This window comes from Excalfactoria chinensis, chromosome 4 (genome assembly GCF_039878825.1).
Source record: "Excalfactoria chinensis isolate bCotChi1 chromosome 4, bCotChi1.hap2, whole genome shotgun sequence".
Lineage (NCBI taxonomy): Eukaryota > Metazoa > Chordata > Aves > Galliformes > Phasianidae > Excalfactoria > Excalfactoria chinensis.
Window position 1 is genome coordinate 62,721,784 of NC_092828.1, and position 126,671 is coordinate 62,848,454.

The window sequence follows — 126,671 nt, forward strand, 5'->3', positions numbered from 1 at the left end:
GAAATACGAGCGCCGCCCGAACCCCGAAGCTCGGCCCGCTCCACGTGTGCGGCTCGGTGGGCTCCGCGGCGCCCCGCCGTTATGCTGCCACCTAACGGCCGCGCGGTGAAACTGCGGCGCACAGTGGCCCTGTTAAGGCAGGGCTGGGCCGGGGTCGCAGGCAGGCAGGGAAAGGAGGAGGCACGAGATCGCTCCCGTCCTCCGAAGGCTTTAGATCTATAAAATACACACGCCGTGTGACATAACGCTACTTGCTGTACTTCTGCAACGAAGGTCGGAAACTGAAGCACTCGTGCCTGCCTAGTGCTGCACTGAACAGAGCATCTTGTGAGCAGGTGGGGCACCATCAACCTTGCTTTCTGTAATTGCTCGGTTTAAAAGAAATCGGATTTCATTAAATGCCTGCTTGAATTAACCACACTAAATACAAGAATGAAAATAAGTCTCATTTGGCCTTACCAACCCACCTCCAGGGAACGCTAACAAATGAAACTGATGCAGTTTGCCTCAAATTTAACAGTTGATGTATGAAGCATAGAGGCATATTATTTAATATGGCAAGGAACACCTTGAGAAGTACTTAAGAGATGATTCAGATATCTGCTGTACTTAGATATCACCAGATATTTCATGCATTTTCATTTGGAAGCATAACTTTCAGGTGTTTAACAGGCATTTTAATCCTGTCTTGTAAACAGCCCTCGGCTCACTGTGAAGCATTTCAAAATGACATAAACCTAATCCCAGTGTTTTAGGTTTCGAAGAGGCAATGAAATAATTCTCTCATACAAAGCAAATACTAAGCAATACACAGCAAGCAACCTTGCTCTACCTTTGCCCTTGCTGTCTTCCATTTGATTTTCCCCCACCCAGCTCTCCAGTTTGTCCAGGTCTGGCTGGATGGCAGCACAGCCTTCTGGTCACACTGCCCAGCTCTGTCATCAGCAAACTGACACACAAGGCGCCCTATTCCCTCATCCAAGTTGCTGATGAATATATTGAATAGCACCGGTCCCAGCACTGACCCAAGAGAGACATGCACTGGATGCAGGTCTGCTGCTAAACTCCTGCTAGACTCTGTCCCATTGAGCACAACACTCTGGCTTCTTCAGATTATGGCAAAAAACAGCTCTCTACAAATAAATGAAGCTGTAACCCAGCTGGGGGAATCCTGCACATTAAGAACCTGAATTTCATCATCGCTGCTCAGAAAAAAATCACTTAAATTCCATCATTTCTTTTATCTGGATACGCTGCAATAGTATTTATTATGTGCTTTCCCTTTAGAGCATATTCTAGAACGTAATTTAAAAAACGATGCACAAATATTTCCTATTAAAAACATACGGAAGATGTATGGAACATTGGAACGCGTGTGCTAAATACTGTGCGAAGGACTCACAGTTCTGTGTGGCATTGAGGACCAGCAGCTTTTGAAGAGCATCATCATCCTACAAACAAGCGTAGAAAAAAGAATCTCGGAGAAGCACCGAGTTTTCAGCAGGTTTATGCAAGGCTGTAAAACTTCAGCGAAGTTGAGAGAGCACATCTGCATCAACAGGCAGCATTTCTGCACAGATCAGAGCAACAGGGAGACAAGAAGTACTAGAAACAAACAAACAAACAACCCCAAAACCACAGGAAATTAATCAGTGTTGTAAGCACACACAAGCAGACAGAATGTGGGAAGCTTAACTCTGTTTTCATCAGCCCTTCACTTTCCAGACCACATTAACATCGAGGTGCTTTGGTTCTGATTTGCATTGCGTGACCAGGTCATACGTTTTTCTGACGTACCCTCTAGTAGTAACTTTAAATACACTCTCAAAGTAAAGGAAATCAAAGAGCAAAAGACGAGGCATCAGTGCTTTCGGTAGGATCACTGTCTACCTGTTCCACCCAAAACAAAGAGCTGGGACAGCGCAAGGCTCATCTTCCTGCCACAGGCTATGAGGACGAGTTCCTGCTGGTTCTGCTTTGCTGCTGGCACTTTACGCTGTTTTGCTGAGGCTCAGAAAGCTCAGTGCATACGTATGACCATAAATGTCACAGCTTGCCAGGAGATTCTCATGTCAAGGACTGTAATCATGTCTGCAGGGCAACACAATGCAGGCAGGCACTGAGATCTATTACTGTTGTTGTGTTTTGGGTTTGTTTTTTCCTCTTCTCTCGGATACAGTTGGTTTCAGGAGTCAAGATGAAAGACAGAAGACAGGAACACAACATAAAGTAGATGTTCTGAGCCAAAACCACTGTTCTCTATCTATTTTGTTACTAGATCTGTAGCAGAAAATCACCCCCATTGAGTGCAATTTTAGGAATGCCAGCCAAATACTCAACCAATTCAAATAACTTACTGCCTGCAGATCACTGCATTGCCCGTAAGAAAACAAATCACTGATGTTGTAATGCTGTACATTAAGTAGGGCTCTAAAATTTCAGAGGAAAGCATTACTTCAGAAGACAAACTTATTTACTGCTTCTAATTAAAATTAGCCCTTGGGGGGATTTTAAAGGACATTCAGTATTGGTTGGCAGGCCTGAATGTTCATCTCTGAAAAGCTGTGCACTGTCTATGCTCGGCTTTCAAATCATTCATTGATAAAAAGCTCTGTCTGCAAAGCTTTGAGACTGCAAGCCAGCAACCTGCATAAGAAATGAAGGACATCAATAGTGATGTGATTTCTGTGCAAAAACAATTGAACACAACCTAAAAACAACACAACCTAACCTTGTGTTTCCTTCTGAAAATCTATTAAAGAATTTTAGTCCTTCTTCCTCCTAAAGGATGCAAGACAGAATATATATATATATATAGATTATACTTCCTCATCAGATAAAGCAATAGGTGTTTACCAGGTAAATATGCATATAAAAATTTATTCAGAGTATTAAAAGCAATCAAAACACGCAATCTTTTCTTTTAGAATTCTCACTGTAGGTTCCTATGATAGGGCTGAGTCATTTTGGTCTATCTTAACAAATCAGACATTTAAAATAATACCACTTTTCAGTGGGCAAAACTTCAATCATAACTCCATAAAACAGTGATACCAAAAACACGTACCTATCAGTTCTAAATATTGTATGTTTGATGGTACTTTGTGGAAAAGTTGATAGTTTTAAATTGACTGGCTGTATTTTACAGTAGCTGAAAAAATTTACTTCAGTAGGGCACAGCTGGGAGCCTGGCAGTTCATTGGGTTTGCAAGAGGAAACTTAGTGTATGGATAAGCCAGTCAAACTTCAGAGATGATGTGAAAACAACATGCCTCATGTTGGCCCTGTTTAGCACTGCTTAGACAGGAGAAACAAAAGCGTGGCTCAAGTAACTCATTGCAGGGGAGGGAGACATGAAGCTATGAAACACGGCCCAAAAGATGACAAATCATGGAAAGTACAAATTGTTTCATTACAAACAGTGGCTGTAGGGTTTTTCGGATGACACTTAAGAAGTGACAGGAAATCTTTAGCTTCAAAATACATTTTATTAAGAAAAAAGTGAAATACTCAAACTGGACCACCAGATTAAGGATGCTATTAAAATACAAACGATACAATACAATAAAAATGAGCAGTTTCTTTATGTAGGTGTAAAGAAGGACTACTTTAAGTATGTAAATGAACAGCAAGAGATGGCTACTTTCACAACACGGTAATCCTTCCAGCTCCATAACCCTAACAGCCAGCTTTTGATATAGGACAAGAATTCTGGTTTACCTTGTAGGTATTGGTTTTATATCAGAACAGCTATATTAATTCCTTATTTCTTTTTTGAGAGATTATAGTTTATGCTTTTTTCAAATTTAGGCATCTACTATTTAATAAGCACGTATGCAAGACACAAGAGAAGTGTATACATATCTTAGGTTGAAAGGCATATTGTTCCTCTCTGTTTCATACACTCAGTGCTCTTTCTCCAATTCTTCTTTCTCCTGCCCCATGTCACATTTTCAGCTACAATCTGTTACTCCACCGTGCAGACTGCAAACACTGATAGGTGGCGCAGCACTAAGGAGTTTCCTGAGTCAGGTTTATTCGTCATTATCTGAAAAATCAAGAGAGAAAGGCAGCGTAAAAAGGACAGAAAAAACAAGGCATAAAACCCAACAAAACTCAACAATGGTCTGAGTACTGAAGAGTACAAAACATTTGAGACAGAAGCTCCTCAATGTGCTTTTGTCACTTGTCTTTTTGTCACTCTATCTGCCTTGATCAGCTTATTTTTTCTTTGAATTGCCAAAGGGTAGAACTATTTTTGATTTACAGTTTCACAGGGTATCACAGATCTGTAGAATGCAGAATTGGAACTGAAGCTATTAAAAAAGCCACTTGTTAATAAGCATTTCACAAGATGAAAATCAGCTCATTTTACAGCATACACTCAGACCAAAGCTTACGATTTGTATGCCAACATTTTTTCAGCAGATTGGTATTTAAGCCTTATAGGGTTAGTTTTAAAATATCCTTAAATGGCGAAGTGTCAAGGGAAAGAAATGGGTAACGCCGTGGCTACCATTTTCTCCCTGTTCTGTGTTGCCAGCCCTCCCAAAGCCTGACAGACAAACAGCAGCAGTTTATTTTCCAATTAAATGAAGTGACTGAAAAAATATTTTTGATGCTTTTCTGTCATCCTTCCGTAACTCCGAATTAAAACAGCGCGGTGCTGTTTGTCCTGACTCAGCAGTTCCGTATCAGTAGCGAAGAAAAATGGGCAAAACATGAAGAGCAATTTGTCCCAGATGCAGGTTTTTGTTTTTAACTACTGTGTTTTTAGAACTGGTTTTTAGGACTTATTTTTCCCATTTCTGTACAAGTAGCTTAGCAAGCTGTCATTACTTGACCTTTCAGTCACTTGCAATTGCAACATAACTGTGAAGGAAATTAAAAGATGCAGACAGCAGATGTTGGTTAACATGTATTAAAATACTTGGAATTTGAAAACCAGCCAATAGTGATTACTGCACACATTTCTGAAACTAATATATGATGCTTCAATTGCCATAAAAATAACTGGCGTTTTGGGTTTCTATTTTTTTCCCCCTAGTCAAATCTTTTGGCATCAGGAAACATTACATAACTGCAATTCATTTTTTGACACGAGAGAAAAAGCCAACAGCACGTTCTCACACAGTGGGCTGGGTGGCATTTCACCAAGTGATTCTGAGTACTCAGGAACTGTCCTGCTGGCTCAGCTAACATATGGGGGGGCTCCCATCAAGTTAAATTCTCTCTGTGTATTTCTGGGCCACTACAAAACTACGATGGACTGTATCTCCACAGCACAGTCTTTCAGGAACTTGCAATTATAAAGAGCCACATTAAAAGTAGTTTTGGAAAGAAAAATACTATTTTAGTTAAGAATTTGATTCCTAAAACAAAACCATTTTTTTGTTCTGAGAACTTTATTCTAGACTTCCATCTTCTCAACCTGCGTAATGGTTTCACAGAAAGTAACTATGCTGCACATTTTATAAGGCCCCTGTTATTACAGTTCATAGCGTTAAATCAGAGTAGCCAGAACATAAAGTTTGCCACATTGTGCTGCAGGAATAAAAATGCCGTTTGTGGAAAATAACAACTTCAATCAGTGTAGCCGATCAGCTGTATAAGAAAGCATATCTGCTGCTAAAGTATTTTTTAGAACTTTTTTAATATAACAAAGAACAAACATGAAGACAATTCATCATTGCCAGTGATGTTACCTTCCTGGTAGGCTCCATCCGCCATGACCAGGTGAAGTACTTTGGCATACAAATGTTTGTGTTCATTTCCCAAAATAGTCTGAACTATGCTTGAACAAATCTCAATATTTTCATCTTCATCTTCATGTATGGCCTGGGAGAGAGAACAATCCATGTGGTGAGGTCTAAAATGGGTTTAGAATAAAGCAGTTCAAATTTACTAAAAGTTGTCCACTGTTAACCCCAAAACTTCCCTCTTTAATCCACTGGAAATTTCTACGTTAATATTAGGTGTGTTGGAACAAAACAAAAGACTTGAGAAATAAGCATCAATTCTAGCCACACAAAGCTATTTGTTACCGGCACAGCATGCAGCCCTACATACAGCTGTCTTGTTTCCTAAAACAGCTTCCAGTTGAGTTTATTTCACAAACCTTGATTTTATTATAAACTTCAATTAATTTCTCAAAGCCTATTTCCTGTTCCAGATTGTATCTCAGCTCTTCCAAATGGCTGAAGACACTGTCGCATTCTTCACATTCACTAGCAATATCTCCATCGCTATTATCTGTAAAGAAAGAAAACAACAGTAAAAAAGAACCAATGAAGTTAAAAAAACCACCAACACCAGAAAACGATTAAATTATTTAAAAAGACGTATAGAAAGCTTTAGATCTTCTATGAAAGCAAGCTTCAGGCAACTAGAGAAATAAAGATTTATGATCAGTGCCTGACAAATAGCTGCTATTTAATTTGCAGCATGAACATTTACTTAAATGTTGACCTTCATGCTCAGAAATTTTCAAATAACAACAGAAAAATTTGTGAAATCTCTGTAGAAAAACTATTTTTCAGAACTTTATTCCCTTATAATATAAAATGCAAAAATCTTCTGTGTCTTTTTTGCTAACATCAATGGATAGCTTATGAAGCAGGTGTAACAAAAATCATACCTGACTGCCATTCTTCATTAAGTGCACTTTCACTGCTGGGATTATTTTCATCTGCTTCATCCAGCTCTGTACCATTCGTTATGCATTTGATGACGTTCGCCTTTAAAGTGGATTCCTCCTCTTCACTTAATTCCTCACTAGGCTGTTCCCTAAGTAATTGTTCCATTGAGGCCCGGAGTTCCTGCAAATCTGTATCGGCCTCCCCAAACATGCTAAAAGAAAGTAACAGAGACTACATAAAGTGATGCTTTTCAAGACAAGGAAGAGCTCATATCTTTTGTTAAGCCAGCAAACTGGAAAGACAGCGTAGCTTTCAGGAGAAGAACACGAGACAAACATTTGTATACGTAAGACTAATTCTTTTCCCATCACTACTAGATTAACAAAGAAAATTAGCACTTTCTGCAGACCTTTATGTTCTCAGTCCATCATGATGACAGCCCTAATACCACTATATTCCCTGTGTCTGGCATTATAAAGATCTGTCTGAACAGATACCAGACCACCTTGTAGAAGGATGATGAGACAGATGATCTATTAAACTTTATTAGCAAGATCAGTTCAAACAATCTTTGTACTCATACTGTTATAAAACCCTGACAAGCACAACAAAACTAATTATGGCAAAACAGTTAATCCAACTCAGACAACCAATGCTAAGATTCCTCTTCAATCTTTCTCTAAGAGATTGTAGGCTGGGAGAAAATTGGGCAGTTTTCTTTCCACACGTCTCAAGAGGTTCAAATGTGGAGATGAGAAAACTAAAGATCAGGTAGAGCTTGATTACTCTGACTTGGCTAAGCACGACTAATGCTAAAGAAACTGCTGATATCATTTTTCAAGATGAGAACAGGAAAAAATTGATTTAATTCCACAGCAGAACACTCACTTATCTGAAACAAAACAGAAAATGCAAGACAAAAGCAGTACTTCAGCACCAGGAATAACTACAGAAATTTGTACCTTTGCTTTATTTGTTTCATCTTTTGTTCATTTTCAAATGTTGGGCACTTCCTATATACCGGTGGAACATTTGCTAAAAAAACCCTCCATTACTCAGACTGTCCACTAATTTTAGTACATGAGCAATAGGGATTGGCAGTAGGAAACAGCAGTGGAAGTATCTTAAAAATGAAACACAAGGAAGATATGCTGATGATAAGCAGTGAAGCGAAGAAAATAACTTACGCGTGTTTTGCATTTATTAAAGAAATAAAAATAGCACAGGAATACAAATGAGGAGGCAAATAGTATTTGTACTACCATTCCCAATACACAGGTACGAGTTAAATATCTCCTAGCCTCGATAAAAGTAAGTTTCATGTATCCAGTCCTAAGACAACAGGAAACTTATATAATTAGTTCAGCCCCAAATATTTTGGGGGATTGGACTCAATGACCTCTGGAGGTCCCTTCCAACCCCTACAATTCTGTGATTCTCTCAAGCATTATACTTAGTAACACAACAACAATGCAATGAGGCATGGATTGAATACAAGGACCTAAGCTCAATTTACATCAACAGGGAAGACAACTGTCTTGTTTGTAAGTCACATTGAAAAAATGAAAATTTGGGATGAGGGAAACAAAGGAGAACTAACAGTTAGGTTTTAGAGTCTAGGGATTACTAACAAAATGAATGCTTTAAGGAAATGCTTGAAAGAAATGAAAACCTGAAATCACATAGAATTATCAGGAGCAAAACAGACTTAGGTATCATCAGAACTCACTGGGTAATTTTCATCTCTGCAGACTACCCAAGCTGTAGGGAATAGCCAGCCCAGGGTCAGATTTTGAGGCCTGTGGAAGAATCTGGGGGAATTTAAGGACATCCCAATACCACAACAAGGGAGACTAATGAGCAGAGATTCCCAGAACATAAAAAGAAAGGATATATTAAAGAATTCTTCATTTTTAGAAGAGTGCTAGCCATCAACTTTGGTCTGTTTCAAGAGAATGTGAAGAGTGAAGACAGACAGAAAAGCATCTTTTTTATCACCTGCCTTCCCTTCCCCATTGCCCTAATTAGTAATAATCACCAGCCTGTCCCTTCCCCATCACTTTAATTAGATAACAAACTGGTCAGACAACATTTGACCTCACTTGTGTCTCAGTCTCGCTTAAAGTACATCAAAGAATCTCCTCTCTCGCTCCAGAGCAAGACAGATGGAATTTGGAAACAGTTCCGACAAACACTGCAAATAGGACATCCCACCAGCTGTGTGATTTTCTGAACATGACTAAGAGTGAACATTGATTCAAACCAAACAGATGTGAAATACAGGGTTTTAAAAATTTGGCTAGCTAAACAAATCCATTCTGGTGTATGATATGTAATAATGTATAACCAAAAGCATTCTTCAAGTAAGAAGCCTTTAAAAAAAATACTCGATAATCCTACTGCACTTACATATCCTCAGAATCAGAGGGTCCTTCTTTGGCTTGTTCATCTTCTGTATCGTCTATTTCAAGACTGTGTTGATGCTGTACATCTGCTATGCTGGGAACATCAACTAAGGTTCTGTACAGTTTGTAAAGATCCGGGAGCGAACACGTTCTCAACATCTGCAAAGGTAACAAAGTCTTGTGTTTGGGAACAATGCAAGTCTGTGATTGCAAGTTGCTTCAAAATGTTTTTAAATGTCAGCTTACTGGAAGTTTAAAATACTACTCTGTTCCAGCCAAATTAAAGGAACAGTGAAACAAACTGTAGATATCAGATATAAACAAGCCAGTAGATATTTCTGAATATTCTATTAATCAAGTAGTGCAACTTCCATTCATGCATTCACAAGAAAAGCAGAGAGTCACAGGAAACATTCTTCTTGATCTGGCATTTCATCAACTACGAAATGTTTACTTCATATATACTTCAAGTTTGCAGGTGTGCAAGTTTCCATAGAACCCATGTTTCCCCACAAGGTAGCTTTTTTTCTGTGCACTTTTATAATCTATGCAAGAATTACAGTCTTAGACCTGTTTCATCTACTGGTCCCATACCTATTGCTAAAATACTTTAAAGTCCATGTAATCACACTGCACTATCCCATGCTCACTTCGCTACATGTTAAGCCAAGTCACCTCGTTGCCAGAAATTATGAAATGCCTTCCCTGTTCTTTTTAGTGTTTATGATGGCAACGTAGTGCAATCTAACTTTGTAAAACTGTAAAAAGGGAGAAAGGTGGAGAGTAAGAATTTCCTCAGTTGTATCTAAGTAATATCATTCCTCCAGTGATGTCAATTCTTCCATAAACATGTGGAGGCAGAACACAGACTGCTGAAACCAGAGACTCAAAACATGATGCAAGCCCTGCTCGTGTAATGAACACTGCAACTGCACTGCATGGCAGACAATCAGACAAATACAAACAAGTGCTTAAACCATTATACCACCTGTTTTGGCCTCATGAAGACTCAAGAAGATTAAAAACGCTACTAAAGAAATAAAAGTTTAACTTACCTTTGGGTTGTTTGCATCAAACAGACCTGTAGAAAGTCCAAAAAACAATGAACTTTTCCCTTTATGTTTTGCTGGCGATATGGAACGTGAACGAGGTACAAAAGGCTCTTCCTGGGAAGACTGAGATGATAGAACTGGTGAGGCTGTAGGTACAGCTGGTGGCTGTATTACCCTCTGGAATAATGGTTCAGGTTGTGGAGAGTCACTGGAACAAGTTTCTGAGGTGGTATAAGAAAGTCCATTACAAATCTGAATGGTTTATAACTCCAAGCTCTCATGCAAAAGGTAACTAAAATGATCAGTGCTAACCACATTCTATCGTATAACTAAAGGGAAAAATAGATTTCGCTGTAAGAGTATTAAATTCTGTTCGGATTACTTAAATAAAAGCATTATGATGTGAAATTCTCTCACATATCTTTTGAGAATACATAGTTCCTAGCGACAGTCTATTCCATTTGCCTTCCTAATTCATAACAAATTTGCCCTGAGCTAAAAAATAAAATGAAAACAGGAAGTCTGCTCTTTTAGGGTTAGTGAAGAAGTGAGAAGGGATAGCTCCAGTATTCTGTCCCACCAGTTACAATACAAGATACACTGACTGACCTTCTGGAGCTTCATTTTGTGATTGTGCTTCATCAAGCATTACTTTCTCAAAAGCTGCTTCAGTTCCTCTGTCATGTTGTTCCCTATTAGAAAACAAGGGAAAGAAAATTTAAAATAGTCATTAGTCCACTGAAAAGATCCTCAACCAGGAAGTACAGACAAGCAACAAAACTTTAGCTAAGCTTAACATGAAACTGCTGTAGCTAGTTATCAGAACTAGAGTGAGGGATCAATAAAGGAATAACTCACTTATCCTGTTTTTCTGTCACCCACACTTCATTAGCTGTGATGGGAAATTCCTTGCTCTCGTGCTTTTTATTTTCTTCTGTTTCTTTCAACATCTCTGCTTCCAAATCATCAGGCTCTAAAATTAAGTCACACCTTGTTAAATATAAACTCCAAACAAAAAGACAGGACAGTGTTTTGTAGCTGAGAATCTGCTCTATCAAACAGTATTACTGTACTTCTTGCATCTGTTGTCATCTCCATAGAAGTAAAAAGGAGACACTACTTTCACAGCAACCTACATACTTGGAATTAACTTGTATTGTTCACTAATATATTTAATTTAAATTTCAGTAGAATTTTGCAAGATAGTCATGTTTTATTGCTTTAAACTCTAAGATGAAAAGGTACTGACTGTGGTACTGGCTAACAGACAACGTTCTTGGTATATGTATAACAAAAATAACTAAGCCTTTCATTTATTTTTTTTAAAGCAAAATACCACCATTTTCAGTTCTATTAAAAGCAGCTACTAGTTTATCTCAACAAATACAAAAATATAATAATGCACTAAAAGGTTCCTGCATTTACCGTTTATAAAGCAGAAGAAAAGAGGAAGGAGAACACAGACAACTGCAATAAAGGTAACAAAGTTATTTAACAAAGACAGGAAGGATAAAGAAGGAACAGAACTTGCATGAAAAACAAAATGTAATTGTCCAGAAGGAAATTCTCCTACTACGCTGAGTCACACACTAAGAAGGAACAGAACTATACAACACAATATTTAGTTGACGGCATCATTTTAAAAAACAGACTTGTTTATACTGGCAAGTCAGTTTGATGGCTTCTTGATAAAATGAAGATCTTTGCCTTGCAGCACATCCATCTTAATTTCTAACTACTTGACTGAGAGTGAAATATTTTAGTGTCTTTTGACATCAGATTATGCAGCCATTCAGAATGTTTAGGGACATATAAAACTGAGGCAACACACAGAAGCAGCAAGAATATGGACAGAATGTTTCTATCACCTCAAAATTGTTCTCAATAAACAAACTGTCAAGCTGGCAACTCCTACATTTGCAGTATAAATAGTTACCAGCTGTGCTTACCATTTATTACATCTATTTCTTCCAGTAATTCAGTTGGCAGCTGCAACTCTGCTTCTCCTAGAATCTTCAGGACCGAATCAGTTGGGCTTTTGCCCCAGACTTTCCTGCGGGGTTCACCAATATCCAGCCTAATTACTTCCCCCATAGTTTGCCCTGTCAAGATACAAAAACATGTTATAAACCTTCATTCATGCATAATAAACAAAAAACCTCCACAAAACTAACAAATTATAAATTCACTATCATGCCATCTCACCTCAAGTTAGGGAGCCTAAAGACTATGGTGAAAAGTCAAGAGTTCCTCTTCTGCCAACTCCTTTTAACACTAAGATATTAAATGACAACTAACATCTTCTACTTCATAGTAAAAGCAAGAATTATTTTCAGCAAACCAGGTATTCCAGAAGAAAAAGTTTGAGAGATGTCTTAATACCACCTGATTACAAATTTCACCTCTATTTCTACCAGTTTTCTCACAAGACTTTCATTTAAAATTTTCTAAAGCAAAATACCACTATTCTATTAAAAGCAGCTAATATTTTATCTTGACAAATAAATATATTATATACTAAAGCTCTAAATAAAGGCTTTTAAAGCACAAAGGAAAATCTCTTGTCCTTTTGACATTTTTTTTCCCTACTATTTCTCCCTCTGAGGGAAACAAAACAAATAATAGCAACAACGAAACATAGAGCAAAATAAAGTTCATATACTTTAATTGCACCTGTTCTTTCTGTTAGATTAGTGCCTATTTAAAAGACACTTAAAAAAGACAGCTTCAAGAAATAAACCACGTTTTTAATTAGGTAACTATTTGTTGAGATTATATTTTTGCATCTCCTGCCGGTCATTTCACTACTAAACATGTGCCTTCCTCCTTATCCAACTGAATACATAGCCACCTTCTTTAGAAGCAAATGAGACATAAGAGGTGACAAAAGGATAATAATGAAAGAGTACCTGATAAAAAGCAGGCATTACACATTGCAAACTAATTTACTAATGTCATGACAAGTGAGAACTTACGGTCTGTTCCAGAGAGAGAATCCTCCATTGTTAACTGAGCTAAAGGAACTACCAAATCTGATGCCCTTGATGCCCATCTTTTGCGATCTCCTAGAACTGGATGATTATCTTCTTGCTCTTCTTTACCACCATCTTCAGACCCATCCGACTCAGAGATACTTTTATCATCCTTCCTTTCTTTCTCATCTTCCTGAGCTTTAAGATTTTGATTCAATCTTTTCAGTATCTGCCGCTTGTTCTGAAGTAAGGATCAACAGATAATTACCTGAAACAGCAACTTTCTTAAAAAGGAAAAGAAAATTAAACAGAACAGAGCCTGACATACCTGCATTGCAAGATCTGGCTTTTTTATTTCCTCTTTAACCTCCTGGGCAGCGGTTACATTTCCATCCTTTAAATCCAAGAAACATGAAATATAACGTAGAAGGTATATCAGAAAAAATAATCTTGAGAATATTGATCAACATAGTACTGAAAAGACACTTCTAAGACCCTTTCATTGACAACCACAGACTGTACAACACTTCTGATTTTGTGGTGCTTCGCAAGCACCTTCAAGGACAGTCAGTTGGACCTGTTTGCTGTCTTAAGTGGTAAACAAATGAATCCGTCAAGCAGAGAAGTAAAAATTCACAGCATAAAACATGGAGAGATAAAGCTAGATATGGCACACAAAGCAAAATAACACTCAATTCCAATGCTAGAAAAGAGTTAATTGCATCAGAACAATAAAGTTGCAAGGACAGTTTAGGAGCATTTGTCAAAAAAAGCACAAGGGAGAAAAGACAGCATGTATATTATCAAGTCTGTGAAAATAAGAATAGTATCACTTTGGTGATACTATTCTTATACACAGAAAACCTGCCTGGATCAAGTTGACTGGAAACAGGCAGACGTACAATTACAGAAAAGAAAGGCAAACACTGCATTATGTAGAGCATTTTTTAGAGAAACATTTTGCATTATCCTTGATTTGCCCCAGCTACTGGAGCAATACAGTTTGAACTATTGGGTAAGACCTATTAGGCTATTAAAAACAATCACAATGAGCTTCCTTCAGAAAGCATACTTTACTCTTAAAAAAAATGTAGATTAAGTATGGATAATAATTCAACATAAAATTGAAGGCAGGAATGTAGAAACTATAATCTTTACGTACAAGGCTCATCCTTTTGGTCAACTAAGCAGTCTGATTTTCAGTAAGTTATCTGACTTTACTGCAAGACAAATCATCCACATAAAAACCGGTGCTCATGATTTAGATATCTGCATCAGAACACAGTTTATCTTCCCAACTTTCAATTGACACTTTTCAGTTATATAAAATCATTTCATGCTAAATTTCATTGTATTCACATAGTCATAGCCAGGTTTATACATAGTATATAATCCTGTACTATAACGGAATCTATAACCTAGGTAACAATACAAAGGTTAGCATTCAAGTTAACAGATTGCTTTTAAAACTCAAATTTTACAGTCACATACATTCAGTTTTAACAGCAATTGCTTAAATCAAGTGATGACAGTCCGAACAAATATGTAAGCACTGACACTACTGGGACCAAAGACCACAGAAAATATAAAATTGAAATACTGTCTTAAGACAACAAAACCAGACCACAGTGTCACACCTGAGTGTCAGATTTGTCATAAACTGCTGTTTATACGTTCAAAGTCAGTGAAAAGAATCAAGGATATAAAATGGACTTACTCAACATTTGTCAGTTCCACAATGCTTGGGTAGAGATTACAAACTCATTAACACCAGACTTCAAGAGGCTTCATGTTTCATTAACCACTTTTTACTCTACGTATGTCTTCATTGATCAAAAATGAAGTTGCAGGGTAAGCCTCATCCGAACTTAAGAAACGAGATATCTTGTCCAAAATTGACAAGATTTGAGCTTCAGAATACATATGTGTCTCAGCATCTTATACATTGGTATTTAGTCTTTCTTTCTTTTTTTTAAAAGCAACCAGTATTTCTTCTCCCTAACACACACGTTCTCCTAAAAATTCTTTTTAAACTCAGTATGCTTGTCTATGTTTTGCCACTACTTTTAACTCTCCACAAAAGTACCTACCACTCCCACTTCTTTCAAAGCAGAAGTCATAGAGATGGGTTGAACTGGAAGCTGCTGCTTAGGAAGAGATACTCCAGGCTCTTGTATTCCGTGCACAGGACTGTGCCCTGCTGCCCCCACATGAAAAGGCACATTAGGATTCTTCACTCCTTTTGCTATCAGCTGTAAAAATTCAATTAAAAAGAAAAATCAAATTAAAGACTGCGCATTCAACACAGTATGCTCAGAAACACTCATGTAAACCTTCGGAAAGGGCAATGTTGCACATTTTCATACTAAATGCAGCTGTTAATTGCATGTTAATTATTTCCAATTTATCAGCCTCACAACATTCTGCATTTTTTGTGGTTACCACTAGTTGGACTTGTCACTTCACAGCACACACAATCAAATGAAGATATTATACATCTCGGCAAGCTGCAGATATTTAATAAAATACTAAACATAATCCTGATAATTCTTAGTTATGGTGCTACATATTTGAAACAAATTCTACATTCAAGTATATATGTACGATTATGCTTTTAATGAGAGAATTTGGACTGGCTCATGCTCTCCCCTATTATAGAAGTGTCTAAAGTAGAGATTCTCAATGAAAGACTTCATTTATACAAAGACATGACACTACATACTCTGTGTACATTTGCTTACATGTTCTTCCCAAGCTCTTTTCTCTCTTTCATATGCTTCCTTCCTCTTTCGTTCTAACTGTTCTTTCAGAACTGCAGCTCGAGCATTTGCCTGGGCCTGTAATAAGCAAGCAAAAATAAACAAATAAATAAATAAAAATCAACTATAAACATAAAAAGTATTAGTATGCAATTCTTGCAATTCTGCTGAACATTTTACAAACATTCTTGGATCACTTAATCTTGTTTTCTCTAACTTAATTCTTAATAGACTACACAGACTCGACTGATGACCAGAATGACCATACACAATAACACAGCTCAAAATTTAATAACAATTTTTGATTGACAAAATTATATTTATAGAATAGACAACAACTTTCAATAAAAGTAATTTAAAATTAGAATCTTAGAATTTATTTTGAAGCCAGATGCATTAACCACAGAATCACAGAACAGCTTGGGCTGGAAGAGACTTTAAAGATCATTCAGTTCCAACTCCCTGTCATGGGCAGTGCTGCCACCCACTAGATCTGTCTGTCCTGTGGCCCATCCAGCCTGGACCTCACTCCCAAGTGAAGAATTTCTAACTAAATCTCCCCTCCTAGATTAAAGCTGCTCCCCCCTAACCTCTCATTATCAGACCATGTAAAAAGTTGGTCTCCCTCCTGTTTGTAAAATCCCTTTAAGTACTGGAAGTTTTCTCTTCCCGAGACAGATCAAACCCAGCTACTTCAGCCTTTGTACACAGGAGAGGCACTGCAGCTCTCTGATAATCGTTGTGGCCTTCTCTGGACCCACTCCAACAGCACTGCATCTTTCCTGAGCTGCAGGCCCCAGTCCCAGACATAATACTCCACACGGGGCCTTCATAAGGGTGAAGTATAGGAAACAATCCCCTCTGGCGCCCCTTTTGATGTAGCCCAGGATGCAGTTGGCCTTTTGAGCTGCAACTCCACAATACTCATGTCCAGCTTTTCATCATCCAGAACACCAAACACAAACAATTAAACATGCAGCTTAAACTTCCAATATTTATTCAACAAATGAAAAAAAAAGCTTCGGTTGCTGCTTCACCTCTAGTTTTAAGGTTAGGCTTGAGGTCAGCTTGTTTGTACACTGCTCTTTGAAGATGAGGAAAGATAGTGAATAGATAGAGTAATACTTGCTGAGCAGCATGGTAGAGGTGGTTATTAATATTGAAAAAATAAAAAGAAAAAAGCTCAAAGTAAAGGTTGGATTCCTGTGAATCAGAATTGCTTTGAACTACTGAACGAAATGTAATTCAAAGTAGTATGTAATAACCCATCCTACAATCTACACGTGGTACTGTCTGCACAAGTGAAGAATCGTTCTTTAAACTAGATGATGTTATTTAAGCTACATTTACCTTTCCCTTTCACTATCAAAAGGCTATCCTAGCTATCATACCAAAGTACCTTTAGGACTAAAGCTAGTCTAGGGGGCTAATCTCAAAGGTACGGATGGGAAAAAAAAACCTTCATCTGCTATGCTACATCACAATGTACTTCAAAACTACTAAGATAAATTAGTTGGAATTGTTACCTCAGTACAGCATGTATGACTTACAAGAGATAAAAAAAACCTCCATTATTGAATGTGGAAACGGATATTGATAGCATAAAACTTACTGAGTTAAGAAGGCAATTTTAAAACAATGAGTTCAATTTCCTCCCTCCCCACAATTACCTTCTGTGCTTCTATCTTTTTGCGTTTCATTTCTGCTTCCTCACTTGACTCTTGTCCATCAGAACTGGGAGCTTCATTCTGCAAAGTATGAGTCCTCAAAGAATTATCATTAACGCCTGTTTTTAAAAGCTGAATGATCAAAGTGACTGATGGGATTATTGAGACTGACCACGTGACTAGTCCCGGTTCTGTGACAAATCAGCCTGTAAACTGCTGACAACAAGTCATAATTTTACATGGTAAATTCTCACTTAAATACTTTCTTTTTGAAATTATATTACGGTATGGAGCTTCTAGAAACAGGAAAGAAAGAATGTAATGGACCTAAAGTTGCACAAGCAGTGAAACTTGACCCAGCAATACTGGGAGAATGGAAACAATATGTAAGGTGTACTTCTGAAGTCTGTTTTCAAACAACTTCTGTATACTCCAATTCACAGAACAGGCTGGCAGAGTAGAGTAAAAATCAGATGCAGAGATAGAAGATTATATCCCCTAGCCAACTTGTTATTTATTTTTCAAACTGACCTTCTCTCCACGAAGTTTTGCTTTAATCTGTTGACGTTCATTGAAGTTCTGTAGTCGTATCTGTCTTAATCTTGCCAAATATTCCTAAGGCAAAGAAAGGAAGCAATTTTTAATTGTACTGAAGCCATTTGTAACATGGTTAGCTTACAATACTAGTTGCGATTCCACAAAAACTCAAATGAAATGAGGGGAAAAACAGCACTATTACTATTGCCATAATAACATTTAGTAATTTCTGGAAGAACTCTCATCCAATGAAAATAAAACTGAAACTCAGGTTCCTCAGCATTAAGCTACTATTGTACTTGACATAAACGAGGCCCAGGAATGGTTACACATACGTTACAACACAGTAACATCATACAAATACGTATGTAAGTTCAAGAAACTTTTCTAGGCAGACATTTTTTTGTAACTGTTGTAGACAACAGTTTTTATGATTATTTAAAATAATAATGATAAAAAAAATTACACACCCACATTCCAGGAATAAATTATTTCCTAGGAATTTATGAAGTTCTTTCATTGTGTTACAATGGTGAACCATGCAGGGAAAAAAAGCACAGTGAAGTTCAAAATAGAGCTATTTTTGTGATGGAAGTGGCAAACATGCGGCAAGCATACCTCTTCTTCCTTGTTTCTGGATTTCCTTCCTCTTGCAGACATGGGCCTGCCTCCATAGATATCTGCCACGTTTTGCAGTGTACCCTGTTTGCCATTTAATGGTATCATATTTAAAATGGCTTGGGCAGTAAAATTATCTGATTTATCCAGTAACCGTTCACTTAGAATAAACCAAATCCATCAGTGATCTGCAGCTGCTCTAAAGTTTAATGATAACCTCCTTTCATTTACAAGAAACATCTGACAGTAACAGCTGACAACCCTGAGCAGCCACAAAGATGCTAGTTTTGAAAATTACAGGTCTTTTCCCTGCAGCTTGTCTTTCCCTGCTGTGTTAGAAAACGTTCATGGGTAGTGGTTTTGGTACATTCAGAATATATATAAACAGCATAACACAGTTGGCACTTGTAACACCACCAAGCAAAGCCTGAATTGAAAGTGGAATCTTCATATGTACATTAAGCTTTTTCCCTTTATAATATGTATTTTTAACACACTAAAAGAAGCCAACTCAAAAATTCTAATGCATGTGCATCTGAAGTGTATAATCTTGGTTAGCTTGATGTATTTAATCCAGAATCCCAAATGTAACTGAAATGATTAAACCTTTATGGGAACAATAACAGAAGTTCAACTCAAGACAGCACAAGAATTATTTAACCCAAGGTTCCCTACTTGGTTTAAAATTAAGAACTTTCGTTCACAATTTCTGTCTCTGTTGAACTCACTAAAAAATATCTTCAACACATAATAACAGTAAACACATGTAAGGTTGTTATGTAGACCTTCTGCCTTTTAAAACACTAGGTAATTTGTTTTCCCAAGCTTGAGTGTAAAGAAATGCCTGTACATCCAGTTAAGTTTTTGAGCTACACACTCTTAGAAGCAAGACTACTGAGAACTGGTCTTCTTACTGCAGAGCACTAATCATTTATACTCATCTACTTAAGTGAACATACTAGAATTTTTAAAAGCCAAGACTGTGTCTTTTAATGCCCCACAGCTACAAAGAAGCACAAAACAGACAGCAGTTGTCTTAAAGACTGTAACATTGAAAATACCACTCAACTAATGTAACCATATTAAAATAAGGTTGGATAAATTACTTAAGACTCACACAAGAAGGTCCATCTTACTTGATTTCTATGAATTTTTCCTCGAAGACTGTTACGGTCTAGAAGACAGTACCATCTCTACATCACAGAATCATAGAATGGCTCAGACTGGAAGGAACCTTAAAGACCATCCTGTTCTAACCCTTTGCTGTGGGTAGGGACATCTTGAACCAGACCAGGTTGCCTGAAGTCCCACCCAGCCTGGTCCTGAACTCCTCCAGGGAGTTCCACAGCTTTGCTGGGCAACCTGGCCCAGTGCCGCAATACCGTAAGTAAAATATTTCTTCCTGATGTCAAATCCAAATTTACACTCGTCTTGTTTCCAGTCTACCCCTTGTCTTATTAGTACATGTCGTTGTAAAAAGTCCCTCCCCATCTTTCATGTAGTCTCCCTTTAGGTACTCAAAAGCCACTATGAGGTCCTCCCGGAGCTTTTTCCTTCTCCAGTGAGCAACTCTTTATATGGAAATTACTGCCAGCTATATAAGCTGTTCCCCTCCCCTCGTACTAACAGGAGAAAGATGCTGAGAGCTTCTGCCATCAGTGGTAACTGATACATTACTATGGAGCCATGGCTCAGAGTTTAAGCCTCCCCATTTTATTGCAACTGCCCATTGAGTGTAAAGCACTTGGGCTCAGCTGAATGCACTAGAGAAATAGCACTTTGTATCATATACAACTATACTAATGCCAAGAAAGCTAAAAACAAAATAGAAGCAGATACTATTACTGACTCATCTAAAAAGAAGCAGACTAAACAAACACTATTTCTATGAAAGTGGTTTACTGGTCTCAGAGGCTTTAAAACAGATACATTCTTAAAACAGAAGACTCGTGCTTTTAAAACAAATATACTAACGTAAGGATACTTCTGCATCAAAGCTAAAGTATCTTAATAAATAGCATGTCTTTAGGAAAACACTACTGTAGTTGAGTTTAGTTTATATATAAGTTCAATTTCAACCAAAACTTAACAGCTGTGACCAACAGAAAATGCAAAACATTGTTCTGAAGTTCACAATATCAAGTTAGACATGCACAAGAACGGTATTTAGCCAGTAATTCATGGCTACAATACTAATTTAAAGATTCATAAAGCATTCTGAAACAATAACATACAAAGACTGCATTTTTCATACCATGTGTCCCTCAGCACGAGCTTTGTTTTGCATGGCTTCCCTCTTTCGTTGCCAGAATTCTTCAACTTGCTTTGCTCTTTCTGCAGGTAACCATCCTTTCTGCCTGCAAAATTGCAAAACATATCAAGCTCTAAGCTTCTGAAATACAGTATTCATATTACCAGTGCATTTATCCTAACTGAGAAACAAATAAGAAATTTACCTTCGTAAGTAACATATCTTCAGAAAAATGCCTTTTATCAGCCAAAATGCTCATGTCAGACTTTAACAATACAGAGAAAAACACACTCAACAACATAAAAAGTACAATTAAACTCTCTTCCCAAACAGTGTTGCTCTCTTGCACATTCTATTCATCAAAACAAAAATGAATGTTGAACCACAATTTTAGTGGTTATTCTGAAAATTTCTCAGCTTGTCTCACTAGTAATCACATTAAAAAATAAATAAAAAAAATAAAAAGACAAACTAATTCCTTTGCGATTTCCCTTTGGAGACCAGCAAGAAGTCTCCATAAGCCATTCAGTAAGATATCCAACAGCCTGGCAAGTCTGATCTAGACTTGGAGCAAGAGCTTCTACCACACAGATAACGTCTCAATGGTGGCATTCCAATAGCGTTTTGGTGGATTTATGGAGATTTTTGTTATTTTTCAAGTGACTCTGAAGGAGCTTTCCTGACACAAAATTAACCAGAACAGATATGTCTTCACATATCCTGCCCCAGGTCAGGGACCTATTTGGATAGACAAGAAGGTTGTGTTTACATTACTGTAAATGAGTATGTGGCAAGTCTACAAGTGCACACATATGATCACTTGGTAGAGGAAACTGTTCCTAAAAAAAACTGGTTAAAAACAGACTAATGAGGAAGCTCTCTAAGGAAAACAAGTTTAAAAAAAAAAAAAGTTCATGGACAGTGTTAGAAATGCTAACAAATCATAGAATGATGAGACAGTTCCCTTTCCAAAGCTCCCCCAGCCTCCTCTGACTGTAGAGTTGTACTAGCAGTTCAACAAAAGGCAGGAAGATAGGAGGAAAAGCAGGGAGCAATAACCCATAAGGTGAAACAGTTAAAGAACGTTTTTCCATACGGGAGCTACTGTCAGCAATTCATAAATAACTTAGCACACTCAGAAAACATCTCTGAATCTTATTTTCTTTACTGTGCTACCCAGCTACAAATGAGGAAGTAAAATGATATTTCCATATGCCATAATTCAAGAAGAGAAAGAAAAGTAAAACTACTTTGATAGAATAAGTGCTGTAGTTGTTCTGGAAATGGAAAGCCATCCACTGTGTTACTGGTAAAGAAAGAACCACTTGATAACTTCCTTATACATCTATTTGACTCACTATTAAAATGCTTCAACCAAATTTGTCCTGGTCAGCCCTACTGTCCAATTTTTAGAGACTACTGAAGTTGAGAACGCTTCACTTTAGTTGGGGCAGCATAATCAGAGATACTGTAATTTGAAGATTTTTCAACTTTTTAAATATGCTGTTTAAAACGTAGAACTTCCATGATGTCTGTGTAATGCTGTAATGTGACAAGCAGTACAGCAATAATAGCAGGGTGACACAATTCTAGTCTGCAGCAAATAAGGACAAGCCCAAACGCAGAAGCCGTGAACACAGGAAAAAAGGAAGAAAAGCCACTTATCCTTGGAAGGTCTGAAGCAGCCAGGGAACTCAAGTAAGATATCCTCACCTCTACTGCCAACCCTTAAATGATGTCTGTGAAGGGGTGGATCCTGGCTTCACCTCTTCTGATCACTCAAGTGTGTTGTATGTGCCTGAACTCCTCTGGGTTGGCCTTGCCTTCCCACCAAGTGCTCAACCACTGGTTCAAACCCTGACTGATTTCTGCTAAAGGATGTTATTATTAAAATTTTGGGTTTTTTTTTTTTTACTTGTTTTTTCAGCATCCTTATTTTTTCAGATAGAGGTGAAATATAAAAAGTCTAAGAGAGAAATACCACAAGACTGATTACAATAGTAACATTATTTTCAGATAATGAAGTAAAAATACTTAGAACATTTTGAATGCTAAGATATAGCACCTGAATTTAAAAGTAGTCCAGATTATGATTAGAAAAAGAACAATCATCTGTTTAGAAACTCTTGCATAGTAAGCTCACTGAGTGCTTCTGAGTTCATGGATTCAAGAAATACCAAATCAATTTCTCCTCAGGATCTCCATGCTCTTCTTAATTCACAATGGTTCATCTCAAATCTGAACAGATTTAAAACAATCTTGGCTAGGTCAGGCAAAGTACCATTTAATATAATCAGATGTGTGAGGCAAGCAATACAAAAACCTTATTTCCTAACCTAGGCAAGATTTTGGGATTGTGGCACTGTGTGCAAAGGACTGAGAATAATCGGGGAAGGCTGAAAAGACACATCTCAGTCATCCAGAAAAAATACGCTGATCAATACACAGAGGCTAAAAGTGCTGAGAGCTTTCTAGATACTGTTCTATTCTTTAAAAAAAAAAAATGTTTAGATGGAGAAAAGGCAGTCAGGATGAGATGACAGGACACGGAAGCGTCTTGACACGTAACACAGAAATCAGAACTAGAAAAAAGCAAAGAAGGCTGTTCTACGTAGACTATAACTGGATTAAGCCAGTCCTTTTAGCTTAAATCTAGCTTAGGTTGTTGGTAATCCATTTTTTTTCCTCCTACTGGGAAAGGCAAGGTTTCCACTGGCTCTGAAAGTACTGTGGTCTGTGAGGGATCAACACACAAACAGACAGCACACTACCAATGGACAAAGATGATTCTGAAACACGTCCAACTACTAAATGGAACAAGATAGAACAAAATTCTAACATGTAGGGACAGATTTATGGATTATTGCAGTCCAACCTGTTTGCACTGGCTTGTTTAGACACCTCCTTCAACCTTTTCACTTTTTTCCTAATTGCATCAGCATCAGGTAAATGGTGATGACCTGCAGGCCCCTTAGGAACTCCTGGACGTATTCCAGGTGGAATTCCTCTGTAGATAAATACGTACAGCAACTTTCATTACTTTCATCTGAAGCAGACCACATACAACTTCACATGGAAGGTAGCCATACCTCTCAACAGCTTCTTGGCCTTGTACTTCTGCCCTCCATTTGGCTTGCCGCTCTTTAGTTACTTTGAAGGTTTCCTTTTGCATCTTGTCAAAAATAGCATGATAGTGCTCATACTGTCCTCTGAAAGAGGCAGGAAAATGACCAGCACCACCTCCACCGCCATAATAGGGTGCCTGAAAATCAGAAGAGGTAAGCTGAAAATCTCAAATATTGCTTTTAACAAGCCCTTTCAATTTTCACCTCTCAAGTAGAATAAAAGCATTAACGTGCTTTGCAACCATTCTGAATTGGTCCCAATCTAATTTTGGCATTCACCTATTTTAATATACCACAAGACTGATAAATTAAAAACTTACTTTTCAGCTAGTACTCCAAAATGACACAGTATTCTCTCTCTAAATAATTATACATGAGACATCTACTACATATTTTGCAAGCTATTAGTGAAGAACCTGTTGAAGCATAACTGAAAATAGCAGGTGTTCAACACAGGAAGAAAATCAGTTTCAGCACAAGAAGTTAGAAGCGACAGAGTACTAACTGAAGTATTAATGAATTATTGCTATCGAAACATCTATTTTTTACTAACACCAGAAATGGTTAAGCATTCCTCTAAGGTTGCTGGGTGATAGTAATAGAAGATTTATCTGAGACTCTTCGTTTTCAGCAATCTGTAACTTTGTTGCATCACCAGAATTGAGATGCTCCCCTAGTAAAGCTCAAACCAGGCTAACATCTACATCTACCACAGATTAAAGCTTTATGAAAATGATCTCTGTCTTCCTCAAAGACCTGGAATTCCTGGAGAACCCTCATGTGAAAATAACAATCAAGAAAATGTTGTAAGCAGCTGTGTATAGTAATAGTCAATGATGGATACATTAAGTGTAAAACTGGCAAAACAAATATAAGGTAGTCAGTACATGCACAAAAACATTCCCTTTGCACCAGGGTAAGTGGTCAACTACACAGCCCAAGGTAGTGAACCTATGGCATGTGCAATAGGATAAATATTCCAAATTATTTCACAGCACAGATGTGACAGTTTTAGGATGGTCCACCCAGCAGATCTGCATCATCCTGTATTTGACAATGGAATTTTGCTCACACTCTAAGTTTCAGTTACTCAATGCACATCAGTAATTCCCTGTAACCCATACCATAACATACAAACAGATTACTCCAGGCATTCAAGTAAGTATGCTGGTATGCTATTCCTCTACGTAAAAATAATCTGTTCCAAAAGACAGCCAATTCTACAAACAGAACACAAAGCTTTGCCTTTGATGTTGTTCAAGGTTTCACCTTTAATTACTATAGGTGGTCCTTTTGAAAGCATATGAGGAAATATTACGACTAATCTCCAGGCGAACACTAAGAAGCAGGTGCTCATCAACCATCTGCAGAACAGTTACAGGTCCCTGCTAGAATCCAAAGCCAAGTCCTTGACACCTTTATCTCTACTTTCCTTCAGAAACAGGTGCCAGCAATCACTCCAAAAAAGATGGGAGGAGAAAATAATGCAGAGCATGACCTTGCTATGCCTTCATCAGGGACTATGTGGCTTGAGGCCCCAGAATGCTTGAACACTGATATTCTAAACTAACAGCATAATCAGGGAGTCACTGGCTGCACTGTTTATATGCACGAGAAAGAAAGAAGACAATTAAATCAAACCTACTCTAACAGTACATGAAAACCTTGAGTGATGGTAACTTAGTGGCCTGTGTAAGATCTGCATATAACTAACCAAGCTAAAGAAAACATTTCAAACAATTTTAAAGCCTGTTTGCTCTGATATTTTACAGTAGCACTTTGTGAAAACGTACGCAGCCACTGAACCTCAATTTCTCCACGACTGAGAACACTGGAAGTGATGTCACTTCAGCTACAATAGAATGCTTTATATTTTCAATGTGTAAAGCCATTGCAATAAAACTCCCGAATCAAATCTAAGCAATGGCCATTTTCAGGTACATACAAAGCTCCAACAAGAATATGAAACTTATAAGCCATGTTGTAATGGAAGTTTGCAGGGATGACCGTTATCATCATTTTGACAGAGAGAATGACAGTGTGGAAACCAAAAAACTTTTTCCAGTTTCTCATTAAACCAGAGTCTAGTAGTGTTCAAATTGATACTTTTACGTTTGCTTTTATATTTAAGCAAAATGAGATGTCTATTTTGAAGCATAGATAGGACACGCAGATACTGAAGCCTGGTCATGTACTTCCATTTCTTTACTATTTTCTCATACAAAACCTCTCCTCATTTTGACAGTTCAGACAGATTTTGTTTATAAAAACTGTGCTAAACACATTGAGACCAAATATTTTTTGTAGGATTCGCTGGCACTATAACAAATAGCTGCATTTAAACCCACTTCATTTTGTCAGAAAGATTTATATCACTGCAGTACTGAATTTCTTCACCGTCTCTTGTCCCATGAAAGCAGAGACCAAGAGTTTTATCTTCAAATACCTTCATCATACTACTTCCCAGAACAGTTATGTTGCCATGGAAGCAAGAGATGCACAGATAAAGAAACTGTCACAAAAATAACATGAAATGATGTAACCCAGTTCTATAAAGCTGAACAACTAAGGGGTTTACAGCTTTAAGAAAAAGATATGCCTACTCAAATTTTCTCACCCATCATAGACAACATAACACAGATACTGGAACTGCCAATTACGTTGTTAACTAAAAACAAAAGCTTAAAACATGTTTTCAATACTGGAGAAAATATTCATTATCATAATACGTGAACCTGGAAAGATACTTCAACAAAAAAATTCGAGAACAAACTTGAATATGGAAGAAGCCATTCATGCATGTATTTAGGAAAAGAAGCAAAAGCAGGAGTGTAAAAAAAGAACGTGACGCATGAAAACCATTACTGGCAGAAAGAGAGGAGATTTGGAAATTATCAGGTATTAAAAATGGAAATTGCACATGAACTCCAAAAAGACTGGAAATTAAGTCTGCTATACAGTCTCTCTTAAATTATCACTAGATTAATAGAAAGCAACTTCAAGAGTTGAACCCAAAAGCAGTTCTTTCTGAAAAGATCATGCCAGATAAGCAAAGGTGGGAGGAGCATACTACGTCACATTTCTGCAACTGCTGCCAACCTTAACATCACCACTTCCACTTGAACCAAGCACATTCCTCCATCCTTGTTCCCTGGCTCTGTTTATTCGTTCCATCTGAAGGAAAAAAACAACAAAGGAAAACATCAATCAAGGGATCACTTTAAGTAAAAAATTAAGATTCACTATTAACACATTTTAAACATATTTTACCCTTTCTTTTTCCAATCTTCTTATTTCCTCTGCCTTCAGTAAACTGATCTGCAACGCATAAGGATTAAGTAACATATTTAGTAACTGGGAAACTGAATTACTGCCATCTCCTAGGCAACACAACACATGTCACTAGAATTACTATGGATGTTCAAAAAAAAAATGAAAAAGGGTGTTCCAAGCATCTTGTCTACCTGATCTCTCTGGCGTTTTTCTTTGTCAGGCAATTCTAACCTTTTCTTTTTTGAAGGTTCCTGAAAAATAAGCATATAATTTGGTATTTATTGCTCAGCCATTGTTCTGTGAAGCATCTGTCAAGACTGGTTAGTTTTCCACTTGCTGGTTACGTCCATGAAGATAAAAATCATTGCTAGATAATGACTGGAAAAAAAGATAAGGAGGAAAGGTTTGAAAGTTTTATTCTGGCATTCTTGCTTTGGACTTAGCTTTTGCTTAGATTAAAAATGAGCATGAAATTTCATGATACCTCAAACATTTTCCTCCTTTCTTCCCCTGGAATTATTTTCTTCTTTGGAGTTGGAAAGGCCTAGATAAAAGGTGAAACTTAAAATTAGATAGCACAATGCTAGAACAAGAGAAAAAAATAGGAAAATCTTAAACCCACATCTCGGTATGTGCAAAATTGGGTTTAAAATAATTCATCAGTTGGGAAGCTGTAAATGCCACCATACTTGTTCACCTACTGCTAAGAGCTCCATCTCGATGGCTGAAGATAGTTATTTAAAATCTGTTTCATCTCAGTTTTTCTTCTCTGGCAGCATCACTGCACTTTATAATCTTTTCATGGTCTTTGATGGTCTTTAGATAATAAGATCGCCTCTTATTTGGACAACAAATTTATTATGTTATCCTTAGGCTTTGTCTTGTTACCCATGGAAGATGGGAACAAGGCCACTACTGAATATCTGGTAAAAAAGGAGTTATACATAGTAAGCCTTTTTTTTCCCCCAACTCAACAAGAACACAGATTGCTTCCTAAGATTTATCTTTTTTTGACAATCTAGATTTCTATCAGATTAGTACTTCTAAAATATCTCAAAAAAAAATAACTTAAATCTCTAAAAAGCTTCTATGCAATTTAACTGCAGTGCATTCATGTAACAACACTAAATAAGCAGTGAAGTTGCACGTTCCATTAGAAAACCACATGCGACCTGCATAACTAGCCTGGAACAACACCAAGGAGGATAAAACTTGTATTATGCTGCAGCCATTATAGCTTATATCTTACCCCTCGCTAGTACGTACATTCCACACAAAAGATTATCTTAAAGTTGCAGCACTGCAGTGCAAGATTTTTTCCTCAGCTTTCACACTGCCATAACAAGGGCTTACGGTCTCTGTATAAGTTGCTTCAGCACTGGTTGGTGAAATCAATTATAAACGGCGGCAGAACAGCATATGATTGTACAATGAAGCCTTAAATGCGAAAAAGCATCATGATCTCATAAGGACACATAAGTTTTTGTGTTTGCTTACTCTTGCTCTCTTTTTCCAGCTGCACATGATAAAAAAAATGAAGCCTGTGGGGATCACTGGTACAAGTTCAAAAGATTCAGAGTTTATTGGAGGAACGCTATCTCAGGTCTCATTTTCTGTCCATCCAGTATCAGATATGACACCAAATGTCATAGATAGTAATCTCAGGGCTACGCTTCCCAAAATGCTAAGAGAATGAAACAGGTGAATCACTTGTTCAGCAGACAATTTGAATTAATTCGCATGCTGAGAGTAGAAAATGCTGATGTGAGAGCTTCTTGGTTACTAGCTGCTTGGAAGGTGCATAATTAGTTGTATCATGAAATATCTCCCAGCCATTCAGTAATTAAAGAATACATATAAACAGCTTTACATAGTAGGGAATGTAGAGAAAGATGACTGGGGAAAAAAAAAAGATCAGTAGAACTGTATGAAGACTCATTTCTCATTAGCTCATGGAAGAAAGCCTAGTAAACTCTTTTTCTGATTATACAGTTTTTCTGGTTGACAATGCTTTAGAAAGTTACTGACAAAGCCATTTAGGGCTGCAAATAGGAGAATGGTTTTGAACACTGAAGATATATGCAAAGATTCTTATTCTGTTTCAAATATGTTGGTCTATCTGACTGATTTCCACTATTTCTAAGAGTGGTCAACATCAGAGATGCTTACCATGTATGTAAAGCACACCTAACTCACTAGTGGAATTAGAAAGCAAGCCTACAGTAGCAGCCTCCAAAAATCATGTGTTAACAATAACCAGTAACAGAGCAAGACAAGCACTTACAATATTATTTGCTCTCTAGATGTTTTGTTCATATAAGTGACTTTCTGAAAAGGAACATATAATGTTTTTATACCATGTAAATACAGCATTAGTGAAACAGTTCAATTCAAGTAACTTAGTTACCTGCCTAAGTTTAATCAATGACTTTTTCTCATGAAGCTTTTTGGATGCGTCATAACACTTCTTCATCGCTAAAGGCACTCCATATTTTGCAGCAGGTTTGGTAATTTTCTGAGCTGGTGCAACTGAAGTCGAGATTTGTCCTTGAGCTGGTCTTTTAGCTTAATAAGAAGAGACTGTTTTACAGCTATATCCAGGCCAGTCAGTACAGTGTATATCCCTTTCCCTATGTACTGGAACAGCAGAGTCAGAGGAAAACAGATGAACTGCTAACATTTCATTCACATGAGCTGGTTGTATGAATGTAATATATCCAGCTATCCAAAACAGCTCTTCTAATTATCATGTTTAATAACAAACAACAGAACACAATCCCTGAGCTTTTCACTCTCACCACTTCGTTTTACACTGGAGAATTGAAGCTTACTCAATCTGCTACATTTTTTTTACCCAGTTGCTATGAACACAGGGAACAGTTTTCCCAACATAATCAAGAGGCACTGGACTGCAACCTGCAAAACTGAGGTCAGCACAAGATGAGTTTTAAAACAACTACAGTTTCAGTAACCTCTTTCTCTTGGGAAGTTCCTGATAATAAGCCAACTGTTGAATTTGATTGCGTTAGTAGGGCTCTCGTAACTACAGATCTAATGGAACAACACTGAAGTATGTGCAACATACTATCAAATAATTTCAAGAAAGAAAAATAATAAAAGAAATCTAAGAAAAAAAAAAAAGCGTAAACTAACTGTTGCAGGAAAACAATGATAAGACCATCATGAGAAAGTAAACCACAATCTAATATGCCACCAACGGCAAAAATTCTCTAGCTCTGGGGTGAAGTCAGAGCATAATCTTAGAGTCTGCAACAAAACCCCAAAGCCTCCCACTTTTAATAAGGAATGGGATTTCTCATTACCCAGGTGTCAGTAATAAGGCAGTTTCCACTATAATCTATTATTTTAGAAGTGTAACATAGCACAAGAGCAAAAAGTAAACCTAAAATGTTACTAACTCAAGGACTGCATTACCATGGTTTCTCTCGATAAACATCCAGCTCCCCACTGAAAAAAAACAAAAACCAAAAACCAAGCATAGCAAACTGCCCCCATCTCTTTTCTCTCTCAAAAATTCTAGAATCAATTATAAGAACAAACAGAAGAAAAAAGGCATTATCTTGCCAGATTCTTAAGCTAAAGCATTTCACACATATTACATACCTGGTGCAGCATGCGGTCCAAACTTGTGAAACACTTTGTGACTGAATTCTTCCGCAATAAGCTACAAAAAGAGTTCAACTGTTAGCCAAGAATAGTTATGTTCAAAGCTAGGAAGAACTCATTTTCACCAAAGTCTGTATACCTCTTTCAGTTAAATTTCTAACTAGTAATATTTACTAAAACCCTAAGTGAACAGTAAGTTCAACACTAAACTTCAGTGTAGCACTACTAGCACTGGAATGAAGCAGGATTCATTGCTTTCAAACACTTCCGACAGATTCATTGAATCATCTGAGATGGAAGAGACCCTTAAACACCACCTGGTCCAATCCTCCCTGCAATAAACAGGGATACCTACAGCTACATCAGGTGCTCAGAATCTGGTCCAGCCTGATCTTGAAGGTCTCTCTCTTGAAGGGATGGGACTTCTACCACTGCTCTGGGCAACCTGTGCCAGTGCCTCACCACTTATGTTGTAAAGAAATCTCTTCCTTGTATCCAGTCTAGATCTCCCCTCTTTCAGTTTAACATTTACCCTTGATTTATCACTACAAACCCCAATAAAGAGTCTGTCCTCTTCCTTCTTATAGTGTCCTCTTAAATACCAAAAGGCTGAGATCAGGTCTCTCCAGAGCCTACTCTTCTCCAAGCATAATGAAACATTAATTCAAAATAGAAGTATTAATAAAATTATTTTAATTAACTACTTAGTCTGGTTATCAGGTTGCACATTACCTGAACTATGACCTAACCAAGAAACTAGAATAAAGTTTAAGTGTTCATCACCATGTGTTTTATGAACAGTCTGCTCTAAATTACTGTATAGTTCTCACATTTCATTTCAGTCTTTCAGATAGACTATGTCAAAGCACAGTCCTTTAGAAATTTCTTCAGATTTTAGCTTTTCTGTGCTTTCTACAATGGGAAGAAGTATATGAGGTACATATATACATAGGCTATCTAGGAATAACATGCATATGACTATGAAAATTAATTAAGAATTTATATAAACATGGAAGACTGATTTTCTAATAGTTAAGAGCAGCATTTCAGCAATAGTTGCTATGTTTGGCAGATGACAGAACCACTGAGGATCTCTTTAGCTCAGACCAGGGAAAGCAGAAGACAACAGTGCATGTATGCACCAGTTACCAACACATTCAATAAGAGATGTTTCCTGGTCATTTCCTTCTCTGCCTTTTAATATTTTTTAACTTGAATATGTCAGTGAATCAGTCGACAAAACTGTGCGCAAATATCTGTACTCAGTCCAAGAAAATACTGACATCAGGTAGCAGTCTATTACCAGCTATACCACATCTGAATCATCACAAACAGAAGTTTCATTCTAGCTGCTAGAAGTAAAATCTGATTGAGCCTTCAGTTTTTTAAAAGACAGATTTTCTACTATTCTTACAAGTCTGCTGTGAAGATTTCTGAATCTGGGCTTTCGCTGGAACTTTAGTCTTAAATACCATTAGTTGAAAGCCTATTTTCCATACAAAAGAAATTCCAATTATATATGGCCTTCTCCCAAAATTTCTTTATGTTAGAATTTGAGTCCATCAGAATTCTTTATATTTAATGAGGTCTTCTTTTGCATTAATTCTCTCCATGTCCTTTCTCATCCTGTATTTACTTACCTCATACATCAGTGCTCATTATTCTTGATCTCTTTTGATTAAATTTACATTAAAATAGCTTGAATAGTTGTCAAATTATATCAATAGATCCTAAACAGAATATTGAATAATTTCTTCGATGTTATGTATCTAAGAAATTCAAACATCACATTTACTGAGCAATAATTCACAAAACAAGCCTGCAGACAATTCCAAATTGCAAACAAGAAATGGATTGAAGCAATTACAATAAAGATTTGATGCTGAAGACAATACCACTTCAAGAGAGAACTACATATATAAGCAAATGAACATCTGACTCAAAATTCCTCCCTGTATACAAAGACATACAAAATAACACTCTTTAAGATAAGGTCAATTTAAATTTGTTTGTTAAACTACCAAATACGTCAGTAAGTTGAGAATGTATTTGTTTTTATTTTTTGCAGTTTATAATAACAACTCTTTCTTCTCTCAACCGAAAAGGTTTGCATAAAGCTTTAGGAAATACCATTACTCCACTTTCTCATACTGTATATTGACACTGGAATAAAAAACAGTCCTAAGACCTTTTAGCCAAATGAAATTAAAGCCAGCTCCATACCTGTGGTGTGAGAAATTTTTCAACCCGTTTGGCTATGAAGTTTTTCTCCAATATGGAGTTTACTGATGGTCTATCCCTAGGATTCCTTTTAAATAACTGTGACAGCAGATTACGTAGCTCACAGGAATAATGCACAGAAACAGGAGGAAAGGATCCAGAGATAATCTTCAGTACCAAGTTCTTCATATTACCAGCTTCAAACTGTATCATGTAAGAAAACGAGACAGTTACTACACATTACTGCTTGCCAACATGTAAAATTTAAAATATTTGCTTGCAAAATATGTAATTTCCCCCCAGATCTACATGAATAGTGATATGCAGTTAATTATAATTAAATGACAATATCTGCTTGATCTTCTCTGATCTCCTGAACACTTTCCACTTGCTGCTCTTTTTAGAGCAGCACATTTCAAATGAAAGAATGTAAAGCATTCACAGTCACTCAGTGTGAAATCCAAAGGAATGTTTAGACCAGCTTGAGCTCAGAAGGCAGAAGACAGCATTTCAATTCCCTTGAACAGTTAAAAGAAAACAGTGTGTATCACACAGCTTACAGAAAACAAGTTGCTATCAACCCTCAGAGAACCAACTTTGTCAACACTGTTCTCTCAGAGAGGACTATGGAATAAGAAATTGCAATAGCTTTCATCTTGATGCCCTAACCTTTTTTTTTTTTCCCCTCAAATTGATATGTTATAATTTTATTTATTTTAGTAAAAATAGTTGTTTCTTAAATAAACCAAATTGACAAAAATGTTTTTATTCTTCCAATCCCACCTGGAGAGTAATAAAGAACCATATTAAAAAACAAAACACAACTCCATCATTCCAGTTTTTTTTCCTAAAAACTAAGACTGTTCCAAACAGAAACGTACAAATCCACTTACACAAAAGCTGGCAGCCTAAATTTAGGCCTTCTCAGTTACAATGAAATGTCAGGCCTTCAGAAAGAAAAGCACCCTGTTTGTTAACACACCCAACAACTTTTCAGCTAACTGAACCTCACTGAATACCTACCTTGAAAGCAAAAAAACCAAACCAAACCAAAAAAAGATTGGCATGAATCAAAACACAGTAAATGTTTGTCAATATAGGAAAAGAAAATTAAGGTGCTGAAGGTAATTTTAAATAATCACCATGAAAGCCCTGAATCAACAGAAATACATCTGCAGAACAGTAGGAATTCTTTCAAAGAAGCAACAAGTTTCTACTCACTGCATGTTTAAGCGTGCACATCTCATAGAGAACACAACCAAGGGCCCAGATATCACTAAAACAAGAAGAACACATCTTAGAGTTTCTTGTGGGTTTAACACTGCCAAACAACTTATTTAACAAATATTTTACCTTTGAGAATGAAAATAAAATGTGATATTTTGAGTAAATTACAGTCTCCCTCAAATGTACATCCTCTACTTCTCAAAGCACAAAACTTCATCAACCAACCAACCAAAATTAACAAACAAAACCAAGGCCAACCTGAAAATACAGATGAGGTGTATTGGCTTCAGATTTTATACTTCATTTGCACCACTGATATCAGAGAAACTAGACAAACTCTGGATAAAGCTTTATTTTCTCTAAATGTAGACATTCACTTGAGATCTTTGAAATTTAGAAAAAACAACCCACTACTCAATGTGGCGAATGCAATTCTTAAATTCAACCAAACAGGTTGTTTGACACCGATTAACATTACCCACACTCACTAAAGGACTGCAGAATTTACTTTGAATACAACTGGACAATATTCCCATGTAAAAGAAACTAAGAGGCAAGGCAATATTATCATTTTTAGCAAACAGTAATGCACTCACAAAATTGAAACTATTCCAGTTTCTTAATGCAGAGTAAGACTGACCAGATACCAAACACTTCAATTACATTAGGGATACCATTACCGTATAGGACCTAATCACCAAGGTGATAAATGTAAAAGCAAACTGTCCGAAGGATGCCTACCCATACATGCACTTAAAAGTAATCCAATTACTGCATTCGTATTTCTTTCTTAATGTAGTTTCACGTTCATAAATTACGGCAGTGATGTGTGCACAGGCAAAAGCAGAGCCATAATTACGGTGACAGCTAGATTTAGAAATCAAAGCACTAAGTCATGTCTGCATCTACGAAAGTCCTGCCTGCATGGTGAGGCTCTGACTTTTTAGGTGAGAGATGAACTATTATCAACGTATGAATAGAACAGCCTTCTAAAGGACTCACACTTTCTTTTCCTCACCAAAAATATTAAATAAAATGGTTATTAGTACCTTTTATTGTTGTAAGGCCTATTCTGGCATATTTCAGGTGATAAATAGTATGGTGTTCCTATGCAAGTGCGAGCCAGCTCCACAGTACTATGAAAAAAGAATGAACATTAACTCACATGAAGCACACAAACTGTGTTTTCCTAAATCAAAGCAATTTAGATTATCTCAGAAAAAAATCAGCATTAAAAATGAATTACCTGTTCAGAACTCTTGCAATTCCGAAATCTCCCAGCTGTATTGTTCCATCTTTGGTTAAAAATATATTCTTGGTATAGAAATTTTAAGAAGTCTGTTAATCAAAACATTCATACAATTGCACACTTTTTGTTCTCAGCATGTTTTAAAAATAATGTTTTCTATAGTTCATTTACTCCGAAGTCACTGGCATTAACAGCTGTGAAACACCAGACTTACTCTTGTCCTGCTTTACCATAATTACAGAAAACACCGCTGAACATTCTAAAATAGAATTACTTGTGGAGATAGAAAAAGTCTACTCCAGTAACACTGAGATAACTGTCTCCATCTGTTTGTAAAATACCATTTAAACCACTCATGTACTATTCTGACAAAAAAAAAAACAAACATCTCCAGTACTGAAAGCATTTATCTTAATAGATTATTTTCAACTACTTGCCAACTTCCACTACCAAGATATAGATGTAATCAACTGGGAAGAAAATACAGTTTTCAAGAACTATTACCTACATACCTGTGACTTTATGTCGCGGTGTAAGATTTTTCTATCATGTATGTGTTTCAGTGCTAAACAGATCTGCACAAACCAATCCAAAATCTATGTATGAAAGAAAACATAACATCAGCAACTTGATGTATCTACAAGTTTCTTCGGTCATATTACTGAAGACATTATCAAATCAGTTCTATAGGATTTTTACCCTCTTCCCACAAACCTGTTTTCATTTATATCATACTATACCATACCTTAGCAGTATTGACATATATTATATATACATATATTATATATATATTATATATATTATATATATGAAATCATTACATATAGCATAGCAAACAAAATACATACAATACAAATTAGATTGGCAAAAATGCTCCAAACAAGGAACTTGCATCTTAGATTATACTTGTGCTCTACTAAGTGCAAGTATGCTTCATGCACTTTACCTTAAAAAGAAAAATAGCACAAATTGGATTTCAATGAGAAAAGCAGCAAACAAAATACAATGAGAAGATCATAAATAAAGCATTAACATTCACATTTTTTGAGAATTTGTAAACTTCAAAATACACAACGGATCAAACAGCAGAATTTTTTTCATGTGAGCACTGCTTTCACGTTCCCAACTTACAAGTACATATATGAAATTACTTTATAATCTAAGGCTTTTTTTTTTTCTACTTTCCTATTTGAAATTCTTCTTGTAACAGAGTCCAAACTAGCAAATAAAATACAGAACAAGAAAAAAAATACAGAAATATCTGTAAGCAAGGAAGTACAAAACATGACCAAAAACCCGAATCCCACATGGTCTATTTTCACCCAGTTGAAACTAATCTGTATATTTTTATCTTCTCTATTACTCTATGAGTACTTAGCAAGTATGATGAAGGAAGGAAATCTGCTGGTGTACTTCCAATACAATATTAGTTTTTTATAGTGAAAAAACACTTCAGAATTATGCAAACTCTGTACTGCTAGATTATGCTGTTTTACAATGTAAAATTATATTATTACTTTATAAAGTAATGACAAATTACAACAAATTGAGATCAGTACTAAAGAACAAAAGTCCTAGGCCATAATTTCTTGTAGGTTTAAAAGCTACAAAAAGGACAACATCATGGCCAACGGCAACAACTACTGGTTTGTAAACCTAGATAGACTATGAAACAGTAACCATCAGCTGAGCCAAAATAACTCAGACCTAACGCAAAGAAAAGATCACGCACCAAAATACTACGGCAGCAATTTGCTGATTACCTGATCCTCAGAGAATAAGACTCCTTTCTGGGCATTTATTTTTTTAAACAGATCTCCTCCTTCACAGTAATCCATCACTATGTAGAGACAACCATTTTCTGCAAAATAAATGTTACAAAAGAAGGGGAAAAAAAAAAAAAGAAATTAGCCATCTTTAATGCAACTTTCACTGCAAAGGTTTGTCTTTTTTACTATAAGAGTTGCAGAAAAAAATAAACACACATTTTTGTATTTATGATCCATTATGATTTACTATGAAATTAAAGATGTCACCTTATGAATATAGTAAGAAAATTCTCAAACCTGTTTGTTGATCCAAACATCCCAAAGAAACTCTATCATAAAAACAGAGAACTGCAAATTTAACTCAGTTAATTGCCTCTACCTTCCTAATTCTTTCATGCAGATTTGACCTGGTATTACTTATATTAAGTGGCAATCACCAGCTCCCATCTCAGACTTGAACGTGATTTCAGAGATTGATGACTAGTAATAAAACTTTCAGCTGGCAATGATGATGTCAGTCTCATTTTTTTGCACAAAATCTGGGGAAACGTTCAAAAATCCTATGCCAGCTGTTACTAAGAGAGTTTAACACATACTATACATCTGATGAAAAGCTATGGTTTTGTTCCCCAAGGCAATCTTTCCCAGCTACCACTGAACAAATTACTAGGCAGAAACACATTGCAAGTTACCAGCATATCAATGAAAATCTTAACATTTCATGAATATTAACTCAAATATGTCACTAAAACTCAAGATCTGCACTACTCACTGATCAGACATGATTTTGAGAAGAATATAAGCATCACATGCTGCTCAAAAGAAAATTAATTAGTTACAACTTTTAAACTCCAAGTAGAGTCACATAAGTCTCCCACAAAATGCCTTTGAAATTTAGACTTGAAAACACTGAAGTGGGAATTTTAAGCTTACAGAGGCTTGTATCTGAGATAAAAGGATGGAAAAACAGTTACACTGAATTTTAAACCACATGCAATACACAGTCACTATCAACTTATTCCACCTTATTAATCTTACCTTCAAATGACTCCCTGTACAGGACAATATTCGGATGTTTCATGTTAGCCAGTACAGCAACCTCTCTCCTTGATTCTTCTCTCTCTTTATTTGACATCTTCAAAAGGAAAAAAATGATTTTTGAAAATAGGAATATAAAAACAGTAATTGGTAATTAATAATAACACTCACCTTAGAAATATTAATTTCTTTAATAACATACTGCTGGCTATTTTCTTTATCTTTAACAAGAAATGCTTTCCCAAAGGATCCTTCTCCAATTTTTTGCACTTTAATATATTTATCCATGGTTTTCTTCTTAAGGCATCCTTACTCAAGCACTAGGCAAAAAACACAAAAGAGATTTAGTTGCTGTAATTAGTTGGTCTTCCAGCATACCAGGTCATTACAATTATTTTATTTGTACCATCATCAATCTGTTTCTTCAGCTACAGTATAAGCTTTGTAACTTTGCTTTATGTTGCCCTATCTTAATTTCAACTCTATTTTCATAGAGCTTACTCTAGTGGTGTAGAAAAAGTGTTGCAACGCTAGAAATGCTTCAATATTTCATGTCAACAGACAGTATTAAAAAAGAGTGTCTTCGAAATGAAGCAAGTACTCAGTACTGTAACTTTTCATTCAGTCAGCAAGAGGAGACTGTACAGCACTACAGCATCTAGTTAACAATCCTCCATTCACCTCTACTTGGGAGAACTGTAGTAGAGGCAGAAATTAATACATGTCCATTCTTAAGAAGCACCAAACCCAGTATTTTGGAAGGTACTCACACACAGAGTGCTGAGGTCTCAGGAAGATGAAGCACCCCATACACCATGGAAACACACTAAAAGACAAAAGCTTTATTAGTACAGTTAAAAAGAAAACCAAATTAAACCAACCAATCACAAATACAAGGCAAGAGACCTTAAGTAGTCTTTACTGCAAAACGGGAAGTGAGGAAAACAGAACTAAGCATAATTACTGGGGAAGAAAGCAAGTAAAATGACAGGCCTTGTGGCGTGGAGATGTTTGCTTTTCTCTTAAAGCACAGGAAAGATATTTCAGTATGAAATCAGACATCTAAGAAAAGAAAACCTCACTATTAATGTCAATATCATCTTATGGGCAATGGTCATGCATACTAGATTGGCCACCATTTTAACTTCAAGTGGTGTTATCAAATTCTCCTCCTATCCTGCCATGTTTACAAAGCAAGCTTCATCATACAACTGCAGACCCAGCAGCAAGAAGCAGAGCCGGCGTTTCTACAGCACGCTGTGATCCACCACCACTGGCTGCAAACAGGAGACTGCAGCTCGGGGCCGGGTAGCGATGCTGTGAGAGGCGAGGGGGTCCTGCATCAGCTTAAAGCACGGGAATCGCGAGCCTCGAGAAGGGCCGTCCGCGCTAACAGGGCGTTGGCTGGTCAAGCGCCGGGCAACAAGTCCTGGTGGCACCACGAACACGCAGGAGGCGGCTGCTGCAGCGGGCCGCAAACCACGCCCGGGACAACTCGCCGGCAAAGAGCCCTGCAGCCCGAGCCGCTCAACCCCGCCGCAGAGAGATGAGAAGAGCAGCACCGCGCAGCGAACACGCCTCTCCAGCCAGCGGCCAAAGCCTCGGGCCGATCCCCGGCCAGCAGCCAAGTCACACCAAGCCCAACCGGGCCGAGCCCCTCAGGCAGGCCGAGCGGGCTGCCCACAGAGCGGGGGCGATAGGGGCGGCCGGGAAGCCCCCCAGAACCTCCGCCCGCCTGCAGGATTCCGGCTCGAGCAGCGCCCGCGGCGCCCCATTCACAGCCTGCCGCGACAACCGCCCCGCTCACCTCCCCAGAGCTGACACAGCCGCGCAACCGACCAGCCGCCCGCTCCCGGCCCGCCCCTTCGGGCGCGATGGGCGGCTCCGCCCGGAGGCTCAGCCGCCATTGGGCGCCCCGCGCCGAGCCGGGCAGCGGCTCCGCCTGCGCGCCCTTCCGGCGTGTCGCCGTGGTAACGAGTGGCGGGCGGTCGCCGCGCAGAACGGGACGGCGGCCGCGTTTGAGAATAGGAGACAGCGGCGCGGTGACAGAGCGAGCGGCAGGTGAGCGCCCTCGGGCTGCCCCACCAGGGTGCCGCGCTCGCTTCTCACGCTGGTTGCGTGACCTCCGTGCCGCAGCGCCAAGCGTACGCGCGCGGTGAGCTTTAAGGAACGACTGAGTTCGCGACGCTGTTGTGCCCGGCCCGCCTCAGGCCATGCCGCACGAGCACGTCCCACAGCGCAGCTCCGAGCGAGCTCCTGTACCTGCGGTGCCAGTTTCAGCCCTCCCGCTGAAGGCGCGCACACCTCCCGCTGCTCCGCTCCAGCCCTACCGGGGCGGGAACACCTCCATTACCGGCCGCTCCCTCCGCGGCTTCCGGAAGTCACGCCCCCTGCTGGCGGCGGGAGCCGGAAGTTGCGGACGAGACCGTCTTGCCGTCCGTCCTGCCGATCCCGGGCAGAGGCGGCGCGTGCGGGAGGGAGGGAGGAAGCCCCGCCCCCAGGCTGCGGGGGCGGGGCCGGGGGCCGCGGTGGGAGCGTGGTGCGGGGCTGAGGCGCCGTGAGTGGCCTTTCTGCCACCCCGCCCCGCCGCCGCGGGAGGATGCGCCAGCGCCTCCTCGAGGAGCAGCAGGTAGGGCCGCGTTGGGCCCGCGCAGCTCGGTGCGGGGCCGCGGCGCGGGGCGGCGCCTTCCGGCAGCGCGACGTGACGCGAAGGTCCGCCGGGTGCTCCCTGGCGGCGAGGCCGAGATGGCGGCTCTGGCCGGCTGAGGGCCGAAGGAGCGGCTTACCACTAGTCCCGTCCTGGTGCCGCCAGGAGCCGTCGTTTACCTCTGGAGCGGGAAGGGAGGGGTGCCCCGCTTGTTTACGCGACACCCGCTGTCACCCAGCTTGGGCTTTGCTGTATGTCAGCACGGTGTTTACGTAGGAGTGTCCTACTTGAAAGCCCATCGTCTTCTCCCGGCGTAACCAGCGTTAGGAGCGGTGCGCCCGAGCTGTGCGGTGTGCAGGCGGCGGGCCGGCCTGGCAGGGCTCAGGCACACCCCGGGGGGCTGCGGGGTCCTCGAGGAGCCGCGGGGTTAGATGAGAAAGCCAGGCAGGGCGGGTAGAGCTTGGGCTGCTGTGCGCTTCCCTACAGGCGGATTCCCTGCACGGGTGATCCAGAAACGCGGAGTTGAAGGTAAAAGAATTTTGTGCCCATTCTCACGTAACTGCAAAAGTCCTTGGACGAGCTCGTGCTGGTGGTGGGATATGTTCTGTGTTGAATTAAATTTGCTGTGTCACAGTTTAAAGCACTAACCGAGGTAAATCGAGGCCATAGCAGCAGGACGAAAGCATCTCTGGTGCTTAGATGTGTTAGAATAGGGACTTAGAAATTCTGAAGTGAAAATGTACCAGAATATCATGGCTTTGGAATTTCTTTTGGTACCCTGTTAGTATTTTGGGATCTCTGAAGTTTATGGTGCAGAGTTTGTGGGGAAAAAAAGTCGAGCTAATGCCTATTTAAGTACCAAATGTGTTGATGCTTCTTGCATTTGGTTCTCTCAGTGGACCTGTAATGGATTTTATGTTCTGTATCCCGTGGCAACATAAATGCTTCTTTGCAAGAACAGTTACTTGAATGGCAAAACGTGTTGGCATGACAGACATGAGAGCAGATACTTTTCAGTGCTGTTTGTCTATTTTAAGAAACTTTAGTATCCTGTAATGTAAAGTGTAAAACATTCATCTGTGCTTTATTGGAAACTTATCTGTGAAAATAAGCCCATGGAAAACTGTCAGTTGGCACTATTGTTTATTTCTAAGTTAAAAATCTTGGACTGGCAAACTGCTTTAAGTTTCATGTCTCCTTGGTTAGCAGACAAACCTAAACGTGCATCTCAGTATTCTGGGCTGTCTGAGGGTAATTCTGCTTTGAGGAAACTGCAGCTAGCCTGGAACTCACAGATTGCAACCAAATGACTTTGCATCTGCCTGCAATGCTTTGGAAATTGCAACGTGTATTGTGGCAAGAAAAATGAAAGTTGTTTTTTGTTTGCTTCTGTTTGCTGTTGGTATATCAGTCCTTTGAATTCTTTGCCAGCCAATAGTAGATGTTGAGCCTAATGTACATTGTAATATATCTAGGAACATATTTTTACAGTTCTCTGGATACCTTTTCCCAGATCATTACAGCATCCTTTCTTAGAGTGGTTTACACTACTGCTATTTTTATTCTTTCTGTGGTGTATTTCTTCAAGTTATTACAGTGGTAGTTTGTTGTGTTTTTTTTTTCTCTATATGTATATGTTTCTTACTGACTTATAATAAGAACAAGCCTATCCAAATCCTTAACCAGGAAAGATTTTTGCACCTTTTGGTCTCTGTTCTTCATGAGTGTATTGTTCTGAACCCTTTTATTGTATGAGTTTGCCTGCATTTTTCTCACACGACTTTGTTTTGTAGTTCCTCTTATGTTCTTTTTTCACTTACATAGACTGGTGTTTTGGCCACCTGTAAGTGAGAATCCACTCCTGGCTGTTCTGTGGACAGCTGGATCTAGCTGTGCAGTATATCTTCTCTGAATCTCTGAATAAACACTTCCAGTGAGATGTGTTGTTTTTTCCACTTTGCTTCAGGGTTTTGGGTGTTTGATACTGCCTCCCATGGCATCCTGACTCCAAAACTGAGAAAGTGTGGGATAGATGAGTGGATGATGAGGTGGGTTGAGAACTGGCTGAGCTCAGAGGGTGGTGATCAGCTGTGCAGAGTCCACTTGGAGACCTGTGACTAGTGGTGTTGCCCAGGGGTCGGTACTGGGTCCAGTCTTGTTCAGTGTCTTCATCGACAACCTTGATGAGGGGTTAGTGTCCACCTTCAGCATGTGCACTGATGATAGAAAGCTGAGAAGAGTGCCTGATATTCCAGATGGCTGTGCTACCATTCTGCAGTACCTGGACAGTCTGGAGAGTTGGGCAGTATGAAACCAGTTGAGGTTTAACAAAAGCAAGTGTAGAGTCTTGCAGCTGGGAAGGAATAACCACAAGTGTCAGTACACTTTGAGGGATGACCTGCTATAGAGGAGCTGTGTGGGGAAGGACATGGGGGTCCTCGTGGACAACACGTTGGCTATGGGTCAGCAGTGTGCCCTTGTGGCCCAGAAGGCCGGTGATGTCCTGGTGTACATTAGGAGGAGTGTGGCCAGCAAGTCAGGGGAGGTGATCCTCCCCGTCTACTCTGCCCTGGTGAGGCTTCACCTGGAGTACTGTATCCAGTTCTGGGCTGCCCTCTACAAAAAAGGCAGGGATCTCCTGGATAATCCAGCAGAGGGCCGTAAAGATGATAAAGGGCCTGGAGCATCTCCTCTATGAGGAAAGGCTGGGTGACCTGGGTCTGTTCGGCCTTGAGAAAAAAAGGACCCAGAGGGGATCTTATTAATGTTTGTAAAGGTCTTAAGTGTGGGAGATAAAGAGACATTGCCAATGTCTTTTCAGCAGTCTGCAGGGACAGGACAAGTGTAAACTGCCGTAACCTGGAGCATAGGAAGTTCATCACCAATAAGTGAAAGAAATTCTTCGTGCTAAGGGTTACAGAGCACTGGAATAGACTGCCCAAGGGGGAGGTTCTGGAGTCTCCTTCTCTGAAGATATCCAAGACCCTCATGGACACCTATCTGTGCAGCCTGCTGTAGGGAGCCTGCTTTGCAGGGGGGTTGGACTAGATGGTCTCTGGAGGTCCCTTCCTGCCCCTACAATTCCATGATTGTGTGTGTGCATCTTACTTTGATGTTGGGATGACAGAGTTGCCTATTTGAATGTAAGCACAAAAGCCGGGAGTGCCGTTCCAAGTTGGCAAACATTGCCAAAGGGCATTCTAGGAACATTTTTTCATATTGCCTTATTTATGTGACTTCATATGCACGTGGATAGGTGCTCCTGTGCAGATCTGGTTCTCAAGGTAGAGACTTATAATTGTTTGGCAGTAGGAATATTTTTAACCTGGTCATAATTAAAAAAGAAAAAGATAATGGAAGCTCTACTGTTGAAGAGATTATGGCAGTTCAAGTTGTTTAAAGAGTTTCATTGCTCTCAGATTCTAGGCTGCATGTTTCTCAACTTCCTGCTTAGTCACCTCATTGGCAGCAGTTGTATGAACCTGCGCAGGGTCAGCAGCAGCAGTGATCATGTGCACAAGTCTGCTTATACACCCTTCGTGCTCATTTTCCCCAAACTCACACCTCAGCTTTACACCTGTGTGCTCTGAAGGCACATTTCTGTAGCTGAGCTCCCCCAGCAATCTTTCCTTTATTACCTGAAAGCACAGGTTCTGTGTTGGCCGATTTCTAAAGCTGCTCATGTGCCAGGTCAGGTCTTTCCCTGTGCTCATGAATATGAGGTGTGCGCGGTGTTTTGTGTTTGTTCATATTCCAGGCTTCAGTAACTTCTGCTCAGGATGCTCAGAATATTAGGAAGCTGACCATTACAAACTTTCATATCTATTTGACTTGAGACTTGTTTCTGAATATCGGACTCCTTTGTAAAATAATCTCTGAGAATGATTAGGAAAAGAAAAAACAAAACAGCACATTTAAATTGATTTTAATAAACATTTATACAGCTTGTAAAAATAATGTGGCTTTGTGGAAAGTATACTGCTTTAAAATAGTAGAAACTCAGAAATTGGCACACAACTTAGAGATAAGGCTTATATTTAATGACTCAGTAATAGCTGTTTCTGTCAGAGAGAATAGAGTTGACAAAGTGTTTTCTGGGCTTAATGCATAATAGAAAGGATTCTAAACAAAGCTGTTAAGGTAGTTGTAAATGTTTTCAACTGTAGGATCCACAGTTGTTTATATCATGTAGCAAGTAATTTTGAGTGTGTGCTTACAGAAATGAACTGAAATAAGAGAATGGGTAGCTTCATAGTAGGTTAGGATTTTTTAATGACTTTTGGAGACTCATCAGCTATTTCCTCTTAAACTTTCTAGGTGTTTGGCTTATTTTTTTTGTGCATTTTGCTTAGGCTTTCTAGTTATGGAATTAGACTCTGTGCTCCACTGTGGTTGCTTTTTGTCTTCATTTTTTTTTCCTGTTTTTAATATTTTTTTCTAGAAGTCATGAGAGTACTCAAATCTGCATTGTGAGTGTTTGTACCACAATACAGTCTAATGAAGAAATATTTCCAAATTCAGATAGTAAAAATATAATTTTGCTTCAGTAATGCATTTAAATTATATATTAAAATACAGATTCCTGAGGTGAATCAGTATTTTGTCATCTTGCCAATTAAAATTGAAGTTCTCCGTTTCCTGACTGATAGTTTCATTAGAGCTCCTTCCACTCCTGTCTCCATTTAGTGTTCTCTGCCAAATTATGTGTGTTTTCTGAGTTATCTGTAGTTCTTGCTCTACTACAGCATTTCCTATGAGGTTTCCGTTATTAATTTGTCTCCTGTGTATATGTTGGGGAAAAAAAAATATAGTTCCCTGTATGCTTCCAAATACTCATTTTTCCAGTTCATAGAAGCATAAAATCACCAAGGTTGGAAAAGACCTCTAAGATCATCCAGTCCAGTCATCCACCTACCACCACCATTTCCCTAGTAAACCGTGTCCCTTCTGCACCACATCTTAGCTTTTCTTGCATTGGATGCCATTTTAAGTATTACTGAATCTTTTATTTCCTTATAATGTTCAAAATAAAAAATCTCTCAAGGAATAACTGCCCCCCACTAAAATAATTGACACTGATCCTTGCTTTCAACTTGATACCTCTGTTTAACAGTAATAACTTCACTTTAGGCTCTTCTGCCGGAAACCTGTCATCCACGTGTAGGCCCTGACAAAGTAGGCATAATTTTAGAAGCTGTACTTGACAGTTCAGCTTTGCACCTGGAGAGAAGATATTCAATGCGAGGAATTTGGTTTGCATTTGGAACTGCTAATGTGCTTGACGTAGTGCATGCTTCACTGGCGGTGTTAGTGCCTCTGGGGCTTTGCTGCTTCTTTCTTTTTCCTTTTTCTTCTTTTTTTTTTTTTTAGTTGGATATATCTCCTGTGGTTAGCCTGTGTATTTGTATTTCAGAAAGGAAAAAGAAAGAAACAAGCGACTGGTAATCTATGATATAAAAATATCAGAGATTAATATCACAAGTTTCTTAACAGATCTGTTTTGGTTTTTTTTATTCTTTGTAGAAGATCAGATTGGTAATCAGTAATGGACAGAAATGCTGTTTTGACAGAAATCAGGTTGCTTCTGTCTAGTTAGAGCCAGGAAGGGAAGCCATCAACTACATCCTGCTGTTGGTTGCGCATCTCTTCAGTCCTTCCTCACCTTGCTTTTTCTGATTCCTGTCTCGTAAACCTCATTTGTAATATTGCCTCTCGAGATCGAATACTTTGTGTGATTCTGTTGGGATCAGCGCTCTGATTGTTTTGTGTCTTGGCTCCAAGAGCCTCTTTTCTGTGATGGCCTCTTACTTGCTTTCTATCAAGTTTTCTTTTACTTCCTTCATGACTTTCCGATCATTTAGATATAAATGCATTGAACGCAAGCAAAATTGTCTGAAAGGTAGTCAGCTCAGATGAAACCCTGAACTTGTGAATCTGAGCACATAGCTGAAGGCTGTCTGGTCATTTCTCTGGAAAGATAAAGGTGGTATAAATGATAGAACTGCAGGTAGGCCTGCTGTTGTGTAAAAGCTCTGCTCAGTTTTTTTTCTGTGCCTCTCAGATAATTGCAACACAAGTTCGTGTTCAAAAGGAACAAAATCCTATAAAAACAGTAAAGAGAAGATTGCGTACTTTTGCTGTCCTTTTTCATCAAACAGATGTGGCTGAAGACTAAACAGATAAAACCTGTTGTCTTCAATGGCACTAGCAGTTATAGTTCCTGTCCTTGAAAAAGGGAGTGAGTTTTGCCTTTCAGTTCCCCTGACAAATTTCAGTTTTACTCTCATCTTGTGATCTCTCTCATGTGATCACAAAAGGAACCCAAAAGGAGTACTTCTTTTCTTCTTTTCTTCCATGGACAGAGTATTTATAGCTGTAGGTACCACACTAATAGTTTAAAAACTAATGCCAAATCTTTGATGTATTTTAGGCTTGTATCTCAAGTGGCAACCAAAGACCATTTTTTTTATTGTGACTCAGCTAAGGATCAGCACTTGCCTGAGAAGCTTAAGCTTTTGAGTTACATTTGCTTTTGTATTTAAGCTTTTGAGTTACATTTGCTTTTGTATTTAGTTTAGGTTTGTACAAAGGGATTGTATTCTATTTTTTAAACAAAACCTAAGCACTAAAAGACTTTACCACTTATTTCACTGCTTATTACTGTGTTTATGCAGAAGACTTCTCTTTGGTTCTGACAGTGGAGGTTTTTCTAATGTGTCAGTAAATGTGGTGAGGTTTAAATCTGAGTTTTCAGCTAATTCAGACATTTTGGTTTGAAAGCAACCAAGGAGTCTTCACGTCTGCAGTTTGGTGAATGTGAAAGAAGCAGTCCCTTCCAGCCAGCTGGATCATGTGCTTGTGCCCGGTAGTGAAACTCTTTCCAAGTCCTGTGGGAAGCTGTAGCCTTAGGGGTTAAGACGCTCCAGAGTGGAGATGAGGTAGTTTTGAATACTTTAAGTCAATAGCCTTAATGTTTTTAATCCTGTGACTGGGAGCATGTGTTCAGTATTCAGCTACTGTGTAAGCCGTCAGTTCTCTGTTGTGTTTTTTATTGTTGTTTTGAGTTGGGAAGATAAAAAGTGCTGTAGAAGGAGTATTTGGTATTGATTCTGCTTTTGTGAAGGTCAGAAGTAGTGGTGATATTCTGTATTGGTATGTATCATAAAAGTATAGTTTTGTCTGTGTGTTTCTGTGCTTGTCCTTGTTTGCTTTCTTGTGTAGTGATTACTTAAGATTCTGTCTCTTTATGCCACCAAGATTAATTTTATTCTGGAAGTAGCAGTGAATGGAAGCACAATGAGCCTTTTATATATGTATGTTTTTGGAAATCTTTTCTACTCCAATAGTATCTATTGCATAAATTGAATTAGTCTTTAACATCTAACTGATATCAATATTTTTTTTACTGAAGCAACTTCATTCAACTGGCTTTATGACTTATTTCCTTAAATATGGCCTGTAATTTGACCAGTATCCTTTCTCTCCGCATGGCTGCAACACGAGCTGACCCACTCCTGAGCTTTGTTAAATTCTTAATAATTTGGCTTCTTGTATATCCTTAAGGATTTTTGTACTCAACTTGAGGAAGTTGAGGATTGCTGCTACTTCTTGAGTTTCTCCCTTATATGTTTGGTCTGAAGCGTATAATCTTTAAGCCATTTTCATGAAGAAATTTTCTGCTAATTATAGGAAAAATACCGTGAGAAATTTCTCACAATTCTTTCACCCCTTTTCCAGAAGTGAAGTTTGGAATCTGAACCATGTTCTTGTTAGGTCTCTTCTGTGACAGAATGAACAAACAGGGGCTCAATATGCTCAGTCTGCAATGGAAATGGGAATACAGGTTTGAAGCTGGTGAGGCTAAGGATGAAAGAGTGAGCCCAGCTCAAACTTTGTTTTATAACTGTTGCAACAGGCTTGCAACACCTGAACCCAATTCTCAATGAATGGTGCACATACATAGCAACAAAGAAACAACAAAAAAATGCAATACAGGAGGTTTGGATATAAGTATTCTAAGGCATTCTTGATGGATTCCATTTTTTAGGCGGTTGTTTTGACTAACATATATGCATGATGAAATTCTAATAGAAGCGTGGGTGTTAATAACATTATTCATTCCTTGTCCTTAATGTATATGAGTTATGTATTTGTGTATATATTTGTACATTTGTTGTATTTGGAATTTCTGATTAGATTGTGTCAAAAATCACATTTCAAGGTTCTTATTGTGTAAACGCTTTAAAATTCTGTATTTTTTTTTCTTCTTAAACTTGCAGCAAATGACTCCTCTGCTGCTATTGCATTTCCTCAGCTGTAGGGCACATTCATACGTGTGAAGATCACATTTGACATTTTTATTTCTTCTGCATTTGTTTTGTGTCTGCGTAACCTTTCTCAGTAGGTACTGTCCTCACGTAGGTTTTGCAGGAAGCTTTGCCTGAGTGAAGGGACAGGTGGCTGACTGCTGGTTAGCTCTCAGCTATTGGTAGTGATAGGAGAAACTGAATATTGCAGCAATTTGGGGGTTTCTCAAGATTCTTCTTAGTCTGGGGAAGAGCTCTGCTGATAGGATAAGATCTGGAGAGAGATTTTGAGGGGAGTATCATCTCCTGCCTTTGGAGGGAATGAGATATTTCTTAATAATGAAAAAAAAGTAGATTATGCTTTGTCATATACTGCTTGTGAATATGAAATATTTCATTAAAAAGCAGTTGTTTCTATATAATATTGCTGTATAAAGTGCATTCATGGTTAAAGTGGTTTTAATTGTAAATTTCTTTTCCCAATTTATCTTCTGGGTAAAACAGTACTAGAAAGTCTTTGGCTTGTGCTGGAAAGGCAGAAGCCTCATAGCCCTTAATCCAGGTGGACTGAGTGAAATTCATACTTTTCAAACATCTGTCTGAGTGAAAATATCACAGTCAGGATGGTATGGAATAAAGATCGAATCTTATTCATACCCCCTGGTTACAGCTGCAAATCCAGCTTAGAATGTAGAAACTTGGAGAACGGCAAACCCTTTTCTATGAGCTGAGAGGACTTCTCAAGGGAACTGCAGAAATGTTTTTGGTAGTGCTCATTGTGCGGGTGATGTGCTTTGCATTTATTTGAAATAAACTTCTTTCTGTTTCGGAAGCCAAGATACTGACTGTGAAGTAGGTAGTTGCGTAGTTCCAAAGGTCTGTGTCTTCTCTGAGGTTTAGCTGTTTGGTGCTAATAAAGTATGGTGATGTTTGAGAAATGACACTTAGGATAAATAAGAGCATGGAATCAAGATGTGGTCATGAGTTATCCTTCCAGACTAGGAAGCTGTCTCTGTGGTTTTAAATTTGCAAGGCAAAGATTGCATACAAAGGTAGATGTGTATGAGTTGAGAAAGCTTTATGTAGTTGTGTGGATCTTGAATTGTTGTCCCTTTTAATTTTTGCTTTTCCTTGCAAAATAATGTGAACAGTTGTGCTTGTGAGACTGCAACTTTGGAGTGAAACAGGTGTCAGACTTAGGAGACATAGCATAAAGATAGAATCAGTTTTCAACCTTGAACACTGAATGGATTTTGTGCTAACACCAGGGGGTGGTACAGTGCACGTTTGTGCGAGGCATGCACATTTTGGCTACGTTTACTGAAAGTGAAGTCTTTCCTTAATATCACTGAACATAGGAGAGCCCGAGAAAAGAGATGAAGAGACATCAACCAGTTAAATGTCAGAAAGTGTTTGTTTAAAATGCTTATATAATATTCTGTATTGCTGCTACATTTTTCTAAGTTTAAATAGTGGGGTCATAGTATTGTTTCATTTGATATAAACATCAATCTGTTGTGCATTTTCAAATATAAAATAACATGTTTTCTTCACATAGGTTATAAAGCAGCTAAATGGAGTCTGAGCAGCTGTTTCATAGAGGCTACTATCGAAACAGTTACAACAGTATAACTAGTGCAAGCAGCGATGAGGAGCTTTTAGATGGAGCGGGTGTAATTATGGACTTTCAGACCTCTGAAGATGACAATCTCTTGGATGGTGATGCATCAATTGGTAAGTTAATGTTAGTTTAATCTTAAAAATTGCTATTGGTTGTGTGTGGGTTTTGGCTTTTACATAAATAAGAGCAACCAACCATTTTTCATAACTACTCAAAATTTCCTTTTAATCTCTCCTTCAGAGAGATTCTTGCTTGACAGTTGCATTGTATGGGACTACTTCTGGTGTAAGGCAGATATTAACTTCTGGCAAATGGCAAACTCCCTGCCAAGTAGGGGAAAAGTGACTGCTCTGCAGCTACCTGGTTTGCTTAGCTTAAGAGGGTTCTGAGATGTTACTGTCTTCGATATTTCTTTTTGAATGGAAATCAACAGGTAAATTTGTTTCTGCTTGATTCAGCTTCATATCTGCAAAACAGAGGCAAAAACTTTATGAGCAAAGGTGTTAGGAGCAGTGGAAAACACCATGATTTTATTTTTACTTTGACTTGGAGAAAAGTTGCAAAGAAAAGAGTATTGGCAGTAGCATTGAAGTTGTACAAAGAGGAAAGATCTGAGAAGTTCTGCCTTTTTATTTTAAACAGATTAGTTACTGAAGTGAAAGCTTTAACATTCTCTTAGCAATGATCAAAGAGAAGAATATAAAGCAGGGAAAGGAAGTAATTTCTGATAAACGTAATTAATTTAGTTAAATATATGCTCTTGTCATTTATTCTTGTTCAACGTAAAATTGAATTCAGCCTCTTGTTTTATTTTTTATATCACCCTTTCTTCTCCAATTAACACTGTTGTGTTCCAGCTCTGCAAGCTCTTTCCTCTTTGCTATACTTAGCACTTTGATGTTGCCATTATACTTGAGTGGTGTTGTAGTGTTGCAAGCATCCTTCTCATCCATCTTCTTTATACGTGATCAGGTGTTTCTTGAATGTGCAGTTATTTTACTTGTATGCTGACGAAGGTATGAAAAGGCTTGATACACTCTATATGCATGAAAATTCTGTCCATTAAATTACTTGGAAACATATCAGCATTTAGAAGTCAAGTACTTGGTAATTATAAATCATAAGTGAACAGTTGTCTTCTTTTGTGTACTGCCTATATGTCTATTTTAATAAGGTGAGTGCCTTGCTTGTTTAATGTGATACTTCTATACAGAGTCTGAAACTACTGTGATTATTATTTATATAAATCCTCTGGATTATTTCAAACTTTAACAAGAAGTGCAATTTGCAGTAGAATAAATAATTTCAAAGCCAATATTCTTCCCCTTACTTGCTGTAAAATTATATCCGTAAATTGAAATAGGTAGATGAGGTGATAATTTTGTTTGCACCATCCAAAGCAATGTTAATTGCTGTGTATGCTAACAGTTCCTATCTTATTGTGATACTGAAGTATTGGCCTGTGCACTAAAATGTAAATGCTAATTTATTTTCTTTACTGGAATTGAATTTTTTTTCTAATGGCATATCTGCTGGCCATAGTTCTGGTTATATAGCAAGATGCTGCAGTAGTAATAGGCACTGTACCTAAATGAATAGTGATTTATCTTTATGCATGGAAAATGTTTTCTAGGTAGTATATAACAGTAAATAGCAGTAAATCAGAATCTGTTGTAAATTTTCCTTTCAGGGGTTTAAGATCCCCTCCAAGAAAAGCTTTAAGGAAATGCAGGAAATTAGTACTTGTGGTTCTCATTGCTTAGGTTTCTAAACATGTCAGGTGTTTCTTCTGTATGTTTTTAATTCAGCAAATCACATTGACAGGACCGAACAAGCGCTTCTGTGATGGACTACGTGTCTTTTTAATTTATTTTTATTTATTTTTTTCCCCTGTAGTTCTTCATTACTGCCTTTAGCAGCAGATAGTTTTTTGAGGTTTTTGTTTTTTGTTGGTGTTTTGTTACATACTCTCATTCTTTAATCTTCCTGTTACTAATGTATTTTTGTTCTGTTGAATCTCAGTGCAGATGAGTTCACCACACAGGGACTGGCTTGTTCTGCTAACTGGAACATCTCATGCTTCTCAGCGCTGCAAACCCTGCAGAACTGCATGCACATACAGCCCTTAGGTCTAGTGTTGTGTTATAGCTGATGAACCCTGCCAAAATCCCCAGCCCAATTCAGATCTATATTTTGGTTGTACATTAAGTCTGTAGGTCTAGAAGAATCAGTGATCCCGGTTTCTTTGCAACTTCTTCAACATGGCAATAGTGTACTTTTACTTGAAAGGATTGTGAAGTAATAGAGGTAAATTGATGGCTCCATTGCTACAAAAAATAAGCTTGGAGTACAGATGACCCTAGAATACAGGCAAATATTTACACTACTCGGAGAAGTTATCATGGACAATGAAGCATTCATCATGATTTCACAGTCAATGTAATAAAATACAGAATGAGAGATTTTTTTAAAAAGAGAAGTCTGTGCAACAAGGGAAAAATACTGGACTAAATTTCTTTTTCAGCTGGTGATCACTGAACCATAAACTACATGTACATTGTGACATAAGAAAAGCTAACAGTGTGGAATTTCTAAACCAATTGTAGCCTTCCCCTTCCTTGTTCGTAGGGTAATAAGTTAATGGAGCAAGCCTCTCCATTACACTTGGTAAGTCCTTCCGCTGTCAGGACAGTATTTCAGTAATGCCTGCTTAGTACTGCCATTCACAGTAACAGTCACACTTAACTGTAACTTACAAAGCCAGTGAGGCTATTAGTCAGGGATGAAGGCATGTGGAAATGGGATAATATTGGGAAAGGATACTAATGATATATTCTACTTGTCTCATGTGGAAAATTCCTTTATGTTATATAGGCCTAAACGTGTGAACATTAGGAAGTAGTCTTCAGAAAGGCTTAGCACCTAAACTTGTGGGTATCTTTATTAATACTTCATTGACAGAGATGTGCCTTTTTTTTAGTGTCACTTCTTAAGTTTGAATGGTTTTATGTAGTTCTGTGTGGGAGATTGACTGCTGATGTTTTACAACAATCCTGTTTCTTCATGCCATCTGAAAGTATGTATGTTTACTATCCCTTGCTATGTCACCTGCGAAAAATACAGAAGATAGCAAGGCAGGGGGCTTGGAATTTAATGATCTTTAAGGTCTCTTCCAATCTAAGCCATTCTGCAGTGTTGCTGTATGTGTCTACATGTATAGCAAATGGTATATTTCTATGGTATAGAAAATGGTTTACAAACAAGTGATCTTGCTGGTATTTACATGTATAGATACTTTGATCTGTCTGTGGGAATCTGTGTCCTGAGTGAGCTTGGAGCTCTTTTCAGTAGCTATGATGCTTTTTGCTTCAGCTGAGGAAAGAACTGAGTTGCTTGTATTGTGACTTCAGTGTGAAGACAGTTTACAGTCTGACATATGGTGTTAACGTAAAATTGGCAATAGTTAACCTTAATATGACAGCCCGTAAACTGGTAATTCAAAAGCTGCTGCTAGAGTCGCTCGTATCTGCTTGCAGTGATAGCAGCACCACTGCTGAAGAATATATGCCAGCAGATAATAATGCTAAACACTGCAGACACCCTAAACTGCCCTTACCTATGAGCTGGCGTCCTTTGCCTAAAGTAAGATCAAAGACCAAAGCACTCAATTTTTAGCCTCCTGAAGGGGCTTTAACCAATAGCACTGAAATGTGGTATAGTCAGCCAACATAGTCATTATCTGAGAATGTAATCTTCAGCAAGTGCAGGTATTTCTATATAAAAAGATAATATTATCATACAAGAGGTTAAATCTTCAAGAAAGATCTAGAGGTTGTTTGCTTTTCCAACAACACATGGATGTGTATTCTTTTTTCTACTTGGCAATCACAATTTATAAAGAATACAAAGAAAAAGAGCTCTTCCATTAATAACTTCAATCTCATTATGTTCTTCGCACAGGAAAATTTCATTAACTGTTTATTTTTGTTAGCCACAACTGATGTAATCAAAGTCTTCAAAGTCATTTTGCACCATCGACATGGTTTGTTTTCTGTACACATTGTATAAAACTGACTTTGACGTACCTCTTTTGAAATTATATACAACCTGTTTTCCAAATAGTAATATTGTCATTAAAAGGCTCGCTGTACTTCTTAGGTAAGGATTATATTTGCGCTCACATGATTCCATACAGAAGGGAGCGTGAATTAATTTGTACCTATCATAAGAGCAAGTATGAGACACAGCTGGTTTCTTTGAAATAGATGAAATAGATGAATAGATGAAATGTGCAGTTATCGCTTATCTACTTTTTTCCTATCTAATTGTATTGGGAGGTGCAGACTTTTTGCCTGTTTTTCCTATTTATAATGAGGCTGAAAACAGGATATCTGATGACAGAAACATGCTTTCTTTTACCTTTTTTGCTGATAACACATGAAGTTAACTCTGTTCATCTGTCTAGAACACAAGTAGCCATGTATTATGTTTACATGGATAGCTAGCTAATTAACAAGGTTCTTCCTTTCAGGACTTCAAAAGTCCCTGGCAGAAAACAGTAACAGAAAAGTTAACTGGAAGATACTTGGGTTAAAGGGAAAAGGGGTTGGTGGGGGGGGGCGGGAGATCTTAGTTATTGGATGTGTGAGTTGTGAGTGTTTGAAGTATATTTTGCATCTTACCCATTCATCGTCATGGTGGTTTTCCTTAATTCAAATGTCATGCCTTGAAGTTGATCCATCAGATTTTTTATTATGAAATACAGTGCCTACTGTGATCTGTTACTTTGTTCAGTGTGATTATTGTCTGTGGTCTAACTACTTTTTCAGCATGATTATTCTCCAAAATGAAGAATCACTTAATCCTTTTCTAGTTGAACAGAATGCAGTAGTTTTTCAGCAGTAGTATGGGCTTCCACTATATTTAAGGACTCACTGTGCTTCTTAGGTAAGGAACATACTTTGTTTTACTACCGCTTTAATGACCTTTTATTCATTTCACCATTGCTTTGTTCTCTCGGATCAGTTAAAGGATATAGATATGGTTTTAACCAAGTCAGTGTCAGACTCCAGTGTTTTCTACATAGGAGAACATTTGTGCTTACTAGCCCATTAATAACTGTTACTTGTAGCTTTTCATATGCATGGGCGGCACAGAGATGTTACCCTGGAAGGGAATATCAGTATATCTCTGATATGCAAGAGCAGCTATACAGAGTCAAACCACAGGCTAACTTAGCTCAGCATTGTGTCTGAGAGAGATCCAGAGTACTTAAGGAAGAGTTAAAACGGTGTGAGAGTGCTTTTTCCTCTCTCTGAGTGCTTGTACAGAAGTCCTGTTTGGCTGAGTGGTGTTTTCTAGGTCTTTAGTCCTTATCAGGGGATCTTTTTTTCCACTGACTTCTTTTTGTAAGGTAGTTCTTCAGAGTGAGCACCATCCTTTGATGAGTTTCAACATCTTATGTTGAAAACTGTCATCTTTCTTTATTTTGAGTGTAAATCCAGGTATAAGTACTACTGTCCTCATGATTATGTTATGATTCTTTCCTCTCTGTCCCCTTAAAAGAGTGAGGAAGACTACCACCTTTCACAGGAACAGCACCATGCCATCCATGTGCTAATACCCATGCCAACAGATAATAGGCCTTATCACAGCACAAGTATTCAGCAGGACAATCAAGTCATCCTAGTTTCAGGTCATCTTGTTCTAGTTTCATACCAAACATTTTGTATCAACATCAGTTTCATTTCAGTGTGCTTCATAACATCCCTTAAAAACCCTATGTCTCAGTAAAAGGTTTTCTGCAGCTTCAACTATGAACAAAATGAATAGTTTAAGCAGTCAGGTTGTACAAGGGTGAGTGATGAAGCTGTGGCACAACTAGGGAGCTGTATGCCTGATGGTGCAGCTCAATGTAGAAATCAAACTGCAAGATGAAAGTACTGACCAAAAGTAAACAACGCTAAAGCAGAAAAAGCGGTGTAGCAGATAAAGCCAATATCTTTGCATGTACTTAGGTAAGAGGAAAAATGATTTTAGTAGTAGAGTTTTCATTATTTCTATAGGAGGGAGAAATGAAAATACAGAAAGCTTCTAAGCTGGTCAGGCCATCTTCTAACTGGTGAGTTGTAATTGCATGTTTAGCAGATTGAAATGTGAAGAAGGGAAGTGTCCTGCTGCTTTTTTGCCTTTGCATTTTCTTATCTTTGCCTATCTTGTAGAGGAAAAGAACCAAAAAAAAGATAGGAAATAGCTAATTGCTAAGAAACTCAGAAAGTAACTTGTTCTTATGTATGCGGAAAATAACATGCTTTCATTTCAAAATCTTCCTTGCATGATTAGTACAGTAGAACTAGATGTTTTTTACTGGGAATGTAATGCTGACCAATTCAAAGAAACAGAACAAACAAAAATAAAGTCTTATGGCTGATAGCTCTGTGTAGTCTGATCACAAGGCTTTTCTTCCCCAGTCACTGGGGTATAGATTGTGAAAAGTGTGATGGACAAACGTGGAAAGAAGTGTAAAGAAACCTGAAGAGGATAGTCTTTTTTTTGAGGTGGAGAGTCAAAGTAGTTTGTAGGGACTGAAGGCTTATTTTTTTGTATGTTTTATTTTTGGTGTTACGTGTTAATGTTGCACCGTGTCTTCATTATTTGTCCTTTTTTAAGTCTCAGTTTCTTTCTTGCACTCTAACATTTTGCCTGGCAGTGGGGAGCCTTTGCTCATATTTCCGTGACACGCAGTGAAGTTCAGCTGTCCTAAGAGGGAAATCAATCTCAGAATTCATTATACAATGTGCTTGCGGCTGTATGACCTGTTTTACTGCATTGTTTGCTAGTTGGGTTTGACAACAAGTTATCTCTTGTGTCTGGCCAGTGGCAAAAAGCACCACTGGAAGTTACACCATGCTGTAAAAGCATATTTCAGGAACGTGTGATTGGCCAATGAGGAAGCAAGCTTGTTGGGCTCAAACCTGGGTTAAAGTGTTCTCTGCTGGGTGAAAAGATGGTGAGCAGAATTAAATAACAAATATGTAAGAATCAAGTAATTATGGAAAAATGAAAGCCAAATTAAGATGACAAGTGATTTTCTTTCTGTATAATAAAATGCAAATAGAATAAAACCTGGAATGTATTACCACTGAACACATTCGCTTCCTTGACTCCTGTTTTTTGAAGCCCCATTTGCCTTTAAGGACATAGCAGGATATGTTATAAATTTGTTTGCATTTGAATTATGTTTGGTCTTAAATTTTCCTGCCCTGGTTTGTCTCTCATTGCGGCTTTTGATGAGGTGGCAATGGAAACTAACAGTCTTGTGTATTGTGGCTTGATATCAAGCTGGGGAGCCTTTTGCCAATACTGTTGTGATTGAGCACTTGTTTTATATTATTTTTATTATAATATATAATATATAATATCTATTTATAATATAGTATAATGTTATAATATATAATATTTATTTATATTGTGATTCTATCTTTGTTATTTTACCCTGGACCTGTCTGGAGACTGGGAAGGCTGTTTTTACTTCTTGTATTGTCTTTAGCTTTCCTCCTGTTGTCCTTGTGTGACCCAGATAAGAAAGCTTCATGGTTTTGTACAGAATGAACACAGACTGAGTGGGCTGCAGGATCAGCACACTGAGAAGAGTTAGGTAAAAGGAGACATCAGGATGGCAGAGTGATTCAGTCTGGGCTAAATTAGTTACATGGACTGAGAAAAGAGTGAATGAAAGAGGACATTGGAAACGGGGCAGGAGAATAAAGTAGGAAGGGAAAGGAATGGAAAGAAAAAGAATGGGTAACAGTAGGGTTTGGGACACTTGGTGTGTTTAGGTACCCTGTTATAAGTGGATGCTTTCATATGTGACTGTGAACTGAGGGTGTATATGGATTAAATTAATTTCAAAATGGTGTGAAGAGTGGCTGTTTTGTAAGATAGCTCTTGTGTAGCATTTTCAAGATACCAGTATCTTTTAGCTGTTGAAGAAGCAGCTTTTGTTTTGAGTAATAGGGAAGAAAACAGCAGCAGATTTACTGAAATCTTTGGCCTTGGTCACACCAACGTTTGTAATGATCTGGCACATTTTTGTTACCTCTTGTTATTTAAAATCAGCATTTTCCATCTTAAACTGTGTATTCGATAAAAGACCCTATTTTAATTTTCATTACATGATGCTGTGAAATTACTTGCTCTGTGATGAGAATAAATCACACAATTGAGGGAACAGAAAATGTTTGCTTTGCGTGTAGCAAGGTGTTTAGCTGACTTAATCTCAGCTTACTTCTTAATATGATCTGGTGGAATAATGCTTCACAATTAAGATTCTCTCTCTTCAGGCTTGGCTAAAGAGGCTTTTGTAGCTTTGTAATACTTCATTCTTTCTATCAGCCTTGGTCTGTCAGATGAAAACACCTTTCCCTGGGTCAGTCTGATCTGGGTAGCCTCTAACTCATTTGTGTATATTCAGATCCTGTATCTTATGTGTGTTTTTTCTCTCTCTTCTTAAGAGGGAAGGAAAAAGAAAAAGTGTGGAGGTGGAGGATTAAGGCAGTTTTCTTCATTCTCAGTATATTTTAAAGGTGTGTCATCCAAATACATTGTGATATTTCCAGAACAATGGACTTAAAGCTCTTGTCTGTGAAGACTGATGTATCCAAGTGATGTTTAGCGATAATATGTACCTGTTGAGAACAATGGAAGCACTCAGGTGTATAAAGTTATTTGAGCAAGGAGGATTTCTGGGTTAGAGGCCTTGGTGTATAATTGCTGTGAGGAAATCTCTTTGAAGCAAGCTGCCCTATGAACCTGCTGCTCTGGGTCCCAGATTCTCCCTTTTAAGGGGTCTCAGTCATTGAAAATAAGGTGATTATAAAACTATATGTATGCTTTGCAAGAAGTGCTCCTAATGTTATGTACTCTGAAATTCTTAGTTAATTACAGGCACCATTTCAATATCTTCAGTTCTGGATTTTGCTGGACTTCACAACGGGAATAACTGATGCACTTTTTCAAACCAGGGAGGGAAAGAATATTTTGGAAGTATTAAATTGTATGGACTTAGAAAGCTGGAGAAGAAAACAGGCTGTCTTACTTAGATCAGGGCAACTTGCATAATATCTTTTTCTTTTTGGCTTTGTTGTTTTCTAAAAAAAATCAGTAATAAAACACCCTTCATTGTGGTGTAGGGAATGGAATGATACCTGATGTGGTGGTTGTGGACAGTGAGAACACAGGCTGCTGGTAACCGAGAAGGGAAAAGGTCTGTTCTGCTTTAACGCCATCCAGAGAACTGTATTCAGCAGCTTATCTACAGGCAGTGACCTTGAAAGAGCTTTTGCAAGTTAATATTAGGTGGGGTCTAAAAAATTAATGAAGCAAGCACAGAATTGTATCAGTTTTACATTGAAAACTTTGCCATTATTTTCCCCCTTATCTCAAGCTGATCAGATACAACTTCCAGCTGGTTGCATCCACTATCTTTTCCAATTTGGTCTGGATTTTAGACTTCTTTGGAGATATTATCTGTGTCTCAGGGCACTGAATGAGTTTAGGTTAACAGGCTGGCCATTGGTCTGCTATAATGCATTCCTACTGTCCGTTCAGAGGCCTTTGGTAGCAGTATCTTAAACTAGCAGTGATCTTTCAGACTGTGTTATATGAGTTATTTGTAACCCTTATTACATGTGTTCTCCAATGTGGAGTTGAATTTATAGTGTTGTCTGCTGCAATCCTCCCCCTCTACTCTGCCCTGGTGAGGCCTCATCTGGAATACTGTGTCCAGTTCTGGGCTCCCCAGTACAAAAAAGACAGGGATCTCTTGGAAAGAGTCCAGCGGAGGGCCACAAAGATGGTGAAGGGCCTGGACCATCTCCCCTATGAGGAGAGACTTAGGGAACTGGGTCTGTTTAGCCTTGAGAAAAGAAGGCTGAGAGGGGACTTGATCCAGGTTTATAAATACCTGAGGTGTGGGAGCTATAGTGGCGAGGCTGGTCTCTTTTCAGTAGTGCGTGGGGACAGGACTAGGGGAAATGGGCTGAAACTCCAGCATAGGAAGTTCCGCACGAATGTGCGCAAGAACTTCTTTACGGTGAGGGTGATGGAGCACTGGAACAGGCTGCCCAGGGGGGTGGTGGAGTCTCCTTCTCTGGAGATATTCAAGACCCGCCTGGACGCCTACCTGTGCGACGTGGTGTAGGGAGCCTGCTTTGGCAGGGGGGTTGGACTCGATGATCTCTAGAGGTCCCTTCCAACCCCTATAATTCTGTGATTCTGTGATTCTGTGAATCAACATATCATAAATGCACTGGCAGTTCTTTTTTCAGATTACAAATGCTGTAGTTTTCCTGCTGTGAATGACTTTTTAGTAGAGCCTTATAATAGGATTACTGACTCTTTCTAGTTACTGTTGAGATATGGAACCGTGAATGTGCGAAGAGTTCTTGCACTTTGAGATCAAAGTCATGTTGATCACTTAGAGTTGAGAGGTGCATTTACTCTGAAAAGCCTGGGCATCTTCTGCGGTGCCAGAGGTGGTACCAGTGGAAGTGGGATAGCACTGGAGCCGCCTGTCGTCTGCACGTGCACTTCCTCCATCAAAAATAACACACCATTATGTTGTTTTTCTCTCTGCAACATTCAGACTGAAAATAAATGATTATACAAAGCAGTTCAGCTATTAACTGAACAGCATTTTCCCACTGTGGATTTCACGTCACGTTACTCTTTGAAAGCAAATCCTTAAATATTTGCTTTGAATACCAAAGGAACAGAAGCAAAATATTTAAAACTGTGTACAAACGGATTGGTATTTTTGTGATAGGAAAAATAGCTGTTGTACAGTTGGTTAAAGATGTACTGTGCCTTAGGATATGTATGTATTGATTGCAGTGCTTGGGTTCTGCCCAGGCTGTGACAGTGAGGGTGTTACTGGGTGTCAGGCACACAGTTGTGTTTAGCACACATGGGTTGGTGCCCGTTTTGTGCCTGGGATTTTTATGGGACTTGGAGCACTTTGTCATTGCGTAGCGTAGTGTCGCTTGAGCATGGGCTTGTGTTTGTTATAATGGTGTTGGTGTTTGTTTCTTTGGCCTTGGAGCTTTTTAACATGAACGTGGGTGTTGCAGTGATGTAATTACCTGAACAGTCATCACAAAGCACTGATGGACACCAGGCCGTCCTGGCTGGGTATTCGGTGGCCTGGCTTTGATGATCTGCTCTTGTGATAAAACCTGAAGTTTTGTTCCTCGGCGTTCATCGTTCTCGTATTTGAAGGCTGTCAATAGAAATAACGGGGACCGGCTTGCCCTCCCCCAGCGGTAACGCATCGATTTCGATCTTTCACGTCCTTTCCAAATGAACGATGGTTACAATTGCTTAGCCGTTCAAAAAGGACGCGAGTGGAGCGGCTACGGGAAGCCGGACGAAATGAGCTCATAAGCCTCGAGCCGGGCGGCGGCCCCTGCCTGCGTGCCCCCCGCTGCTGCTCGCCGGCCCGGAACCGCAGGGCTCGGGGTTCGCGCTGCTCTCGCCGCGCTCCTTCCGAGCGGTGGGAACCGTCCCGCCGGGCCGCGGCACCTGCGGGCCCAGGTAACGGGTGGCGGCGGCGGCGCTTCCCGCTGACGTCAGGCGGGCGGGGCAGGGCCGGCCGTTGCGCCGAGACGGCGGCGAGTAGGTTGGGCCCGGCCGACATGGCAGCGGGGCTGCGCTGAGCGCCAGGCGGCCCTTCCGTCGGCGGGAGGGAGCAGCTCCTCGCCTCCATGGATGCCTCTTCCGACCCGTACTTGCCCTACGATGGCGGAGGAGACGGCATTCCTCTCCGGGAGCTGCATAAAAGAGGTACGGGGCGGCTGAGTGCGGCGGGTTCCGGTCGCGGCCGGCCGCTGCTGCCGGGAGGAGGTACTCGGGTCCGGCGGGCGCCGGCGCTGCCCGGCGGGCACAGCTCCGTCCTCGGCCGTTCGTTCCGGCCCTTCTCTGCGCTAATGAGCGAAGCCATCTCGTCGCACAGAGCGGAGCTGTGGCTGCGACTGGCCACATCAGCGAGAGCGCATTGACTCATCTGTCTCGGGCCCGCTGATAACCGAAACGCAGCGCTTGTGTCTGGCTCTGAAATTGCCCTGCCCTACGTGCTTGTAGGCTCGACTCGTTGGTGGCGTCTCTGATAACGTGTAAAGAAAGCGGTGCGGGTTGCAATGTCAGTTGAGCTGATGGTGCTGAGCTCTTACGGAACCGGAGCTTGTGGGTGTTCCTCACGCTGTTGCTTGGCCAGGAAGCCGATTAGCAGCAAGCCGGTGTTAGCAGCGCCCAGAGAAATCCTTTTGTGAGCTCACCTTTTGTTTCTTACTGCGCATTTCAAGCAGAATACGTTTCTTAAATATTTGTTTTTGTTGTGGTGAGAAGTTGCAGTAAGGATGACTTACAGTTATGTCTTCAAATTCTGATGGCTCCTTTTTCAGTTGGACTTGACAGCTAAGCCATTCTGTTTGAGAACAGTGCGTTTCTTGCTATAGCTTTGTTTAAATTAGCTCATCCAAAATCAGGAAGAGATCAACATTTGTGTGTGTTGGCAGTGGCGCTGGAAGGGAGGTAGGCTGAGAACAAAGATGCGTTTCTCACAGGTTAATAGTTTTCCCTGTACTTCAATGTATCATTATACCTTTCCTCGTAAACTCATATTTCTGTATGTAAATTAGGTCACACTTGAACTGCATCTTGTATTTCTGTGGTTTAGTACATCAGATAATGGGCTGTTGCTTTGTTACAGTTCTTACCTTGCTTGCTGACATATGCTCAGAACTGTCAACAAGTTCTGAGAAGGTTTACAGTACTCTTAGACTAGCAGATTTTAGCCTTGTACAACCACTCAGTATTCTCTGCCCAGACCATAACTGTCTTGCAGATGCTGGATAATTTTTTGACATCAAATTTTAGAATCACTTCAAAGAAATTGAGTGTGATCTTTTCGCAAAAAGTTTACAAGGTGTTAATTAGATTTATTTTGATTGGTTTGGCTGTACATGTTGAGATTACTTGAGATGAATGAATGTAGGTAACTGCAAAACACACTATTACACTTGGAAGCTCTGCAGATTATAGTTCAATGTTGAAATGTAATCTGGCATCTAAATAGTGCCTGGCTTCTAAATAGTCTACACGTTCTGTAATGAAAACAGCTGGGGGCCAGACTGAGTGTTCATGTCTTGGTGACGTTGTTAGGTGCCAGCAAGAGAACTGCCCCTTGTGACGTGTCACTTTTTGCAGTTTCATTGAATCCTCTTAAGGCTTGTACTTCTAATATTCTAATACAGTATTTCAAAACTAGCCTTACTGGTGCTCTTCTATTTGTCATACCAAACAGAACTCCATAATTGTCATTGTTGCCATAATTTCTTGCAAATCTTAATTTGTCAGGTGCACGTAACTCATGAGAGAATTGATTCTTCAGACCTTACAGTTTGTGCAACAGACTTCATTAGAACTTGCTTGTACTTCCTGCTGTTCTATAATACCACAGTAATTCTTGTTACTGTCATTTAGCTGCCTAAGCAAGGCTTAAAATGCCAACAGATAAAACGAGAGACATAAAGTGTTCTTAATGTCTCTTTATGTTATCTGTGAATCTGAAAGGGCTACTACCAAAGTGTTTTTCCTTGGTTAGTTCTCTGAGCATTGAGTAAGAAGCTAGGAGAAAATGGACAGATACTTAGAGAGAACAAGCTTAGTTGTTCAAGCCTGTGGAATTTTTTCCTATATTGTGAGGATGTGAATACTTGAGTCCTGCAGTGTAACGTTCATGTCTTGCAAAACTGCTTTGTAACAGCAAAGCATTTGTTGCACTAATTGACTGCAGTGGCTCACCCACAATGCTGCACCTCAACCATGATGAAATGACTGTTTAACTCACTAAGGGACTGAAAGATTTAATTAACAGACTTTACTAACATTTGATGAAGTAAAATGCAAAGTATTATTATGGCTGACCCACCGATTTGCATTACAAAGATAATTTTTTGTTTGTTTGTTTTCTTAGTGCAAATACTCCATGAAAGATAAAATATGATGATTCTTAGAATATGTGTTGATTAGTTGTTTATCTTTTCCTAAAAGAGCAAGTAGTAAATGGGAGAGGGTAAAACAACAACAAAAACACTGAAGTAACTATGTATATTAGTGGATACTTTTTATCTGGACTCCTGTTCATTTGCTCTGTCTTGATACTTCATGTAGCACTGAGCCCCTCAGTCTAGATCTTATTACCCTCTGTGGAATACTGAAATGTGACTGCAGGAACATAATTCTAGTTTCGTCTTTGGTAGTTAAAAGTGCTATTTCTCTCCTTAGAAAGCACTTTGCAGTCCTGATTTGGGTTTGAATAGATGAGAATTAGCTGATGTGCACATTTTTAGAAGAATTTATAATATAACCCACTTACTGTAATCTGTATTATATAAATATATTTTTTCTTTGTGTTACTCAGCTGTTTCCCCTTGGGTGTATTTGTGTTATTCTTCCCATTTGATAGTGCCCGGTTATCAACATCTTGCTTATCTTCCAGCCATTCATGGTCACATTATATTTCCATCTCCTTTTATTTTTCCCTTTATCCCCCTTCCTAAATAGCATTAACTTTACCATCCTTTAGAAGTTTGAAACATGAGCAGTAGCAGTCCATTCCTAGCAGCCAGGCTGTCAATAGTAAAACTTGGAACTCCAGCAAGCTTGGGGGTTGCTAACCTGCTTGAATTTGTTATGTGTACCTAAGCACATTTTCGATTCTGGAAGTCCTTAATCCAAATGAATGGAATGCTATGCTGTTAATAATTTGCAATTGAGCCACTATCCAGGAGATATTAAAAACATGCATGTGAAGAGCAGCATACCAAGTTACATAGTTTTAGTAATTTTTGCGTCAGAAAAGATGACTCACAATGTACTTCATTTGTTGTACACTAAAGATCCAATCACCACTGCATGAAAGTGGGGGTCACAATATCCCACCGCTCAAAGTATGCTATTAGCAGTGTGGAGACCTTTGCCATGTACTAGCGTCCAGAAAGCTAATGAGGAAATCAATATTACGCTCTTCTTGGGCCTGAGCATGCCCTGACTTGGAATAATCGTATTAGTGGGATTCGTGGGTTTGTTGCATCCTGTCCTTGCCTTCCAAAGGAAAATCTGAGTAGCTCTTACATACATGCAGCAGCATTTAGAAATCTGATTATCTAAATTTTGGTTGTCGTGACTCTGTTAGCTTAGACACTGGATAGTTTTCCTTTTGTAATGTTTGCTGTAAATAACTTTATATATCTTTATGCTTTTTTTTCTTTTTCTCTTTCCTGCACTGTCCATTTCATTTTTAATCAATAAAGTTAATAGTATGAGGATCCCTGTAATGCTTCACTTGCACACCTGAAGTCACTGTTACAACACAGGTTCTACTCTCTGTATAATTCAAGGCAAAAGCATCTGTAATAATAAAGCCTTTTTATTCCTCCTGCATCTAAGAAACGAGAGCTGATTCTTCCATATAAGTTAAAGCCAAAGTTATTTGTATTTTTTATCATGTGATACATATTGAGCAGCATTTTACCACTTTGGCCTCTTTCTCAGATTCCTGTGTGCTTGAAGTGTATCCAGGTCTATGGAAGTCTTCGCTTCACTCTGAGGTGCCCCCATACAACTTTCTTAGCTCCTACTTTATAAAGACCTGTTTTTAAACTAGATTTTCTTTTCTCCCAGAAGGAATGTGAGGTGAGGATTATCACTCACCACTTCATGAAGCATTTTGATTGTTTTCCCCGTTCTTGAAATTTTGTTTGAAGTTTTCCTATTTTCCTCATAATTAATTTGCCAGCTAATTTTTTTTTTCTTCAGCTGCTATGTTATAGTCATTTTGTATGAATTTTATTTGTAAAGCAGAGTGCAATTTGTAGATGGTGAAACACATGATTTGATACAGTTTAGGAAATCAATCTAAAGAGGCTAAAAATCTGTAACTATGCAAAAGATAAAGTATTACTTGATTACAAAGACTTCATGGTCAGTGATTATCAGCGGTAGTAAATGATACACTCTGGCATAGAATCATAAAAATTGCTCAGGTTAGAGAAGACCTTCAATATGACCGAGTCCAACCACAACCTAACCACACTATCCTGACTCTTAACAACCCTCTGCTAAATCACATCCCCGAGCACCACATCCAAACAGTTTTTAAACACATTCAGGGATGGTGACTCAACCACTTCCCTGGGAAGCCTCTTCCAGTGCTTAACAACCCCTTCTGTAAAGAAATTCTCCTGATACCCAACCTAAAATTACCCTGGTGCAGCTTGAGGCCATTTCTCCTTGTCACCAGTGAGAAGAGACCTACCCTGCTATCGCTGTAAGCACCTTTAAGATATTGGAAAAGAGCAATAAGGTCTCCCCTCAGCCTCCTTTTCCCCAGATGAAACAGCCTCAGTTCCGTCAGTCTCTCCTCACAGGGTATATTCTCCAAGCCCTTCACAAGCTTTGCTGCCATTCTTCGGACCTGCTCCTGTTGTAGATGCTAGCACCTCCATGTCCTTTCTGTGCTGAGGTGCCCAAAACTGAATGCAGTACTTGAGGTAAGGCCTCACCAGTGCTGAGTACAGGGGCAGGATGCCTTCCCTAGTCCTGCTCACCACACCATTCCTGATACAAGCCAGGATGCCATTGGCCTTCTTGGCCACCTGGGCACACTGCTGGCTCATACTCAGCTGATTGTCTGTCAATACACCAAGGTCCCTTTCCATCAGGCAGTTTTCCAGCCACACCTCCCCAAGCCTGTAGGGTTGCCTGGGGTTGCTGTGACCAAAATGCAGCACTTGACACTTGAACCTATTGAAACTCATACAGTTTACCTTGGCCTATCAATCCAGTCTATCCAGGTCCCTTTGTAATGCCTTTCTCTCCTTTCTTCTCCTCTGGCAGATCAACACTCCTTCCCAACTTGGTGTTGTCTGCAAACTTTTTGAGGGTGTGCTCAATCCCCTCGTCAAGATCATTAATAAAGATGTTAAATAGGAGCAGCCCCAGTACCAAGCCCTGGGGGACTCTGCTTGTGACTGGCCGCCAACTGGATTTAACTCCACTGACCTCAACTCTTTGGGCCTGGCCATCCAGCCAGTGTTTTACCCAGCGAAGCATATGCCCATCTAAACCATGGGCTGCCAGCTGCTCCACGAGGATGTTGTGGGAGACAGTGTCAGAGGCCTTACTGAAGTCCGGGCAGAATACATTGACAGCATGGCATACTGTGCTTCTCATTCTGAAATTCTGAAGTTACTTTTAACCTGGAAAAGACAATAATGCTTAATGCCTTTTCTTGAGTGATTACTGACAAATTTAAATAAATTGCCGGTTGTTTCCTTTTTTTTTTTTTTCTCCTTTCACTGAAAGCCTTCTATTTTGAAGTCTGAATATGGATAGAGAAATCAGCTCAGGCAGTCAGATGTACCTTGTGCATACAAATCTTCTTTGTTGTAAGTGTAAATGATCCTTACGGTGAGCACTGCACTCAGGACTCTTCCCTGCCTCCACTCCCCTTGCTATCTTATGCCCAAGGACACAGGGGTGAAGCGAAGCCTTGGATTAGTATCTGGCTTCTGGAAAGCTACAGCCCCTGCTGATTTTAGCACTCAGCAGGTTTGTATGGGCATGTCAGGGAGGGCTTATTCCAGCCTCTGGTGTAAACTGATTAGCTTCATTTTCACTCACAGCAGTGCATTTTTTTCTTCCCTTCACACTGCTTAAAGTAACACAAATAGAACGCGTTGTATGGATGTCAGCCAGAAAGACTGCAGCTGAGCAGAGTACTGTGTAGTTGTGCATCTTCTGGAGAGAGGGATGTGTGAGCTGCAGCAAACTAGTGAATTCTTATTGTAGCTGCTAGCATTAAGTAGATTATAGAGAAACACCTTGGAGAAATTGGGTCCTGTACTTGCCCTGACACTGGTCTCATAATCACAGAATGCCTAGTGTTGAAAGGGACCTCTGAAGAGCATCTAGTCCAACTCCCTTGTAATGCACAGGGACAGCACAGCTACATCAGGCTGCCCAGGATGTTATCCAGCCTTGCCTTGGAAGTCTCCAATGACAGGGCATCAACCACATCACTCGGCAACCTGTTCCAGGGCCCCAGCACCCTCACTGTAAAAGATAGAAATACTTGTATCTAACCTGAATCTGTTGACATTGTTTATCTATTGCATTCACAGTTCTGAAACCTTTTTAAACAGTCATCTTAGGGGATTTTAAGCTCTGTGAAACAGATATTGCTGTATGCTGGCTGGATAACTAATATTGATATAGGAGTTCTGAATTGTTTCCAGCAGAAAGACGTAATTAAAATTGAACAAGACCCCAAGTATCTGTTTATGTATTTCAGTGTAACTGGTCTGCTAGTTTGTTGCTGTGGAAGAGCGAGCCTGTTTACCATTCCCCATCACTTCTCTCTCTCTCTCTGTCTTCTTGGCTGAAAGCACAGTATCTTGACTCTAGGTCCATTTAATGGCACAATTGTGCATTTGCCTGTTTAGTTGCATCAGCATGTTAGATTGGTTTACTGTGCAGACTCATGATGTGACAGCTGATCCAGGGGTGAGAGTGGAAGTGTATGCCCAAGAGTGGGAGGTAGAAATGGGGTGAACAAGATTAGCTCAGCCTTGCTTCATTGCTGTGTCCTGAGACATGTTTCATTTCAGAAAATGCTTTAAACTCATGTAAGCTGAGTATTTTGTGGTATGCATTCAGAAGATGTGGATCGTATGCTGTATGGCGTATGTAAGGGATCTAAGAATTTATGATAAAGTTTTGGTCTCTTGTTTACCAGCCACTCTCTTGAGTCTGTTCATGTCCAGTTTCCGATCTCTGTGGTAGCTGTATCTGTATAGATTTCTTCTATAGACAATACTGGGTAACTGTTCAGATAAGCACATGGCTCAGAACCTCATAAAAATCTATTATGCACTGTTTGATTACCCAGGAAACAGTATTTGTATTAAATATTGATGTTCCGCTTCTCTTTTTTTTTTTATGATACCAGAAGAAGTACTGCACACAAGAAAACAGTCAGGAAAGATTCTTGAACAGCTGTGCAGGAATTGGGAACATCAAACATGTCATAAAACCCCTTTCTTGTGCCAAACAATATACTTACATAACTGAAGCATGTGATCCCTCATTTTTTGTGTGTACTTTTAATGGGAATTGTAATGTGGAAACTGGAACCAAGTGCATTCCCAAAGGAGAGAACCCCAGGAAGTAAGAACCTAGATCTGTTGACTTTTCAGTTCTTTATATCAGGGACAAGGATAGGAGCACCCTGAAGATGTTTACGATCTAATGAATTCCTTCACTGAGCACTTGTTTTGAGAGATCTGTGAAATGAGAAATGCCACCTCGCATGACTGTCAGCCACTAACATTTTGATTTATTAGTGTTCTGAAATGCTTCATCTGGTAAACTTTTAAACTGTATCATAGTGAATGAGTCAGTTATGATTTGCTCCTGTTCTAAAGGAATTTGCCTTTGCCTTTTTAGTTTTAAATGAATTAGCTCAAAACTTACAGGTATCTTCCTTTAAAAATAAACAAAATCCAGGATTTTTCCTTCAGCTGCATGCTGCCAAGTGTTGCTTGCAAATCTCTGGAAAGAAATCTGCAAAGTTGCCACAGTACGAGGGATTACTACTATAGGAGGTAAAAGTGCTTTACAAAGCACATGACAAATGCTTTGTAATGTACAGAAATCAACTTTTAGTCATGTGTTTTGTTGTAGTTTGAATGTCAGTCAAGATTGTGAATAGCTTGTGTGAGGCACGTGCATAGAGTATAAGGAAAGGGAGATCCCTCGCTTCAAGGGGACAAAAGGCAAGGAGAAAGCTGTAACTTCTAAAACAACTCGTGTGAGTATAGCAATATATTCATGTTGTAATTTCTTTATTCCTGCCTCATGTGAGGAGAGACTAGCCAAACAAATCTAGCTTGGATCAGTGTTTGGAGCCAGCAGCTGTTTTATATACATTCATGTTTGGAGGGAAATTATAATAACAGTATGATGTGTGTCAGTTCCTGCAAGGATTGCTTTCCTCATCAAGCATCCACACACGTTATTTTGGATGGTATTTTTTTATTCTGATTTACAAACAAAACACTTATTGAGAGATGAGTGGCTTTATGCTGTTGGAATCTACTTCCTTTTTCCAGTTTTGTCCATGGTTTTGCTGTGCGTTGTTCTGATCAGGGCTACCAAGATGCTGTTTCTTACAGTTCGCCTGAATCACAGAATATCCTAAGTTGAAAGGGACTTCTGGGTCACCAAGTACAATTCCTTTGTGCTTATTACAGTTTTTTCTTCCAACGTGTTGCAAAATACTTCATTGAAACTACTGGAACTGGGAACGTGGAATCCAACTAAGACAGTCTCAAAATTTTCCTCTTCATATTCGTGGTTTATTTTGTTGGGTTGCTGGTTAGGTCTCTGGAGGGCTTTGGGGGGTTTGGTGTGTGTATGTGTTGTTGTTTTTTTTTTTGCGTTGAGGTGAAGATGCTACAAAACATTTCCTTCAGTCAGCTGTATAAAATACTCCTCAGGGCTATGATTCTGATCATTAATATGGACAGGTTGTTGCAAGTATGCCAGTAGTTAAAAAGCTGAGTTTCTTGTTTGAGAGTTGTGACTAAATATGAAGTTGTTTAATCAGTTTTACATGTTTTGATTGCTTTTGTTACTCTGCTTCACTTGAAGCAATACTTCATCACTGCCAGATCTGGTTGCTGCGTGAGGGTCGTGATGAAGGCTTGGAGCTGCGCACATGGAAGGATAACAGAAGTCAGTTATCTTCCTGGGAATAACTCAGGCCAGACCAACAGGAGTCAGATCACCTGAAAAAGCCTTTCTCAGAAGAAGCACATTACTTTTATTGTCTAGATGCTTTTAAGGTCTACAAGCTTGCAGTGTGTGACTGAAGAAGCTCACTAGCTGTGATCTGAGAATGCAGGATTGGTTAACATGCTGGTGGACAAGAAGTCTAAGGAGGGTCAGCTACCTTGGCTCCTGCCATTTTGTGAAGTATGGAAGCATTGTGCCAAATTTGCTTCATGACTTTTCTTATGAGTTATATTGAGCCTCTGAGAGGAGTTACACTGAGGCTCTGAGGGAAACAGCATGTTATTATTTGCCTCCCTGACAATGGAGTAACCTCCTAACATGAGTTAGTTTGGAATAACTATAGTAATAAAAGATCTGCTTGTCATTTTTGCTGTCAGCTTCCCAGTCTAATAAAGCCTTAAGCAAACTCATGCATAAGAAGGAAGGAAAAAAAAAAGAAAAAAGGCTTTATTTTTTTTATAGCCAAATTGCTGCTTAGGTGTGTGCAACTGGAAAATGGAGTTGTTATATCTTGAGGCTGTGCAAGGTATTAATTATCTTCTGTGGTAATTAATAATTTCCTGCTTGGAGGCTAGACTGTTGTGTTGAAAAATACATATGAATGACAAGGATTTAAGCACGGTCTTTAAATTGAATATAAAATAATGAAGGTAGCATGATGTGGTAAAATTTTGCATGTGTTTATGCTTGTGAAAATTGTTATAGTCATAGCTGGAAGGAACTGTATTTACGGAGTGGAGTGCTAGAGAAGGAAGGAAAGAAAGGGATGCAGACATTTGAAAGGTGTTGAATCTTGTAAATATGTATTTCTCTAATTTCTGCTTTGGAATACCTCTAGGCAATATATCATTATATTAGCTAGTCCTACCACTGTCAGACTGTACCTTCCATACTGACTGTCAGCTCTTACTCAGTTGTCCTCTTGATGCTCTTCTACAGAGTAGCCTTTCTACCCACTCTAGTGCAGAGTGTCACTGCGGTCTGTTTCTCATTTGGTACAACAGAATAGCTAATGGGCTTCATTCATGCACTGTATTCAGGGAAATCACCTCTTCAGTTTCACATCTAGTTCTACATCTCCTCACCATCATTCAGTAATCATTTGTATTCCAGTGTTTGATGTGCCACATGTATCCCATCTTGTGACTTAGCAAATGCTGGCAAAGTGTGAAATTGGCACAATTTCAGTGGCATTTTTATTTATTTGAGGGCTAAACTAATCATTGCAGTATGACTGTGCTTACTGTGTCATCCAGTAGATCCTCCTACCCTTTTGAGGAGTCCGATGTAGATGTAAGACTTCTTTCCTAGTTACCAAAATTGGAAATAGCAAGAGAATAGAATCCCTTATCCTAGAGCACATTTATCACATTTACCTCCATTTGTAAATCTGATCTTTTTCTTGTTGTTAAGCTTTTATTAACTGAAGCACAGGTAATGCTTCTTCATATCTGCTGTAAGATACACCAGCTGCAGCTTTGGGAAGAGACTTTGAGGTTATGGTGGAGATATGACATAGAATTTAATATGGCTTAGAATGGATTGAAAAAAAAATATGAGGGAAATGTCAGCTAGGCTAGCATGAGAGATGGCTTTGTTGAGGAGTATTCTACATTTGCATTCATTAACATTAAATATAAATTAAATAAGTAAACTCACATTTTTATAGAACATTAAGTTTGTCTGTATAGAAGCAGTGAAGTAGGGTTGTCAGTGCAGAACCAGTTTTTTGTATCTTCAAAATTTGATCTTAGAAGGACTTTTTATTATAATTTTCTTGTCTTTCATAACTAAGGAAGCATCCAGATAAACACTGTGTTATATAGCAGGCCTAAGCAAGAGCTCTTGAGCAATAGATGGTGGAGGCATTCCTTTAGGCATGACTATAATACTGTGTTGCTATAGCATGGTTGTTGCTAAAGCTCAGACTTCACAAGTTTAAAGGGAAAAAAGTGTACTTTATCTCTTAATGAATCGTCATTGGTAGTTGTTGGTCGGGGCTGGGGCTGGTGAAGTTGGCATTTAGAAACAGTTTCCAGGTTGGATCTTTGAAGATTTTTTAAATGTGTTGAAAAATCCTAATCCCACCAAGAAGCTGGGCCCATCTGAGCTGACAGTAGCACTGGACAACTTGTGATTTCATCTTTAAGAATAGACATTATTGTGGTATACCACTTGCATTGGCCAATTTTTTATTATATTTTTGTGGTCAAACAAGTGAGAGTAACCACTCTTTAAATCATTGTTGTCTGTTTTAACCTCAACATAAATGTTCTCTTTATAGCATTTACTGCTGCAGAAGCACTCAGAGTGGGTGAATGATGGCCATGCTATGATCAGACTGGTATACAGACGAAAATTATACTTGGAGTCTGTAAACATACAACAGGAAATCAAAATATATGAAATTATTGCAGAACTGCTGACATACGTAGGCTTAAAAAAACAACTTTTTGTTCCTCTTTGGAGAAAGGACAAATTCTTTATAGTCCTCATGCTCTTTTTAGTCTGATCACTGAAAGAAATACTGCTGGGGGGTTTTGCTGTGTAAGCTGGCTGCAGAGGAATTAGGATGATAAATTGGTAGAAGACATTTTCTATTTACAGAACATCCAGCTTTTCATGACTGAGGTCTGTTCGGTTATTTACCTGAAATAAGGAAAAAAACCCATAAACATACTTGCTCGTCTTTCTTACTTTCTCTTAATTTCTAGCAGCATTCATATGATCTGTTGATAATACTTTGTTTAATTCAGACATGCAGGAGTGGTGAACAACAGTATGAATATTGAGAAATAACTAGCAACTTGAGGTGCTATGAACTTCATCTACTATCTGATTTTGTTTTCTTAGTCAATTTTTCCTCCAGTAGTTCATAAACAGAAATAAATTTCAAGGTAAACATGTCAGAGCCACTTTGTTTTTTCACCTGGTTCTACTGAAATTAATCAGAAGTCTGCACAGAAAATGGAATAGTAACGTGACTGTGGTACATTAATTTCTATTTAAACAACATGAAAGGTGAAGTTGCTAATGTGAAAATTTAACATACAGTTGAGTGACAAAAAAAACCCAAAAAACAACACAGCTAAATGAAATAACATACATGTATTACGGGATGTGTCTTAATTACTTACACCGTAATTTTATATATTGCGTCATGAACATTGGAATACTACATTTTATTACAGAATTTCTGTCTTTCTTCTGCCACAGGAACTCATTATACAATGACAAATGGAGGAAGCATCAACAGTTCAACACATTTACTGGATCTTCTGGATGAACCAATTCCTGGAGTAGGAACGTACGATGACTTCCATACCATTGACTGGGTTCGAGAGAAGTGCAAAGACAGAGAAAGGCATAGACGGGTACATGAGATCAATAACAATACTTGGAAGACATGTTTATTTGGGTGATGGAGTTGAGGTCTGGGTTAGTAATGGCTATAAGTATATGCAGACTTCAGATTGTAAGTATTGATATCAACTAGAACAACCCTCATACTATACTATAAATAAAGTACTGATCCACTAATAACAGCATTATGACTTGAAAAGGAGGCAGTAATTTAACTGAGTTGGAATAGTCATGCTCTGCCTCCCTACTCACCATGTTCCCTCCTCCACTACAGTTTTACAGTATTCTTTTGCTTACAGTTGCTGTACACCTAAGGCTGTTTTCCACCATAGATGAATTTGTAGTAGTCTGATAGTGCTTGTGGTGGTACCTGTGCTGGACAAACACATCTGTGCTACTGCTGTGTAGTACTGTGGTTGTTTTGACTGTGTGTAAGTTGGAATGATACAAACATGGTAGCAGATATTCAAAAGGTTATTTATAAGGAAAAACTCACCAATATGGATGCCTTCACTGGGAAATGCTGAGGCAATCTCCACCATGGAGCAATCTCCAAGAGATGCTGCCTGAGTGGTGGTCAGCCCTTAAATGAGGTCTAGAGGAGGTGGAGTCAAGCTCCACCCCTTCTGGGAGCACAGCTAAATTACTCTCACCTGTGCTCCCACAGCTGACCTGACGCCCAGCTGATTAATCAGAGGTTCAGGCTGTGATTACGAGTTTCCCATACAACTGTGAAAAGTGAAAATTCTCATATCTAAAAACACTTACTAGCATGTATATATTTAACAAAAGAAGGCGGACCCAATATGTATAGGGAATGTCCTTTCCACTCTCCTATCCCAAAACTTGATTTATTTATCAGGACATTTAAGTTGAGGCCATTCACCTACATCAGTGTTCTCAGCTACAGGTTCTTTTATGATCTGGGCTCTGGCTGTATTACTGTTGGAAAAGATTGCATCCGTCATTTAACGGACTTGTTTAATAATCTTTTGGGAAGAAATTTACTGTTTAAAGCCTGACTACAAAACTTCTGGAATGCTACATTAAATTGCCTGAAAAACAAAACAAATTTGGAGATGATATCTCTCCTGGAATATTTTTAGCTGATCAAAATGAATAGTTAAAAATGAGTCATAATTGTAGGGAGGAATCAGGAAAGAGACTTCTTCACATTCAGCATTCAGTAGTTATTCTGCTTTGTTTGAGGATGTCAATTTTTAGCTTTCTGGAACCAAATGAAGGATGAATGTGGTGTTTTTACTCTGACATGATTTAAAAAGAAGTCTTATACCAATCCAAAAAGCAAAGCACCCACAGTTCCACTGTCTATAGTTTTTTGGAGTGGGATGGAAGATCGTTGGGCAGTGGATCTGTGAACATATGTACTGTGATAGAATGTTTTTTGGAAAAGTAAAAAGAGTTCTTCATGCTTTATTTCATAATTTGATTGCTAAATGTGTTTATGCTACAAATGTGTATGTTAGTATCTGTGCAAGTGGACAGAATGATAGAACTTATCAAATCATGGTGAGATAAATCACATCTGGGAGTAGGTTATGTGAAGTAAAGTCTCACGGGTGTTACTTATTTTAACATCTGAGACCAGAGAAGTTGGACAAGACAGTTCAGGATTTACAGTTAGAGAACTACTAAGAAATTTATAAGTATGCCCTGAATGACAGGAGAATATCTAGCTACGTAATCAGAGATGTTAGGGAGGGAAAGATATATTTTGAAAGACATGCTACTGCAGAAAGCTGATTTGAGGGGGGGTGGGCGGGGTAGATGCTGAAAATAAATGCATTTTTTTAGGGGTGGTAATTCTTGTCTGGATTTCCTTGCCTAGTATTCTGCTTTCTTTTCTTTTTCTTTTTTTTTTTTTTTTCCATTTTATTTTGTGTTATTTTTCACTCCCTTTGTTTGTTGCACATAATTTCTCTATTCCTTAACAGTATGAAAAACCCTAAAACTGTTGGATAGTCATAAAAACATATTTATAGTTTTTGTTTTCTCACATTATTGGGAGAAAGCACAACTATGCATAATGGTTTCTCTCTGCAGATTAACAGCAAGAAGAAAGAATCAGCATGGGAGATGACAAAAAGTTTGTATGATGCATGGTCAGGATGGCTGGTAGTCACGCTAACTGGCTTGGCATCAGGTAATTAAAAAAGAAAAGTACTCCTTTATTTTACTCTGTGTGTAATCTACCAACCTTGTCAAAAGCTGGTTGAGGCCAGTACTGTAATTTCATGAGGGAAAGAAAACAGTGGCTATCTTGATTTACAGAGGTATAAGCATTTTACAGGAAGGATTTGCTAATCAAATAGGAAACAAAACGTTTTTTCCACTGAATTGATTTCAGGGATGAGTTCTACAGCTAATATTGTTTGATAGTTTGTGGCCTCACTGTGTTGCAGTGCTGCTTTCCATCCTCATGGTTTGGAGTGACCAAAATGTGCAGGAGTAAGAGGCTGCAAACTTTTTGTCCAGTTTTTCCAAACAAGTGTTTTTAAATAGAATTGTTAGATTAAATCCTAGGAAGATTTGATCACAGCTGCAGAACATGGATTTGTCTATTAAGAAGGCATGGTAATTGTATAATTACTTCTTAACATAGATATATAATCACTTTCACAAATCATATAAGGATTAATGTATATGCAAAGAGTGTAGCATGTTTATATACCTCTGAATATACAAAGTGGGAGTATATAACTATTGGAAATTGCTTATGTTAATTTGGGTGAGAAAGTGCTGTGGTTTTGTGTAGCTTTGGCCTTGTCATTTTTTCTCTTCCTCCCGCTCCAAAGCTGCAGTGCATATCAAAATAGCTTTACTGGGCTTCTGCACACCAAAGTTATCAAATTCTGTGCATGGACATTCCTCAGTTTTTTTCAGTCTCACTTGTTTTCTCTTGTATGTATCCAGTGAATCTTAAGTAGTACAGCCTTGATTTCAGTCATGGAGAAGTCTTATGTTTATGTATTTCAGATGATTTAATTAAAATTCTACTCTACTGAAACACTGTCTTAGGATTCGTTTTGCCCAGGATCTCAAACTGGGAGTCTGTGGAAACTAGTAAATATAGATTAGTAAATCAGAGAAAAAATGTTTCTGGAACTTGGACTGGTGCTGACACAGGCTGCCCAGAGAGGTTGTGGATGCCCTGTCCTGGGAGGTGTTGAAGGCCAAGTTGGATGGGGTGCAGCCTGGTCTAGTACTAGATATGGTGGTTGTTAGCCCTGCATGCAGCAGGGAGGTTGGATCTTGATGATCCTTGAAATCCCTTCCAACCCAAGGCATTCTGTGATTTTACACAAGTAAGCTCAGGGGCTGACACTTAACAGCTATTTCTGGTAGTGATTAATACCTTAAAATGGGAAACTATAATTAATTAACGGTTGTCCAGGTTCACAGAAAGAGATGATTTGAGATGTGTTTTTTTCAATATACTGTTGCCACATAAAAGTGTTCAGTTGTTTGGATTTTTGGTTTTTGTTTTTTCCTTTAAATATAGTTATTTAAATACTTCTTAAAGAACCCTTAGAAGTAATTTCCTACCTAATACCTTTTTGAGGGCTCTTCAGTAGGCTTTCAGTGTACATTTGCTGCACAGAATCCCTCTTAAACTTTAATCTGGAGAATTACTCTTTTCTATACTTCTTGTTGCCTGCAGTAGGAATTTGACATGTTCACCCTGAGATATTTATATGGTATTTACTTATGATGTTCTAACGCTATTGTGTGCATGGTAAGAATTATTTGTTCAAAATATCTTGTTCTGTACAAACTATGCTCTATTGGCAAAGGAGTTCTTTGGAGCCTGATCAGGTTGTTTGTCAGAAGGTGCATTATAGTTTTTGTCAGAAAACTATGAGAGTCCTCTTCTGACTCTTAACTCGTTTGTTGTAGTGGACTGTTGGAGAAGTATAGCTTGGGTAAAAGAAGAGGAAAAAGGAGAAGGGAGAGGAAAATACTTTTGTTCTTTTCTGAACTCCCCAAGTATGATGCTTAGGCATGCTGGAAGGAATCTAGCAAAGGGCCATAGAGATGGGGAAGGGACTGGAGTACTGTTCCTGTGAAGAGAAACTGAGAGAGTTGGCCTGTTCAGCCTGGAGAAGAGGTTCATTAATGTCTGTAAATACTTGAAGGGAGAGTGCAATAAAGGTGGACCCTGACCCTTTTCAGTTGTGCTCGATGACAGGATGAGTGGTGATAGGTACAAAATGGAACAGAAGAGAACCTACCGGAACAAGGGAAAGTACTTTTTTACTGTGCAGGTTATGGAGCAGTGATAATAGGTCACCCTGTAGAGGCTATGGAATGATCTCCTTGAAGATCTCTAGAAGTTGTCTGAGTGTGGGCCTGGCCAGCCTGCTCTCAGAGACTTTTTAAACATTTCTTTCTTCAGGTTTTTTTTGTAATTTCAGTTTATGTAAATTGTCAACCGTTTCTACAACAGGGGCGCTGGCAGGATTAATTGACATTGCTGCTGACTGGATGACTGACTTAAAGGAAGGCATTTGCCTTAGTGCTTTGTGGTTTAACCATGAACAGTGTTGCTGGGGTTCAAATGAGACCACGTTTGAAGAGAGAGATAAGTGTCCACAGTGGAAAACATGGGCAGAACTAATAATTGGGCAAGCAGAAGTAAGTATATGTTTGTTCTATGGAATCGTTGCTCAGCAGCTCTACTGAATACAGAAAAGAATAGCTAGGGTAATAAATTGGAGATTGGGTTCAGTTTTCAGCATTTAAATTGATTAATTAGTTATACTCTTACACATGTGTGTTTTATACACTGTAAGAGGACTTAGACTGTTGCAGATGTAAGGAAGTTAACAAGGAGAGTATAGAGCTGTTAATAACATGAGAACGATCATACAAAGCAAAAAACTAAAAGAAATTCAGCTTCTTGTCCTTAGATAACAATGAGTATTGCTTTTCTATTTCTTTCTAAACCATTTCTTAATATAGAAGACATTCTTGGTATTCAGTAAATCTTAGCATCTAATAGCTACTTAAATGTTTAATTCTGTTCATAATATGAAGTGTTATTACACTTTTTAACTCACATAATCTAGTCTTTGCTGTACTTTCCAGACAAAAGGACTGTGCTTTCCAGACAAAACTAACATTCTGGTGGCTTGGTAATAATTACTATCCCTTAAAATGTATACATACAAGTGTGCTTACCAAAGAGTACTTTACTGTTGTTTTAAGTGGTGATGTTGTTCTAACGCCAGATCTGTATTCTTACATATTTCGGTTTTTCTTTTTGCTTTTAGGGTCCAGGCTCATACATAATGAACTATATAATGTACATTTTCTGGGCTTTGAGCTTTGCCTTCTTAGCAGTCTGTTTGGTGAAGGTGTTTGCTCCATATGCCTGTGGCTCGGGGATACCTGAGGTAAGCTTTAAATAATAATTACATTATGGATGTTTCATGTAAATGTGGAAATTCCTGCTGCCCTACAGGACCAGAAGAAGAGTCAAGAGGGTGGCCCCTGTGAAATTCATCCAGTATTAAAATTTAAATGAAGTGATTTTGCTAACTGTTGCTGAAAAAGGAGCTCTGAAACTTCAGGTGTTGAGTTGATAGGCTTTCCTCTACCTCTCTAATCCATGCCTTGCAGTAACAAGAGAATGGTGGTTCATTAATAGAATACAGATCCTAAGAGACAGCAACTGATGTTCTACTGCACTCACTTTAGTCTTCTAAAATATCACGCACAGTGAGACCGTCAGCTTACAAGGAAACTCGTTTAATAACCCTGGAAACTCATTCTTTCTACACTTGCTCTCTGCAGTTATACACAGAATGTAGTGAGATGTGGGGGGGAAAGAAGAAAATTTTGTACTGTCTCACTCTTCCCATCAGTCTGTAAATATTTCTTCATGTATTTGTACTGTGGAAAATTGAGGGACAATTCTTACCTTTACAGAAACCTAGAGTAATTCTGTTCTATTATTCTACATAAGATTTCATCCAAAATTGGTCTCCAAATTTAGCTAGCCTCATTTTCAAGAAACAGCTGGCCACTGTTTTGTGTAGATCCTGTTTGTACATGTACTGTTCTTTGTTTTAGTAGCTGTTATTTTCTGTATAGAATCATAGGATGGTTTGGATTGGAAGGAACATTTAAGATCATCTAGTCTACCCCACCTGCTATAGGCAGGGACACCTCCCACTAGACCAGGTTGCTCCCTGCCCCATCCAGCTTGGCCTTGAATGCTTCCAGGGCAACCTGTTCCAGTGTCTCACCACTCTCCCAGTGAAGAATTTCTTCCTAATATCTAGTCAAAATCTACCCTCTCTCAGTTTAAAGCCATTTCCCCTTGACCCATCACTATATGCCTTTATAAAAGTGGAGGTGTTCCAGCCCTCTGATCATCTTCATGGCCCTCCTTTGGACCCATTCCAACAGCTCCATGTCCTTCTTGTGTTGGGGGCTCCACAACTGGACAGAATACTCCAGGTGGAGTCTCACAAGAGCAGAGAAGAGGGGCAGAACCATCTCTCTTGACCTGCTGGTCACACTTCTCTTGATGCAACCCAGGATAGGGTTTGCCTTGTGGGCTGCAGGCGTACATTGCTGGCTCATGTTGGATCTCATCAATCAACACTCCCAAATCCTTGTCCTCAGAGCTACTCTCAAGCCATTCTTCACCCAACCGATGTCTATTCTTAGGATTACCCCAACCCGGCCAGGTCTTCACACTTGGCCTTGTTGAACTTCATGAGGTTGGTGTGGGCCCACCTCTCAAGCCTGTCCAGGTCATACGTGGGTGTATTTTACAGACTAATGGCATAATATTTCTAGGCAAAGTAATATCCTTGGAAAGCGAGGTATACTTTTTAGTGAAAAAGACTGATTTTTCCATCTTTAATCCAATGTTAATTTTTGGTTTAGTAAGAAAAAAGCAGGAAATAAGGGGAAAAAATTGAAAGGGGATAAATTGGTACAAGGATTGTAAGTCAACAATAAAAGATCTTGAGGTATAGTGTTAGATGTGTTTTTCCTTCAGGAGTTTTCTGGCTTTTATTTACAATTTACACAGTGAACTAAGGAATGCAGTTTTAGAAGCTACTGAAGATATATTTTTTACGAAATGTGATGATGTTGATCATAGGTGTGCTATCCCCCTATGTTTTACAGTTATTCATGAATGGAAATCCTCTGGCAACCAGTGTGGCTATCTGTCAATACATATTTTAACATGTGAGAGTTACTCGTCTAAAATTACTACTAAGTAATTATTTACCAAAGAAAGTAGAATATAGTCCCAGTTTTGTTTTCTTCCAGATAAAAACTATTTTGAGTGGCTTCATCATCAGAGGTTACCTGGGGAAGTGGACTTTGATGATAAAAACCATCACTTTAGTCTTGGCTGTAGCATCAGGTTTGAGTTTAGGAAAAGAAGGTCCCTTGGTACATGTTGCCTGCTGCTGTGGGAATATTTTTTCCTACCTCTTTCCAAAGTACAGCACAAATGAAGCTAAAAAACGAGAGGTAAGTTCTTGTGAAATTGTTTTTAGAAGGTACTTATTATTCTTGTGCTTACTAAAAAATGCCATAATACTGATTTGATACAAGATTATATTTTTTCTTGTGTTTAGACTTGGATTATTTATAGTTTTTTGTTGTCTTAAAAACAACGTGTTATCCCTGATATTCTCCAAGGCAAATAATTTCCACATTGGAAAGGCATTTCTGCCTTTCTCCCACCTCATACAAAACCATTTGATTTTTCCTTACATTCTCTCTTCTTGACTCTGTATTTTGGCAGTAATCTCCAATTGTGAGGACAGCGGAGTGTCTCTGACCTCACAAACAAAATTCTCCTGGGAAAGAGTTAATAACTCTACTGAATTCTGTTCTTCGTTTTAAAATGCACCACAGAGTGCAAAAAACCCTTCACCATGGTTCTTTTCCAGGTATTGTCAGCTGCCTCAGCAGCGGGAGTGTCTGTAGCCTTTGGTGCCCCAATTGGTGGAGTCCTTTTCAGTCTGGAGGAGGTATGTATAGAGGCGGCACTAGAGGAAGGATACTTAGAAATCTTTTATAGTATCAAAAATCTCAGACTCCTTTAAGTTGTGGGGTCCTACCTGAAAGAGAATTTAATTTTGCATTTTGAAATTGAGTTCAGTTGCTGGCAAACATTAAAAGATTTTATTTATTTATCTATTTACTTTAGATGAATGTCAACATTGCTGGCATTCAGCTTAGTCAGTTAATAACTGCAGTTCACATAGAGAGATGCACTAGTTTTTCACTCTAGAAATGCAATCTAAAAAGAAAAATCGTTGGGCTGCTTTTCTCATTTCGTAGGACACATTAAAAACCGATATGACAGTTCTCCGAAAGAAGTTTTTAAACATCATTTTCTTTAATGTTTCAGGTGCTAAACACAATTGAATACGTTTGTTATTAGTGAGTCAAGTATAATTACAACTGACCACGAGGGCCATCAAATTCTTTTCACCAAGAGATGTTTCTTAGTAGTTTTATTTTTAAGTCTTTCTAGTATTTTTTTTTTCATTGACTTACTAATAAGTCTCATGTCCTTCTTTTTGCAGGTCAGCTACTATTTCCCACTGAAAACTTTATGGAGATCATTTTTTGCTGCTTTAGTAGCTGCGTTTGTTTTGAGGTCCATCAATCCTTTTGGTAACAGCCGCCTAGTTCTTTTTTATGTGGAATATCACACTCCTTGGTACCTATTTGAACTGCTACCTTTTATTCTTTTGGGAGTATTTGGTGGGCTCTGGGGAGCATTTTTCATCCGAGCAAACATTGCGTGGTGTCGTCGACGCAAATCTACAAAATTTGGGAAGTACCCTGTCCTGGAGGTCATCATTGTTGCAGCAATAACAGCGGTCATTGCATTTCCTAATCCATATACAAGGCTAAACACGAGTGAGCTTATTAAAGAGCTCTTCACAGACTGTGGGCCATTAGAGTCCTCCTCGCTCTGTGACTACAGAAATGATATGAATGCAAGCAAAATAGTAGATGATATTCCTGACCGTCCAGCGGGCACTGGAGTCTATTCAGCTATATGGCAATTGTGTTTAGCACTCATATTTAAAATAATCATGACAGTCTTCACCTTTGGTATTAAGGTAAGTGTGAATGCAGTGGCTACATCATCTGCTGTGATTATTTTTCTGTGTTACTGCCTTTTCATTTTTCCATCTCTCGAAGCTAGCAGCTTGTTTATGCATTTCTTTCTCCATATATGGTTTTAGATCTCTTAAGATAAAACATTTCCTGTTGATTACTTGTTGATGGGTAAGATAAATGTTAGGTATATTTTAAATTTTAACTTCTCATAAGACAGAATTTCAATTATCACCCTCGAATTCTGTTGTACAGTATTTCACTTAAATCTAGGACTCTGCCCTTCTAAGCATTAGAATACCTTCTAACCATTCAAGCATTGTAACACCTATACTGTGTCTTACCATTCATCTGTTCGTGTGCATCTGGCTTTCTCGTGAAGTTTTCAGCCCAGGGGCACATACAGTGTATTAGAATTCACAAAGTTACACAAAGGTAGAACTTCTTGATCTGTTTTTCGTTCCTTCTCTCATAATTTCAGCATTTGCAATTTGTTGGGAATATTGGCAAAGCAACTGCCTGTGGGATACGTTGATTCCAACTGCTTTTGTTGCCATAAAGGGAAATTGCCAGGAGGCAGATAAGGCAGCATTTTTTCTTTTCAGGCCCTAAGACAACTATGCTGCAAAAATAAATAGGTTGTATGTATGCAGGATTTTATTTTGTTACTTCTTACTGTTCATAAATGCCTAGGATGAACATTTTGGGATGAGGTTACAGCTTTGCCTCAAACCTGACTGGTATGCAGCTGCATTGCTAGAGAACTTTGTGTGTATGTCATGATTCCTTGTTTGCCTTAAAGATGCAACAGTAGAAATTATTTTCTCTAAAGAGTAACTTGAGTTAGATTGTTATGCACTGGAAAAGAAAGTTGAGACAAGGTAAAACCTGATTTTCTTCACTGCTTTTTCTGTGCTGACGTTCTTCTCTGCTTTGTGGCATGTGAGTCAGAGGATTATGCTAAAAAAATCACCTGTAAAATTGTAATCAGAGTTAGACCTTTAACTGTTATCCACACGTGTTGAAGAGAAGGAGCTAGATGCATGAACAATTTATGTTAACCAAGGACCAGAAACAATTTGAATGTAGTCTCCTTTTGGACACTGTATTACTGTGGCCTATTCAGTGTAGCAGACTAGAAACTCAGTAGTTTCAAAGATACAGTCTACAGTCTACTTCTTCTTCATACTTCTTCATCTATAATATAAATTTTTCAGGGTGTTACTGTAGTGTTCCCCAAGAATGAGTTTTCACTCAGCAAAAAAAAAAAAAAAAAAAAGAAAAAGAAAAGGAAAGAGCACTTAACAATTAAAAGGAGTTTTAGATGCACAATTAACTGTAGGAAATAGCAGAGTGATGTCAGTGTACAATTTTACTTTTAGCAGAATATGGCATTGAGCAGTTACTGCTGTCAACACTGAAATATTGGTAAGTCAGGATGGGAATGAAGGCTTATTAAACCTTTTCAATACAACTGATACAAATGGCTTTGAAGTAAATTGTGAAATTTTTATTTGTTCTTGGTTTACCTGTTAGAAATTCTTTGCAACCATAAATGTCATCAATATAATAATAATAATGTAAATAGAATCTGATACAGTTTTGCATCAGCTTCTGGGTTCCATGGCAAAATCTAGTTATAAGCTGCATAATGCATACATGTCACAGCTGTATGTTTGAAAAAAAGAAAAACAAATGGCTTTTCTTGTGACACCGATGGTATGGTTTTTTTTAAAGGAAATTATTTTGACTTAGACAAAAAGTAAAAGTTGTAGTTGAGATTTGTACTTTGGTCATGGCAGGATATATTTCTGCTTTGAGGAGAAGGAACAGGCATGTCCAGTTTAATGCGAAGTGTAGATGCAGTGCAGTTTTGATGTTTTTCTCCTTGTTTGTTTCTTTTATTTTATTTCTGGGTTTTGTTTTTTTTTTTAAAGGAGGAGAAGAGGCACAAGAGCAATGTGTCTGTTGAACTCTCACTTCTGTTGCAGCTACGGGGATAAACAAGACTTGTCATGCCAGAATGGTTTAATTAAATATTATTGAAAGGCTATGTAGCCTGTTCACGTTAAGTTAATAACAGATCAAATAAATAAAATTACAATAGACATGTGTTTGACGTTTTTTAACAGTAAAGTGTTCTGCTTTTTTTTTTTGTCATAGGAATTTGCATTAAGTTTTACTAACCTGGCAATGTTTTTAATATGATAGTTGGAGTATTACATTTCTTTTTAAAATACACAGCAAATATGTTCCCATCAGCATGGTAGCTGTTGTTCCATTTCTGTTTTAGGTTCCATCTGGGTTGTTCATACCTAGTATGGCAATTGGAGCAATAGCAGGAAGGATTGTGGGAATTGCAGTGGAGCAGCTGGCTTACTATCATCACGACTGGTTCATTTTCAAGGAGTGGTGTGAAGTTGGAGCTGACTGTATTACTCCTGGTCTTTATGCCATGGTTGGTGCTGCTGCATGCTTAGGTAACTAAGCCAAAACAAAGCAAATATCTGATTTTTATTTTGCTTTATGTTACCAAAGTAACAGTGAAAAGTGGGGATGTGTATAAATGTGCTGTATTAGAACACCTGTAATGTGGACTTCTTTTTCTTCAGATGAATACACTCAGATATCTTCATGGTAAAACATTAAATCCTTATCTGAGGAATAATATGAAATTGACTATATGATGGCAATGAGAGTAATTTAAATAGGAGAGTTTGCTTTTTCTTTCTGGCATCAGTAGGTGCAATTACATATTATAGGTGTCATATACATTGAAATGTATAAAATAGAGTTGAGAACGTTGAAATTGCTACAAGGAAGTAACATGATATGGCGCTACTTCAAGAACATTTGCTGCTTTTCATGTAGAAGTTCGTTACTCCAAACAGAAACTTCAGAAGCACACAGTGATCTGGGGAGTCCAGTTACAGGACTTTTATTAGGCCTCATTTACAAACTGTTGAAAATCTGCTTCACTGGAAGAGGATTACACTGGGTACCTAAACTAGGAGAGATTTCGTGAAGGTCTTGTCCTAGCTTAAGCACTATCATGGACAGTAGTGGAATGGGTCTGGTTCTTGGAGAGGTTGTTTGGGGGGGGATTTTTTTTTTTTAATGGTTCAACCAAAATCACTTTGAATGTATTGAAAGAAGAATATGATTTCTTCGAAAGAAGATGTGGTACCAGAAATGTTTGTAGTACAAACATTCTGCATACCGACAAAGGTGAAACATAACTCTTCTCTCATTGTTCAAGAAAGTTTTCACTAGCTTACAATTCTCTGTAGTTTTTATAGTTCTACATCAGCATTATATTCATAATGTCTTGGACAGTATAGCTGTTGAATTGTTATCTGTTCCTTTCCTGCATTAGTGTCATGCTTTTTCCAAATTACTATCTTACTGGGTTTGGATTTCTTAATTTCTCTGTATTTTTAACTTAGGGATGGCTTGGAGAAGTTTTGTTCTTAAGTTATGTGAAAGAGAAGCACATATTTTTCATATCCTTTTACTTTCTGACCTTCAGGAATTTTCCCTCAAGCTCTTTTACTTCTAAAGTTTGTGTTCATTTTTCTTGTGTTCTTTTGTTTTTGTATTACAGAATAATGATTGTCAGATGACATAAGGGGCAAAGTTATGTTTGCAGTTCTCAACAGGAAGGCAGGAAGTGTAAATTCAGTATTATTTGACACTGAAGCATTACTGGCTGTCATTTTTCTTGCAGGTGGTGTGACAAGGATGACTGTGTCCCTGGTAGTTATTGTCTTTGAGCTAACAGGAGGGCTGGAGTATATTGTGCCCTTAATGGCTGCAGTCATGACCAGTAAGTGGGTAGGAGATGCCTTTGGTCGGGAAGGAATCTATGAGGCACACATCCGACTGAATGGATATCCCTTCTTGGATGCAAAGGAGGAATTTACTCACACAACACTGGCTGCTGATGTTATGAGACCTCGAAGAAGCGACCCACCTTTAGCTGTTTTAACACAGGATAATATGACAGTTGAAGACATAGAAAACTTGATCAACGAAACCAGCTATAATGGTTTTCCTGTTATTATGTCAAAAGAATCACAGAGACTTGTGGGCTTTGCTTTAAGAAGAGATTTAACTATTGCAATAGGTAATGATCTCCCAATATTTTCTGACTATATATTTTATATATTATATATATTTATATATTTATATATTATATATTATGTGTTTCTACATATTTCAGGTTTAAGGTCCAGATACCTTGCATAGGCTCTTTCTTTACTGAAGGATATTGATTATCTTCAATAGCAGACCCTAAAATAAAATGTTAATATCTTTTTGCTTGTCATAAAAACAAGACTTGTCAAACTGAAGTAGGCCAGACTGGCATCTGTTCCAATATTTTTGTTTGTTTTGTAGTGCTTGCTGACAGTTCTTTTCCTTAAGGGCATGTTACATTAACCACTTTCAAAACTGAGTAATTCCCATTTTAAAGAGCAGAATTCAGTCAGGGTTGCTGTCAAAGTCATTGCAAAATGTAAATGAGTATCAGGCTTCTCTTTGGGAGTATTTTATTTGCTGTCATTTCTTTGTTGTTGTTTTCTTTTTTTGTCCAGTGACTGAGATTGTACTGTGGAGAGATGAGTGAAATATTTTATGTTTCTTTTTTTAGTTTGCCTGTGTGCTGTGAAATTTGGCACCAGGCACACACAGTCCTTTTGGGCCCTCTCTCGGGATGACTGTTAGAAACTGTCTGATAACTGGGGCGGTGCTTTGTGCATTGGCAAAAGAAGTGTGGATTTTGAAATTACTATTGCCAGCAAAGGGAAATAGAATTATCATTTAAGAATTATTTGTACATAAAATCAGTGATGGAAATGATATCTTAAAATACTCGTATTTTTTCATAATTTGTATGGTTGTATATCGACAAGTATCTGCTTAGGAAAGACACTTGAGAAAGCAGTTTCCTCTTTCAGAAAATTTCAGGGAAAAAAGGAGTTCTTAGGAACACAACACCAAGTACTGAAGTAAAACTTTTGCCTGCGGGCTCACAATGTGTGTACTGTGTTCCTGCACTGTGCAGGCTGTATATAAATGTCCTAAACTTGAAAGGTATTACAGATATCTCATGATTTCAAGTTTGTATTTACTTAAGGCTATATGGAAAAATAGCAGAATATTGTTCTAATAAAACACTTCCACAGTTAAAACTTATTTCAGTTGCAGAGAGTGCATGTTTCATATTGCTTTGTCTTGGAGTCATTCAGTGAGACAGCTCAGGGTACAAGGAGAGCTGCTCATGTAGCCAAAGTATTGAAAACTTGAAAAGGAAGAGGATACAGATCAAGTTCACAAAAAGCTAAATACATTTGTATAAGTAAGACAGTAATCTCAAGGAGATCAGAAATGAGGGGTTTGTAATCAGTGATGGTTTGAAACCAGTATTTGTCATTCTTATAGAAGAGCTATTGGATCAGCTTTCTTTTTGACAGCTGCTTTAGCTGCTGCGTGCTTCCTGCATGTTAGCTTTTCAGTATTTCCACCTCTCCATAGTAAACACGTTTTATTTTTGCTGTTGGACTGAGAAGGGCAGTAGCTGAAGGATGACTAAAGCTGTATGGTAGATAGCTTCTGTGATTTCTGCACAAGCAACATCTCAGGAATAAAACCGACTATGGAAACACAGTGTTAGCATATCAGCATCAGAGCCTGGTAGTGCTGAATGAACTTTGAACTAAATGATCTTAATCCAGTAATGCAAATTTTTTTGCTTTTTTTTTGCTTTTTTCTTCCTTCTCCCTCTCTCCCCTTAAAGAAAGTGCTAGGAAGAAGCAGGAAGGGATTGTTGGCAGTTCCAGGGTCTGTTTTGCCCAGCATACCCCATCACTTCCAGCAGAAAGCCCTCGGCCTTTGAAACTTAGAAGCATACTTGACATGAGCCCTTTCACCGTGACAGACCATACACCTATGGAAATAGTGGTGGATATTTTCCGGAAGTTGGGTTTGAGGCAGTGCCTTGTGACACACAACGGGTGAGTAATGTGTAGCAATACTGCTTCTTTTGTTAGGTATAGTAAGTTTCACTTCTGGAAACAAAGCTTTCGTTGTGTTTGAACCCATACACTTGGTGCTGTATGTCAGTGACAAGAAGGTGAACGTATCTTAAATTCTTACTCCTCCCCTGTATTCCAAGTAAACAGGCAGGTAGTTTCTGGATTTTTTTGTTTGTTTGTTGCTTTTTAAAAGGTTTTATTTAAAAAAAAAATAAAGTTAAAAACTGGGATACATCAGCTGTAGAACATCTACAAATACTGGGTTCATAGAAAGCAAAGGAGAAAAAAGATCCATTCAATATCTCCTCTTTTGGAGTTTAGTAATGGCAATTAACTTCCAGCTATTAGTTTTGGAATACTGAAAACAGTGTGACTGCTAGTAGTTCTGAAACTTCAGTCTGCAGCCTTCACTTCTACAATTCAAACTACTTCAAGAAAGTAACTTGGAGATGTAGAACGTTTGTAAATCTGACTACGGGGGTCATCACCTGGTCGCCATTTAATAAATCAGCCTTAGGTGTGGAAACAGAAAAATATTTGTTATAATTGCCTCTTACCTGGACTGTTTCTTTTTTTTACAATATCTTCTTTTGAGTGGTTCTACTTCAACATTCTGCTTTCCTGTATCTCTTGTGATAAGCACTTGGCACATGATATTGCAGCTTCTACCACAGTTATCTTGCTTTCTCTGTAGCATCTTTTTAAGTCACGTGAGAAGTGAAGCACTGTCTGCTCATCCACATTATTTAGTACCAATGTCCATGGGACAAAGCTAAGAAACCTTAAACATAGATAGTTTTTATTTATTTTTGCTGTGGACAGAAGGAGAGCTGCTTTAAGTGGCAAATATTGAAATAGTGCACTCATTTCCAAATCTGTTTCTTAAGATGTCTTCTAAAACAAATGTATCTTAAATGTGCTCCTATTTTGTTGTTGTCGTTGTTGCTTTCTGATTTTTTTTTTTATTTGCTTTTTATTCATCTTTGTGTGGAATGGCAAGCAGATGTTTTTAGACGCATAAATAGCTCTTAAAAAAGGCTTTCTCTGCCAGAGAAAGGCCATCGTGGTCTGACACTTCAAACTCAGTGCAGACAACACAATTATAACTACTTCATGCAGGGAAGTCTGAACTGGTAAAACTTCAGTGATAGATATTTATTACAGTGGGTTTTCCTCTTAGTTTGTGTTGTGGTTGAGTGCTCAAACATTAACACTGGTGTGAAAACTGACTCTAAAGAGATTGATCTTGTACAGATATGTCAAACTGTAGTTTAAGGTTTTAATTATTTCATTATAAAGTAGCTGCAAGTAGGGGGGACTTTGATTTGTTGTTTTCTGATGCTTGTGTTTCTTGTTCCACTTCAGTTTATAATCTCTTGATCTTCCATGAGAATGTTGTCCATTATGAGCTTGGGTAGTTAATCCCTGAGGTCCAGTTGGCTATATGCAACCCAGAGAATCTGTCTAAATTTTGGCAAATTTCAGGCACATTGAATATAGATATAAACATAGAGAGTTATATGTTTATACATATTTTGCCAAATAATATAATTGTGCCAAAATTGGTGCTGTTAGATACAGAGGTATATAAAGACTGAGCCTGATTCTTTCTAGCTTTTACCCGAATGTCTATTCTAAGGTGTTGCTCTTTGTTTATATTACTGTAAATGAGAAACAGGTTTGAATTTGTCTGTTCCTAGGGACCAGGTAACCCTGCTGTGTAGTGAGGCTTCAGACCTCAACTTCTGTGACTTTACAGATACTACTTTGATAATTTACCGTAGCTTGTTATAATGGGAGTAGTGATTAGTATTTGTGAGGAGAAATAACTAGTAATCAAAGGAGATGAAGTAGATTCTAGTTTCATTGCCTCTGAAATCTCAAGAAATTAGAATCTGAGGAGAAGGGATAAAGTATGCTTCCCCATTGTTTGTGTGGTAGAGAAGCAAACTGCTGTGGGGTTGTTGGAGATATTTGGAGGGGGAAAAAAAAGTCTGGGAAAGGGTGCTGAGTTTCAAACCATTTTTCATGTAACTATCTCATTAACTTTCTTGCAACCCATTTTCCTTTTTAGTTTTGCACTACTCTAAATCTTTTTCATTGTGACTAGAACTTTTTTTATTTGATTTCACACACAGTTATTAGCATAACATGATCTGTTTCAGGATTGTCTTGGGGATCATCACAAAGAAGAACATATTAGAGCATCTCGAGCAACTAAAGCAGCACGTCGAACCCTTGGTGATTAGTTATATCAGATCTCATAATTAGACACATTAGAAGTCAGGAAGCATGAAACTTGTGAACTGTTCAGTACTTTTATGACATCAGCTGAACAAAGAAATAATCCTGTATTAAACATTTGTATTAAAGAAACTATAACAGAAAACAATATGTGCAAAATCCTCTTATAGAAATTAAGCAGTTACTACGGACTGTCTGTTAGTCACAACATTAAAGCAAGATAAAAACAGAATTTGGTATTTTGTTCTTTGGATCACGTAGATCCGCCTAGTTGACCTTAGATTTCCCTCGGTGGGAAAGCACATAGCTAGGAATACCTTTTCCCCCACAGTGTAAATTATATATTTCTATATGCTGATTTTGACAGCTTTAAATAGCTGTTAACTTGCTAATTAACCATCATATATTTTGAGGAGCAAAGCCAAGCATGTTCTTAATGTCTTGCAGCATTAGGTCTTCCCTGTAATCCCCATTTTATCAACTGGAAAATAAGAGTAATTTTAAAAATCTCATGAAGTCCTTTAACTTTATACAAAGTCCTGTGGTTCTGCTGCTGTTACTTAGAGCAACCAGTGCACTCCAGTGGGATCCTAAACTACTAAATGGCACTCTAATACATCTACTGTTGACTTCAGGATCTATGTACTGTTCTAAGTACAATGTTGTGATCTAATCTTAGTTGTAAGATAGATTTTGTCTTGATTTGGACATTGGTTGCTCTGCAATAGCTGCATCTCTGCTAAACCTAGCCACCAAGTTTAGCTGCTTATGTACAAAACATGCTAATTGTGTTCTCATTTAATGCTAATATTTCACAAGTATTTCATGCGTCCTTTAATAAACAAAAAAAAAACCCAAACCAAAATATACTAACCAAAATAACAAGGGCAGCAGCTCATTCATTCTGCTCTTTGCTTCTCCTGTGATATTATCCTTTTGGACAGTCTCACCCTTTTTGATGTTTCACAAAGTTTTGCTGTTCAATGCATTTTAGTTGCTGTCATAAGAGCACAGTATCTAAAGTTGAAAATGAAAACATTATTTTATTTATTCATAATTGATTTCCTGAAGCTATGAGCTCTAAAACCTGGTTAAATATCCTTTATTTTGCAAAAGTTTCATGGTTAATACGGTGTGCTCCTATGAATATATGCAGTCTGAGCCAGTGTGTCAGATGGAAAGACCCTTGTGATTTTGAGAAAGAAGGGGAGGGGAGTCTGATTTGCTGCTAGGATTTTGGGGCCATCGAGCAGTATGTCACTTCTGATGGCTTGGCCAGAACACACTTCCCTTATGAAATGGGATTAATATCACTTCTTTTTCATACCTCTTTTTTCTTTGTCCTTCTCTTATTTATTTATTTGTTGTTGTTGTTTGTTTTTTTTGTTTTTTCTTTTTTACTTTTTTGTTGGCATAGCTAACCAAATTTCATTTTTGTGGAAACAAAATGTTAAACAAAAATTGTCACGGGCTCTATATGCTTATATTTAATTAAAATGGATTACAGCTGTCAGAGACCATCCAGTATGGTGTCTCAGCATTGCTGTCTTTTCACAAACTGGTGGTTACTAAATATTTTGATTAATAAGATGCTTTTGTTTAAATAAGAAAATCAGGCTGTTTACTTGTGCTCTGTCCCTGTCAACAAAAAGGACTTGGCTACAGATTTGTGCTGCTTCACTGCTTTCCCCTCTCGGGTTAATACTGATCTTTGTTTATCCTTTTCAGGCGCCTCCTTGGCATTATAACAAAAAAAGATATCCTCCGTCATATGGCCCAGACGGCAAACCAAGACCCCGCCTCAATAATGTTCAACTGAAACCCATAGCTGAGGAGAGAGAGGAAACTGAAGAGGAGGTTCATTTGTTGAATAGCACAACACTTTAGTCCGGGAGGTACTTCTAAAAATCAGAAATGAGAGCTGGGTTTTTGTGTAACAGTGCTGCTGGAAATCAGGAGTTGGTCTGGGGGAATATGTGGAGAGGAGGAAGGCTGTTGGGAGCATGGGAGCTGCTGTCCTGCACTGGATGCGTCCTGAGATGTCCGGTCTGCCATGATAGTGCAGTGGGAGAGCCATGCGAGGTAGCACAATTCTCCAGCCCCAGCCTGGTACTTCAGCATCGAAGAGATGTGTTACTAGTCCCTATTTCTGGAGGGATCCTTCTGAATTGAGCCATCTTACGGAGACTGAAAGGTCTTGCCCTTTTTACCATTGAAAACTGTTGTGTTAACTCATGAAATGTATAATTATTGCGCGTCACCTTTCTACATTCCAGAAGAGCTTTATTTCTCTCTCTCCTGAGCCGTAACAAAGCCTCTTTAAATTGGTGTGCCCTTTTGAAGTAGTTGTTTCTCATATTGAGATGTACTGTGAGTTACTGAGGTTGGATCACAAGAAGGGAGGTTTTTCTTGTGCCATTAAACGTGTAAGGTTGAACATCAAGAAGTGCTTGGGGCAGTACAGATCTACTGCGACAAAAGCAGACCGAGCAGGCAATACCTCGCACGAGCCATGTGAAACATCTTTCAGCCCATCTGCCGTGACAAGAGAAAAGTAAACAAAAGAAACTAGAGTTGCAGAGAAAAATACAGGTTTTGCTGCAGAAAATATCAATAATGTGACCTGATCTTATGCAATTTTTGTATTGTCGAAACACTAGGGTATATACCAATGTCGTGCAGTATAACGAAGAGTACTGCTATTCTACTAGTTAAGAGCTGGAACAATTCTGTATATGTGTATGTGGATAAATGCATGCTACAACACTGGAGATATTTCCCCCCTGTAAAATTTGAGATCGCTCATTTTTATTTTTTCTTCTCAACAAAAGACGTTCCACTGCTGACATGGTAGGAAGAAACGTAACTCATAACTTGCACTAATGTATATTATTTTTCTTGAGGTTTTACCATTATTTATATTTTTATGAATTAAAAAAATCTATTAAATACAAATCAGTTAATGTCTCACATAACTAATTACCTTTTTAATGTGATTTTATATAATAATTCGTAATCCTCTGCGAGTAATGGAGGATTAGCAAATGTTTACAACTAGATGAAGGGTTTAAACAAAATGGTTTCTTTACAGTCCAACATGCATATACGATGATTTTCAGATGTAACTTTCACTGCCGTTACCTTAAGACTTCCTTTTTCCTTTCTGAGCAGATAACTGGAACAGTAATACGAAAAATATTTTAAAAAATCAGGGTTTTAAAACGAATAGGAAGCAACTATAATTATTAGATTGCTTTAGATTGTTTTTCTGGGTACACAGAGGTGTAAATGATACATGGCCACAGAAGATGAGCAGCAGGGCAGAATCGAATCCAGTACTTGAAAGCTTGGCAGGACTTCAGAGCTGAGCAGCACCACATGCACCAGGTGAGCTGACACATTCCTGACGTATTTCACCTTTAAGCCACCAGGTCCATTTTTCTTCACTATTTCAAACCACCACCAACACGTGTGGAGACAAAGGTAGCGTGCTGAAAGTCTGCAGTAAAAAAGCTAAGAAATATGGTTGACAAAATCTTGTCTTACAGTATGGGGTTAAATAAAATTCAGTTATTAACAGATTCGCCCATGAGACTGCAAAAGTTTACTTGATTAAATGGCTGAAATCTTGGGCATCTGTAATGCTGTCATCACAGTTACCTCAAACAGCTTTATTCAGCCGAGTGCTCAGTGTGATTTTATCTTGAAGAATGGCAACGTGCTCCAAACAACGTTCTGGTAGTATTGGCGAGCTCCAAAACAGTGCCAGCGCTTCAAGTGCTCTGCCGAATTTTTGTCTGTTTTCAGAATATAAAACTGCTGTCACCTCTGTCTCACCTCTTGTATCAGCTGGAGCCAGGGGAAAGCCTGACGTGTTGGTGGGCTGGCTGCATCAGCCCCTGTGCAGAAAGCAGCTTTGGAACTGAAAGAGAACCAAGCCGTGTGCAGGTTGCTGTGTTGCAGCAGCTACCTGTGCTCTTCCAAGCGTGTCAGTGCTAAAGGCTCCAAGCTTGTTCTGTTAGGTTGTGTGAGCTTGCAGAAACCTTATAAAGAGTAGGATTTGGCCCATCCAAGGAAGACAGCTCAGGAAATTGTCTGTGAGGCTGATCTCTGCTGTTTGTTTGTTTTTCTCTGTAGTGGAAATGCAGTACAGCTTAAAAAAGAAAAGAATTTGCTTTAAATCAGTTTGAAGCCTCTGCCATTTCTGATGGTTTCCTCATCCTAACACGCTGCAGTGTAGGTACTGTAGTAGTTTGCACCTGACCCTACCTACAGACTGTCCTGTCTGGAATACAATGCAGCTCATGCCCCTGCTGTGTTTTATGATTTTAGTATGGATCCCAAGTGCTGCATATAAGTGGTGCATCTCTGCTTACCGTTCTTACCTGCTAAGCTTTCTCCACTGACACGTAAAACGTCTCGTAAACACGCATTAGAAATTCTGATACTGAAGTATGTGTGCCTGTGCTGTTCAACTAAACTTTTCTAATGTTAAGCTTCCAGCGCCTTACTCAAGTCACTGATTTGAAAACAAAACGTGGTGGATGGGAGGGTGAAAGTGTCAGCATTATTATTATTCTTTTTGTTTTAAACCATTCAGTTACTGGTTGATGAAGAATGCATACTTTGTTAATCTGTGATGTTGCCTAGAGCTGTATTTAATATTGATTGATCTTAATGTTTTTATTTATGATAGTGTGGTAGAGCTGCATATCATTACAGTAAAAAATCCCGTTACTGTGATGACTTAATCAAACATTAAAAACTTCTGTATGACCATTTGTTGCTTCGACTCAGTCGTGTTTTCTCAAGCAGTATTTCTGTGGATTTTTGCATTTAATTTCCCTGAAATAAACGGCCATAGGCTTTAGATACAGCACTGGTGAAAACCACACATCTCTGACATAGGCTTTTCCAAAGTTGCTTCAGCCTTGTTACTGTGGAGTAGTTGGCTTCCTGGTTCAAAAGCAGGCAATGCTAATGTTGTCCAAAAGGCAGAAACAGGTATTTTCTTTACAGCGCGTGTTTCGTCCTTCTGCTTAAAAAGAATATGGTACGGTTGTTAGCTGCCTGTTTGCAATGTGTTTTACTGGGGTATTTTTTCCAGATAGTGTTAGTCATTAACCTCACACTGAGAAGAACAGCTAAAAGCAGAAAGTACATACTCAGGTCCCCATTTTTTGCAGAGATGTTCGTAACTAAATAATGATGTGAAAGGTGAATGCTTGTGTGACTTACAGGGCATTGATGTGGAAGTGTCTTCTGTTTGGAACCTGAAAAGGGAGGAGGACTGAATTTCTGCAGATGTTCTTTTTATTTATTCTTATTATAAAACAGGACTCAGTGCCCATGAAAAAGTTCATGTCTGCTCGTGTTACTGCTGGAATCAATGAGACATCTCCATGCTGATCCCAATGGGGGGAGCTGTCAGATTTAGAAAAGCAGATGCTGCATGTCTGAGAACAGCAAATAGCTTTATGGTGTAAAATGGCCTATGGTTTTGCAGTATGTTAAACTAAACGGAGTGACACAGTTCTGTGAGTGCTCCAAAAGTAATGCCTCCTTTTTATGACATCAACTCACAAACACCAGCTCATGGTATGGCTGTAAAGGCTGTACCTTCCCACCAATGTTCCAGCCCATTTAATTGCTGTGTGAAGAGATATCTGGAAGTGTGTATCAAGCAAAGTGGTGTCACTAAAAATTCCTCCATGAGGGGAAAAAATGGCACCAGTTGTCATTCTTGATGCTTGCTGAATGTTAGTGGAGACTGAACAGTGGCTGTGAGCACAGCGAGGCAGCAGGTGGTGTTACAGCAGTGGTGACAGTGGGTCAGCTCCACTGGTGCAATCGTTAGAAGCATGGCATGCTTCTTCTTCATCACCGGTAAAAATGCAGAGGCAACTATGGTGACTGCATTGAAAAAGTTTAGCAGCTGAGAATTTGCTCTATTAAGTAACAGTGTTGTCATGCTTTGTATCCCTTGTGGTTTCCATGAAAGTTAATGGGGAGACATGACTCTTCTTAATGTAAGGACACCTCTGGAGTTGAAACATGGGCTCTATTTATTGTGTGTGTGTGTGTGTGTGTGTGTGTGTGTGTACTGCTATACCACGTGCTGCAGCAGGAGCTGAGCCTATGCCCAGGAGTGAGGGAAGGTGGCACTGCACAGCTGGTGCTGGCTGCTAGCTAAGCAGTACCCTGAGAGTAAACCTGCCAGTGCAGCAAGATGTAAGAGCAATGAGCCCATGATTCTTATGAACATGCATCTTGTTCTAAGTCACGTTGGTTCTATTTTTAAAAAACGCAAAATAGAGAAAATATTGGAAAACAGCGTCAACATACTAAGGTAAGGAAATCCAATGGAATCATTTTATAACGTAGCACTGTTAGCTGCTTTCTGATCTGTTCATCAATGAGACCAAGGCCGCTGCCCCGTGCCGGCGGCAGAAGGGAAAGCTGTGTCCCTCAATGCGGCTCTTGGGGGCAGGCCGGGCGCCCTCGCTGTAGCTGCAGGGGCAGCGCGACAGAGCTCAGCCTCAGCGCACGCGCAGCACCACCGCCGAGGGTCGCCAGGGCAAGAGAAGCCGGTCCTTAGGAAAGCTTTATTAACCGCAGCACGGAACGAATAAAACAGCCCACGCCTCCCAAACGCAAGCGCGACCTTGGCGCTGCCCCGGCTCAGGGCACCAGGCGGTCCAGGCCCTCCTGCCGGCGGTCTGCCAGGTGCGCCTCGATCACCTCGGCGAAGAGGTTCCTCTTCAGCAGGCTGTAGGCGAGCGGCAGCAGCTGGGCCACGGTCTTGTGGAAGTACTGCATGAGAGAACAGCAGCACTGAGCGCAGCACTGAGCGCAGCACTGAGCGCAGCACTGAGCGCAGCACTGAGCGCAGCACTGAGCGCAGCACTGAGCGCAGCACTGAGCGCAGCACTGAGCGCAGCACTGAGCGCAGCACTGAGCGCAGCACTGAGCGCAGCACTGAGCTCCCTGGCATCGCGGGGAGGGCAGGCAGAGCCCCGCCTCTCCACAGGGCTCAGGTGGCTTCATCTGGGGCCGCGGCAGGAACACAGCGTTCCACAGCGGGTTTCTCGGTGACTGATAGCATGCAGTGAGAAACACAGCCAGCAAAACACTGGGCCCCTGCGATTCTAAGCAGCCGTTACTGCCACTGGCAAACCTTACATTTACTGCAGCCACGATCCTTTTCAGTCCTGGGGGGGTGATGGTTAATAGAGAACAAGGAGTGTTACCCTGAATCTTTATGTGCGATTAGGTGCTGGTCAGTGTACACAGAATAGCCTCAGCAAGCCGATTACCACGGAGCCAGAAATAGACATCTGGAAACATACAGGCTACAGCAGGCTGGTGGGAGGGCTTTATGCCATCGAACAGGAAATGCACGCAGGCAAAGGACACTGGGGTCAATTTTTTGCCCCCTGGTATGCCTGCAGCCAGCAGCCAGTTTCTTGGTCAAGTTCAGTACGAGCGCTTGAGCCCATTAAAACAGGTGGTGGGAGGAGAGGGAGCTTTGTATCTATCCAGCATATCTAGATTAAGAATTCTGCATTTGCACCTCAAATCACAAAAGTGCCATTTAAATTCTTTTGACCTGTAGGATCGTGGCTTCATAGAAGCTGTTTCTAATTTAACATGGAGTAGTGTCATAAATATGACTTCTTAGCATATTAAGAAGAACATCCATGTAGACTTCCATGATTCCTAGCAACGAGTGTATGATAACAACAGTTAGGAACAAAGATCTATGATACATAACAACCCCTTACCTACACATAAAATAACACGTAACTGCGAGAAGCATGGCTTCTGTAGTACTTAATGGCTTCTGTAGTACTTACGTGTGACCCATAGCAGAAAAGGTCCATCCCCAGTTCATATCCCATTCCATAGTCACATTCATCATTAGCAAACTGAACGTAGGTGAGCATTTCTTGAATGGGTGCAAATGCCTTCAGTCTTTCGTCATCAGTAGGAGCATCAACAATGGCCTTACATATTTTCTTCAGATTAGCTGCAAAAATAAGAGCAGAAGGACTTCATGTTTAAATAAATAATACCGCATCGAAGTAGCTTCTGTCAAATGCATTCCCGTGGGTCTCAACTGAAGATTAACTGGACACAGTCTGAGCTACTGGTGAAAGTGTTTCTATTTGCAGCTCCTTCTTACCCCACACCCATCCCATTTCAGTTCCCCCTTCAGAGAGGGATATTCATGTGCTGAACTCGCACCAAGGAACTGATTTGGGTTAGAAAAGCACCAGAAGAGGCAGAATGAGAAATAAAACCAAAAATCCCTGAATGTAGATCAGTTCTTTTAAAATACCTCCTGTATGGCTGTGCCAATAAGGCTACTACTTTAGGAGTTATTACTTGAGATGTAGTATGTTCTACTGATTCTTATCGGATTTATTAAGAAAAAGTTACATTACAGTGGTTAAAACTTCTGCCCCTTCCCAGCTGTTCATCTTCTCCAGGTAGAAAATATGACTGCAGCTTGTTTCTTGCAGACTAGAGTTGACTGGAGGCTGCCTAATGAAAGTGGAAGAATACAGTAAACAAGATACTTACCATTCGTTTCAGGAAGTTCTCTGTATCCAACATCATTTTTGTCTACAGGAACAACCAGGCCTGCTCCGTGAAATGTTTTGGTCACCACCTAAAAAAAGAGCCAGGAAACTGAATGTAGTACTGTACGGCAACACTGTGACATAAAACCATTCACTTCATTAAAGCAACATCAGCACCTGACTTCTGGTGGTCAAGCCAAATACAGCACCTAGCATCAAGGACATCATCTTAAACTGTGCAGCAGTTACTGTTAAGCACTGGGGTTTAACGTAACCGGAAAATCCAATGAAGTTCTGAAATCCAGGAGTCCCTGGGTTCACTGACTGCCAAAATTACTTCTGATAGGTATTCAGAAAATAGATTAAAATGCGAAAAAAAATCAGACAAATAAGTGGAATTAAAAACGAAAGCAGTGTAACAGAACTCAGTTCTCTCCAGTGGATCAGGAAAGTCATACTTTCTTATCTCTCTGTTTCATCTTCGTGGTTTTTTGTTCCAGAGAATAACCCAGTTCTTTTGCTCTTCTTGTTAGCTTTTCATCTAGGTCTTTCAAAACAGCATTTTTCTTTTTATCAGTCGCTTCCTTAAGTTTTTTTGTCAAAAATAATCTGTAAACAGAAGAAACACGTCTTAAAAGAGCTTAGCAGAAAACAGATGAATAGCCTTCTAATCACCACACCTCCAAATCTTGTAATATAGATTAGCAGTCATGGGCTTATTTATACACAGGCTTAGGAACTCAGGCCTCTAAACAACTAGAACAAAAGCCAGAGAGTTTGGCACAGTGCATGCTTTATTCTTTACCTATGAAGTATTCTGACACACAAAGTGGGCAGTTTTTTCTTAAGAGACTGTCCCGTGTAGTCATTCCAATATATATTAAGCTTCAGAGAACTAACTCCTATGCACTCTATTTATAAAAAGAAAACATTTTTCCAGAAGCCTGTGGAAGATTTTCAGAGCAGCTTTAAACTTGCTGTCAGAGCAGGGAGGAAGGGAGTGTTTCTTGAGGAAGAAAGAGGTATGGCAAGATAGCTACAATATTAATAGCTTGTTTTCTATACAACTTTTTATAAATAACAGTAAATATGAACCTTACTTGACTGCAGCAAATACATTATCACCAACTTGTGAAATCAGACAGCTCTTCCTTGCTTCATTTGCACCGACCCAGACAGGAAGCTCATCTGGCACATCCCTGTTTATGAAAAAGTGCATACAAATATTCAAGCTGTGCCCATTTCTCCTATTCCGAAGTGAGATTAATCTCCCTCCTTGCCATGCTGCCACCTTCAGAAAGCTAACAAAAGCACAGTTAGGCAGCTGTACAACCTCACAGCATGGCTTCAAAAGGAACTCCTATCAGTACAGGTGACAGTGAGTGATAGTGCAGTTCTCAAATCCTGTCTCACGGAAAACAAAGATGAGGAAAAAAAAAGTTACACACAATCATATTAGCATACATTTAATCAAATACCTGAAATATCCCATGTGATACTGTGTTTTGCTATCCCCGACAAGTATAGTCTGGAATTCAGGGGGATCATAGAAGAATCTCCAGTGAAGACTGAAGTTCACATTTGCTGATTTGGCTTTTTTGTGTTTCCCAGCAAGGATGTCATACGGTCCGACCAGTGTAAGCCCAACACTTGACACAAGTGCATCTGAAAAGCAGAGTGTGAACTACTTTACTGTCTGGCAGGCACGAAGGTAAACTGAGACATTCCTGTGTCACTCAGGTATCAAAAGCCTCCACAAATCCAAACAGTCAGATGTGCTGTTTAGCAAATGAGAAAAGCTGAGATATTCTCCTGCCTGGATAGTTCCCCTTCAAGAGCTGGATTATTACTCTTTTCATATGAAAACAAATTGTCATTTCTGGAGCGCCTAAAGGCACCACATCCTCTTATAATAAAATCAATGTGGGGAACCTGAAGCCTGAGTTGATGCGAGGAAGCTTTAATTCCATGTTAAATATTTTAGGTGTGCTTGAAAGAAAGGCAGAATTAGGCAACATTTGTGTTATGTAATTTTATTTCAGAAAGCTTGAAGCAGACTGATGTCCTTGTCAGCAGCCCCAGCGTTATTGTTTATACTTACAGAATTATCTCGCACCTGCACTGAACACAGAGCAGCATCAGGATGCCTCCCACAGCCCCGTCCGCCTCCCTTCCAGCTGTTAGAAAAGGGAAAAGGCAAAAACCATTGAGAATCACACAGCCTACCAGCTGGTTTCTCAGGATCCAGTTCCTCACAGAACTTCCAGAACTGGTAGAAGTCCTCAGGCAGCCTCAGCTGATAGCATGTCTCTGCTTCTTGCTGGAGGGCATCGCTTGCCTCTGCCTGGCCTGACCGTCTCTTCTTGACGTCCCCGTTTTTGTCACACTGCAGACATGGAAAGAAAAGTGCATCCAGCTGCTTCCTGATGTGCAACTGAACAACTCTGCAAAGCGTATGCATAGATCAGAGTGCCTCTTCTGCACAGAGGCCCTTACTGGTGCTTCACCTCACACCCGTACTCACACACACAAAGCAGTGTTGTGATCTCAGTGGACCAGCACCTTTATGGGCTGATCACAGAATCACAGAATGGCCCATGTTGGAAGGGGCCTCAAGGATCATGAGGCTCCAACCCCCTCACACCACAGGCAGGGCCACCAACCTCCCCATTTAATACCAGCCCAGGCTGCCCAGGGCCCCATCCAACCTGGTCTTTAACACCTCCAGGGATGGGGCGTCCACAACCCTTCTGGGCAGCCTGTTCCAGCACCTCACCACTCTCATAGCAAAGAACTTCCCCCTGACATCCAACCTAAATCTGCCCTCCCTCAACTTAACAGCATTTCCTGCTGTTATCTGCTCTTTCAAGGAATTGATTCCCCTCCCGTTTATAGGCTCCCTACAGGTACTGGAAGGCTGCAATGAGGTCACCCCGCAGCCTTCTGTTCTCCAGGCTGAACAAGCCCAGCTCCCTCAGCCTGTCTTCGTAGGGGAGGTGCTCCAATCAAGCAAAGGACTGCACAGTCTTAACACTTCATCTCAGCCTCGCGTTATTTCAAACCGCCCGTTTCCAATGGCACTGCAACCCGCATCTAGAAATTTTACAAACACGGAGGTGCGACTCTGCCATTAACGACGGGAGGGCTGCAGCACAGCCACCAGTCAGGCCTAGGGGCTCCCTCCCACCCTCGGGCCCTGGGCCGCCTCACTCCGGGTCCTCCCGCGCTGATCCCCTCACCCGCCGCCCCCGCCCGCGCGCTCCCCAACACCCACCTGTTCTCCCGCCGGCTCCGCCGCGCGCGGCCGCCGCTTCCCGCCACCTGTCATGCTCCCGCCGTCCGCATCGCCTCGCCCCGCCCCTTCCGAGGTCGCTCGCGGAGCCTCCGCGCTTGCGCACGCCCGCCCGCCCCTCCGGGTCCGGCCCCGCCCCGCTCCTCGCGCTCCGCTGTGGCTGTGGGGCGGCTGCCTGCGGTGTGCGCTCGTACGGCGGTGCCTGAGGGAAATACGGGGCTCTGGTGCAGCCTCAGCACCCGGTGCGGCCCTGCTGCGCCTTTCCGTCACGCGTAGATCCGTTGTCAACCGGCGATAGCTGTGTTACACATACACGGTCCTCGGTTTAGGAAAGCGCATCAGCGCGCGTCTGCTTGCTTGCTTCAGTGTATTGCTCAGCGTACCAAGTAGGGCAGAACCGAAGGCACGGCGGGATGCCGGGCAGACACAGGCTTCTGCTGCTCCGCCTCAGGGAGCAGGCGGCGCTGTCCCGGTTGGAGTTGCAGGGCGTGTTACAAACGGCTCGGTGCTGACGGCCGGGCGGAGCCTCCCGCCTCCGCTGTGAAAGCTGCTGTTAAATCAGCAGGTGCATTAAGGCGCTGGCATCCTGTGCACGAGGAATATTGAAGTCCAGGTGTGAACCTTAGGTAAGGGATGGGTTATCTGTGTAACACGAGGCTAAGTGGGTACGAAAGCTCCCTAACAAATCACAAACCTAACTATTCTGAGAAGTGTGAGGGATGCTGCCTTGTGCTTTCCTGAGGGCATGTTCCTGCTGTTGGTCTCGCTGCCACCCCGTAGTTTCCAGTATAGCAGGCCTTAGCTGTACTGCAAGCTGGGTGAACGGCACCTGAAGCAATGGTTTTCCCCAGCAGCTTGGAGGAGGTGAGTTGGGTCATAAATCTCAGGAGAACAAAGGCCTGTCTTCCTTCACCCCCCACTGAGTATCAGATATACAGCTTAGCTGGTCCAAACTCCACCTTACACAGTGAAACGATGCAGTGACACCAAAGGTGCCAGTATTTCCCATTTCAGCGTTAAATCTAATCACTGCTAAGTTCTGCCACCCATTGCCATTTCAGGATCAGCTTTTCCTGATCGCAAGGTGAAATTAATTAGCTGTTATTCATTAGATATTAAAAAAGCAAAGAATTCTGAAGAACCAAGGAAAAGTTTCTTAACACAACCAGCCCGGCTGAGGTTCTTATGTGCTGTTCAGGATAGCTACTTCAGGACATGGCCTTAAGGAATTAATTCCTTAATTTACCTCACCTCCAAGCCTACAGCTTTGCAGATACTTTTCAAGCTCTCTTGCCCATTTTTACTAAAATGAAGTTCCAAATAACTGTTCTCAGTTCTACAAGTAAAATTCTTCCAAGTGGAACACAAGAGTGACATAAGAATGGTAACTCAAATGTGCCTCGTGACAGCCTGTAGTCTTAAGTGTGTGTTCCTGCCGTGTTAGACTTCTGCTGCGAGACAAGTGAAGGAAGTCGTTGTGAAAGCTTCTACACTTGGAGTCAAGAAGATAGAACCTTTTCACAAGTGTAAAATCCCGAAAACCTCAGTTAAACATTTGTCTCTTAGAATATTTTGCATTCTCAGCATTGAGAGGCACAACACAGGTGTGAAGTGAACTTGTGATGGACACATTTTCGGTACGCTAATACCTCACAAAGCAGAACTGTACCAGAAAAAAATTGCAAATCACCTAGATTAGTACTTGGGCATTTTATAGTGTTCATAGTCAGAGGCCTCAAAAGCCTGACTGGGAGGGCTGTTTCCTCTGTGGTACAGGTACAGCTTGTGTGAACATTGTAGATCAGTTTATTTCTTGTTCTTTTCTCCACAGAAGAGTAGTCTGCAAGATGGCCTGGGAAAGAAAGAGGCACAGTATGCAAGAGAAAAGATAATAAATCATCTCATGCTTTCCAGGCAAGTGCTGCAGCCACTAGATTATTGAGTAACAGTGTTTGGTCATGTTTAAAATAATGTTTTTTTTTCTCTGTAGATGTATATATTTATAGGCATATAAATATGTAGTGTAACTCATGCATTTTATATTAGTGTTACAAACAATTTTGGATTGAGTAGGTCAGGAGAGATGGGCTCAGTTGCCTAATCTTAATCCATCAGGCTTAAGCTGTGAGGCAGTTAGCTTAGTTCAGCTGAGAACATGTTGGTGGTACGTTCAGCAATCTAACTATGAATGACCAGCTTGACGGAAAGAACCTTCCTGAGGTCAGAGGTATCTATTCTCAGGCATTAGCTTAGAAGATTTTTACACAACAAGCATTTGGAACTTAAGGTTTAATAAACTCCTCTGTAAAGTCTTTATCTTCATCAGTTTTTCTCTGAATTTCAGAGATAGAAAGGTTGTGGGATCCCACAGTTACACCATGTAGGCCCTTTTCCCAAAGAAAACAGCAAGAGGGGAAAAAAAAAAACGCTTAAAATACTTAGTGATTATTAAGAACACTGTTGTATTTTTTTTCTCTCTGTGAACAACCAAGAATTCAGTCTGTGCATATCTACCTTCAAATAATTAGTTCTGACTTCTAAAGTCATGGACTTGAAAAGCATATATATAACTTGTTATCACTAGCCATATTGGCATTCCTTCTGTTCATTTGTAAGGCTGTAACATGAAAGACTTTTTACAAAGCTTAAGCAACTAAAGCAGAATATACAAGAAAGTATATTAAAGCCCTCTTCTTCCTGATGCTAAGCAGACTCCTGTGTCTTTGCTGTCAGTCTGTGCTCAGGTGTTCCAGACTCCTGAGAGCTGAGTTCCCTGCGAGGCATGATAGAATCTGTGCTGCATTACCCATTTAGTTGTGTGACACGTATAGTTCATCTGTTTTTCCTGCTCTTTACATAATTTACAGGAAACCATTCCAGTCATATTTTTAGGTAATTTACAGGGTACCTAAGCTGTAAGAGGTAGGTGTGCACAGTCTTCTCATTGATCTCCACAATGTACTGATGACTAGACCATGCAATATAAATGTATAAAATTGTTGCAGAGGAACATGCTATTGCGCGCCGCTTGCCACAAGAGGGAGCCATTAAAGTTCTTCTTATTATTAAAAATAAGTAAATAAATAAATAAAGCCGAGACAAAGAAGTACCTTAATCTATTCCTGGCCAGACTGATGTCCTTGTATATACCATTCAGTGCAGCTCCTATAGGAAAAAGCCTGCTTCTTAGCTTCGGGTTATTTCATCTTACTGTATGCAGTCTCAGCATGTGTACCAAGTATGTTGGATTTTTGTTTGTCAGCTGTTTAGTGTGGTTGTACAGACATTATGCTATTTTTAATTGGTTTTTAACATTATAGTTTAAGTGGAGGTCTGGTTCTTAATGAGTTACTTTACAGAATTACCAGCCTTCTCCTCAAGTTAAGCTTTAAATCATGGGTGTACAACCTTCTGGTTTACCTGAGATGCATATAAAAATATAGTCAGTGTATGTATTACTAGTGGGCTGGACATGTATGCCTTAAATAATCCTTAGTTCACACAGAGCCACTGGTCCTAGCATTATTCGCTTCTATAGGACAGCTCCATGTTTTCAGGCTCAGGGTAAAATGTGTCCTACCTTCCATAAAAAACAAGGATGAGCAAGAACTGTGGTGTACACAGTCAATGTCAAGGATGAGGGATCTGCCTCCGGGAAGGTTGTGAGTGAGCAGTACTGCAGCAGGCTGCAAAGACACAGTGCCTCTGCTGAGTCACCACCTCACTGCTGCCTGGGCTGGTAGGTTGTCCTGGGTTGCTGCCAGCTCTCCTTGCAGTTCTGCAAGGTAGGCTGTATATGTCAGGATGAATGAGAGAAGAAAACACAATGGGAGGGGGAGAAAAAGTCTTGTCACTGGAATAAAACTCATAAGGATGTTGCAGGCCATCTATTTCCTGAGAAATCCTAGCGGCTTCGTGTTGCTTTGTATTGGGAATGTCTAGAATAGAACATGGATGAAGATGTAAGTAGATGGTTGTGAAGGGCTTGAAATCACATATACCGCTTAGTGTAGTGATTAATATTATTTTGGCATCAATACAGAGAGCCTTAAAATAACAACTCTTGACAGGAATGTAAACCCCACAGCTTTGTATTGTTGTAATCCAGCATTTTGAACCACTGTTTACTTAGATGTAGTATCTAGTAGTAGACTATTGTTTTTAAGTTGGCAGTAGTATTTTACCGCAACCCCAAACCTGCCTTTCTTTCTGCTCTGAATTGAGTATAGGAAAATTCATTATGCATTCCGATTGCATAAGCATGCAGTCCAACCCCTACCATGTATCCTGCTAATTTCCTGTGACCTGTGATTATACAGAACTATAACTCAAGTAAGATCATTTGCAGTTAAGATTTAGAGCTAACAAACTGATTATTATAAGTTACCTGGTTTACTAGGAAGCACAGCAATGTATATTAAACACAGTCATCAGGCTCAGTCCAGCTAAATGTATTATCCCAGGAAGTTAAATCTTCATTGATGAGATCAGGACTGGGACCTACTACACACTCTTCCACATGGAGCATCTCATCAGTGGCAAAGAAGATGCTTCTAGTAACTGTTCTTGGGAGCACCACATTATTGGTGAGGATGTCAGCAATTCTGTTGTTGGCAGGGCTCTTAAAATGGCTGACAAGTGCAGTCTCCAAGAGTTTCCTGACCTTCCACAGCTCTGGGGGGAGGTATAGGCTCAAGGTTCACTTCTTGCCTTATAGAGCAGCTCTCTGGAGTACAGCAAGAAATCCAAGCTGGAGTTCTCTGCGTACCCAACCCCACCCTACAACTTCATCCTCCCCACCCACACCTCTCTGGAACAGTGACTGCTCCTTCATTGTGGACAATGAGGCCATCTTTAACGTCTGCAATTGCAAGCTGGATATCAAGGATCCCACCTACACAAACCTCAACAGGCCGATTGGGAAGTCTGCCTCATCTATCACTACCTCTTTGAGATTGATGATGCCTTGAATGTTGACCAGCCTGAGTTTCAGACCAGCTTGGTGCCTTTCCCTCAGATACACTTCCCACTCACACCCTATGCAGCCATCATCTCATCAGCGAGAGCTTACCATCCTCAGATTTAGTGAATGGTTAAGGGTGAGCAATCCAATTACATTTAGATGCTTCTGGAAGAAAAATCTTTTCTTGCACTTTTCTTTGCATCCTGGCAACCAGTGGAGATTAAAAGGAACAAGAGCTAGTTTTAGCATTGGCCTTAAAAAAACAGCACTGAAATTTAATTTTGGCTTTAGACTTGTGTTCATATTTAAAGCACTACTCTCAGACCTGCTTGGAGGTTTCCTTTCCATACGGCTTCTAATGCAACAACACAATAGATTGCTGCCTTAAACATCCCCAGAAAGTAGTGCAGAACTTGGTGTTCTACTGTGCCATTCCCAGCTAACAGATGTGCAGCATCAGCACAGTTCATTCCCAAACACATTAGCTTTCTAACCATAAGCTTAATCAGTTCGAGTACAGCACAGTGCTGACGCAGCTCTGCTGTTTCCAGTTCTGGAACTAGGCAAGTTTGATGCTTTCCTGTGATTACCACATTGCACCTTTGCACAACACTGACAACACATCCAAGTCTGTTTTAGTGATCCCACTTCTTGTTCACCTGTCTTGATACTGTGAGCTACCATAAACAAGTACCATGGTAGGAAAAAAGAACACCCAATGCCATGGTTACAGCATACTGAAAGATAGTAGTACTGTCTGAGGCAGGGTTACACCCAGTACCAGGAAACAACCCTATTTTCACCAGGATGACAGTGGGAGAATGTAGTGCCTGGCCTTTCCCTTTGATGCAGACCTTGGGCTCACCACCCCTTTCACACCAGGTTACTTTAGTGCAGTAACTTAATACAGACATCACTGGGAAACTGCAGCCATTCACACCACAAGAAGAGAATGACATGCTTCCTGAACCTTGAGGAGTCAACATTATTTCTTGTATAACTTCATTTCTCTAGGGTCTACAATTTTTGTTCTGATGTGTATTATTATAGTATTATTATTATTTCCATTTGATTTATTTACTTCCTCTTTCCTGTTCGGTCTTGGCAGTAGCTTTGGAGTTCACTGGGCTGTTCCACAAGTGAAAAGTGGATTAAACTTTACATGAGTCCTAGTCCTGTGGAGAATGCAACATGTGGCTAAAGAAATTGGAAATTCCTTGTGGTTAATGTGTCAGAATAGAAAGCATATAGAAAGTGAAAATTCACTGCAGTTAGCTTCAAAGTGAAATGTGTACTATCATTTGAAATGAATCACTTTGTTTGGAGTAGATCACATGCAAAGGAAGTTCTCAATAAGGCCCTGGATGTTGTGTAGTCAGGTGGCCATTTACTCTGGACGACTTGAGTTTCTATGAAGTAAAGCAGTACGGAATTGGTTGATGAAAAGAAAGCTTTTCTAATAGGATCCTGTGATGTTATATAAACATTTTTTCTTGTGTATCAAAGGCAATTAGTGCATGATAAAACATATTAAATATTTTAATGCTCTTTAGAAGAGCTCAAGTGTGAAAGCTAAAGAAAATTTCGTTCTGGAGGGTAGTTTAGCTCCAAGTTCTTCCCCCTTCCTCACTGTCTACATTTTTGCAGTAATTATCATGATCACGTTCTTTCCTGTTAGTGTGAGTATCTCTGCATTATACTGCTTTACACTGGGTACACATAACAAAAGTGCAGACTACAATGCTTAAGTATTGTCCTGCGTAGAAGGAATGTGTAATCGGTCTTGTTTAATTTGAGTATTTCACAGTGTCAGTGCAAAAGGCTGAAATAATCATGTGATTGTATTTGGAAACGTTAAAAAAATAATTCAACTATTTTTGTTAAATAGATGATTGGAAAGCTTATAGAGTCCTTTGGGTAGTACCATTCTGGTTATCTAGAAACCCAGGATTTAAGTTGCACAAGTGTCCTTGATGTAGGTTTTGGAGCAGTTTGTTAAATTTGGCATGTTTTTATGCTGCTACCACTTGAGAAAGAAGATGAGGACTGAAAAGAAATGGCTGGATTGTTTGCTGACTTGATATTAGGATGCTAAACTTCTCCATGGTCATGAATTGCCCTTTAAAGCTATGTGGTTTATACAAGGTAACCATTCAGAACTGTCTGCTTATTTACACTGACACTTCAGCACAGGTGTGAACAGCACCATGTTGGAGACAGTTGTGCCTTAGACTGTATACATCACTTGTAGAAGGGTTGAAAATAGAATTGCAATTTGAACTAGCTTCTTCTTAGTTTCAAAACTGTCGTGAAAGCAATCTGTTCACACAGTGCTGCTATACATAAGGCCTGGATGCAGTTAGGATGTGAATAAGGGTGCTATTGATCAGCACAACGTATCTTCTGTCATATGACATAGAGAACACATCAAACTGTGCAGAGTAAATGGGGTCAAGCAGGAGCTGAAGCTCTTTTATGTGCCCCCAGTAAATCTGTTCTTCACGTAGTGTTTTAGAAGTAAAATACTGAAAATATAGATGTATAGAAGCTTTCAAATGCATGGACTTCACAGACTGAATAAGGAAGCTAAAGTTTATTCTGCAATTTTGGTGAAATACTTGCATGCATGAGGCACATCAGTGGATCTAGTCAAGAGGTTCACACTCTGTGAGACCCCCTTAAATAACAATAGCATTTAAGCATACATGAACTTAGCGAAAACATGATGTGCAAACAGAAGATCCTGGAGTGGAAGATCACAGATACTCAGTAAGAGTGAGGAAAGGATCCATTTAAAATTATCCCCCCTTCCCTGTGTAATAAATCTGTCTACCTTCCTTCGCCTTCTCTTCCTTTCTTTCCATTTTGACTGTTGGTGTCTTCTGACCAGTAGGTATCTGCAGCCTCGGAAGATCCATACCTCAACAGATGTGATGCCATTCCCTTAGTCCCTCAGATGTGTTTTTTCCTTCTCTTGTCTTCCGTGGTTCTCATTCTCACTGTTGCTCCTTTACTCTGTTGTATTTATTGTTGCTTCTTTTGTCTGTGGGACAGACTTCACAACTACCTTTTGATTTCTGGTTTTCAGATACCCAGCATTCAGTTAATGCAGCCACAAGTTCACTGTAGGAGCTGCTTTCTGGACTCACTACTGAATAGTGCTTAATGGCTACTATGAAATATTTCACAGCTATTAAGATTAAATAGTAGGAAATAAGCCCAGTGAGTATATGCTCAGACTATCCTTCTCCTTGGACTGACAAAGAATGAGTAAGAATTACTTGAGGAGAAATTAAGAGTTAGTGACATTGCCCCCATCCAGTTATGGTGAGTTAAATGGACTTCCCAGCCTGGAAAACTTTGCTCTGTGTTCCAGTGCCTGTCTTGTGGAATCAGTACCTCTCCTAAGCAGATCACATGAAATTTCTAGGCAGTAGGCTAAGTCTAATTGTGAAGCATTTCTGAAATGAATGGACTCAGAATCTGTGGGGTTTTTTTCATTTGCTTTTAGTGAATTTTGGGCTAAAAGAGCACTTGTTTCTAAATTTGCTTTATGAGTGCAACTGTGAGATAAATTAATGGTAGACTTCCATCTGCTGATATTCAGTTCAAATTATCACCTATTAGACATAACATTTGATCTCTGACTAGAAGTTCATTCACTCTCATTTTAGATTATCGAGTTCTTGGCCATCAAGAAATTAAGCTGAAGCAAATAGAAAAGGCTTACATTTTTGTAAGGTTGTCATGAAGCAAAACCTCTTTTCGTGTAGTCTCAGAAAAGTGTTGTTACTTAAGCTGCTAAGTAGAATCATGAGGACAGTTCTGTATTCTAGAAAATACAACAACAAATAGTAAGCAGGATACCAGGCAGGTTAATCTGTACTGGGCTAGTATAAAAAGGACAAAAGTAAACATATGTTCTGGGCTTGATTTTCATAGAGTTATATATTCTTCTCGCACTTACATATTTATGTACCCAGCCTGATTACTACATCTACAGCCAAAGAAGCCACATGAGCAATGTGATACAAGTGTACCTTTTTAAACCCATCCAGATCACTTCATATGGTGGCAGTAACACATGGCACTCTGTGTGGGCTGACTCATTTGGCAGAACTCTTTAATAGCTGTGATATCCCAGCAGGCTTTTTGCTGGACATCACAGCAACACAGGAAGTCACTGGCTCAATATCAAAGCAAGGGGAAAAAAACAAAACAAAACACCAACATGCTTAAAATGGTTTACGAGACAAATATGCACATGTTCAGAGCAGTCAGCATACACCTCTAATCCATTCTTAGAAGTTTGCTTCTACTTTTAAAATAATCAGGCTATTTTTGTTCTTTATGTTACTCTTGTGATTTGATATGTACTGTTTTTCAGTCAAGAACACATTTCTGTTGCAGGAGTTGCAAGCTCCCTTAAAATAGCATTTGCTGACAATATGCCATTGCTATATCACATGCAAATAGTCTGCAATCCATTGTTCCTAAGTGATGTTTTTCACTAAGCACTGAAATTTTTGAATTGATTCTTCCTTGAGGTTGATGAGAATGAAGACTAACTTTGTTGAACTAAAGGGAATACCAAAAAGATAAGAGAGTGGAGAATAAAATGCCATGTTTCAGAAGGGAAGTGACATTTTGGTCAGTCTCTGTAGCTGTGTATGACTGATCTCCAGAAGAAAAACATTTAAAATGAAGTGCTTCGGATTTGCAAACAACAAATCATGGGCAGAAATACAGAAAAATAGTAAAGCTGGCAATGGCAGATACTAAAAATAATACAAATGAAAACTGAGATCTGATGATCACTAAAAGAAATGTTCAGACAGTATCACGTTTATATACTAGGAAGGAGAGGGGAAAAAAACCCTTTAACTAGGGAGGCTGCTTGGGCCCAGCTGAGCTCTGGAAGCTCTGAAATGATATGGTTGACTTAGATGATTAGAAAAATGCAGGGAAGATGAATAGAAATGAAAGAAAATGATAGAATCATATAATCATTTATGTTGGAAAAGATCTCGAAGATCATCAAGTCCAACCATCCACCTAACACTGCACATCCACTGCTATCATCCAGGTTGCCTGGAAATGCCAAATTGCGGATTGGTTTAGAGGAGAATACAGGATAATGGGGATACAGGGGGCATAGGGGAAATAATAGGGGAAATTGTGAACTTATATGGATATGTTCATAGCTCATCAGCAGAGCAAGTAAGAGGAAAAAAGAAAGAGTTTTGAGTGTTTTGTTTGTGTTGGTGGAGTTTTATTTCTCCCTCTGGTTTGCTGAGTTGTAAAATAAAAAGAAGGATGTGAATAATTCACTATAGTCCCAGCTAACGGAATTTTTTCAGTGTCTGTGAACTATAATATCTGCACTCCTGATGGACTTCAGAGCCATTTAGGACTTCTCTCCAGAGCAAACAAGAATAATATATATTTTGTATTATCAGATTCAGAAATAGAATAACCTGGAAGGGGAAAAAAAGAAAAAAAAAAAAAAAACAAATGTTTTACATTCAGAAGTCAGATTAAGTGATGAATATTAGTGGCTGGTTTGGTTGGTTGGTTTATTTATTTATTTATTTATTGGTCCAGATACATAAGGCAACCAGTTTTGATTGTGTCTGTCAATGGGCAGCAGTACAGCCACATTTAAGACGCATACTCCTTTGGGTCATGAGCCGTTTGTACTATCTGCTTTCAGTCACACATTTGGAAGAGCTGGGATGCTTGATTCGTTCTATAAACTGTTTAGATTGTGCTAATGCTGCAGTTGTAATAGCAGAGTAAGAGAGGCTAGTAATTTACTAGCACTGCTGCCATTCTGAATTCGACCTTCAGGCAGATTTTCAATAGATGATGAGAATATGAGAGGTAACAGCCTGGAGTCCTGAAGAACTGCCTGTTCTGCAGAAAAGGAAAGTAGAAGATAAAAAAAGCAGTAAAGATAACTTACTTAGAATAAATCTTATTTTGACAACCCAAGCAGTTTTATTGAAGTACTGTGCTGAGATGAAGATCTTCAAGTGTGTATTTACATCTCAGTTCCATCTACCATGGTAGCCGACAAAATCTGATGAAAGCAGCCTCAGCTGGTTGGTATATATGAATAGGTTTTAATGCTCAATGCTCCGGTTTAATATAGGATTTTTAATTTCATATAGAGTTTTATTCTCATTGAGTAAGAATCAAAGTCAGAAAAAGAGCTGTGTCTTACAAGTGGCGTTTCCACAGTTGTGCCATGTTTCAGGGTTTTATAACACTTAGTTACTAGAATTTTCCATTTGACTTCAGAGAAAGTTGGACTGGGCTCTTAATGCTTGTACGTGGAACATTTTATTCACGTTGTTATGATCCTAAATATCAGGGCATGCTTTTGGCTTTTTTTGTGCTAGTTTCCTCACATTCAGGTTCTGTTGAATTTGTTTTGTAACACAGCTTATGTGTTACTGGCACACCTTCAGAAATTGGTGATATTTTTCCGCATATTGTTCTTACTTTGCTATGCATCTGCTGATGTTTATTTTAGCAGGAGGGTAAAGGTATTACCACCTTTTCTGTGTCACTTTTCCTTTGGAAGAGTCAGGAAAAGATTAATAAAATTTGAGCAACTGTATTAAATGGAGGTACTGTGATGCATAATGCAGCCATGTCTACAAATGCCTTTCAACCCGTGTTTACATAGGAAGTGGAACTTTATTCTGAACTTCTTTAAATTAATGAGAGTTTTATTACATTAAGTTAGTGTATTTACATGAATGCAGGACTAGCAATAGAGACAACAGTGTTAGACTAGTGACTGCATACAGCCCAGGGTGCTCAGTAAAGGACAATCTAATTGATCTAATTGATTATGTTTTTGCACAGTAGGTTTTCTGTGATTCTTCAACAAGGTAGGAGTTTGTTTCCATCTTCCACTGACTTTTTCCAGTGGGTAGTTAAAAGACTTTATTTTAATCTGTTGGCAGTTACTCGTATCATTATTATTTCTCAGTTGTGTTAGAGCAGCGCTGTCAGTTTGTCCTACTTAGAAACCATCCAGTACTAAATGTTAGTGAGAAACGTTTTCTGCTTCACGGAGTATAAGTGACACGCTCAACCTTCCCTCTTGCTGTGCTAGAATTCTCACTGAATATTGAATCATCTCACTGGTCCTGATAGTCAGCATCTTCCGTGGACTTTCTGAAAAGCCACCTGAAACTCTCAAATAAAAGGCATCATCAGTAAATTTCTTCTCTTGGCAGAGTGCAGCTCTTGAGATGCCAGATGTTTTCCAGGCCAGTCAGACCCATAGAACTGGCACCCATTACACTGACACAAACCTCACCATCCTGCACTCATAATAGGCCATTTCTATGCTTACCTTTGTAACTTTAATAGTTGATGGCCTAGTTAAAGAGATCTTTACAAAAAATATTCACTCAATACATTTTTCCTCCAAAGTACAATGAGAGAACAAATCAAAGTTCCCGGGTAGAGAAAGTAGTTCTGTTGCCTTTATTCAGTATGATAAAAACAAGCACTTTCCTTCGTTTAATTTTTTTTCTCATGTTTCTTTTTTACTTTTATTTTTGTCACTGCCGTTTTGCTGAAGTCACATAAGGATTATCTTAAGCAGTTCTTGGGCATTTTCAAGTCATGCTGATCCGTAAAGGTGAATCGTGGCAGCCCTTTGTCCATGTAACCTGTCTCATGCATGCCCTTGGGAAAAGAAACGGGAGTTTCAGAGTGCTTTAAGAGGAGTAGTAGTAATCAGGCAGATTTCCTTTTTGTCTCGATAGTTTCTGTATTTTCCTTAGATTTTGATTAATCATTGAAAACAGAAAGAAATACCACTACAGAATATCAGTTTCTATTAGGAAGTGGAATTTTACAGTGCTAGTGATTCAAGAGGCTGGGTTGTATTTGCAAGTATAGTTGTCAAGTCTGCTACACAGGTGAAGTGAGCATAACCTGTGACATTTTAACTGGCCATTTTATTGAGAAGTTGCAGAATCTGGACACACGTGAGCAACACTTTACTTATCAGTGGTGAGATTTTGATAAATTTCCGTATCTTCAAGATAACTCTCTCTTCCAAAACTGAAAAGTGTAAGAAACCATTTCCATTAGCAGCTTGCTTAATGATGCACCAAACTTAACAACAACAGAAATGAGTTACTTTGGTATATAATATAATATTTATTATTTATTTAATATATATATTAATAAATATTTAATATTTATTATTATTATAATATTTATTTATATAATATAATAAATAAAAGCCATATAACTGCACCATAGGGAAAAAGATTGAGAGAGTTACTTATTTTTTTCTTTCCCCCTGCTTGTTTCTTACTATATGGAATACTACAATAACTGACAGATAATTTAAGTTAAAGGTTTATTTTGCACTGTTTCTCCTCCCTGCTTCTGTTTGTTGTGGAAGTGAAATGAGCTGCATGGATTTGGCAGGCACACCTAGGGTCACCACTATGGCGGCTCCAGGCTATAAAATTTGCTTTGTTTAGATAAAACATGAGAGTGTTAGTCTTTAATTAAAGAAAGCTCCTTGTCATAGTGACTGTGAAGAAAACCTTTACAAAGTCAGTGTGAATGCCTTGACACCAGAAAGCAACTATGAGCATCCAAAATGTGTTTTTTTTAATTATTTTTTATTTTTTATTTTTATTTTTGAGAGACTGGGAATATTTTCCATACTACAGTTCTGTTTGAGAATAGATTTTAACTTTTGTTGATGATGTCTTTGTGTTTGCTACGTTAAACCTCGCAGAGATGAGGCTTGTCAAACTGATGAATCCCTTGTGTAATTTCTACAGACTTCCCTGGAGCTTTTCCAGTGCTATTTCAGGAGTATCTCAAATGGTGCATAAAAGCTTTCCCTGATTGGAGCTCTCTTGTTCTGTGTACATGGAAAAGATGACTGTAGCTTGGTTTTTAAGCCTTTGGCTGTTCTAAGAGCCATGTTCTCCACCAAGCTTCATACTATGTATTACTGGCATAAATATAATAATGATTAAGACTGGTGTCACATTCTGTGTCTCATCATAATGATCCACTCATTATGTATAGTCTTTTTATGAGATGCTTAGTTCACAAGTGGAAACACCCACATTCTATGAATTAGCACTTTTAGCACTTAAATGCTAAAAAATCCTTGACTGATTTAAATACCAGTTTAAAAACCTACTGGTGAGCAACTCAACTGCTTAGACAGAAGAGGATAGAGCATGCTGCTCAGGATAGAGTGGTGACAACTTGATTTTTGTCCGTCAGCGAAGGAAGAGTAAAAGACAGGAAAGGAGAAAGACTGATCAAATCTGCATGATAAGAAGTAATGAATGGATGCGTCCTTTCTGCTCTCTCATTACTGGGTTGTGGGCTCAAGTATGAGAGAGTTTGTTCCAGGAGAAAGAATGAGTCAGTAAACAGGGAGTTGGCACTGGGGCAAACAACATGTTCTTTGAAGGAAATGTGTTGGGTGGGCTTGTTTTTAATGCATTCAACTTGAATTTTTGGCTTATTGTAAACTGTCTTGGTTGAAAATATTCACTGGTTGATAATGCCAATTTAGATTAAAGAAAACTACTTAAGAATTCAACAATTTAGTCAAGAAACCTTACCAGAAAATCAAATGTTTTCAACAAAACTTAAAGTACTTTATTTTTGTTTCAGTAAGTGCTTTAGATCATTTTATATCTACACGTATTTACAAGCTGTAATAAGGAACTCTAGCCTTTCCGACATGGCAGCACTCATTAGACTTGCTTGTTTCTCTATAGAAAAATTGAATAAACACTTCAGGCTGAGGTGTTTATTTTTCTTCTCAACTACCAGCTTGGTAGCTGATTTTATACATTTAATTTCACAGGTTTAGCTAAAAACTTCCTCTTACATCATGTAGGATGTAAAGAAATGAGGACAAATCAAGAATCTCCCTAATTTTGAGAGACATAATAAGATTCATTTACCTCATTAAAGCCAAGATTTTGGCTTTGTTATCATTCATTTGTGTGGGATCATCTCAAATAATTCTTTTGTTTGCTAATCCCCAGTCCAGTTAAATATCATTTGATTGTAGACCTGCTTACTGTTATGAAGATTCCTGGAGATATGTCCTTTACTTAATTTCGTATTTTTAGTTACTCTGTATCTTATTTTAACTGAAGTTAAAATTTGACCTTGGAAGGTGCACAGAAAGATTTTATTTTTCAATCCAAAATTTATCTTTCAGTGACTAGTTCCAGTTTCTGTCTGTTCAAACAATGCAACTTCTGGAAGAGCAGAACTGAAAATTCAGAGCAACTTTTGATAGGATCATAGAATCCTTAGAGTTGGAAGGGACATCTGAAGGCCATCTAGTCCAGCTCCCCTGCAATGAACACAGACACCACAGCTACATCAGGTTGCCCAGGGCATTATCCAGCCTTGCCCTGAAAGTCTCCAGGGATGGAGATCTCTTACCCTTTTCTATAAGGGAAAGAGATTTTTCCCTTATATCTAACCTAAATCTACCCTCTTTGAGCTTGAAGCCATTTCCCCTTGCTCTGTCATCACAGACCCCACTAAAGAGTCTGTCCTCTTCCTTACTGTAGCTCCCCTTTGGTTACTGACAGGCCACTCTCAGATCACCTCACAGCCTTCTTTCTCCAGGCTGAGCGGCCCCAGCTCTCTCAGCCTGTCCTCATAGGAGAGGTGTCATGCTATACCATTCTCACAACTGAAGATTTGTTTAACGAGACTGTCTTTTTCTGTAGTGATGAGTGGAAAAAAAGGCTAATGGAGTGCACGCAACTACTTTCCAGGACTTCTAATATTAGTTGCAAATGGTTACTGGTAGTGGCTTTATCTCTTGTTCACATCTTCTATTACTTAAAGATAAATGTTACAATCAAAATAAAATCCATATATGTAGGTATAGTGGGTATCCTACAACAAGCTTTAAGTAACTCAGTAGTTCTTCAGTTACCATTTTCTTTTGCACTAATATCATTTATAAAAATGGTTGATAGCAGTGAGTCCATACAAACAACAAAACAACCCACATTGTCTTTCAAAATCTAATCTAGCAACTTATACCAAGGGAAAAACTAATTCATATTTCTCTTATTGGTGTAAGTACAAGTGGATTCATTGCTATAAATAGAGCAAATCAGTGCAAATGAGAACATAATCAGTCTTGAAACATTCAACTGAGTTTGAACAACTGCCAAATAAAATCAATTTATGTGATGTATAATAGCTTAGGAAAAAATATTATGCTGAAATGTTCAGTGTCCAATGTTTCTAAATTCATTCATTTAATTGTAATAATAGCATCATCTTGTTACAAAGGCAGCTGATAGAACAGCTGCTTTTTCCTGCACTAATAGAACTGATGCATAATCTATAACTATTACCACCACATCCATTTTTCTCATTCAGTTTTGTTTTCTGTGAAGTAAAATAAAAACATTGGACATAATTAAAATATTTAATAACAAATCACCTACAAAAACGAAAGTAATATAGATTCATATACTTTAAAATTAATGGCCTTCATAATTCTTTCTAATTTTGGTGGTCAGCAGGGTAAAACTTCGCCAGTGATGTGCAAGAAGTTAAACGTGACATATAAATTACTTGGAAAATACATGAGAGAGCAATAAAAGCATGGGACTTGCTGAGATTTCTTGTATGGCAGCAATACAAAATGGCTGTGATATACCCATTAGTTCCAGAAGGCTGAGAAGATAAGAAAATCATTAAGAAGATATTAGTGCAAAGAGAGATCCTTCTCTGAGTACCAAATCAATTCAAGAAGTACTGTTTATCAAATGGCACTGGTTTTCTGGCAGCTTTTTAATCCATGTGAATTTGTAAATCAGGTCTGGTTTTGGCTTGAGTTATGGTTTGTTAATTGTTGTTGTGGGTGTGAACTCTTGGAATCCTTCTTATGGAATGTTTGCGTGGCACTTTACTTAGCAGGGGAGCTGATCCTTTTTCAGAGGTGCTAGTAATTATGGTGAGGTAAATAACTGTTAGTGACAACAGTCCACTCTAAACTTCTGGTGTGTTAATGAAAACTTATTAGATGTAACATCAAAGCTGTAATATTTCAGACTATCTCCTGAAAAATACTACGTTTGACTTGTTAAGGGCTTGCAGCGTGTGACAGTGAGTTGATATAAAATGTGTCTTAATCCTAGTGTCATCTTTGGACATTTTAATGTGATATGTATGTAAAGCCACTTGCATTTCTGGAGAATAAATTATTGTTATTATTAGATTCACAGTTTCATAGTTGTCTCAGTTTCAATTCAAGTTTTAGCTGAGACATAATAACAATGCTTAATTGTGACTTAAATAAGTATTGCAAGTGACCTTAGAACAAGTAGAGAGATGCTGGATGAACTAATAGAGCAAGCAAGAAGCATTTTCTTTTCAAGCCACTGTTCCTTATGCACAGCCTATATGAACAGCTTCAGAGAAGTATTCAGCAGATGTCCACCTTCAGTTTCAGTCAGGACAGGATGTCTCCTGCAGAGGCACTTGGTGTGTTCATCTGTTTCCCCCTTTTTAGTCAGTTAGGATGCTGATAAACAACAGGAAATTCAAGTAGTGTGGTGTCAATGGTATACTGGCTGGTTTGGCCCAGTTATGTGACGAGCAGGGCATGGGACCCACAGACCCACACCCTGGAAAATGGAAAGGGGGAAAGGTGAAGGGTAGAAAGATGGGAGGTGGGTCTAAAAACAGAACAGCAGCAATAATCTGAAGAGGAAAGTTAATTTATTAAATATGATATCGGAATGCAAGATAACACAATATAATTATTTCCATTTCTAGTTACTGTCAGAGCACTCCTAATAGGAAGTTGCAGAAAAAATTGGTAAAGTACCTGGAAAGAACTGCTAGGAGTACAAGGGAAAGATAGAATTTGACATGAATGAGATTGCACCAAGTTTAGAGTACTTGATTTTTATTATTACTATTATTATTAAGGAAAGCTTCACCACTATGAGATACTCATTTACCCTGTACTATTTCACATTATAAATAAATTAAATCAAATATCTACTTCTTTATGCACATAGAATAGGATGGAAACCTCATGCAAAATGTGAAAAACAATTTGCATAGTAGTGAAAGGTACATACCTTGTGTTCTTCATGACTGGTTAAATCCACCTGGGATGGGGATTGTTATGCTTACTCCACGTGGTTATCATAGGAAGGAGTAAGTTAGGCCTTCACTAAGACCATCGAGTAACTGCTATTTTTTTTTCAGTGAACTTTTCCTTTTATCTGTATTTTCTTTCCTTGCATTTTGATTGTACCTGCTCTTTTGGCGAGGTCAGAAATCCTCATCTTGGAATTCCAACCACAAAGGAGGAGTTATCAACTAAGGCAGATAATGAAGGGCAAGGAAAAAGTCATCACGTTGGGGCAAACGTTTCTTCATTTGATCACCTCTATATCTCCCTAACTAGTGTTTCTTACTACAAGGACTAGGGAATTCAGTCTAAGCAGATTCTGATGAGTCATTTTTCACTCTGTGAGGTCTGCCTTGCCCAGTTCCCATCTCTGACTCATTGCAGCTGTAAATGGTGGGGCGTAGGATTTTAATAGGGCACATACCAAAATCCTTGTCAGAAGAAGTCCATCTGTTTTTACCACTGATTTCTTTATAAAGTATGTTTTCTTCCTTTCTAAATCCCAGTTCCTGGCATTGGCAAGTGCTACAGTACTGGACTGCAGTCACAGAAATGTTACAACTGTACAAATAGTCCCTAAATTACTTTTTTTTTTTTTTTTTTAAAATATAATTCTTTTATGTATATAAAAATAGATTTTACTGGCTTGGTTAAAACTATAAAACTTGGCTATAGAAGAAAATTACTTTTTTTTTTTTTTTTTTCCCCTGTGGTTGAAGCAGAAGTCCCTGCTGTTAATGCTTTTGTACTGTCTGAATTTCATAAAAGCTCATATTTGATATATTGACCTTTTACGGTCTTTTCACATTCCATTTACAAGCATTTATTTGTGTGGATGTGTGAAATTGGGATGAACTTTTGCTGTCTTTGTTCAGGCTGAATCTGTGTTCTGAGGCTCTAATCTAGGTGACATGATAACACCTGTTTTGCTCTTGATACTGTGTGCCTAGGGAGAAAATCTAGAACATGGGACACTGAATTTCATATATAAATCTCTTGTCATTGAGTCATCTTCTTCTTGTATTTTGACATGACCTTTGGTGAGCAAATGAAAAAAGCCAGTTCTCTCTTTCCATGCCTCTATTTTAGGAACTCCTAACTTTGCAGCGTTTTTTCTTTTGACCTTGACTTCCATACTCTTGTCCTGAACCCAAGGGTGATTTTTGAAGAGCAAACCCAACAAAAATGACAGTCGTAAATGCAAAGCCACAGTTTAATTAGATTATAGTCTTTGCAAATGCTGTTAATGTAACAGCAAGGTTCAGTGGCAGACTGGTTGAAAATTAGTTGATGAGAAACTTCAGCTCTCAGAGGTAGTGACCACTATGCAGGAAGGGGAAGAAATAACAGACTGTTATCTGTAACAGCAAATACTGTCCTGTTAGTACTCAGGCAGGTGTTCATATGTGTATAACTGTGTGCCCTATCATCTGTGTATGCCTGCAGCAACAGGTGGAAAAAGGTTTAACAGGATTATGGAAGTGCTCCTAACAACCAACCTGGCCAGCATGTGCTGTGTGCGCTGGTAGGAGCCATGTTCTCCCATATCACTTGTGACTTTCAAGAGAGCAGCTCAGGACAGCTTTAGGGAGCTAACAGCTGGCAGGGTGTCTGGTGAATGCTGTCTGTGCTTTAAGTGAAGTGTTAATGCAGTTTAGCTCAAGCACTGGCTAATATTTTATTCTTAAAAGATGTTATACCTTGAGGGAAAATTAGTGTGTTTTTTGTTTGTTTGTATCTTGCACATATAAAAGCCCATGTTCAGGTATTTTAAATCTTGCCAGGCAAAAGTGACCTGCAAATTGAGCATAAGGATCCAAGCTTTGTAGTTTGGACCTAGTTCCTCTCAGCAAGAAAACCCAAATACAATACTATCTATGATAGTAGTAGTAGTAGCATTGTGTCTGCCTTTAAATGACACTTTTCAATGATAGATTATTTTTTTGTCTGTTTCATTGATGACAGTTCCAAAATGCAGATAAGTTTAGGCTATTTGCTGGACTAGTTATAGAGCTCAGGTTTTCTGAATTCCAGTTCAGTATTCTGTACTTTATTCTGATAGACAGATATTCTGATATGCAGGTTGTGTGCTTGCACATTCACATAGCCTTGGAAATGTCTGAATTGCTCATTAGGATGTATGCATCTATATTGTATCAGCTGATAATCTAGCAAGGTTAGCCTGTATCTGCAGTTGCAGTTGCTGATGGAGAGACTAAGTGCAAAGTATGAACACAGAGCTTGAGTACACTGACAAATCATGCAAAGCCATTTTCTACGAGGTACAATACAAGCCAACAGCTTTCTTTCATATATGATGCTCTGCCAGCAGCTTTAAACTACGCAGAAAATCTGCCAAAGCTACTTGATAAAGAATCAAAGAATCAAAGAATTGCTAAGTGTCATGATTTGTTTGTCCTCAGAGGAGTTACACATACTCCAACAGAGCTGAATTCAAGTTGTTTCTAATACTGCCAAGTTTGTAGTAAGGAAGGAGATCTTTTAATTTTAAGCAGTGTTTTCATCAAGACAAATGAGTAAAAGATGGAATATTAATGAAGAAAACAATATGACTAGCAAGACTGCATGCTGCAACCTAAGATCTTTAAATAATTTGCATTGTCTACCCCATTTCCTTTTGAGGTTTTTTTATGGCCTTTTAGAAATGTAACTAGGAATACAAGCCTAGATAAGTACTTATGAAATACTAATTGAAGCTTCAGTACTTTCCTTAAAATAATTACTGCAACGTATACCTCGATGCTAACAATAAATTAATGTTTTTTCCAGAAAATAATTAGTAGGAATGACAGAGAAAAGTAAGGACAAAATGTCATGAAAGGCCTTGATTTGGACTAGCAGGACTTAATGTATTGTTGTTGTAGGCAGGTCGATTTGCGAATTGTCTCACACAAGAAAAGTCAGCCTAGTTTTTCTGGAGTTCTCCTTTAAAAGATATGAATTTAGCTTAGCTCAAAATGTATTAAATCTGTTTGTTGGGGAAATAATTATTTTTATTTGCTGCACAAATATGTTACCTCCTGTTTGCAGATCTGAACGAATTACACAAAAGCAGGTGATTTTGTTAGAGCTGGTGGGGAGGACATTGGGTAATTCTGACTTTGAAGGACTTTGAAAAATTAGTTTTGTCAATGTTCATTTTGAAAACAAGCAGACAAGTTTGGGCACATTTAGAATAAGGAATTCTGTTGTTGTTTGAAATTATGTTAATTTCAAATGTTTTCTTATCATTCATCATAAAATCACAGAAGCTAACACCGAATCAAAAGGATAAAGAAGAAGCAAGTTTTGTTTGAATTTTGTTCCCTTAAAAAAGAAAATAAGTAGAGGTTTTAAAAATGTAAAGAGCTTCTTTCTGAATTGAAATATCACAGTCATTGCTTAGGCAAACTTATGTTTCCCAGTCAGGTGTCAGTCTTTATTTTAGACTTGTAATAGCTGTCCCTCTGTAGTAGCTGCTAATGCAGAAACTTGTGAAAGGGTTTGCTCAGGATGGCAGTGGCTGCTGGTGAGGCAGGGCACCCCTTGACTCTGACTTCTGTAAGTGTCAGATTTGAGGATGGAGGTCAGATGAGCAGAGCCTGTGTTCTGCTTTACTGTGCACTGTTGGTGTTTCTCCAAAGGTGCAGTCAGAGGTCTGGAGGGGTGGCTGCCTACCCACTGACCTCACAGCATCACAAATCAGCAACAGCAAATTGTCTTTATCTTAAAAGTGATCCAGCAGGTATTTACACTGACAAATTGCTTGGTACACTGAAGTAAGGTTACTGTTGGTTGGTTTTGTTTCTATTAAATACTTCACAGGCATCAAAACTACTGGCTTTGATGTTGTTTTTTATTAATGTAGGTGTAATGTGTATTGTACATTAGAGACTGTAAACACTGTGTTATAAATCATACATTACATTATGT

The 126,671-nt window shown here is 39.0% G+C and overlaps 4 protein-coding genes across 19 annotated transcripts; 2 read left to right on the forward strand and 2 right to left on the reverse strand.

The window, feature by feature from the left end:
- Window positions 1-3,470: 3,470 nt before the first annotated feature.
- Window positions 3,471-40,884, reverse strand: NEK1 (NIMA related kinase 1). 9 transcript variants are annotated; one of them, XM_072335442.1, is made up of 35 exons: window positions 40,690-40,808; window positions 39,198-39,253; window positions 38,599-38,747; window positions 38,428-38,524; window positions 37,384-37,481; window positions 36,133-36,216; window positions 35,618-35,685; window positions 35,421-35,507; window positions 34,366-34,420; window positions 33,148-33,348; window positions 30,922-30,982; window positions 29,705-29,862; window positions 27,782-27,841; window positions 27,489-27,548; window positions 27,295-27,342; window positions 27,124-27,198; window positions 23,989-24,161; window positions 23,775-23,906; window positions 20,903-21,005; window positions 18,649-18,732; window positions 18,025-18,108; window positions 17,497-17,574; window positions 15,809-15,904; window positions 15,158-15,319; window positions 13,396-13,461; window positions 13,071-13,308; window positions 12,045-12,197; window positions 10,954-11,068; window positions 10,705-10,787; window positions 10,099-10,316; window positions 9,048-9,202; window positions 6,638-6,849; window positions 6,119-6,252; window positions 5,706-5,838; window positions 3,471-4,048 (listed from the first exon to the last, which is right to left on the reverse strand). In XM_072335442.1, the coding sequence occupies exons 3-35, from the start codon at window positions 38,713-38,715 to the stop codon at window positions 4,035-4,037; spliced, it is 3,702 nt and encodes a 1,233-aa protein (XP_072191543.1). In that variant the 5' UTR covers window positions 38,716-38,747; window positions 39,198-39,253; window positions 40,690-40,808; the 3' UTR covers window positions 3,471-4,034. The 9 variants fall into 9 exon arrangements, with proteins under 9 accessions (XP_072191543.1, XP_072191542.1, XP_072191545.1 ...); XM_072335441.1 differs by lacking the exon at window positions 40,690-40,808 and adding an exon at window positions 40,235-40,298; XM_072335444.1 differs by lacking the exon at window positions 27,782-27,841 and having other exon boundaries at window positions 40,690-40,884.
- Window positions 40,389-97,470, forward strand: CLCN3 (chloride voltage-gated channel 3). Of its 8 annotated transcripts, none has more exons than XM_072335452.1 (14): window positions 40,389-40,488; window positions 50,939-51,114; window positions 75,134-75,291; window positions 77,345-77,444; window positions 79,749-79,936; window positions 80,575-80,697; window positions 82,595-82,801; window positions 83,227-83,307; window positions 83,869-84,414; window positions 86,706-86,892; window positions 88,140-88,538; window positions 90,210-90,426; window positions 92,613-92,688; window positions 94,420-97,470. In XM_072335452.1, the coding sequence occupies exons 2-14, from the start codon at window positions 50,955-50,957 to the stop codon at window positions 94,576-94,578; spliced, it is 2,601 nt and encodes an 866-aa protein (XP_072191553.1). In that variant the 5' UTR covers window positions 40,389-40,488; window positions 50,939-50,954; the 3' UTR covers window positions 94,579-97,470. The 8 variants fall into 8 exon arrangements, with proteins under 8 accessions (XP_072191553.1, XP_072191558.1, XP_072191552.1 ...); XM_072335451.1 differs by lacking the exon at window positions 40,389-40,488 and adding an exon at window positions 40,919-41,056; XM_072335454.1 differs by lacking the exon at window positions 40,389-40,488 and adding an exon at window positions 41,497-41,602.
- Window positions 97,471-99,282: 1,812 nt separating this feature from the next.
- On the reverse strand, window positions 99,283-104,700 carry HPF1 (histone PARylation factor 1). Its single transcript, XM_072335460.1, has 8 exons — window positions 104,551-104,700; window positions 103,503-103,662; window positions 102,755-102,941; window positions 102,377-102,475; window positions 101,735-101,885; window positions 101,278-101,365; window positions 100,548-100,720; window positions 99,283-99,504 (listed from the first exon to the last, which is right to left on the reverse strand). The coding sequence occupies exons 1-8, from the start codon at window positions 104,602-104,604 to the stop codon at window positions 99,373-99,375; spliced, it is 1,044 nt and encodes a 347-aa protein (XP_072191561.1). The 5' UTR covers window positions 104,605-104,700; the 3' UTR covers window positions 99,283-99,372.
- Window positions 104,701-104,981: 281 nt separating this feature from the next.
- On the forward strand, window positions 104,982-109,654 carry LOC140251741 (tubulin alpha-3E chain-like). Its single transcript, XM_072335811.1, is given in 4 exon segments — window positions 104,982-105,040; window positions 109,039-109,383; window positions 109,385-109,521; window positions 109,524-109,654. Coding segments are annotated over 4 exon segments (672 nt in total).
- The last annotated feature ends 17,017 nt before the right edge of the window (window positions 109,655-126,671 follow it).

Excerpts from the sequence above, each read along its gene's own strand:
- NEK1 (XM_072335442.1), bottom strand. The coding sequence starts at position 38,715 with ATGGATAAATATATTAAAGTGCAAAAAATTGGAGAAGGATCCTTTGGG. Across the intron at positions 35,686-36,132 it reads ACCGCGACATAAAGTCACAG|AATATATTTTTAACCAAAGA; the intron begins GTATGTAGGTAA and ends TTCTATACCAAG. Across the intron at positions 35,508-35,617 it reads ATTGCAAGAGTTCTGAACAG|TACTGTGGAGCTGGCTCGCA; the intron begins GTAATTCATTTT and ends CTTTTTTCATAG.
- CLCN3 (XM_072335452.1), top strand. The coding sequence starts at position 50,955 with ATGGAGTCTGAGCAGCTGTTTCATAGAGGCTACTATCGAAACAGTTAC. Across the intron at positions 51,115-75,133 it reads GGATGGTGATGCATCAATTG|GAACTCATTATACAATGACA; the intron begins GTAAGTTAATGT and ends CTTCTGCCACAG. Across the intron at positions 82,802-83,226 it reads ATGAAGCTAAAAAACGAGAG|GTATTGTCAGCTGCCTCAGC; the intron begins GTAAGTTCTTGT and ends GTTCTTTTCCAG.
- HPF1 (XM_072335460.1), bottom strand. The coding sequence starts at position 104,604 with ATGACAGGTGGCGGGAAGCGGCGGCCGCGCGCGGCGGAGCCGGCGGGA. Across the intron at positions 101,366-101,734 it reads TGAAACAGAGAGATAAGAAA|GTGGTGACCAAAACATTTCA; the intron begins GTATGACTTTCC and ends CTCTTTTTTTAG. Across the intron at positions 100,721-101,277 it reads AGAACTTCCTGAAACGAATG|CTAATCTGAAGAAAATATGT; the intron begins GTAAGTATCTTG and ends TTATTTTTGCAG.